Source organism: Maylandia zebra, linkage group LG16 (assembly GCF_041146795.1).
Source record: "Maylandia zebra isolate NMK-2024a linkage group LG16, Mzebra_GT3a, whole genome shotgun sequence".
In the NCBI taxonomy this organism is placed as follows: Eukaryota; Metazoa; Chordata; class Actinopteri; order Cichliformes; family Cichlidae; genus Maylandia; species Maylandia zebra.
In genome coordinates, this window is record NC_135182.1 from 7,102,235 (window position 1) to 7,211,256 (window position 109,022).

The 109,022-nt window shown below is 40.9% G+C and overlaps 5 protein-coding genes and 3 long non-coding RNA genes across 9 annotated transcripts in view; 7 read left to right on the top strand and 1 right to left on the bottom strand.

Moving 5' to 3' along the window:
• Window positions 1-655, top strand: part of LOC101488094 (olfactory receptor 13C2-like) — a 933-nt gene extending 278 nt beyond the window's left edge. Inside the window, exon 1 of the mRNA XM_004572007.3 lies at window positions 1-655. This exon is cut by the window's left edge and continues 278 nt beyond it. Coding sequence (XP_004572064.3) covers window positions 1-655 — 655 coding nt within the window.
• A 16,464-nt stretch (window positions 656-17,119) lies between these two features.
• Window positions 17,120-18,037, top strand: LOC101463813 (olfactory receptor 6N2-like). The gene has a single exon (XM_004572008.2). The coding sequence runs from the start codon at window positions 17,120-17,122 to the stop codon at window positions 18,035-18,037; it is 918 nt and encodes a 305-aa protein (XP_004572065.1).
• A 9,797-nt stretch (window positions 18,038-27,834) lies between these two features.
• Window positions 27,835-30,602, top strand: LOC143413032 (uncharacterized). The gene is made up of 4 exons (XR_013093588.1): window positions 27,835-28,813; window positions 29,179-29,232; window positions 29,330-29,555; window positions 29,659-30,602. It is a non-coding gene; the product is annotated as an uncharacterized LOC143413032 (long non-coding RNA).
• A 7,304-nt stretch (window positions 30,603-37,906) lies between these two features.
• On the bottom strand, window positions 37,907-40,678 carry LOC143413030 (uncharacterized). Its single transcript, XR_013093582.1, has 4 exons — window positions 39,700-40,678; window positions 39,281-39,334; window positions 38,958-39,183; window positions 37,907-38,854 (listed from the first exon to the last, which is right to left on the bottom strand). It is a non-coding gene; the product is annotated as an uncharacterized LOC143413030 (long non-coding RNA).
• A 2,723-nt stretch (window positions 40,679-43,401) lies between these two features.
• LOC106675816 (uncharacterized) lies at window positions 43,402-45,832 on the top strand. Of its 2 annotated transcripts, none has more exons than XR_013093537.1 (5): window positions 43,402-43,739; window positions 44,560-44,899; window positions 45,008-45,034; window positions 45,149-45,262; window positions 45,490-45,832. It is a non-coding gene; the product is annotated as an uncharacterized LOC106675816 (long non-coding RNA). The 2 variants fall into 2 exon arrangements; XR_013093536.1 differs by having other exon boundaries at window positions 44,758-44,899.
• A 16,636-nt stretch (window positions 45,833-62,468) lies between these two features.
• On the top strand, window positions 62,469-63,386 carry LOC101464115 (olfactory receptor 6N2-like). Its single transcript, XM_004572009.1, has one exon. The coding sequence runs from the start codon at window positions 62,469-62,471 to the stop codon at window positions 63,384-63,386; it is 918 nt and encodes a 305-aa protein (XP_004572066.1).
• Window positions 63,387-73,742: 10,356 nt separating this feature from the next.
• Window positions 73,743-74,690, top strand: LOC101464397 (olfactory receptor 6N2-like). Its single transcript, XM_004572010.1, has one exon. The coding sequence runs from the start codon at window positions 73,743-73,745 to the stop codon at window positions 74,688-74,690; it is 948 nt and encodes a 315-aa protein (XP_004572067.1).
• A 4,823-nt stretch (window positions 74,691-79,513) lies between these two features.
• Window positions 79,514-80,425, top strand: LOC105941456 (olfactory receptor 6N2-like). The gene has a single exon (XM_012924948.1). It carries the CDS (start codon window positions 79,514-79,516, stop codon window positions 80,423-80,425), a length of 912 nt encoding a protein of 303 aa, XP_012780402.1.
• Window positions 80,426-109,022: the final 28,597 nt, after the last annotated feature.

The following is a 109,022-nucleotide window of genomic DNA, read 5'->3' on the forward strand; positions in this document are numbered from 1 at the left end:
AGCCTGTCTCTTTCAGTTTTTTATATTTTACACTTTAGGCAGTTCAGAGTTCTTTCTCTTGGCAGCCATGGCCTATGACAGATATGTGGCTATTTGTAAACCTCTTGAATATCCAACTATCATGAACAAAACCACTGTGATCATTTTCCTGGTCGTATCTTGGCTTATACCTGCTGTTCATATTGCAATCCAAGCAATAGGGAGTGCTGAAGCAACATTGTGTAACTTTAATTTAAAGGGAATATTTTGTAATAATGCAGTTTACACTCTTCTGTGTGTAAAGTCAAGATTAATTATTGTATTTGGAGTGGTTGCTTTAATAGATCTTATAATACTTCCTGTGCTCTTCATAGTTTTCACTTATACGAACATTTTTATCATCTCATATCAAAGTTGCAAAGAAATTAGGAAGAAAGCTGCAGAGACCTGTTTACCCCATCTGTTAGTTTTAATCAGTATTTCCTGTTTAAGTATCTATGATGTAAGCATAGCTCGAGTGGAATCAGATTTTCCAAAAGCTGCACGATTACTAATGACATTACAAATAGTGCTCTATCATCCATTGTTTAATCCATTCATTTATGGGCTCAAAATGAAGGAAATTTCTAAACAGCTAAAAAGATTCTTTTGTCATGCCAGAATCATCGTGTATTAACTATCAATGCTAATGTGCCTTAATTGTTATGTAATCAGTTTGCTGAAATTACTGAAAACACTTTTTAACATAATCAAAAAGTAAAACATAAAAATGTCATTTTTACTTATTTAATTATTCATAAATTATTGCTATGATTTACTGTTGGTGTATTAAGTCCATACTGATAATAGGACAAACATGTTCTAAGTTTATTTTGTAAATATACTATTCCTCAACAAGTTTTTCTTTAGTTTCTCATAATTACAAGTCTAACAGAGTAATCAATCTTTTTAAAGAAAACGTATATGAGCAAAATAAATGACATTAGTTTTAATTCATTTCACACAATTCTTTTTTAGTTTTTTCAAGTTGTATGTTGCTGTACTCAGTACAATGCTCATCTTAACGTAATACCTACAGTTTCAGAGCTGCAGAGTTTTGGTAAGTTACAACCTAGGAGCTTTTGGGAAGCAATTAATGAAAAATGTATGCAGTTGTCTTAACATAAACATATCCATTCTGCCATAGGTAAAATGATAGGTAATTAAGTCTATTTTCAGATTAATGTTTTTAAACTTTTGTATTTCTTCATTTTTACATTATTGCTAAATATTATTTAGGATATGCTAGTGGAACATAGTGAAACATAGATTCTCCACTAAAGGAATAAGTGGTAACACTTTGTAACTGTTGCCCAAGGACCTGCATCTTCACCACTTGTCACATTTTATTGGTCAGTGTGAGTTATTAACCAAACAGATGTACAGTGGGGCAAAAAAGTATTTAGTCAGCCACCGATTGTGCAAGTTCCCCCACTTAAAATGATGACAGAGGTCAGTAATTTGCACCAGAGGTACACTTCAACTGTGAGAGACAGAATGTGAAAAAAAAATCCATGAATCCACATGGTAGGATTTGTAAAGAATTTATTCGTAAATTAGGGTGGAAAATAAGTATTTGGCCACCTCAAACAAGGAAAATCTCTGGCTCTCACAGACCTGTAACGTCTTCTGTAAGAAGCTTTTCTGTCCCCCACTCGTTACCTGTATGAATGGCACCTGTTTGAACTCATCATCTGTATAAAAGACACCTGTCCACAGCCTCAAACAGTCAGACTCCAAACTCCGCCATGGCCAAGACCAAAGAGCTTTCGAAGGACACCAGGAAAAGTATTGTAGACCTGCACCAGACTGGGAAGAGTGAATCTACAATAGGCAAGCAGCTTGGTGTGAAAAAAATCAACTGTGGGAGCAATCATCAGAAAATGGAAGACATACAAGACCACTGATAATCTCCCTCGATCTGGGGCTCCACGCAAGATCTCATCCCGTGGGGTCAAAATGATCATGAGAACGGTGAGCAAAGATCCCAGAACCACACGGGGGGACCTGGTGAATGACCTGCAGAGAGCTGGGACCAAAGTAACAAAGGTCACCATCAGTAACACACTACAACGGCAGGGAATCAAATCCTGCAGTGCCAGACGTGTTCCGCTGCTGAAGCCAGTGCATGTCCAGGCCCGTCTGAAGTTTGCCAGAGAGCACATGGATGATACAGCAGAGGATTGGGAGAATGTCATGAATGGGGCCATGTATCGTGAGATTTTGAGCCAAAACCTCCTTCCATCAGTGAGAACTTTGAAGATGAAACGAGGCTGGGTCTTCCAACATGACAATGATCCAAAACACACCGCCCGGGCAACAAAGGAGTGGCTCCGTAAGAAGCATTTGAAAGTCCTGGAGTGGCCTAGCCAGTCTCCAGACCTCAACCCCATAGAAGATCTGTGGCGGGAGTTGAAAGTCCGTGTTGCTCGGCGACAGCCCCAAAACATCACTGCTCTCGAGAAGATCTGCATGGAGGAATGGGCCAAAATACCAGCTACTGTGTGTGCAAACCTGGTAAAGACCTATAGTAAACGTTTGACCTCTGTTATTGCCAACAAAGGTTATGTTACAAAGTATTGAGTTGTGTTTTTGTTATTGACCAAATACTTATTTTCCACCCTGATTTACGAATAAATTCTTTACAAATCCTACCATGTGGATTCATGGATTTTTTTTTTTCACATTCTGTCTCTCACAGTTGAAGTGTATGGAACGCCAGGACTGCCATAATGAATTAATTAAATACACCATTAAATAATTAATTAAATGTGGCAATAATTAATTAAAATTGGAATTAATTAATTAAATAAATAGTTATGACACATGTAATTAATTAATTATTGACACATTTAATTAATTATTTATGTATTTCACATTTTAATTAATTATTGACACATTTAATTAATTAATTATTGACACATTTAATTAATTATTTATGTATTTCACATTTTAATTAATTATTGACACATTTAATTAATTATTGACATATTTAATTAATTATTTAATGATATATTTATTTATTTCATTTTGGCAGTCCTGACGCCTGGCTCTCGTCATGAAATAATTTTATCTGTCAGCCTCACCCATCAAACTCAGGGGGCGGGGTTAACGCTGCCCATGCAGCTTCTCTAACATTTGATTGGTTGCCGTGCAAAGTAAGTCAAAACAGGTCGATCCTAGATAATCGATTGCTTGTGTAGACTTGGGGCAGCCAGTTATCCCAGAATGCAGATCAAATCACAGGCCGTTTTTCTGTCACCAGCTACACTTTTAACAGTGTTTTAGCCGCGAATGTCGCGCCGTATGTCTGGTCAGGTTGTCAACATAGAACATGTTTGCAAAAGTGCTCAGATGTTTTCAGAGATTTCACTAGCTCTGCTAACAGTTAGCATGCAGAGCGCACCGAGGGGGTACATTAACCGGTTTGTTTACATATTCCACTCTCCGTGTTCCACATGTTGCATTCGCAGATTCTCATTTTCACCGAACGATCGTCTCTTTCCGCCTGGTCTTGTGTCTCTGTGCTTCTGTAACATAAAGAACGAGCTGACATTTTTCTCACGAAACCAGCGATCAGCTCAGCAGACCCTCAGTTTACCTGCATGCATCCTCCTCCTCATCTGCCAGCTGTTTAACACCTGCTGCTAATTCAAGAAACACGCCTAGTTACCTGGTGATAGTCACAGTTTAACTGCACAAGATAAGTAAATATAGTATTTTCCCCGAGCGCAGAGCTGCTGGAGCTTGTTTCCTTACAGAGCACTTTATAGGCGAACAGCTTCATCAGCGGCTGATGTCCAATCACCAGCACACAGCTTTCAAACCTCAGCTGAGTTTTAGCTCTCAGTGGTTAAACGCTGGACTTCATTCACTCAGGTTCTGTCTGTCGGGTCACGTTTACTTCGCTGTTTTATTTACAACTGAGCAAATCGGTTTGGCTGAGGTTAAAGTTACGTTTCATAACTGCATAGTTTCACAGACGTTTAATGGTTCACTGGCACATGTGTTAGACTGAACTATCATCTAAATATCATCTGTTTTTTAATAGTTATTCAACTGTATTCTAAGCACCAGCTGTCTGTTAGAATGTGATTTTTTCTCTCTCTGTTGGCAGAGGTATAAAAATGCGCAGGAAAATCTGACGTGCATGGCGAACTTCACCGACGATATTTAGGGAGGAATAAACACACATCAAACATAAATGAACCATTTGCCTGTCTCCATAATTGAGGGCATTTTCTCTTCTTACGTCAACACTCTCTCTCTCTCTCTCTTTTTTTTTTTTTTTTTTTTTTTTTGCTTTTTCGGTCATGTTATGTTTACCTGTCAAAGGCTTGTTACAAACTATGAAACACATTGTGCAGACTTCTGGATGTTAGAAGAAAACGAATACTGCTCATGAATGAGACTAAAGGCAGGAAGGTGTCCTTTAAAACTAAACATGTTAATAGGACCTCCCTGTTTATATCATAGTTTATGATATAGCACGTGTATTTCAGTAATAGCCTGCTGAGGCCACTATACGTGCTGGCCTCATATCAAATGTGAAGGCAGACTGAGTCTATGTTTGACGTTTGTTTATATCTAATCTTCCTTTTCAAACATTTAAACAGCAGCGAGTCTGCAGCTGAGGGAATACAAATTCAAATTGTCGGAACAGGTTTGCTCGTTTCTTGGATTCATTTGGTGATTTATTAAATGTATAACTGTGTGGTGGGGCGTGGTCTGCGGTGCCGTGCAGGGAGGGCGGACGCACCTGCACGGCATCCTTAATCACGCCCGCCTAGTTAAAAACACGGGGACTGAGGGGTTTGGGGGTGTTGTGGTGTGGTGAGATGTAAATAAAGATGACTCTGAACGTTGCTCCGTGGTCCCGCCGTGTCTTATTCACGCCACATTGGTGCCGAAACCCAGGAGGCAGCACGGCGGGTCCATATCGGAGCCAGGGAATGGAGGAGCTGGCCCAGAGGGTGGCCGAAATGGCGGCCGCCCAGCGGGAGCAGGCGGCGGAGGTGCGTCGCCAGCAGGAAGAGCTGCAGGACCAGTCCGAGCGGCACCTGGAAAGGATTGGGGAGCTGGCGGCGCTGCTCTGGGCCTGGGCGCCACCCCCACAGGTGTGTCCCGAGGACAGTGAAGCGGTGGAGGAGCCGCGTGAGGCACCTCAGCAGCCGGAGGTGGCAGACGAGGCGCGCGGGGATCTGCGCCTGCCGGAGGAGGGGGAACAGCCAGGTGAAGGGCTGCTCCTGCCGGGAGTGGTGGATGAGCCGCTCCAACCGGAGGCGGCAGACGAGGTGCGCGAGGGTCTGCGCCGGTTGGAGAAAGAGGAGCTGCACGAGGGGCTGCTCGAGCCGGGAGTGGCGGCGGAGGGAGCAGTAGTGACGGAGGAGTCGCGCTATGGGCTGCTCCAGCAGGGAGCGACAGCGGTGACGGAGGGGCCGCGCAAGGAGCTGGAGGTCCCAGTGCCAGGGGAGCTTGCTCGAGTGGAACTGGCGAGCGAGGCGGGCGCCACGCTTGAGATCGCCGTGCTCGCCAGAACGGCCTCACCACCACCAGAGGCCTGTACACGCCACACCTCTGCCCAGCCACCTGTGAGCTGGGGCTCACGCTTGTGCCGGCCGCGCCGGGTGCACCTGTCACGTGTCCGACTTCCGAACCAGCTTTGCCTGCGCCGCTGGATTCGCGGGCGGCCGCCTGAACTCGCACCTCCCCGTCGCTTGGCCGGGGCCTGGGGGTGCCAGCTGTCCGGGCTGACTCCCTCTCCCACTGGCGGTGGGGGAGTAGGTTCGGCCGGATGGCTCCCCGGCCTCAATCGGGCGATGGGGGTATGTGGTGGGGCGTGGTCTGCGGTGCCGTGCAGGGAGGGCGGACGCACCTGCACGGCATCCTTAATCACGCCCGCCTAGTTAAAAACACGGGGACTGAGGGGTTTGGGGGTGTTGTGGTGTGGTGAGATGTAAATAAAGATGACTCTGAACGTTGCTTCGTGGTCCCGCCGTGTCTTATTCACGCCACAAACTGTTATTCTAATCTGCTGCTGAGTCTCTTACACTTTTCTTTATGCTGTATATTTTCACGTCTCTGGAATAGTTGGCAGTTAGTTAGTCAGCTGGGAAACTTTGTGTTAACTCATGGAGCTGAGGATATCGTGGATATGCTGACCTTGCTGCGTGGTGTACAGAGCGAGGTCAGCATGATTAATATTCACAATAAAAATATTAGCCGAACATCATGAAGTCTGTATGTGTTTCATAGTGTCGAACAACCTTTGTACAGTTAAAGCCAGCAGTTACTACATGACGGAAACACCAACGTTATCTCTTTTATGTGTTTATACACAGGTCATGCTGATTACTGAACAAAAACCCAAAGATCAGATGTTAAACAGATTTATTTGCTCTCTCTCCTCCTTAAACATGTTTTTAATGTTAGTTATAATTCAGAATTGGCGACTGAAACACGTAGGACACATAAGAACATCAGGAAATAAAACACCGATAAATATAACCTCAGTAAAAGAAGTCAGCGGGGGTTACTACAGCTGTGTACCGGGGCCTGCGCTTTGTCGGTGGGATTGCTTGCGAGGCGAGCGGGTCTATCCCACGCTTTGCCGTGAGACTGGGCAGACATCTCCGAAATCATCGAAACACTTTTGCAAAGAGGCTGTATCTTGACAAACCGACCAGACACATGAAGATTAAACCACTACATTCTCGGCTAAAAAAATATTAAAACGGTATTTGGTAACACACAAACAGGGTTTTTCAAAGCTCAGTTCTGTTAGCTTCCACATGCCGGTTGTGTGCTAGAAACAATGGCCACCAGGCCAAAGCAATGGTTTTGACTCGATCAGCGTTAACCCCGCCCCCTGAGTTTGATGGGTGAGGCTGACAGATAAAATTATTTCATGATGAGAGCCAGGCGTCAGGACTGCCAAAATGAAATAAATAAATATATCATTAAATAATTAATTAAATGTGTCAATAATTAATTAAATGTGTCAATAATTAATTAAAATGTGAAATACATAAATAATTAATTAAATATGTCAATAATTAATTAATTAAATGTGTCAATAATTAATTAAAACGTGAAATACATAAATAATTAATTAAATGTGTCAATAATTAATTAATTACATATATCATAACTATTTATTTAATTAATTAATTCCAATTTTAATTAATTATTGCCACATTTAATTAATTATTTAATGGTGTATTTAATTAATTCATTATGGCAGTCCTGGCGTTCCATAGAAGTGTACCTCTGGTGCAAATTACTGACCTCTGTCATCATTTTAAGTGGGGGAACTTGCACAATCGGTGGCTGACTAAATACTTTTTTGCCCCACTGTATGTATGTATATATGTATGTATGTATGTCATAAACCCACAATATTATTAACAATAGCACATCAAAAACATATCAAATGTTTTGAAATGAAAGTTCAATATTTTACCATTTCATGAAAAATATTAACACCCTTACAACAGATAGGTTCTAAAATCTACCTTCACATTCTGCAATTAAATTATATAAATAATTTGTAAAACAAATGAAACTTCTAAACTCAATCTTAAGTTCTTCTTTTGTCAGATCTAACTAAATATATAATTGGGAAAAGTAGATGAAAATTAAAACTTTTTTTTTTTTTTTTTTTTAGTGATATGACATCTTTGCCATTACTTTTGTCATTGCAGGGTGGGTTCAGAATCTTCCCCATAATATCAAATATGGTATCAAGTATTTTCCTGGTTAATATGTATCGAGTTCGAAATTCTAGTATCATAACAACCCAATTAGTCATCATAGCTGTTGATATTTTAATGTGTAGAGATTGTAATGGAAATGTATTTTTCCTTAGTGTATCCTCACCTTTTCTGACAATAACACATATATAACATGTTTATTTGAAGCATAGTGGGACAGACACTCAGACTGGACTCTCTCTCTTGCTGCAACGTGAATAAAACTCACTTCAAAGACACTCATCAAGTGTTTGCATTTTATTTTAAAAAGTTCCACGACAAGATATAGGTGAATATTCATATCTGTGCATTCCCAGGTGCTGCCAGCTAAATCTAAGTTTTATCACTCCCACTTTTCCATTCAAGCAATCTCCACCACCAGCATCTTGGCTCCGAGGGGTCCTGCTGTAATCCCTCTCATAGCTTTGGTTCCGTTCCACCAAGATGGGCCATTGAATTGTACTCAGGCAATCTATTCCGTCATTCCCATGTTTACTCCATTTTGAATTATGAAAAATATCTGAATATAATAACCTTTTTGTGTTGACTGTCAAGTTTACTTTATTTATATAGCACAATAATCAACAGAAGTTGACCAAAAGAAGAAAAATGGTAAAAATGGTAAATGGCCTGTATTTGTATAGCGCTTTACTAGTCCCCCCCAGGGACCCCAAAGCGCTTTACACACCCAGTCATCCACCCATTTACACACACATTCACACACTGGTGGAGGCAGCTACAGTTGTAGCCACAGCTGCCCTGGGCACCTGGACACTTACATTTACATTCCAAGTCTTAAAGACACCCAGTTCCTAAATATATGGCAAGCTGACTTGTCTGTTTTATGTCTGTTTTATTGTGTTAACTATTTCTTGTGGAAGGTGATTTAGTTGTCATTAAAATGTGCTCAGAATTTTCAAATTGATGATGATTTATTTGATAAATCAAGACACACGGCTCTCTGCCATATAAGCTGCCTTTATAAGTTAAAAGTATCAAAATCTGTACTCAGCAACAGTAATGCTGAACCTGTGTTTACTTTGCAGTGTTGCAGACCACTAGGAGCCAAGCTTCTCATTTGACTGTCATGAAACGTCTGTGTGCTGGCAGGAGAGGACCCAAACACAAACTCATGGAAAACGGGACTTAACTCAAAATACAGCTTTATTACTGAACGGGGAAAAAAGATACAAGACAATGCTAAACTAAACTGGGAAATTCTAATGCTAATCTAATCTAATTACTTAGGGAAACACGGGGAGAGACACGGAGCCATGAGGGAGGACCAAACTGAGAGAGACGCTGACCTAAATACACAGAGGGATGACAGGGACATGAGGACACACACAACTGATAGGAATAACCATAACGAGACAGGGGAAGCTAGACTAAACGGAATGAACATGAAAACATGCGCTAAACAACAGCAGCACGTTTAAGCGTGATCAGCTGTTGTTAGAATTCATTTAATATTACTTTCTAGTATTAGCTGATGTTTACTGGAGCCATAGCCGTAAAAGCTGCTTGTCATGATGTCGGTTTGGATATCTGGTGAGAGGGAAACACGAAGGTGAAATCAAGAGATGTCCTTCAGTGGTCATATGATGTAAACTGTTTAGAACTCATACATATATACCAACAAGACAGTGTACATCACTGTCACAACAGCGTTTGTTTTCATCCAAAGGCTTTATGGTTTTTCCTATAAAACCTGGTGGGCCTGTCTCTAGTCAAAATGCCCAGACTGACTTTTTGTCCCACTCCAGCTGACCAGGTGGTCAAGGCGCAGACTCAAGGCACATCATTTTCAACCCCCCAACCCCCCTACCCCCCCAACCCCCCTACGGTCTTTCGCTTCTCGGGTTAAACATGATATATAAGTCACTCTGATAACTTCTAAATGTCAATGTTTGGTTTATTTCAGTGTTTGATTTGTTCCTGAGTAAATCGGTTTTGGCTCAGATTAAAGTTCAACTTCATAACTAGACCGTTTTATTTAATACTGAAGTCTTGCTTGGAGAGCTGTCAGTATATTTTGAATTTCACCAGTTATATTATGAAAATGTTTCCTACTGAATTTAACTATTTTTTAATGTTAGATTTAATTCAAAGTCAGCTGTTTAAATAAGAACTGTGAAATTCAAAAAAAGAATTGTCCGATTTCCTCCATAAGAGAGTAGAACCGCTGCAGTGCAGACCTCCTACTGAGCCATCTTACGTCATTATAATACACAACATCTCCGTATTCTGGATGTTGAGTAGAAGCTGTTGAAACTGGCGGTTGTACAGGGCTTTGGAGCGAATATAATTAATAGCCTTTATCACCAGTTTCATAACATGGTCATATTTTAAATGTTTAGCACAGAGTACTTGTTGGTGAATAATACAGTGGAGTTTTAGAGCTTTACATCCTTCTTTGCTGACTTTGTTACAGACTAGGGTTGTTAATTCCTTAGTGAGTACTTCAGGCAGCAGAAACCCAAGAAAGAAGAGGAGCAAGGAGAAGAACCATCATGGAAGGATAGGCCCCTGCATGGGCTGGAGATAGAGGAAGTGGCTAACATTCACCACTTTTGCTGTCTCTCAGCATGAAATGTTGCAGTAGTATTTGTAGTGGATCGATAACACACACTCACATTGTGGCTTGTTTATCAGAATCAGAATACTTTATTAATCCCGAAGGAAATTAGGGTTACAGCAAGCAGCACGCTAATGGCGCAAGCACAAGCATCGAAGGCGTTTGGACAGGGAGGGGGGATCAATGTGTGCATATCAGTGTATGTGTGTGTGTGTGTGTGTGTGTCCAGAGTTCAGCTGAAACAGTGTCCTTCGCCCCGCCAGGATAAGTAAACAGTCTTCCAGCCAACCCAAGTGGCCTTGCATGGAATGGGGGGAACAGTCTAAACACAGTCGTTATCAGGGTGTTTTGTTCAGCTCCAGCCTTGAGGCCGCAGCTGGCGCCGAAGGGGTCTCCGCATGAAGTGATGATGGTTTTTACTTTAGTGCGATCAACTCATATGAATTTCAAAGCTGTTCTAACAGTCCAACACTGGTCTCTCAATCTGCCGTTGGAGAGCCGTGAGCTTTCTATGATGTTATCCAAACTTACGTTCCGTGATGTTGTCATTCTTTTTGCTCAAAGAGCAGGTTCTGAGAACTCACGACCGCAGTGCACTTCGCCAAGATGTGATCGAATTTGCGCTCAAAGGTGTTATTCGAGCTAGCCCCTCCAGATGTAATCCAGTTTTTCACTCAGATGTCTTGTTCTGAGTATTCACGGCAGCCGTGCGTTCTCCAAGATCTTCTCCGTGCTGCACTCAATGAGCCCATTTTGAGAAACTCATGCCTCGTCCCATCATTTCAATCCCAGTGGGCAGCCTTTTGGGGGTTTGAACAGCTGGTTCCACTTCCTTAATTCTTCGATAAGCCAGGGCCAAGCCAGCTCCGATCAGCAAGAACCCTGTTATTATGGTTCCGAATAGGTAGATATCTTCAGCAGTCAGGCTCACCTGAGCCCAGATTCTCGTTGAGAAGGGGTGTCAATTGCATTCAGAGACCAGTTGATCAAATCCATAATTCCTCTTTTAGGTTTTAGAGAACAGACTGTGAGAGAGTGTTCCAGGGAAAAGTAAGAAAAAACACAAGACAAGACAAGGACATAAGAAGCTAAGCAGGGAAGATAGGGGCAGGAGAGCTCAGAAGATAAGAGCTGAGAGCCAAATAAAAAAACATGCACTAGTCTACAGCTGACCACATGACCAATTGCTAGATGACTTCCTTCAGCTACACCAGGCAACCCTGGGCACGTGTGCCACAGCTGACACGCGAAGGGTTAAGTGATGGCGCAGCATGCAGTGAAATAATCTGAGAAGGTGTATTTAAAAATAAATATCTACGGCTGGGCCACCAATGCACATCACAAATTAGTTCACACAGAGCTAATGACAATACAGCTAATGACAGTCTTAATGACAGTATCTAAGCTAACAGCCCCACCTCCTTGTTTTACTTGTAACTGGCTAAAAATTACACAGACGAGAGGGATGTAGCCAGTTCTGTGAATTATATCGAAGCGAGCTAAAAAAGATGATCCCTGGTCTTTTATGCCAATTTGGAGAGAAGACTAGGGTTTTGCGCAACAGAAAGATCGTGCTGTATGTGCCCTTTGCCTCGAGAGTGTTGTTTGCCGGACTTCCAGTGTTAAACGACATTTTGAGACGAAACATCAAAAAACCTTCAAGGATGAGGCAGAGAAAGTTGAATCAATTACACGTCTGTGTCAAGATATGAGAAGCAAGCAAGTACTCTAAAAGTTTTTACAGCTGCAAAACATCATGGAACTGAAGCAAGTTATCGTATTGCACACTGTATTGCTAAACATGGAAAACCGTTTACAGACGGAGAATTTGTTAAGGAGACTTTTCTCTCAAGCTCAGAAGTGTTATTTAATGGGCTTCCAAACAAAGATGCAATTAAAGCAAGGATACAAGACATACCTGCATCAGCCAGAACTGTGGAACGACGTATCCAGGAAATGGGTGACAATGTCAGAGCCCAACAAACAGCTGGTTTGAGAGAAGCCCAGGTGTTTGGTGTAGCTTTGGACGAAAGCGTTGATATCAATGACATTCCACGTTTGGCTGTTATGGTAAGATACTGTGATGTGGCAGTACAAGAGGAACTCTTCTGTTTAACCCCGATGCCTGAAACAACGCGAGGTGAGGATATTGCCAAAGTTTTTAAGGAGTGTTTTGATGAGCAAGGCATTGACATTACAAAGATTTTTGCTGTGACAACTGATGGTGCGCCAGCTGTGGTTGAGAAACACAGGGGCGCTGTTACCTTAATTGAGGAACAAGTTGGCGATCCCATCATGAAACTACACTGTATAATACACCAAGAAAACCTGTGTTCCAAGATTTCAAATTCAGATCTTCATGACGTCATGCCCACAGTGGCAAAAGTCGTGAACTTTATAGTTAAGCGATCTCCTTTGACTCACCGCCAATTCCAGTCTCTGCTCGAGGAGCTGGATAGCTCATGCAAAGACATCCCGCTCCACTGTGCTGTCAGATGGCTTAGCTGTAGAAAGGATCTGGAATGATTTGTGGATTGTTTTGATGTGGTAAAAAAATTCCTGGCAAAAAAGGGGCAAAGCCATTCCGAACTCCAAGATGAGAAGTGGGTTGAAAATTTTTTCTTTCTCGCTGATATAACGGGACACCTCAACGAGTTTAATCTCAAACTGCAGGGATCCGGACAAACTGTTTTAGATATGCGTGACACGTGGGAAGCTTTCGTTCAAAAACTGGCAGTTTTTTCCAGCAATGTTGAAACTTCCACGTTCTGCTACTTCAAACGCCTCAGGGAGCTGTCCGCTCAGCGCAGCATCAGCACCTCGGAAATACACGGGTACGTCCAAAGACTCAAGAAAGAATTCTGAACGAGTTTTCTGGACTTTCAGGTGTATGGACCGATGTTTTCTTTTCTTATCAAGCCAGAAAGCTTTAATGAGCAGCTGGATTTGTCTCTTTTTAAATGGCTAGACACAGATGACATGGAAATGCAGCTGATTGAACTGAAAAGCTCGACTGTGTGGGTGACAAAGTTCGCAGAACTACGAACACAGCTAGAATCCACAGCTGCGCGTGAACCTGGAGCTTGCATCTTCACTTGCTGGACATCACTACCAGACAAGTTTAACTGTCTTAAGAACATTGCACAGGCCCTATTGACAGTATTTGGCTTTACCTATCTGTGTGAGCAAATTTTCTCTCACATGAAGAGTGTCCTTAGCGCCTCCCGTTGCCGTCTGACTGCCGGACACTCAGAGACCTGTGTGCTCCTTAAAGTTACAAAATGTGACCCCCAGATAACACAACTGGCAAATACAAAGCAGGGACAGGGATCACATTAACATGCATATCCCTGTATAAACAAATGTCATATTAGCCCAGTATTTTTTCTTTCTAAAAGTTCAGATAGAGCACTGGACTCACCAACACGCCTCAGTCACACACAGAGAATCCAGATCATGGGAACTGAAAAAGTCCAGAAGAATAAAAGTTTTGTTTAAAGGGATCTGGCATTTACCAGGCCAATCGCTGCAGGAGCTGGAGCTGCAGCACGGGGTTCAGTAAGTTGAGAAACCAGACGCAGCGATCTCAGGTTTCAATAATGTTCACAGCGGAGGTTTAGCCTGGGAGGGCATGGGCAGTGAGGCTGAGGACCATGATCAAAGCTGACCACAGGCACCAAGCAGGCATCAAGAGGATCCAGGAAATGCCAAGACACAAACAATCTTGGGAATAATCCATGCCCTGGTTGGAAAACAGCAGAACAAATCCTTAGAGAAACCTTTACCTTCACCAGCTGACTGCTTTGTTTACCCCTGTGACGATGACGCTTTCGCCAGGAAGGTAGCGTGGGAACGTGGTACAGGTACCCTGCATTATTTATTAATCTAATTGCCCTGTCTTGTCTGCTTTATAATTATTGTTTGTGTATTACTTTTGCATGTGTTTCACCAGACCGCTACACAATAGCTCATATAAGGTAATAGGAAAGCACAGTATAATATGTGCAGTGTTTTCTGATTCAAGATTTGCTTTATTTTTCCCATGCCAGTTTCCCCCTAACATAAGTAATGTGTGGTTTCCAAGAGACCTGGAAAACTCTTTGTCTTATACCACAAATCCAAATGTCTTTAATTCTTTGAACCTCTCATGATCTTACAGTTTATTTACTTGACCACATCCCCACTAAACTATTTAAACCTATATCTCATTAATTTAATTAAGTTAATTGTACAAGTCACCATCAAATTCAGGATTTACCAAGGAGATTTTTTGTCCCCACTACTGTTCAGCATAAGCCTGAACCCCTCGATAAGCTCATCAACAAGACTAGCTCCATATACTGACAATGGAATGAAGCCATTGTCAACCATCCTCTACTACCTACATGAATGATATCAAGTTATATGCCAGGAGTGAATAAGACATCAGTTCAGTTATCCACACCATTAGGATCTACAGACATGATAGCACAATATCATTCGGACTGGAGAAGTGTAGTTGGATGGTAACTAAGAGTGGGACAGTAGTCAGAACTGAGGGGACTGCACTATAAGAAGGCAACACTGCAGACATCGAGGATAGCTACAAGTACCTGGGAGTCCCACAGGAAAATTGGTTGGCAGTAGCTCAGGAGGTAGAGCAAGTCCTCTACTGATCAGAAGGTTGGTATTTTAATTTGGGTCCCCCAGTCTGCATGCCAAAAATCCCTGAGCAAGATATTAACCCTAAGTTGCTCTATGTTGCATCCAGAGGAAAGTGCTCGTGTGAATGGGTGAATGTGGCATGTTGTATTAAAGCACTTTGAGTGCTCCAGAAAAGTAGAAATGTGCTATATAAGAATCAGCTCATTCACCATTTACCAAATGGAAACCATAAAGAGGCAATTAGGAAAGCTGCAACAACCAAATATTTGCAGAGAGTATGGCAAGTTGTAAGGAGCTGAATGAGAAGAACAATACCTGGGCAATCAACACCTGCAGAAACCTGAGAGAGAAGAGGAGCAAGGAGACGAACAATCATGGAAGGACAGATCCCTGCACAGTATGTACCACCGGCAGATAGAAGACATGGCTGACATCCAGAAATCCTATCAGTGGCTGGACGAGGCTGGACTGAAAGACAAAACATAGAGGTATGAATCATGGCAGCACTGGAACAAGCTCTAAGCAAAAGATCCATAAACACTTAGGTCGTGTCCAAATTCATGGGCTGCATCCTCCTGAGGCCGCATTTGTAGACCAATTATGTCGCAGCGACGTGCCGAAGGCTGTCCAAATTCGTAGACTCCTCCGAATGCAGCCGACAAATGCGTCCTCCTTTTTCCCGAATTTGAAGGATGGGTCGGGTGTGTCCTTCGTGGCCTACCATATCACAGCCAAACTCCAGTTTCCAACAATGGCGGTCGTTACTAAGTTTTAAAATTACTCTTACTAATCTTTCTGGGTCACAAAATAAACTTTTAACATATTTTCAGGCAAGAAAGTAGCTGTGTAAACATCAAATATCTGCTCGGTTTATCAAGATATCGCATATTTGCAAAAGTGCTTCGACGTTTTCAGAGGCGTCTGCTACCCACCAGCTCGATAGCTAGCCGGGAGCTCGAGGGTTACTGATGCGGCCGAGAACGGCACAACTCCCGGCACATCATTTTCAGATCACCGCAGACTTTCACTACTCAGGTTAAACGTAATATATAAGTCACTTAGACAACCTAAAAATTTTATTGCTGGGCTTTTTTCAGTGTTTTATTTGTTCGTGAGTCAATCGGTTTGGCTGAGATTAAAGGTATTAGATTAGATTAGCTAGAATAAAACTTTATTAATCCCCTGGTGGTTTCCTCCTTGTTTTTTACACAGCTGAATAAACATCAAACAGAAAACTGATTAAACAGAAGTATGAGACAGTCGAGAATTTCCGCCAGTGTCCTGTTATATTTTAGATAGCAAGGAGCAGACGGCCGAGTTTATTAAACTCCACCGAGATAGCGGTGACGCTAATCAGAAGCCTAGACCGTCCAATTTCCCCAGCCGTTTACTTCCGGCCTACCCGACCTTCTGAGGACCCGGCCCACGTAGACCGCGAAGGTCCTCAGGAGGATGCAGCCCATGAATTTGGACATGACCTTAGTTCTACCACACCGGGTAAGACCCCTGGCAGACTGGCCTGAAACACTCCAGCACATAAGAGTAGAGTGCAAGATGCTAGCAGGCAGGACAAGTATACCAATTAACATTTGTGCAGCATATGTCCTTGAAGTCCAGAGGTCATCACCCAAGGTAGCTGAAAATGACCAAGCTAAGTGTGGGGATTCCTAATATAGACAGACAAACTGGTGATGGCTATCCAGCCAGAGATAATAGTGGTCGAAAAGCAGAGGGAGATGATTGTAGTGATAGATATAGCTATATCAAGTGTTAACAACACGAGGATGACTGAACGCGATAAGCTTGAGACTTGAGAAAATGTAGTGTGAAGGCAGTAGTGGTTTCCGTGGTTTCCGTGTTTTTTTTTTCTTTGCTTTTATACTAATCCTATACTAGTTCCAGGGATTTAAAACAAATGGATGGGCAAACAAAATGAAGTGCATAGGACTAAACGTCAATTCGTCAGATTCCCTGAAGTTGTTTACATGTTAGTAGAGAACTTAATGAGTCCCATAGAGGATGGAAGGTTTTCTGATAAAACAAAGCCACAAAACAGAGTCAATTACTTACCTTCTTAGTTCAGTGCAGGAAATATATTACTACAGTACTTTAAAGCATTGTTTATTTAATGGATGTTGAATTAAATGTAACATTGTTAACTCTTGGTGGGTTTGCAGAATTGCACAAATACAGATATCTTTATTTTGTGGTTATATTCACATTATATATTCTGATACTCTGCTTTAATTCCATTATAGTGTACCTTATTTGGACTTGCAAAAACCTTCATGAGCCAATGTATATTTTTATTGCAGCTTTGTTAATCAACTCTGTTCTTTACAGCATGATTATCTATCCGAAGCTCTTATCTGATGTTTTGTCTGAAAAACAGACTATATCGTATCCACTCTGTCTCTTCCAAGGATTCTCATATTACACCTCAGCTGTGTCAGAGTTTTTACTGTTGGCAGCAATGGCATATGACAGGTATGTGTCTATATGCAAACCCCTGCAATATCCAGTTATTATGAATAGAATAACTATTTATGTATGTGTGATTTTAGCTTGGCTTATACCTGCTTTTGAGATTGCAGTGTCATTTGTGCTGTATTCGAATGTCAAACTCTGTAGCTTTACTCTGACAGCAATTTTTTGTAACAATTCATTTTACAGGCTTCAGTGTGTGCCCTCGGTTGTAATATCTATATATGGTGTGGTCATGTTGATAAATATGACCTTTCTACCAATGCTTTTCATACTTTTTTCATATATCAGAATTCTAAGAATATCTTACAGTTGTTGCAGAGAAACAAGGAGAAAAGCTCTAAAGACATGTTTACCCCACTTGCTGGTGTTAATCAACTTTTCCTGTTTTTTTTTCTTTGATATAATTATAGTTAGACTGGAATCTGATCTATCAAACACTGTACGCTTGACATTGACGTTTCAGTCAATTTTATTCCATCCTCTTTTAAATCCAATCATATATGGACTCAAAGTGAATGAAATTTTTAAACACATCAAGATGTTGTTGTGTCAGGTTTAACAACACTGGTATTACTGCACCATTATCAAATGTATGGGATTTCATTGTAATGTGAGTTAGTTAAAAGAGTTTCTTATCTCTGATTTGACATGCAAGATAGAAGGACAGAGATCAACATTTATATAAACGTTGATCTCTGTCCTTCTACTGACAACAAGACGATAAACATAATGGTCATAAAACAAAGATAAACAATTTCTTAAACTCTTGCTGGTAATGTTTGAAGTCTAAGCAGCTCATATGCCTGCTTTTCACATTTTTCCTTCTTTTTTGTCACAGGTTATCTTTTACTATTGTGGGTTGTAAGCGCAAAAAATAATTTAGTTAATTGCTACCTCTCTCTCTCTCGCTCTCTCTCTCTCTCTCTCTCTCTCTCTCTCTCTCTCTATATATATATATATATATATATATATATATATATATATATAGTACTGTGCAAAAGTTTCAGGCAGGTGAGAAAAAAATGCTGTAAATAAAGAATGCTCTCAAAAATGGAGGTGTTAATTATATATTTTCATCAATCAAGATGGATGATCAACATGATCCATTTTCAGATAAATGTTTTTCAACTTTTTCATATTTTTTCATTTTTACTTTATTACTGATTCTTATTTGCAATATGCTACAAGTGCAACATAGATGGAATAAGTAGTAACACTTTATAACTGTTGCTTAAGGCCCTGCATCTTCATCTCTTGTCACATATTATTGTTCTCTGTGGGTTATAAACCAAACAGATGTATGTAGAAAAACAATCTTGAAAAGTACAATCCCAGTTACAAAAACTGGGGACACTGTGTAAAATGTAAAAAACAAAAAAACTAAACAAAACAGAATTTAATAATTTGCCATTCTCATAAACCCATATTTTACTCACAATAGAACATGAGAAACATATCAAATGTTTGTTTGCTTTAGGGCTAATACCTCATGATTGGCATTGCAAATTTCTGTTTTTTTCCATACTGTATAGAGTGTATTGTAGGTAAGTTTTGGAAGTAGAGTGTTACTCTGATACTATCAGATACAGCACTTCCTCACAAACCCTCACAGGAATGTGGCATTGATCATAAATCTGTTGTTATGGCATGCACTCTACACCCCTTCTTTAACTCTACAGGCCTGACCAGAGCATAAGAGGTGGTTGTCATGGTAACGAGGGTGTTGCCTGCAAAAGGGCGTCTCCATATAGCGAGATGCCCAGAGAGCTGCAGAAGAAGAAACATGAGCTGGTATGAGACCTAAGGCCACTCTCAGCTCATTTGACCAATCATGTTAACATTCAGTTTCTTTGATTCATAAAAGTGTATACCGCCCTGGCACAGTGCCTTTGTCTCTGAGCCAGAGAAAGGAGATCCATGGCGCCATGTAAAACAATTAAAAATTCTAAATATTTCGATGATAAATTGTGAAAACTTAAAATTGGAGCATATTGTCTTCTCTCTCATAAAAAAGCCCTCAACAGTTTCTTAGTTTAGCTTTCAATTCAATTCAATTCAATTCAACAAAAGTCGCCTCAAGGCGCTTCATAAATACAGAGAAAAACCCAACAATCATATGACCCCCTATGAGCAAGTACTTTGGCGACAGTGGGAAGGAAAAACTCCCTTTTAACAGGAAGAAACCTCCGGCAGAACCAGGCTCAGGGAGGGTCGGCCATCTGCTGTGACCGGTTGGAGTGGGAGAAGGAAAACAGCATAAAGACATGCTATGGAAGAGAGACAAAGGTTAATAACAGATATGATTCAATGCGTCTCTCGGCTGGCCTGGGAACGCCTTGGTATTCCCCCGGATAAGCTGGAGGAGGTGGCTGGGGAGAGGGAGGTCTGGGCCTCTTTGCTTAGGCTGCTGCCCCCGCGACCCGGCCCCGGATAAAGCGGATGAAGATGGATGGATGATTCAATGCAGAGAGGTCTATTAACACATAGTGAGTGAGAAAGGTGACTGGAAAGGAAAAACTCAATGCATCATGGGAAAACCCGGCAGCCTACGTCTATTGCAGCATAACTAAGGGAGGATTCAGGGTCACCTGGTCCAGCCCTAACTATATGCTTTAGCAAAAAGGAAAGTTTTAAGCCTAATCTTAAAAGTAGAGATAGTGTCTGTCTCCCGAATCCAAACTGGAAGCTGATTCCACAGAAGAGGGGCCTGAAAACTGAAGGCTCTCCCTCCCATTCTACTTTTAAATACTCTAGGAACAACAAGTAGCCTGCAGAGCGAGAGCGAAGTGCTCTAATAGGGTGATATGGTACTACAAGGTTTGATTGATTGATTGAATCTTTATTTTGAACATGTTGAAAAAGTATAAAAAAAATAAAATAGAATTAAAAGAGACAAATGAACAAAGCAAACAAAGCAAACAAAAGGAAAACGAGCAACCACAACTCCAAATAACGTCCATGTTCAAAAAGGAGCAGGAAGAAGCATAAGCTTATTTAATCCCACCCCTTTTCCACTATCTAGTATCAATAGACTACAGAAATACCTCCTTGTAATTACATTATATGTTATGTGTAATTTTTTTTTTTTTAATATATACACATGTTTCTATCTATCCATACCTACGTATATACACACATACGCACATATACACATTTTCAATAACCCCATTAACACCTGAAGGATACACAACCTACAATTTTATATATATTTAATATATATATATATATATATATATATATATATATATAAACAAACACCCAGCACGCCCCTGCGGGCGGTTTATCCTTCAAGCTCGGGTCCTCTACCAGAGGCCTGGGAGCTTGAGGGTCCTGCGCAGTATCTTAGCTGTTCCCAGGACTGCGCTCTTCTGGACAGAGATCTCCGATGTTGTTCCTGGGATCTGCTGGAGCCACTCGCCTAGCTTGGGAGTCACCGCACCTAGTGCTCCGATTACCACGGGGACCACCGTTACCTTCACCCTCCACATCCTCTCGAGCTCTTCTCTGAGCCCTTGGTATTTCTCCAGCTTCTCGTGTTCCTTCTTCCTGATATTGCTGTCATTCGGAACCGCTACATCGATCACTACGGCCATCTTCTTCTGTTTGTCTACCACCACTATGTCCGGTTGGTTAGCCACCACCATTTTGTCCGTCTGTATCTGGAAGTCCCACAGGATCTTAGCTCGGTCATTCTCCACCACCCTTGGGGGCATCTCCCATTTTGACCTCGGGACTTCCAGGTTATACTCGGCACAGATGTTCCTGTACACTATGCCGGCCACTTGGTTATGGCGTTCCATGTATGCCTTGCCTGCTAGCATCTTGCACCCTGCTGTTATGTGCTGGATTGTCTCTGGGGCATCTTTACACAGCCTGCACCTGGGGTCTTGCCTGGTGTGATAGACCCCAGCCTCTATGGATCTTGTGCTCAGAGCTTGTTCTTGTGCTGCCATGATTAGTGCCTCTGTGCTGTCTTTCAGTCCAGCTTTGTCCAGCCACTGGTAGGATTTCTGGATATCAGCCACCTCCTCTATCTGCCGGTGGTACATACCGTGCAGGGGCCTGTCCTTCCATGATGGTTCCTCGTCTCCCTCCTCTTTCTTGGGTTTCTGCTGCCTGAGGTATTCACTGAGCACTCGGTCAGTTGGGGCCATCTTCCTAATGTATTCTTGGATGTTCGTTGTCTCATCCTGGACTGTGGTGCTGACACTCACCAGTCCCCGGCCCCCTTCCTTCCGCTTAGCGTACAGCCTCAGGGTGCTGGATTTGGGGTGAAACCCTCCATGCATGGTAAGGAGCTTTCTTGTCTTTATGTCAGTGGCTTCTATCTCCTCCTTTGGCCAGCCTATTACCCCAGCAGGGTACCTGATCACGGGCAGGGCGTACGTGTTGATGGCCCGGATCTTGTTCTTACCATTCAGCTGACTCCTCAGGACTTGCCTGACCCTCTGCAGGTACTTGGTGGTTGCAGCTTTTCTAGCGGCCTCTTCATGGTTCCCATTCGCCTGTGGGATCCCCAAGTACTTGTAACTGTCCTCTATGTCTGCAATGTTGCCTTCTGGTAGTTCAATCCCCTCAGTTCTGACTACCTTCCCTCTCTTTGTTACTATCCGACTACACTTCTCCAGTCCGAACGACATTCCAATGTCATTGCTGTATAGCCTGGTAGTGTGGATCAGTGAATCGATGTCTCGTTCACTCTTGGCATACAGCTTGATGTCATCCATGTACAGGAGGTGGCTGACAACTGCTCCGTTCTGTAGTCGGTATCCGTAGCCAGTCTTGTTAATGATCTCACTGAGGGGGTTCAGGCCTATGCAGAACAGCAGTGGGGACAGAGCATCTCCTTGGTAGATCCCGCACTTGATGGTGACTTGTGCTATGGGCTTGGAGTTGGCCTCTAGTGTTGTACGCCACATCCCCATTGAGTTCCTGATGAAGGCTCTTAGGGTCCCATTGATCTTGTACAATTCTAGGCATTCCAGTATCCAGCTGTGGGGCATTGAGTCATAGGCCTTCTTGTAATCAATCCAGGCAGTGCACAGGTTGGTCAGTCTGGTCTTGCAGTCTCGGCTGATTGTTCTGTCTACCAGTAGCTGGTGTTTTGCGCCTCTGGTATTCTTGCCAATTCCTTTCTGTGTCCCGCTCATGTATTGACCCATGTGCCTGTTCATCTTAGCCGATATGATGCCTGACAGGAGCTTCCATGTAGTACTGAGGCAGGTTATTGGTCGGTAGTTGGAGGGGACCGGTCCCTTCTTGGGGTCCTTGGGGATCAGGACCGTCCGGCCTTCAGTTAGCCATTCCGGGTGTCTCTCGTTAACTAGCAGCTGGTTCATTTGTGCTGCCAGACGCTCGTGGAGTGCAGTCAGCTTCTTCAGCCAGTAGGCGTGAACCATGTCGGGCCCTGGTGCTGTCCAACTCTTCATACTGGAGACCCTTTCTTGGATATCTGCCACTGTGATGGTTACTGGACCCTGTTCAGGGAGGTCGCTGTGGTCAGCCCTCAGATCCTCTAGCCACTGAGCATTGCCGTTATGGGTTGCATCCTTCTCCCATATGCTCTTCCAGTATTGCTCCGTCTCCAGCCTTGGTGGTGCTGTTCTCTTATTGGTCCCTTGCCACTGAGAGTACACCTTTGCTGGTTCTGTGGAGAACAGCTGGTTTATTCTCCTGCCTTCTATCTCTCTGGTGTACCTCCTCAAGCGGCTGGCCAAGGCTGTGAGTCTTTGCTTGGCAGTTTCCAAGGCCTCAGGTATGGACAGCTTGCTGTATTTCTTAGGCACCTTATTTGTCGCACCTTTCTGCAACTCCGTTAGTTGGCTAACCTCCCTCCGTGCTACTTTGATCTTGCCCTCTAGCCTCCTTCTCCATGGAGGGTACTGCCCCTTGTCGCTGTTCAACTTGTAGCCAAGCATCTCACTGATCACTGTTGCCGTATTGTAGATCAGCTTGTTAGTGTCGGTAATCGTGGTTGTAGGTATTGTCCGTAGTGCTGCATTAACATCATCTAGCAGACCTTCTGAGGGAACTTCACGTAATCTTGGTAACCGGCTACGCGGGATCCAGGTTTCAAGCTTGGCCATGATCCTATTTTTCAGGTCAGTTCCTCTCGCACTCAACGATCCTTCTCCTATCGCACTTGGGGCTATGTACCCAATCTCGGGTGGGGGTGATGATATCTCCCCCCTGACCTGGCGTCCTGACTCCTCCTTGCCGTAGCATTTGTGTTGTACCTCGTCAATCTCTAGCTGTGAGAGCAGTCCCTTCTTTCGAATGTTGGAACACTGAGCTACTAGTTGTTTCGCCGTCATTGTGGATGTTGGGTATCGAAGAATCCATAGGTCCCTCATCCTATTCATGTAGCCCCTTCCGCTGGGGTTACTTGCATAGTAGCATTCCAACAACTTCACGTAATCTTGGTAACCGGCTACGCGGGATCCAGGTTTCAAGCTTGGCCATGATCCTATTTTTCAGGTCAGTTCCTCTCGCACTCAACGATCCTTCTCCTATCGCACTTGGGGCTATGTACCCAATCTCGGGTGGGGGTGATGATATCTCCCCCCTGACCTGGCGTCCTGACTCCTCCTTGCCGTAGCATTTGTGTTGTACCTCGTCAATCTCTAGCTGTGAGAGCAGTCCCTTCTTTCGAATGTTGGAACACTGAGCTACTAGTTGTTTCGCCGTCATTGTGGATGTTGGGTATCGAAGAATCCATAGGTCCCTCATCCTATTCATGTAGCCCCTTCCGCTGGGGTTACTTGCATAGTAGCATTCCAACAACGCCCTGTTTTCGTCTCTTGCCCACCGATGCCTTCTTGTTCCAGTAGCCCACTTTTCGTCAGGGTGCCCTGGTTCCTCAACACCTGACGCGGACCTTGTTGATCCGGGCGACGTCCGAGCCGGCATGCCTTCATATTTATCTGTCTCGCTCATGTCTGCGGTAGGCTTGCTTAGCATAGGGGGTCTAGCCTTAGGACCCTTACTGGATACAGACGCCCCAGGCAGGAATCGAACTTGCGATCCTCTGTTCCAAAGGCGTGTAGTCTAACCACTACGCTGGATAGCGTAGTGGATATATATATATATATATATATATATACATATATATACACATACATACACACATACATACACACACATACACATATATATACATATACATACATATATACATACATATACATACACACATATACATATATACATACACACACATATATATATATATATATATATATATATATATATATATATATATATATATATATATATATACATACATACATACACACACACACACACATACATATATACACATACATATATACCCATACCAACAAACCCGTGCATGCGCACACACATGAAAATATTAGACAAGAACACCCTATCAAATCTCTACCTTTTCCCTGTACCCTGTAAAAACCATATCCTTAAACCGCTTTTTAAACTGCGCCATGCTTGGACATTGCTTCATATCTTTACTTAGTCTGTTCCACAGCTTCACTCCACACACAGAGATGCAAAAACTTTTTAATGTTGTACGGATACGAGGATGTTTTAAATTTAATTCCCCCCTCAAATTGTATCCCCATTCCCTTTTAGAAAACATTTTTAGAATATTGTCAGGAAGCAGGTTATTTATTGCTTTATATATAATTTGTGCTGTGAGAAAATGAACCAGATCTGTGAATTTTAGAATTTTTGATTTTAAGAATAGTGGATTTGTATGATCTCTGTAACCAGTTTTATGGATTATCCTTATGGCCCTTTTTTGTAATATAAAGATTGATGATAGCGAACATTTGTAAGTATTGCCCCAAACCTCTGCACAGTAATTCAAATACGGTGCAATCAGGGAACAATAGAGAATGTGGAGTGATTTGTGGTCCAGAATGTGTTTTACTTTACTCAAGATTGAGACACTTCTTGAAATTTTGTTATGTATATGATTTATATGAGACTTCCAGTTTAATTTATCATCTATAATCACACCAAGAAACTTATGTTCAAGTACTCTTTCAATTTCCACACCATCTACATGAATCTGCACTTGTGCATTTCTAAGGGAATTCCCAAATAAGATAATTTTAGTTTTACTTAGATTTAGCGATAGTTTGTTCCTGTTAAACCATTTTTTAATTTTGCACATTTCTGAAGTAATTGTATCCAGCAGCTCCTTTAGATTCCCCCCAGAACAAAAAATATTTGTGTCATCTGCAAATAATACTAATTTTAATATATCAGATGCCTTACAAATATCATTTATATAAATAATAAATAATTTTGGACCCAGTACAGAGCCTTGTGGAACACCACAAGCAATGTCCAAGCATGATGAGGAATGGACACCCAGCTTCACAAATTGTTTCCGGTCACTTAAATAATTTTTCACCCATTGCAGTACAACCCCCCTAATCCCATACCGTTCCAGTTTATTAATTAATATGTCATGATTGATTGTGTCGAATGCTTTCTTGAGATCCAGAAATACTCCAGCTGCATACTGTTTCTGATCTATAGCATTCGTAATCTCCTCAATTGATTCGATTAATGCCAGAGATGTTGATCTTTTTGATCTGAATCCATATTGACTGTCAGAGAGTAATTTATATTTATCTAAGAATTTGTCTAATCGTTTATTAAAGGTCATTAAGATAAGATGGGGCCTGATTATTTAAGACCTTGTATGTGAGGAGCAGGATTTTGAATTCAATTCTGTATTCAACAGGAAGACAATGAAGGGAAGCCAAAACAGGAGAAATATGCTCTCTCTTTCTAGTCCCTGTCAGCACTCTTGCTGCAGCATTTTTGATTAGCTGAAGGCTTTTCAGGGAGTTTTTTGGACATCCTGATAATAATGAATTGCAGTAGTCCAGCCTGGAAGTAATAAATGCATGAACTAGTTTTTCAGCGTCACTCTGAGACAGGATATTTCTAATTTTAGAGATGTTGCGCAAATGGAAGAAAGCAGTCTTACATATTTGTTTAATATGTGCGTTGAAGGACATGTCCTGGTCAAAAATGACTCCAAGGTTCCTCACAGCATTACTGGAGGCCAAGGTAATGCCATCCAGAGTAAGAATCCAGAGTAAGATACCATATTTCTAAGATTTTCAGGGCCGAGTACAATAACTTCAGTTTTATCTGAATTAAGAAGCAGAAAGTTAGTGGCCATCCAGGTCTTTATGTCTTTAAGACATTCCTGCAGTTTTGGTGTGTGTTATCTGGCTTCATGGCTTCATGGGTGTCATCTGCATAGCAGTGAAAATTTATGCCATGTCTTCTAATGATGCTGCCTAGGGGAAGCATGTATAGTGTAAACAGAATTGGTCCTAGCACTGAACCCTGTGGAACTCCATGATTAACCTCAGTGTGTGAAGAGGACTCTCCATTTACATGTACAAATTGGAGTCTATTAGATAGATATGATACAAACCACTGCAGTGTAGTACCTGTAATACCTACAGCATGTTCTAATCGCTCTAATAGGATATTATGGTCAACAGTATCGAACGCTGCACTGAGGTCTAGCAGGACAAGCACAGAGATGAGTCCACTGTCAGAGGCCACAAGAAGATCATTTGTAACCTTCACTAAAGCTGTTTCTGTGCTGTGATGAGCTCTGAAACCTGACTGAAACTCTTCAAATAAACCATTCCTCTGCAGATGATCTGTTAGCTGTTTGACAACTACTCTTTCAAGGATTTTTGATATGAAAGGAAGGTTGGAGATTGGCCTATAATTAGCTAAGACTGCTGGGTCTAGAGATAGCTTTTTGAGTAAAGGTTTAACTACAGCCACCTTGAAGGCCTGTGGTACATAGCCGATTATTAGAGATAGGTTGATCATATTTAAGATCAAATAATTAATTAATGGCAGGACTTCTTTGAGCAGTTTTGTAGGAATGTGGTCTAAAAGACACGTTAGAGAGTGATATTATACCCCTTTCGTCAAAAAAAGTGACAGGTTACTTCCGGAGCTCATTAATTATTCATGAGCTCCGGAAGTCCGGAAGTAGGAAGTAATTAAATTATCCCCTAATTAAATTAGCCCCTAATTAAATTAGCTCCGGAAGTCCGGAAGTAGGAAGTAATTAAATAATAAAAATATGATATTCATAAAAATATGATATTCATAAAAATATGATATTCATAAAAATATAATTGATTATTTAGAAAGTTTCTTATATATCAAAATAGCATTCTTTTATTTCTTTAAGCAATTAAAAAATTTATTTATTTTTTTATGCTCAAAAAACGCCATCTGGTGGTGGGTCAGTGTGTGCGCGCGCCCGCGCGCGCCCGAGGCTGTGTGTCTGGGCGTGCGGGGGCGCGCCCGTGTCTCCGGACCGTGCTCTCTCGGGCTCTGTGCTCATGTGTTTAAAAATGTATTAAACCATATTAAAATTGTTTAGTTAAACTTGTGCTTTTGTAACGTTCAGTATGGCCACAAACACATGCTGCATGCCTTGGGGGAAAACTTTATTTAGATTTATATGCATTTGTAGATTTAGAATAAAACTCATACTCAGAAAAAACAACTCGCGATCCCCGCAGCCCCCTTAACCTAATCCTTAGATACATAAGCAGGGAAAACTCCTTAAAAAACCCTCCGCTATTTCTCCAAAACCCTACAATAACTTGTTAGGGTACCCCCTCTATTCCCAAAACCTTATATTCGATAACAGGGAAAATCCTGAAAAAATCCTTAGTCTTTTTTCTCAAATTCAGCGCCCCGCGGCTCCCTTCATGCTCAGCCAAACAAAGCCAAAACTCCTTTTAAAAATTTCTCCGCGATTTCTCCAAAACCCCTAGAATAACTTGTTAGCTACCCCTCTATTCCCCCCAAAAAAAGCGCTATAATCCAAAAACATTGGGAAAGCTCCTTACTCTTTTTTCTTCAAAAACTTGCCTCTTGCTAGCTACCTCTAAAATTCTACGCAGAGTCTAAGTTCTACCTCGCTCTTAATCGCACCGACCCGCAACAGCTTCCAGAGCACAATTTTTTCCTGCTTGTTCGCTCCCCGCTCTGCTCCCGAATGCGCTGCTTACCTCGTTTGAAAATTCCCCCCTTAGACCAACTCCGCCTCACTGCGCCCCGCTGCCAATCACATAACCCTTGCACCGCTCCCTTCGCACCCCGGTTAGCCAATCCACTCCAGGTCTGATTTTACGATCTCCCGCTGATGTTAAGACTATCTTCGAACCCCCAGAAGACCCCTGCCTTCAGCCATATCAACAACTGGAACCGCTCAGACTGCTTGCGACTTCGCATAGGGAGCGGCCGATTTCAACAGCAACTTGCGTCTCTTTCCTTATCCGCATATCATTCGGTAAGTGTTAATCTTGCTCTCTAACTACATTTTTGCATTTTCCTTTTTACCATTCTGTCAATCCTTTCATTTAAATAAATAAATAAATATCACAATGGTTTGTAACAGGTACAATACACCATCCATCCATCCATTCGCCTCCACTTATCCTTTTCTCAGGCTCGCGCAGTGCGCTGGAGCCTATCCCACGTGCAATACACTTTAAAATATATATAAGCTCCACTTTTAACCCCCGTAAAAGTTTATACATTACATGTCTACATCACCTATCATGGCCTCATCGGGTATCTCATTTTTTCTCACTCTTGTTCATATAATGTTTATATTTTTACTGTTTGTAAATACTCGATGTTATTTCTTTTCAGACTCTGAGATAAACCTGCTCAACTCCTCTTTTTTTGAGTCTCTCGATCGAATTGGTAGGTTTGGTTCATTCTTGTTCCCCTTCTTAACAGCTAATTGTACAATAAAAACAAAACATTTACCCTCTTTTTTCATTTTTATCAAACTTTCTAGATATCTCTGACTTGGACACCTTTATTGGTACGAGTTCCCCGAATTCTTCACCACCAGTGCTTGTGCGATCCACAGGAAAGAATATTCGTCTCTCCACACGGGACAGAGAGTATTTGCTCTCTACGCTAGATCGCCCTGCTTCATCTGGCCCCAGTTCCATTCCCGTCGGAGCTTGTTCTCTCCCGCAACCCTCTGGGAAAAACTTGCGCCTGTCCGCCGGGGACAGGCAAGATTTGCTATATCATCTTGTTATTGTTATGTTATGCTTCTTTGATATTTTGCTAGTTTGCGTGTTTTAAAACTCTTTTTGTTTTTCTTTATATTTTTAGACCCAGATGTGTTAACCTGATCCCTGCGAAACACCAGCTCTGCGTGGATTTTGACCGCGAGTGACCGGATGTTGTTTCCGGCCTGAGGTTGCCTGAAATGCCGTGAGGCTCGTTTGAAAGATTGCGCCCGAGACCAACTCCGCCTCCAAGGCATGCCTACCTTTAGCTGCCACCAGTGAGATATCAGAGCCGGGCTCCACATATCCAATCAGGAGCACGAGCAAGACAGCTTTTGCAGACTCTCCAGAAATATACAAGTCCTTACCAACTGCTCTGCAACCCAGTGTTTCTGGTCCCCTCACTAACATCGCTTTTTGAGATATTTTTTATGAACCACCAAAAAAGCAATTTTACCCCACAGACTGGGTCTGAGGGCAGCAGCGGGGACAAATGATTGAAGCGACGGACATTTCATGGCTGGTCTTGCATAATCGTGAGTTATTATGTCATATGGTGATAAGTACATAGTTTTGCAAGAGGCATACAAGCACTGTGGAAAAAGTAATCATAAAACTGTTTTTGTGAACACCCTACGTTATGCTTTAAAAAATGTGATACATGTAATGTGATCATCAAAGAACATGATTTTTTTTTAAAAAAAACTTTTATTCTTATGCTTTTAAAGTATGTCAGATTATCTTAAAACACTTATTTGTATGTTATAATGTTTTTCTTACACCATGTGTAATTTTTATAGACACCTTATTCATTGTATCAATGTGTAATTATGTATCTTTGATAAATAAATAAAATATTTAATCTTGTATTTGTGTACTTTCTGGTGATTCAATAAAAAATTAGTCACATATCGCTCTGATAAACACAGATGGCTGAAAGAAATGTTTGATGGAACAAAGGAAACAAGTGTCTTGCTGCTAAACTTTTAAGTCACCATGGTTTAAATGAGAAAGTCTGTATGTAAAACATGAAAAACTCCATATCAGTGATATCTACAAAGGTGTACTCATTTCTTTGTAATGGTACTTTACTGTTCCAATGAAACAAAAAGAAAATCTCATTTTTAAAGTACATTTTTCGGCCACCCTGACCTATTTTCAGGGGCAAGAATGTTGATGTTAGACTGTGTTTTAAATCAGGTTGTGATCTTAAACTAACTATCACAGCACTGATTTCAGTTGTAATGTCAATTAGAATCCCAATTTGGCTTTTCTCCAGTCAGTGTTATGGTGAAATTTAACTTGTTCTTTTGTGTAATTGCACATGGCCCAGCAAAGGACCCCTTAGTAAACTGTACAGCATAAGTTTTCAATTCACTTTTGTCAGAAAACTTCACAGTATGAGAAGTTACAGCACAGTTTCTCCAAACGTGTGGTTCTTTTTCAGCCAGCGTGCTTTTAGAGCATCTACATTAGCTCATGTAGTAAAAGTACAATCAGTAAGTGTACTTTAACATTTGAGATTCCGAGTCACTCTTGCTTAGATCATGTGAACTATATCATGAACCTTTTTTTGTATAATGCATCAAACGTGTTCAAATCAGTTTATTTTCAATTTATTTTAACTAATCTAGAGACAAGCAACTCCTTTTTAGCTTCTGTTATGTATTTACCTCTCACACCTTAATCTAGATGTTAGTGTTCTCAGAGTTAACATGTCTCATGTTGCCATGTTGTATTTCTAATACCCAGCCTCAGTGTTCGCCCTGTTGACCCTCAAATCCAAACACCAATGATCTAGATATTCACAAAATTCATAAGGAGATTCTTAAGGTCTTAAGTTTTGTTGTTTTTATGTTTTACAAAAAAAAAAAACTTCACATTTTTTATATTTTTAAACGAAAGTGACATGCAAGGATATTTTTCTTTAGTGATGTTGCTTCAGCAATCTCAAATACTAATTATTCTGGGAATTTTTATGGTCAAACTATGTGATTTTCCAAATGTGTATGTGTGGAGTAAAATGACCTTGTTCTTATGATGTTGTCACCGTGAATCATTTAGGATTAACAACACAAATTGTATCGATAGCAGAAACAGTCTTATAACTTATAATTCTCACACGTTACCGCTAGTTTTACAAACGCAGTCTTCTTCAGCTCTGTTTATGTAGCTTTTATGAAACTGATTTTCCATAGTACAAGTAGAATTTAATTTTTCTTTGCTCTCCAGTATAAATGCAATAATTTGCAGGCTTTTTACTGAAACTCTCACAATGCAACACTCAATGCTCAGAGCTTCATATATCAACAGCTCTGAAAATATCTTCTTTTTTAAAGTAATGTAGGACAGGATCTCTCACTCTCTGTGTCTCAAAAAAACCCAACTAAACTGGCAATCACCACTAAACAAATGAAAGTAGTTTATGGCTTTTTTATCAGCTGCATTTCTTTCATTTATGTATTGATCCCATTGTTTATTGGTAATGCTTTTAGGTCACTGTTTTAGCATGTCTGTCTCACACTCCATTTAAACAGTTTAACAGATAGTGGGGTCTGGTAAGGAAGTTGGGGGGAAGCAGACAACTCCACAGGAAGAGTCTTTTTGTCTTTTCTCCACTGTAAAAGATAGCAAGGCAGTGTGAAACTTTCTTTGCGGGAAAGACAAAACTGAGAGCCATGCTAGGCTCAGTGAGAGACTCTGCTCACCCTCTGCCCCAGCGATGGCAGTCCCTCACCAAGCTTGATTTCTGTTCTTTGTCTTGATTAAAGAATGTTAGCTACCGCTCATCGCTTGTCTGCAGGCTTTATTAAACGGAAAACTTCCACAACAACCTCTAAACAGTGGTTTATGGCTTTTTGTCACCTGCAACACCATGTAACACTTGGATGTTAGATTCTTTTACCAGTCAGTGTTGTTAGCCCCAACCCCCAGGCTCCAGGTGTCTGAGCTCTAACCCTGGCTGCCAAATGTCCCCCTGAGGCCTTTGTGCCTTTTACCACCAGACTAAGTTTGTAGTCCTATCTACTAATATTATTTTATTTTTTTATTATAGCACAAGGTTCAGTTAGGTTACTACTTTGACTTCCTCAATTTGAGCACATTTCTGACCCGATACTTTATCAAGCTTTTACTCGAGTGTTTTTGACACTAGCAGCTGTACTTCTACTTAAGTGAAAAATTGCCTGCAATTTTGCCACCTCAGTTGACACTTTTCTGGAGTTTGTACACTTTTTATATTGAAACGTTCAACGTTTTACGTGTTATCCTTGATCACAGTTCTAAACAAGTTAACTTTCTTCACTTCAAAGTAACCCAAAAAAAGAAACTATATGTCCAGTTCTCTTTACTCCAAACCTGGTTTAAGGCTATGCTGTTGTTGTGATATGGCCATACAAATAATATTAAGTTTAATTAATCTTTAAAAAAAAAAAAAGGCTGCTTCATGGCTACCTGTTCAGAGAATTTGCAGACTTTTATGGAAACTGTCACAATGTAACACTCTCACTGTCAAAACATGGTTGATCCATGTTTCTATGAACACTGATTAATATATCAACAGCTCTGAAAATCCTTTTTTTTTAAAGTAAAGCAGAACAGGATCTCTGTATCTCTAAAAATCCCAACAAAACTGGCAATCACCTCTAAACAAATGGAAGTAGTTTATGGATCTTTATCACCTGCAACACCATGTAACACCTAGATGTTAGACTATTTTACCATCACATTTGCAAGGGTTTATGTGTTATCCTTGATCACAGTTCTAAATAAGTTAACTTTCTTGACATAAAAGTAGCCCAAAGAAGACAAATATATGTCCAGTTCTTTTTTACTCCAAACCTACTGATCGGAAAACATTATGTGATGCTGGAAGTTTTCATCCTATCCATCTGCAAAACAAGTTTACCTGTAAGTCAACACATTAGACGTAAGCAAATTTGTGAAATTCCTGAACAATGTGCTTTGTGGAGTAGCAGTAGTACTAGAACTAGTACTAGTAGTCCTAGTATTCTGCAGCAACCAGGCTTCAAGAGTGATCACTCTTGTGGCTTTAAAATGGTTAAAACATGTCACAGTCTTAACCGCAAATCAGAAATGTTGGTAAATTTAAAAAGGAATTTAAACGTCAGCTTTGACATAGACACAGACTTTATTAATGCCACACTCAGGAAATTCACATGTTACACATGATTTAGGTCACCTGCTAAATCCCCAGAGCAATAACCCCATCAGCATCATTAGCCTGAGTGTTGATCCTCCAGGTGAGTGAGTGGAGTTGAGTGTGTGTGTGTGTGTGTGTGTGTGTGTGTGTGTGTGTGTGTGTGTGTGATCAGAGGTGAAGCTGCTTTCTGCAAAGTCTCATCAACAACATCTTTAGAAACAAACATCAACAACCAGGAAGAGTCTAAAAGCACTAAATATGAAACAGACCATTTACCATACCCAACACTGAGCTCCTGCACAGTCAGATGGAGTGAAACATAATGTCCCAGTGGTGTTCTGTTGGATTTAGCAGGTGAGCGTTGTTGCCAGTCAAAACCTTTTTGGAAACTCTTTACAAGAATCAATGTAATTATTTGTTTTACTTGAATCAAATGTATTGGTTTATATACCTGAAATAAAACTTTTTTTTTGGAAACCCGTTACATCAAATAAAACTTTCTTGGAAAAGCATTGCAAGAATCAATCGAGTTATTTGTTTTACCCCATTCAAATCTATTGGTTTCATTACATCAAATTAAATAATTTTGGAAACCCGTTACATCAAATAAAACTTTCTTGGAAAAACTTTACAAGAATCAATGTAATTATTTGTTTTACTTGAATCAAATGTAATGGTTTATATACCTGAAATAAAACTTTTTTGGAAACCCTGTACATGAAGTAAAAGGTTTTTGATCTTGTAAGTTCTGGCTTTAATATTTTCAGCTGATAAAGTGAACTTCATCTGACTGTGCAGGAGCTCAGTGTTGGGTATGGTAAATGGTCTGTTTCATATTTAGTGCTTTTAGACTCTTCCTGGTTGTTGATGTTTGTTTCTAAAGATGTTGTTGATGAGACTTTGCAGAAAGCAGCTTCACCTCTGATCACACACACACACACACACACACACACACACACACTCAACTCCACTCACTCACCTGGAGGATCAACACTCAGGCTAATGATGCTGATGGGGTTATTGCTCTGGGGATTTAGCAGGTGAGCTAAATCATGTGTAACATGTGAATTTCCTGAGTGTGGCATTAATAAAGTCTGTGTCTATGTCAAAGCTGACGTTTAAATTCCTTTTTAAATTTACCAACATTTCTGATTTGCGGTTAAGACTGTGACATGTTTTAACCATTTTAAAGCCACAAGAGTGATCACTCTTGAAGCCTGGTTGCTGCAGAATACTAGGACTACTAGTACTAGTTCTAGTACTACTGCTACTCCACAAAGCACATTGTTCAGGAATTTCACAAATTTGCTTACGTCTAATGTGTTGACTTACAGGTAAACTTGTTTTGCAGATGGATAGGATGAAAACTTCCAGCATCACATAATGTTTTCCGATCAGTAGGTTTGGAGTAAAAAAGAACTGGACATATATTTGTCTTCTTTGGGCTACTTTTATGTCAAGAAAGTTAACTTATTTAGAACTGTGATCAAGGATAACACATAAACCCTTGCAAATGTGATGGTAAAAGAGTCTAACATCTAGGTGTTACATGGTGTTGCAGGTGATAAAGATCCATAAACTACTTCCATTTGTTTAGAGGTGATTGCCAGTTTTGTTGGGATTTTTAGAGATACAGAGATCCTGTTCTGCTTTACTTTAAAAAAAAAGGATTTTCAGAGCTGTTGATATATTAATCAGTGTTCATAGAAACATGGATCAACCATGTTTTGACAGTGAGAGTGTTACATTGTGACAGTTTCCATAAAAGTCTGCAAATTCTCTGAACAGGTAGCCATGAAGCAGCCTTTTTTTTTTTTAAAGATTAATTAAACTTAATATTATTTGTATGGCCATATCACAACAACAGCATAGCCTTAAACCAGGTTTGGAGTAAAGAGAACTGGACATATAGTTTCTTTTTTTGGGTTACTTTGAAGTGAAGAAAGTTAACTTGTTTAGAACTGTGATCAAGGATAACACGTAAAACGTTGAACGTTTCAATATAAAAAGTGTACAAACTCCAGAAAAGTGTCAACTGAGGTGGCAAAATTGCAGGCAATTTTTCACTTAAGTAGAAGTACAGCTGCTAGTGTCAAAAACACTCGAGTAAAAGCTTGATAAAGTATCGGGTCAGAAATGTGCTCAAATTGAGGAAGTCAAAGTAGTAACCTAACTGAACCTTGTGCTATAATAAAAAAATAAAATAATATTAGTAGATAGGACTACAAACTTAGTCTGGTGGTAAAAGGCACAAAGGCCTCAGGGGGACATTTGGCAGCCAGGGTTAGAGCTCAGACACCTGGAGCCTGGGGGTTGGGGCTAACAACACTGACTGGTAAAAGAATCTAACATCCAAGTGTTACATGGTGTTGCAGGTGACAAAAAGCCATAAACCACTGTTTAGAGGTTGTTGTGGAAGTTTTCCGTTTAATAAAGCCTGCAGACAAGCGATGAGCGGTAGCTAACATTCTTTAATCAAGACAAAGAACAGAAATCAAGCTTGGTGAGGGACTGCCATCGCTGGGGCAGAGGGTGAGCAGAGTCTCTCACTGAGCCTAGCATGGCTCTCAGTTTTGTCTTTCCCGCAAAGAAAGTTTCACACTGCCTTGCTATCTTTTACAGTGGAGAAAAGACAAAAAGACTCTTCCTGTGGAGTTGTCTGCTTCCCCCCAACTTCCTTACCAGACCCCACTATCTGTTAAACTGTTTAAATGGAGTGTGAGACAGACATGCTAAAACAGTGACCTAAAAGCATTACCAATAAACAATGGGATCAATACATAAATGAAAGAAATGCAGCTGATAAAAAAGCCATAAACTACTTTCATTTGTTTAGTGGTGATTGCCAGTTTAGTTGGGTTTTTTTGAGACACAGAGAGTGAGAGATCCTGTCCTACATTACTTTAAAAAAGAAGATATTTTCAGAGCTGTTGATATATGAAGCTCTGAGCATTGAGTGTTGCATTGTGAGAGTTTCAGTAAAAAGCCTGCAAATTATTGCATTTATACTGGAGAGCAAAGAAAAATTAAATTCTACTTGTACTATGGAAAATCAGTTTCATAAAAGCTACATAAACAGAGCTGAAGAAGACTGCGTTTGTAAAACTAGCGGTAACGTGTGAGAATTATAAGTTATAAGACTGTTTCTGCTATCGATACAATTTGTGTTGTTAATCCTAAATGATTCACGGTGACAACATCATAAGAACAAGGTCATTTTACTCCACACATACACATTTGGAAAATCACATAGTTTGACCATAAAAATTCCCAGAATAATTAGTATTTGAGATTGCTGAAGCAACATCACTAAAGAAAAATATCCTTGCATGTCACTTTCGTTTAAAAATATAAAAAATGTGAAGTTTTTTTTTTTTGTAAAACATAAAAACAACAAAACTTAAGACCTTAAGAATCTCCTTATGAATTTTGTGAATATCTAGATCATTGGTGTTTGGATTTGAGGGTCAACAGGGCGAACACTGAGGCTGGGTATTAGAAATACAACATGGCAACATGAGACATGTTAACTCTGAGAACACTAACATCTAGATTAAGGTGTGAGAGGTAAATACATAACAGAAGCTAAAAAGGAGTTGCTTGTCTCTAGATTAGTTAAAATAAATTGAAAATAAACTGATTTGAACACGTTTGATGCATTATACAAAAAAAGGTTCATGATATAGTTCACATGATCTAAGCAAGAGTGACTCGGAATCTCAAATGTTAAAGTACACTTACTGATTGTACTTTTACTACATGAGCTAATGTAGATGCTCTAAAAGCACGCTGGCTGAAAAAGAACCACACGTTTGGAGAAACTGTGCTGTAACTTCTCATACTGTGAAGTTTTCTGACAAAAGTGAATTGAAAACTTATGCTGTACAGTTTACTAAGGGGTCCTTTGCTGGGCCATGTGCAATTACACAAAAGAACAAGTTAAATTTCACCATAACACTGACTGGAGAAAAGCCAAATTGGGATTCTAATTGACATTACAACTGAAATCAGTGCTGTGATAGTTAGTTTAAGATCACAACCTGATTTAAAACACAGTCTAACATCAACATTCTTGCCCCTGAAAATAGGTCAGGGTGGCCGAAAAATGTACTTTAAAAATGAGATTTTCTTTTTGTTTCATTGGAACAGTAAAGTACCATTACAAAGAAATGAGTACACCTTTGTAGATATCACTGATATGGAGTTTTTCATGTTTTACATACAGACTTTCTCATTTAAACCATGGTGACTTAAAAGTTTAGCAGCAAGACACTTGTTTCCTTTGTTCCATCAAACATTTCTTTCAGCCATCTGTGTTTATCAGAGCGATATGTGACTAATTTTTTATTGAATCACCAGAAAGTACACAAATACAAGATTAAATATTTTATTTATTTATCAAAGATACATAATTACACATTGATACAATGAATAAGGTGTCTATAAAAATTACACATGGTGTAAGAAAAACATTATAACATACAAATAAGTGTTTTAAGATAATCTGACATACTTTAAAAGCATAAGAATAAAAGTTTTTTTTAAAAAAAAATCATGTTCTTTGATGATCACATTACATGTATCACATTTTTTAAAGCATAACGTAGGGTGTTCACAAAAACAGTTTTATGATTACTTTTTCCACAGTGCTTGTATGCCTCTTGCAAAACTATGTACTTATCACCATATGACATAATAACTCACGATTATGCAAGACCAGCCATGAAATGTCCGTCGCTTCAATCATTTGTCCCCGCTGCTGCCCTCAGACCCAGTCTGTGGGGTAAAATTGCTTTTTTGGTGGTTCATAAAAAATATCTCAAAAAGCGATGTTAGTGAGGGGACCAGAAACACTGGGTTGCAGAGCAGTTGGTAAGGACTTGTATATTTCTGGAGAGTCTGCAAAAGCTGTCTTGCTCGTGCTCCTGATTGGATATGTGGAGCCCGGCTCTGATATCTCACTGGTGGCAGCTAAAGGTAGGCATGCCTTGGAGGCGGAGTTGGTCTCGGGCGCAATCTTTCAAACGAGCCTCACGGCATTTCAGGCAACCTCAGGCCGGAAACAACATCCGGTCACTCGCGGTCAAAATCCACGCAGAGCTGGTGTTTCGCAGGGATCAGGTTAACACATCTGGGTCTAAAAATATAAAGAAAAACAAAAAGAGTTTTAAAACACGCAAACTAGCAAAATATCAAAGAAGCATAACATAACAATAACAAGATGATATAGCAAATCTTGCCTGTCCCCGGCGGACAGGCGCAAGTTTTTCCCAGAGGGTTGCGGGAGAGAACAAGCTCCGACGGGAATGGAACTGGGGCCAGATGAAGCAGGGCGATCTAGCGTAGAGAGCAAATACTCTCTGTCCCGTGTGGAGAGACGAATATTCTTTCCTGTGGATCGCACAAGCACTGGTGGTGAAGAATTCGGGGAACTCGTACCAATAAAGGTGTCCAAGTCAGAGATATCTAGAAAGTTTGATAAAAATGAAAAAAGAGGGTAAATGTTTTGTTTTTCTTGTACAATTAGCTGTTAAGAAGGGGAACAAGAATGAACCAAACCTACCAATTCGATCGAGAGACTCAAAAAAAGAGGAGTTGAGCAGGTTTATCTCAGAGTCTGAAAAGAAATAACATCGAGTATTTACAAACAGTAAAAATATAAACATTATATGAACAAGAGTGAGAAAAAATGAGATACCCGATGAGGCCATGATAGGTGATGTAGACATGTAATGTATAAACTTTTACGGGGGTTAAAAGTGGAGCTTATATATATTTTAAAGTGTATTGCACGTGGGATAGGCTCCAGCGCACTGCGCGAGCCTGAGAAAAGGATAAGTGGAGGCGAATGGATGGATGGATGGTGTATTGTACCTGTTACAAACCATTGTGATATTTATTTATTTATTTAAATGAAAGGATTGACAGAATGGTAAAAAGGAAAATGCAAAAATGTAGTTAGAGAGCAAGATTAACACTTACCGAATGATATGCGGATAAGGAAAGAGACGCAAGTTGCTGTTGAAATCGGCCGCTCCCTATGCGAAGTCGCAAGCAGTCTGAGCGGTTCCAGTTGTTGATATGGCTGAAGGCAGGGGTCTTCTGGGGGTTCGAAGATAGTCTTAACATCAGCGGGAGATCGTAAAATCAGACCTGGAGTGGATTGGCTAACCGGGGTGCGAAGGGAGCGGTGCAAGGGTTATGTGATTGGCAGCGGGGCGCAGTGAGGCGGAGTTGGTCTAAGGGGGGAATTTTCAAACGAGGTAAGCAGCGCATTCGGGAGCAGAGCGGGGAGCGAACAAGCAGGAAAAAATTGTGCTCTGGAAGCTGTTGCGGGTCGGTGCGATTAAGAGCGAGGTAGAACTTAGACTCTGCGTAGAATTTTAGAGGTAGCTAGCAAGAGGCAAGTTTTTGAAGAAAAAAGAGTAAGGAGCTTTCCCAATGTTTTTGGATTATAGCGCTTTTTTTGGGGGGAATAGAGGGGTAGCTAACAAGTTATTCTAGGGGTTTTGGAGAAATCGCGGAGAAATTTTTAAAAGGAGTTTTGGCTTTGTTTGGCTGAGCATGAAGGGAGCCGCGGGGCGCTGAATTTGAGAAAAAAGACTAAGGATTTTTTCAGGATTTTCCCTGTTATCGAATATAAGGTTTTGGGAATAGAGGGGGTACCCTAACAAGTTATTGTAGGGTTTTGGAGAAATAGCGGAGGGTTTTTTAAGGAGTTTTCCCTGCTTATGTATCTAAGGATTAGGTTAAGGGGGCTGCGGGGATCGCGAGTTGTTTTTTCTGAGTATGAGTTTTATTCTAAATCTACAAATGCATATAAATCTAAATAAAGTTTTCCCCCAAGGCATGCAGCATGTGTTTGTGGCCATACTGAACGTTACAAAAGCACAAGTTTAACTAAACAATTTTAATATGGTTTAATACATTTTTAAACACATGAGCACAGAGCCCGAGAGAGCACGGTCCGGAGACACGGGCGCGCCCCCGCACGCCCAGACACACAGCCTCGGGCGCGCGCGGGCGCGCGCACACACTGACCCACCACCAGATGGCGTTTTTTGAGCATAAAAAAATAAATAAATTTTTTAATTGCTTAAAGAAATAAAAGAATGCTATTTTGATATATAAGAAACTTTCTAAATAATCAATTATATTTTTATGAATATCATATTTTTATGAATATCATATTTTTATGAATATCATATTTTTATTATTTAATTACTTCCTACTTCCGGACTTCCGGAGCTAATTTAATTAGGGGCTAATTTAATTAGGGGATAATTTAATTACTTCCTACTTCCGGACTTCCGGAGCTCATGAATAATTAATGAGCTCCGGAAGTAACCTGTCACTTTTTTTGACGAAAGGGGTATAATATCACTCTCTCACGTTGATAGTTTGGAGGAAGTAATTATGACTTAACTCAGAAAGATCAATTGGAGAAAAAGAGTCTAACCTAACATCAATGGTACTAAGAGTAGCTGTAGATAATATTACATCTGTGGGATGATTATTGGTAATTTAATCTTTAATCTTTCTTGTTCTTATATTCTTCTGATTATGCAGTTTATCCCCGTTGATTCAGGTTTATTTTAGGGTATTTAGTTTACTTTAGCTTTTCTCATTCTGTCTTGTCCTCAGTGTCTTGTCTCCATTTTAGTGTACCTCCTTGTGTCACTCTCTCGCTCTCTCGCTCTGTCTTGCTCACTTTGCCTCTCTGTGTGACCCTCTCTCTCTCTCTTTCTCTCTCTCTCTTTCTGTCTATCGCTCTCCCTCTCTAGCGGTCTCTCTCTATTTCTCTCGCTCTAGGTCTTACTCATATCTCTGTGTTTTGTCTCTCTTACCTGTTCCCATGTTCCTCTCTTTTTGTGTTTCGTCCTTGTCTCTCTAGTCTGTCATGTTGCAGTGTTCCCTAATCCCTGTCCTAGTGTGACGTTCATATGTTTTCGATACTCCTTGTCTCTCATTATATCTTATTTGTTTCTGCTGTGTTTCCCAGCTGTCTCCACTCGTCTATTCTTCCCCTTGTGTATAAATTTTCTCAGTAGCCTCTTGACCCTTGTCCGATTCTCTTCTCATCAGTTTTTGTGTCTCTCGGGGTCCATGTCCCTAGTATTTTCCCAGTTTAGTTTATTTGTTTGTTTGGTTGGTTGGGGGATTTTCTTTGTACCTTAATGTTCAGCCTAAATAAACAGCTCGCTTTTTGCTAAGTAGTTCCTTTTCTCCTGTGTTTGGGTCTTCTCACCACCTCACACATTCTGCAGCCACAGGTCCAGACAAATTAGTTAATCTGTGCTACATAGTAGAAGTGTGCTTAAATTAAAAACAGTAAACAGAAAAAATTTCCAATTAACCAATCACATCTTCATGGATAAACCAGCTGACATATAACAGGTTTGTACTGGTTCATTGGTTAAGTCACACCCAAGTAAATAGGTCATTAATGGTGAAGACAGAGTGAGGACACATAATCCCCACCTGTCTTAAAATAATACATGCATGACATACATCAGATTACAAAGAAAAGCATTTAATGAAAAAGAAGTCAGTGCAGTCATTAGATTAAAAAGCAAGAGGACATCATCACATGGAAAAACATTTGTGGAAAGGTCCTCATTTATCAATGGAGAACTATGAAGTGTCAGCTTGCTTCCTTGCAGCAATGGTGGGATATTGGTAAAATAGAAATTCAGCAGTTCTGTGTTCAATACACATAAGTGAGATGCTAAAATCTATATAAAAAATTAGAGACTGATGTAGTGGATCTTCAAAATTTGAGTGAGTCCACAGGAGATCGAGACCATTTTCAGGCACTCAAAAGTAAAAACGCTGTTTTGGGTGATGTGCTAGGGTTTAGAGCACAGGCCGCCCTGGTCCATTCATGTTTTCAAAATTTTGCTGAAATGGATGCTCCCTCAGAATTCTTCTTTAGTTTGGAAAAAAACAATGGACAGAATCGCCGTATTTACTGTATTCAATCTGAGGATGGGAAAGAGCTGACTGAACCCACTGAATTACAGAAAAAGTGTCACGATCCTGGGTCTTATGACCCAGTGTTTTGAGCTTTAGTTCATTTTGATGTTTATAGTATGTTTAAGCTCATTAGGTCTCCTATGTTCATTTGCTTATTAGTTCCCCCTTGTGTTTCCAACCCATGTTAAGTCTCCCCTGCTCTTCATGTGTTTCATGTCTGTGTCTTACGTTGTCAAGTTCAGGTTGTCATGTCTGCATCTCATTATGTTTCCTATTTTATTTTGAAGAGATCTTGTGTTTTTATATTATGGTTTATGTTTTGAGTCCTTTGTTGTTCTTTTTCTTGTTTCCCTAGGTCTCAGTTAGGGTTATCATAGGTTTAGTTCTTTGGCTTTGTAATATGGCTTCCCTGTGTTCCATGTTGTGTCTACTGTGACGTTTTTGTACCATGTTTAAGGTTCCTATGTTCTGTCTCCCCAGTTGCTGTTAAGTTTACATGTCTAGAGTTCAGTCAGTGTGTTTCCTGTTTTACTTTGAAGGTCCGTGTCTCATGTCAATGTTTCTAGTTTTGCTTCCCTTGTCTCGTCCAGCCTGATTACTCCCAGCTGTGCTCTCCTTCTGTGTCTTGTTCCCTCGTTATCCCTCTGTGTATTTGAGCCCTGTGTTTCACTTTTTCAGTGTTGTAGTCTCCCTCATGGCTGTGTTTCCCTGTGTGTTAGTTAGCCATGTCCCAGTTTAGTTTTCCCATGCCATTTTGCAATAAAGCAGCTTTTTGAGTTTAATTTTGTTGTCGTGAGTTTTGCGTTTGGGTCCTTCTCCTGCCTGTACACAGCCGAAACATGACAAAAAGGCTGTTGATTATTTTTCAAAGCTGTATGTCAGCGAGTTTAGAGAAGATTCCGTGGCTAGTGAAGAGTTTCTCAGTAACTTGCCAGAGGTCTCAGAGCACGACAGTATCGTGTTGGAGCCTGCCTCAACTCTGCAAGAACTGCAGGAAGCTTTGTCGAGTATGGAAAATGGTAAAGCTCCTGGAATAAAGTTAAAAGGTAAAAATCATACGCCTTGGAGAGAACATTTTAAGGTTGGTTTTGATGTGACACCTGTATGGGGGATGCTGTACAAGCCACCATTGACTAAGAACACAGGTGATTTACAGTGGCGAATTTTACATGGTATCAGTGCGGTTAATGCTCTTATAATGATAATAATAATGGATTGCATTTATATAGTGCTTTTCGGGACCCCTCAAAGCGCTTTACAATACCACTATTCATTCACTCTCACATTCATACACTGGTGAAGGCAAGCTACAATTGCCTTCACCAGTTGCCTCTTGTGTCCATCATGGGGTTTCAGATAAATGTCCTTTTTGTTCAATGAGAGAAACTATTTTTCATTGTTTCGTACAGTGTTTCAGGTTAATGGATTCATTTTCAGTACTTAATGGTATTTGGAAATCCTTTGTAGAATTTTTTTTTTCAAAAGAGTGTTTTATTTTTGGCTTTTCATATGACAAAAGGAAGAAGAAAAAGGGACGATGTATCATTTTTTTCTTGGGTCAAGCAAAGTTGGTAATTTACTTGAGTAGAAAATATAAGATTTATAATGGACGAAATATTGATTGTGTAGAGCTCTTCAAGAGTATGTTAAGAGCAAGAGTGATGTTAGAGTATAAATATTATTTCAAAATGGATGGCCTGGATGTTTTTCAAAATCTTTGGGACTATAAAGGTAGTCTCTTTACTTTAAATAACTCTGAACTTTTATTTAGCAATGTGTTGGATTGAGCAGAATTTTTGTATGATTCACTATTAAGTGAATAAATGTGTTTTTGAAAATCAATCTCTCCTGCTTGCCTGGGCGCAGCTCATTGTGGGCTCTCCCTCTTGACCCATGCACCTGCGGTGATTGCCTCCATGTGTTGCTGATCTGCTGGAGCTCCGTATGAGTGTTCGGCACGAAGCAGTCTTCGCTGGAACATTGAATCACAGCTTGAGCAAACTCTCTCTGTGTATTTTGCCTGTTGGATCTAATCGTGCTCTCTGTGTACACATTTCCCCGGAGCTGGTGATGTACCCTTCCCTGTGATCCCTGAGTGTGGCAGCATGAGTAGCGGCGGTTATTGTGCTGAAGAGGAGAGCGCGTGTGTGGATTCCCGTTTTGTAAATAAACTGTCACCTTTTGCTTGCCAGAACTCCGGCTGCAGGTGTGTCCATTGGTTAGCCATGACAGCCCATACTTAATGTCAACACAAATAAGTAGAATAGGTTTAAAAATGATGTAGTGAACTGACAGTAGTCTCTTTTTACATAAGGTATAGCCTGTGGCTAAGGGATCAGAGGTAAGATAAAAACACATGAGAAGAAAAGTAAATTTAACAAATCAGTGATCTGTGAATTCATTTTTTTTTTGTCTTTAAATTCAATAAAGCTGCTTTACACTTTTCATCTCCCAGCATTCAGCACTTCAGACACTCAACACCCCACCCAGACGACAGCCTTACCATGACCTGATGAGAAGGATGGATGACCAAAGGACAAACTGGAGAGTGGTGCTGTTTTCGAACTATGTAAGTTATCACCTCACATTGACTAAAAACTGTCTTGAAGACTAAATTCTTCCAGTAGTTGGTATAAATCATGGTTTGATGTCAGCAGCACTGTAGGTTTAAGTTTATTTATAGTTTTCATGTGTGTATGTTGGATTTAAATTGTGTTTAACAACATACTGCAACTACCAACAATGAAAATCTGTTTTGTGTTCAAATGACAACTTTCTTGTGTTATTGCTTTGCAGGGCAGTGTCTTTAGCAATCCTGGAACAGCTGAGAGTGGACAGAGCTGCACAGAGGACCAAAGATCCACTCTCAGCACTTTATATCTGACCGGCCCCAGCACCACCCCTCTTCACCCAACGTGAGGAGGGTCCTGACCCCGCCTGCACAGCGGGAGTTGTGGACATCCATTTCTATGTCAGTGAGTTTAGGAACCTCCTCACACACACACGGATGTACACCGTCACTAGAAGATGTCTCCATTGCATCAGCAGGATGTAAGCATTTATACAATACTGCAGTTTGTGATATTTCATACATGTTTTTATCTCTTCAGTTAAAACTAGGAGATATAAAATAAACCAATTTTCACAATATTTTCTGTGTATTTCTTTTACAAAAAGTTATTTGGAGCATCATTGCAACCTGTCAGATTTTTATCGAGGATTTAGAAAGTTGTTGGTGGCTTGAGTGTGTACAGTGGGGAGTTGTTTTTGTCACATGGTGAAAGTGACCTGATGGGGAGCAAAAAGGCAAACTGAACAATTTGGTCTTGCTCGAGCTACTGATGAATCTTTATCAATGATTGTTAAGTTTTCCAACCACATTTTATCCCGATGGTCAAAGGCTTACATCTTTATGGTCACCAACGTACTTCTGTAATTAATCAGTAACCAATTTATTACTTTAATTTACACTGGGGGCATTAATGAACATAAATCGGATTTAACCAGATTATGTGTTTAGGTCAAGAGACACAGAGTATCTTTAAGAGGCTCTTCTTGAATGTCTAATCACAATGTTTGTGTTTGACTGCAGCATCACTGCAGCAGAGTGGGTATAACACAAGGCCACAGTCATGTGGTACTAAGTGAATAAAATACCCTTAAACAAAGTAAGAGGGATGTGGCTGAGGTTATCAGGATGACTGCTCCATAGATTTCCTGCCTGATGCTCTTTTGCCTTCCAGATATCAGTACAATTTTTAAACCCAAATAGGTCACTTAAAGTATCTTAACCTGTGTGCAAACCTGGTAAAGACCTATAGTAAACGTTTGACCTCTGTTATTGCCAACAAAGGTTATGTTACAAACTATTGAGTTGTATTTTTGTTATTGACCAAATACTTATTTTCCACCCTGGGCCCTGTGCTTCGTACGTCGCTTACTACATCCAAGATCAAATGAAACATCCAAGACCAAATCATCGCGCTAACTCTGAGCTCGCTATTCCGGTTCCCCGAACACACCTGTTGTTGACGATTAGTATAGCTGGATGAAGTAATGTGAGATCACTGGGTGGCCCAACAGGGGCTACGCATCGACAGTAGAAACATTGATCGGCAACCCTTTGATTGGTCGGCGAAAATGTCGAAGGAGCGCGCTCGGTATTTTTCGGCAGCAGAGCAAGAACTCTTGAGTGAGGGATTTCAGGAGTTTCAGAGTTTAATTAAAACGCAAGGGAACACTGCAAAAGCAAGGAGAGAGGGCTGGCAGAAAGTTGCTGACAAATCAAACTCGTAAGTAATTCAATAATAACAATAATAATGGAGTGGATTTATATAGCGCTTTTCAAGGCACCCAAAGCGCTTTACAATGCCACTATTCATTCACTCTCACATTCACACACTGGTGGAGGCAGCTACGGTTGTAGCCACAGCTGCCCTGGGGCAGACTGACAGAAGCCAGGCTGCCATATTGCGCCATCGGCCCCTCTGGCCAACACCAGTAGGTGGTAGGGTAGATTTATCATATCACACTATATTATCCAATATTATATTACATTATATTATATTATAATATGTTATATTATATCCCCTTTCACATTAGAGCCACAACAGGACCCACTAGAACATGGGAACAAGTAAAAGTGAAATATAAGAATATTCTACAGAATGGTAATATTTATCACTTATATTGCTTGTCGTCTCTTGGAAAGAGACCCTGGAATACTCTGTTTGTTTGTTCATAACAGCAACCAAGAAAAGGGCAGAGCAAAAAAAAAGACAGGTGGTGGTCCTGCACCCCCTCGTCAACAAGTTGGTTAAGTAAATAATACCCTCACGGGAAAATCGATATCTCTCTATGAGCACACTGTCGCGCTGAGCTAAAGGATCCTGTCTGTCCCGCAATATACGCTGAATTCTGAGGACTCTCCTTATCAATCTTGCACCTTCCGCAATGGGTTGCTCGCGTAAACGGACAGGACATGGCTGCGACAGGCTTCCCAAATCCACCTTCGCTTTTATAGCCGTGGTCTCTCATCTTGATTACACGAAGTAATTTACAATTACTACTCTGAAATATGAATTACATCTGTAATAATCACATACATGTAATAGAATGTTAATAGTACATTTCCCTTTTTTAGGGAATGACCTGTATGTATCTGTGTGAAATCAATAAAAGGATCAAGTGCTGCATTATCTTTAGTTACATTGATGTTATTTATTTATGGTGAAACAGTAGTGGAATATCGCTGTTGCTTTCGTATGAATGACGCGGACATACCTGCGTGGCCGCGATCTAATCCTGTTTACATAAAGTAAACCTGCTCCCCAGCAGGTTTACGCTTACGGCTCTGTTGCTATGACAGCAAGTCCCGGATGGGCTTCGGGGAACCGAACGATCCAGGATCACGCGAAATCGTCAACAATCTCATCCAGCTAACTCACTTAGCGCGGTACGAAGAACAGGCCCCTGATTTACGAATAAATTCTCTACAAATCCTACCATGTGGATTCATGGATTTTTTTTCACATTCTGTCTCTCACAGTTGAAGTGTACCTCTGGTGCAAATTACTGACCTCTGTCATCATTTTAGGTGGGGGAAATTGCACAATCGGTGGCTGACTAAATACTTTTTTGCCCCACTGTATATCCTATTGTGTCATATCTCCAGTGTTTCCTCGGAGGGGGCTCTCTGCACCGGGTTTGTGATCGACCGTGGCTGCTGGGTCTCTGGGGGTCCTCTCAGCCTGGCTGGGGGGCTCCTTTGCCTCCCTCCTGCTGTGTGCCCAGCCTGGAGGCTGCGGTCTGTGACCGGCTCCCGGTGCAGACGGCTCCCTGTTATAGTGTTTCCTCACTTGGCTCATGCGAACCCAGCCCAATTTTTACTCTTTAAGTGTACGCGTGTGTGTGTGTGTGTGTGTGTGTGTGTGGGGGGAGGGGGGGGGGGAATATGTGTGTATTCACATCATTTATTTTAATGAGAGCGTGGGGAGTGAGTTGGAAGGGGGGGTGGGCTGTTTTTAACTATGTAAAGCACTTTGTGCTACATTTTTTGTATGAAAAGTGTTTTATAAATAAAGACTGATTGATTGATTGATTGATTGATTGATACCAAGCGTGTCAGTAAAGGTGAGTACATCGCCCTCTCAACCCCCCCCCCCCTTCTCATGAAGAACTGGATGGTGATGCATGTCAGTGAAGTGGAAGGTGAGAACCCCCGCCCCCCGCACAAACACACACACACACACCCTCACCTCCCTTTCTTGCACTGAATTCTTCTTCTTGTAAATATCTTCTACTTGTTTTTACACCTTTTAATGTTAAAGTTGGACTTTGTCCTTGTCAGTGCTGGAAAGACACTTTGCTGTACTGAGGTCTGCTTATTGTCAATATCTTGTACTTGTTTTTATACTTTTTAATGTTAAAGTTTGCCGTTGTGGTTTTCAGTGTAGGAAACACACTTTGTTGCACTGAGGTCTGCTTATTTTCAATGTCTTGTACTTGTTTTTACACTTTTTAATGTTAAAGTTTGCCGTTGTGCTGTTCAGTGTTGGAAAGACACTTTGTTGCACTGAGGTCTGCTTATTTTCAATGTCTTGTACTTGTTTGAACACCTTTTAATGTTAAAGTTGGTCTTTGTCCTTGTCAGTGTAGGAAAGACACTTTGTTGCACTGATGTCTGCTTATTTTCAATGTCTTGTACTTGTTTTTACTCCTTTTAATGTTAAAGTTGGTCTTTGTCCTTGTCAGTGTAGGAAAGACACTTTGTTGCACTGATGTCTGCTTATTTTCAATGTCTTGTACTTGTTTTTACACCTTTTAATGTTAAAGTTAGCCTTTGCGTGTTTCATTGTTGGAAAGACACTTTCCTGCACTGAGGTCGTCTTATTGTAAATAACTTGTACTTGTTTGAACACCTTTTAATGTTAAAGTTTTCCTTTGTGCTTTTCAGTGTAGGAAACACTTTTTTGCACTGAGGTCTGCTTATTTTCAACATCTTGTACTTGTTTTTACACCTTTTAATGTTAAAGTTGGCCTTTGTCCTTGTCAGTGTTGGAATGACACTTTGTTGTACTGAGGTCTGCTTATTTGCAGTGTCTTGTACTTGTTTTTACACCTTTTAATGTTAAAGTTTGCCTTTGTGCTTTTCAGTTTAGAAAAGAGACTTTGTTGCACTGAGGTCTGCTTATTGTAAATATCTTGTACTTGTTTGAACACCTTTTAACGTTAAAGTTGGTCTTTGCGGTTGTCTTTGTTGGAAAGACACTTTGTTGCACTGAGGTCTGCTTATTGTAAATATCTTGTACTTGTTTGAACACCTTTTAATGTTAAAGTTTTCCTTTGTGCTTTTCAGTGTAGGAAACACTTTTTTGCACTGAGGTCTGCTTATTTTCAACATCTTGTACTTGTTTTTACACCTTTTAATGTTAAAGTTGGTCTTTGTGCTTGCCAGTGTTGGAAAGACATTTCGTTGCACTGAGGTCTGCTTATTTTCAATATCTTGTTTTTGTTTGCACAATTTGTAATTTGAACAACCCCTAACAAATACGGTGATGTTGACTTCTCTGACTCTTTTCTATGTTCTGAAGCTGTTCCTGAGAAAGCTGAACTGCCTGTGGAAAAAACTGAAAAATGTGTGTCTGATAGCCTGCCACCTGCTACACCTGACCTGTCTTTTGAGGCAAACAAAACAGATTTTTTTCCATGTGCAACAGAATGACCCAACTCTGGCCACAAAACTGGCCAGCGATCAGAATCCCCGTGTTTACAGCATTGAAAATGACGTGTTAATGCCTAAATGGCATCCTCCCTCATCTAGTGATCTTGGCTGGACTTTGTACCGCAAAAACTTTGACCCCAAGTACTCAGTCTTGCACATGACAGTTTCTCTGTTACCATCGTATTCTGTATCACTTATTTTGGCCAGGGTTAAAAACTGATGTAACCAAGTATTGTCGTTCTTGCCACATTTGCCAGGTCAGTGGAAAACCCAACCAGGTTAATCTTCCCGCTCCATTGCATCCGATCCCGGCTTTAGGGGAACCATTTGCGTACAAAATCATTGATTTTGTAGGTCTTCTCCCAAAAACAAAGTCAGGAAATCAGTACATCTTGACTTTGATGTCCTGATGTACACGCTTCCCCGAGGATATTCCGCTATGCACTATCAAAGTCAAAGCCATTGTCAGAGCATTAGTAAACTTTTTCTCCACTTTCGGTTTGCCTAAATCTGTTCAAACGGACCAAGGGTTTAATTTTATGTCCAAAATATTTGCTCAGGTCTTAAAATCACTCTGCATCAAGCATCAAAAATCCAGTGCGTATCATCCCGAATCACAGGGTGTGTCAGGATCCTGGGTCTCCTTACCCAGCGTTTTTAGTTCTTTGTGATTCTTGTATTTTGTACTCGTGTGATTTATTCTATGGTTTCTAGTTTTAATCCCTTGCCCTTCATGTTTCTCGGTGCCCCCTCTGTTCTGTGTACGTCTGTGTCTTTGCATGTTTGAGCTTCTTGTTTTCTGTCACTCTGTATTGTGAATTATGTTCTCATGGTGGGTCTTTTATTACTCCCTCAAGTCTAATTTCTTGTGTTCCAAGCTTAGTATTTCCCTCTGCATATTTTGGTTATTAGAGTCCTCTGCCTTATGGTTTATGTCTGTGTTTCTTAGTTGCTGTCTCCACCATGACAAGTTCGCGTCTCTGTGTTATACTTCCTGTTTCACTTTGAAGGTCTGTGTCTTATGTGAATGTGTCCTGCTTTGCTTCCTTGTCTCGTCAGTACTGATTTCTCCCAGCTGTGCCCTCCTTCTGTGTCTCATTCCCCTCGTTACTTCCCAGTGTATTTAAACCCTGTGTTTCTCTGAGTCGCATCGTCCCTCATGCTGTGTGGATCTCCCTGTGAGTTTAGTTTGTCATTTTCCAGTTTAGTTTAGTTTGCTTTTGTATGCTTTTCCCGGCCAGCAAATAAAGCTGTGGTTCCTGAGTTCATTTGAGTTTAAGAGCCTGCATTTTGGGTTCAATTCCTGTTTGCCACACAGCGATTCATGACAGGGTGCGCTTGAGCGTTTCCACCAAACATTAAAAGCCATGATGAGGAAGTTCTGCCTTGAGTCAGGAAGAGAGTGGGACGAGGGTCTGCCACTTCTCCTTCTAGCGGTGAGAGAGCGAGTGTGCAGGAGTCCACGGGTTTCAGTCCCGCTGAGCTGGTGTTTGGACACACAATGCGTGGTCCCCTGCGGCTGCTTAAAGAGCAATATCTGTCCGACACAGCTATCCCTGAGCAGAACGTACTAGATTACCTAAGTTGTTTTAGGGAGCGTCTGCATAGACACTTACCTATCCCTGTTTGCTGACACTTACCCATCCCTGTTTGCTGACACTCCCTCTCGCACTACTATCCTCGAACATGACATGGATGTAGGTGACCACCCTCCGATCAAACAACACGCTTATCGTGTGAACCCTACCAAAATGCACTTTTTCAGCAAGAAGTTTCCTACTTGCTGGAAAATGGTCTAGCTGTCCCGAGTTCTCCCGAGAGCATGGAGTTCCCCATGCCTTTTTGTGCCGAAGGAAGACAAAACCCCACGTTTTTGTACTGATTTTCGAAAAGTGAACAGTGTGACCAAACCTGACTCCTATCCTCTTCCCCGCATGGAAGACTGTGTTGATAGGGTTTGCTCCGCAAAGTTTGTCACCAAGCCGGATTTATTAAAGGGTTATTGGAAAGTCCCCCTCACTCCATGTGCATCTGAAATTTCCACTTTTGTCACCCCTGATCACTTTCTCCAATACACTGTCATGCCGGTTGGCCTTCGAAATGCCCCTGCCACAATCCAACGCATTATGCACATTGTATTAGGTGGTGTCAAAAATTGTGAAGTGTACTTAGATGACATTGTAGCTTATTCAGAGACCTGATCAGAACACCTTGGAACACTCACTGAAATTTTTGGAAGGTAAAAAAGAGGGATCCCTTACCCTTAATCTTGCCAAATGTGACTTTGGTAAACCCACTGTGACTTATCTAGGGAAGCAGGTGGGCCAGGGTCAGGTGCACCCCCTTCTGGCCAAAATTCAGGCTATCCTAGATCTCCCTGTGCCTCGCATTAGACATGAGCTTCGCCGTTTCCTTGGAATGGCTGGCTATTATCGTGGCTTCTGCAAAAATTTTGCAGACGTAGTTGCACCTCTCACCAGTCTCACAAGTGTGTCAAAACCATTCGTGTGGTCACCCACATGCCAGAATGCTTTTGAGTCTGCCAAAGCTCTCCTCTGCAGCACACCGGTACTTGCCACTCCTGATTTCACACATCCTTTTAAGCTCGAGGTGGATGCCAGCACCAGCGGTGCAGGTGCGGTGCTGTTGCAGAAGGACAAGCATGGTGTCGATCACCCAATTGGTTATTTTTCAAAGAAGTTCAACATTCATCAGCAAAAATGCAGTATTATTGAAAAAGAAGCTCTTTCCCTGTTGCTTGCACTACAACATTTCGAAGTATATGTCGACTCTAGTTCATCACCTATCATTGTTTGCACCGATCACAACCCCCTCGTGTTTTTGACTAGGATGCAAAATTCTAATCAGAGGCTCATGAGATGGTCCCTCTTAGTGCAGGATTTTAATTTGGAGATCCAGCACAAAAAAGGAACCGAGAGTGTAATGGTAAATGTACATTTTCGCATGGTTTTCTCCATTCCTAAGTGCCAAACATCTATAGGGGAGATGTTTGGTCTTGGCAAGGGGGGTGTTACGGACCTGGCCATAATGTGTCTTAGTGGCTGTTTTTTGGTCTGCCTGTCTGTGTCTTTAAGAGTCTCTGCGGATGGTGAAAATAACAAAAGCAAGGACAGCACTAAACATAAAAAAGAGTTTTACAAAAGATAGACCAAGTTCAAGCACTGATAGTTGAGCGGGGGTCAAAGCAGTGTTACTCAAGATGACAACATCTGACTTCTTCCCCAGAATTGGGATCGTCCATGGACGGTTCAGTGAATCTTTTCCTTTTTCCCCGCCATGTGCATTTGCATTTGGGCCTCTTCTGGATGGAGGTTCCACGGGGGGAAACTCTGTTTGGTCCAAAAAAGCATATTTGGACTGGTTGGGTAATTTGTGCTGTGGCTTTTTCTTATTTGTGGTAGTTGAAGGAAGTCTTGGTCTTGGATGTGTTTTCTTAAACCAAACTTTCTGTTGTTTGGCGTGGTTCAGTGGTTGTGGCAGCATTGATAACTGAGTTATGGGTATCTTTGGACCACGGGTATATGAATCCCTTTTTGTAGTCTCTCTCATCCTTTATTTCATTTTCATATTCCGCTAGTCTTAGATCAATTTCCTCCATTTGTTTCAGTACATCATTCTTGTCTCTTGCCATCACCTCGAGGTGCTGTTCAGTCTGTAATATTTCATTTTCCTCATTCAAATACCTAATAGTAATAGCCATCAACGCACAGAAGCATTAGTTGAGGACACTATTCCATGCAGTAGTGAAACCTGGATTGTCCTTACCAAAAGATGGCGGCTTGAGAATACGTAGTCCTCTTGGGATCCTTGCTGATGTAGTTTGATAAGGTGATGGCATGCCATTTGTTACTGAGTATCTGCGACGTAGAACTTCCTCAGGTGATCTGTTGATTCCTGATTGGTGTCTTGTTCAAAGAGTGAGGAATTCCTCAAAACTTCTATAAGATTGAAGCAACAGAAAGCTGATGCTCCTTGAATGTCATCGTCTCTTGTGGTCAAGTAGGACGTGGTGTAATTCTAATGTTGTTGCTCCATGGTGAGTGTGTCAGCTAAATGAGGACCTTTCCACAAATTTCTTTCCATGTGATGATGTCCTCTTGCTTTTTAATCTAATTGCTGCACTGCCTTCTTTTTTGATAAATGCTTCTCTTTGTAATCTTTTTTTTTTTGTATATTTGTAATATTCTTTTTATGTATGTCATGCATGTATTATTTTAAGACAGGTGGGGATTATGTGTCCTTACCCATGTCTTCACCATTAATGACCTAGTCCAGTATTTACTTGGGCGTGACTTAACCAATTAACTAATACTAACCTGTTATATGTCAGCTGGTTTATCCATGAAGATGTGATTGGTTTGATTTGATTTTTTTCTGTTTCCTGTTTTTAATTTAAGCACACTTCTATGTATTACTATGACCGTGAAGAAGGCCACAAGCCGAAACGTGTTGGTCAGTCAATGAAGTTGTTCCTCTTCCCGTCAAGTGTTGCTGGAGTTCCTGCATTGTAATTTTTTTCATCATCTTCACGCACCTTGGAAGTAGGGGAAGTCGTGCCAAAAATTTTTGTTGTGATTTTGTCTGGAAGTAGAAAAGAATAAATGTATGTATTTAAATTGTAGGTTGTTTTTTTTTAGCATATCTGTCAAAAAAACTTCCCCAAGCTGCTCAAATATATTTTTTGTACCTTTGCTGCTGTGAGGTCAAATGGGTGCAAGCATTTTAAATGTTTTTATTTTAACAGAAGGAGTGAATGTAAAGACAAGAGATTTGCTACATAAAATGCCATTGCTTTAGCCTGTAGTGTTTCAGTAGTTCCACCCTTTTGCCTCATAAGTGAATTAAAAACATCAAACAAACTCGCCTAAATGTCAAAGAAAACAGATGTGTCAATAAGATACAAATTATTTTCCATAAAATAAAAGTATAATCAAGTATAAACTTCCAGAGGTGGTGCAAGAAGAAGACACAAATGCAATGACTCTAATGAGAACTTAAACGAGATATAGAATACAATTAAACCAGAAATGGTTGAATGCAGGAGTCCTTTGAGCAGCAAGAAACAAATCAAGTAAGAGGAAACAAATTCTTCAACATAAATCATGAACACACAAAAGGATGCAAACACACACTAAGAGAGAGCAAAGGAAGTTCAGAGCTATAAATGCACATATCAGTGGAAGTGAATGTAAAAAGGTAAGGAGACCAATGAGGATAATAATAATGGATACTTTATTGATCCCCATGGGGAAATTACTTGTTTTTCTCTGCATTTGACCCATTCACTCAGTGAAGCAGTGGGCAGCCCACTAAGCAGGCGCCCGGGGAGCAGTGTGTAGGGACGGTACCTTGCTCAGGGGTACCTCAGGGTAGCCGTTAAGTGGATTCGAACCGCCGACCTTCCGATCATGGGGCGACCACTTTACCTACTGAGCTATCCCTGCCCCATAATGAGGTAATGGAAGCAAAACAAAACACAGGAAACAAATGAGTATCAAACAACAAAATTAAAACTATCAAGTGACTATCAGTGGGAAACAATAACCCTGAATACGAGATGTATTACAAAAATTTTACACAGAGTCAAACACTGAGTAAAAAGCTGAATATGTTGTGGCGAATCCACTTAGCCAAAAAAATGGATCGTACATCAGTTGTAGAAACGATAGTCTTTATATAAGGCTTCAAAAAGGGGAATGTACAACAAATAAACTTCTCGACATCAGAGCAACATATAATGGCTTCCCGAAACTTTCTTTGTTAGCTAAAACCCAGAGTAACTTTCGTCTACCACAAAGGATTCTGGGAAACGCAGTTTTCTAATGAAAATACCTGTTAAATGCTCCCCTTTAGCAGAAAATTAAATCTATAATTAACAGCTCTCACTAAACATGTGACACTTAAATCACTTACAAAATAACCAAAATGCTGTTATCAAACAATAAACTGCAATAAAGTTACAACATCCTCCCCCCCGATGAACAATCTGTTCATCTAAAGCTCCAGGTTATACAACATCTGAATTGGTCTTCTTAACAGAGTCCCCGTTGTCGTGCGAACTAAGCAAGATCTAACAAGACCGTTTCGACCAGGAAACATTTCTTCAATTCTTCCAAGTTTCCACACTTGTCTGGGGAGGTTGTCATGCCCAATGAGCACAACATCCCCTAGTTTTAGGGGTGTAGGCTTTGAAGCGTCACAGCAATGAGTTGACTTCAGCTCCAACAGATAGTCGTTGGTCATGAGTTTCTGCCGTTATCTCCATCTCCGAGTAATGTCCTCTTTGTTAGGTGTTGGATGGTGTGTGTCCTTCGGGATTGACTTGGGTGGTAGAGATGTCAATCGTTTGCCCACCAAAAAGTGGGCTGGAGTAAGTGGTTGCGGTTCATTTACCTCGTTGTGCACAAAGGTGAGAGGCCTAGAGTTCAGAGTTGCTTCGACTTCCGCCAACACAGTACACATGTCTTCAAAGTGGAGTGAAGAAACTCCACAGCTCCTTCAAATCTTGGTCTGCTCTCTTAAATGTTCTGGCATTGTCAGAATAGATAACTCTGCATAGCCCTCTCCTGGCAATGAATCTCTTCAACGCTAGCAAAAATGTCTCAGTTGACTGATCTGACACAAGCTCTAAATGGACCGCTTGTGTCACAGCACAGGTAAATAGGGCAATATAGGATCTTTTCACAAAATCCTATGTTTTCACATAGAGCGGCCCAGCAAAATCCACACCTGCAACTTCGAATGGTGGTGACTCGGATATTCTGTCCCTAGGCAAAGGTGCAGTTAGCTGATGCCCAGCCTTTGCCTTAAACCTCTTACACACAGTGCATCTAGTCACAATGCTCTTAACCAGCTGCCGTGCCCGGATGATCCAATATCTCTCTCTTATTTGTACAAGAGTGTCCCTCACTCCTGAATGCATCACCCTTTTGTGACAGTCCTGTATCAGCAGTTCTGAAAATCTGTGTTTGTTTGGCAGAATCCAAGGATGCTGCTCTCTGAATGTGAAGTCCGACTGCTGCAGCCTGCCTCCAACACTAAGCAGCTCATCTTCATCAAGGAATGGTTTCAGTTCCTGAATCTTACTGTCATTCATCATAGGTTTTCCTACCTTCAGTCTCTGTACCTCCTGGTGAAAACTATGATGTTGTGCAACCTTAATCCAGTACTTCTCAGCATCAAGAAGCTCATTGTCAGCTCACCTCGCATCTTTGGTTGCATCGTTGTTTTTGCATTAGCTATGAATCTCCTAATCCATGCTGTCACTCTGAGCACTCTCTTCAGTTTGCCGTAACTCTCAAGCTTCAGTATTGGTTCACAGATGTCAGTGTCATTAACAGCAAACTGCATGGCTATTTGATAACTGGATTTAAGTTCTACATTCATTTCGTCTGAAATGTTTTCATCTTCAGACTCATGTATCCGATCTTCTGATACAAGAAAACTGGGGCCATTCCACCATAGCTGGTTTTGTAGTAGGGCCTCCACTGATTGTCCTCTTGTGGGCAGGTCAGCGGGATTAGCCTTCCCTGGGATGTGTGACCATGAAGATGGACTCGTAAGAGTCTGGATCTCAGTCACTCGGTTTGCAACAAACGATTTCCACCTTTGTGCCGAACTGCAAATCCATTGCAAAATGATCATGGAGTCAGTCCACATTTTTATTTGGGCTTGCTCCATCTTCAGCGAGATGATCAAGTTGTTCGCCAATCTGGCCCCAATCACGGCTCCCATGAGTTCCAGACGTGGCAACGTCATTTTCTTTAGGGGAGCCACCCTGGCTTTAGATGCGACCAAGCTCATTGTCGTTTCTCCTTCTCGTGTTTTGCCTTGCAGATAGGCCACAGCACTGTATGCCCTTTCACTGGCATCACAAAACACATGTAATTCCAAGCCCTCTTTGCTTTCTTGTTGCATATTGATTTGGTACCACCTTGGTATGGCGAGCTGGTGTAACTGAGTAAGCTCTGAACACCACTGTTGCCATTCTTGTGCCAGATCTGGTGGCAATTCTTCATATCAGGAGAGCCCCATCTCCCACATTGCTTGGAACATGCACTTGACCCTAATGGTGAAGGGGTTCAGAAACCCAAGTGGGTCATAAATTCGTGCTGAGGACTGCAGCACGCTTCGTTTGGTTCCTTTCTTCTCTGTTAGAAGCCTCACTAGTGAACTAAGGTGAAATCATCAGGCTCTGGCCTCCACACTAATCCGAGCACCTTTAATGCTACTCCATTCGTCTCAGGTGCCATCATGTAGTTTGTGGAGCTCTTCTCCCATTTCTGCCCCATTTCTGCCTGAGTTTGTCATCCATTTGCAAAGCTCCATACCAGCACCAGTATTTCTTTGGCATTTGTTGTTATGTGATACGCCTCTTCCACTGAGCGTGTACTTGAAATGAAGTCATCTACGTAAAGTGACTCCCTTATTGTATTCACCACTTGTGGTTGGCTTGTTTCATATTGTTTTAGATGTCTTTGAATTGTCGCTGCAAGCAGAAACGGGCTTGGCGTAACTCCAAACACCACTCTCGTCATCCTCAGAATGCGCAGGTGGTCATTCACTTCTCCATTCGGTGCACCTGAGAACCACAGGAACCTGACTGCATCTCTGTCCCTTTCTGCAAGACGTATTTGCAGGAATGCTTGTTTTATGTCCGCCAGAAAGGCGACTTTGTGTTCCCTAAATCTAAGGAGAACACTGAGTAGATCTGGATTCAAATTTGGCCTCGTAAATAAGCAGTCATTCAGCGACAGACAGCCTTCTTCATGGGACGATGCATCAAAGACCGATCTTAATTTTGTAGTTGCTTTGTCCTCTCTCAGCACTGCATGGTGAGGCATATAATACATTAGAGTCTGTGCTGCGGTTTGGTGCCACTTCCTCTGCAATGTTCTGGTCCAAGTAGTCCTCCACCACTTGATTATACCTGCTGAAGAGTGTGACATCCTTCTTAAATCTTTTACTCAGACCTTCCAGCCGTTTTTTGGCAACTCTGTAGTTGTCTGAGAGCTCTACCTTTTCTGGCTTCCATGGCAACTCCACCTGATATCGTCCATCTTTAACCCTTTACAGCCGATCGGAGCGGGCACGCTCTGTTTTGCGTAACTATTTTTAAATCCTGGTAGCTCTGCAACCAAGTAAGCTAGCGCAATAATTTTTTTTGCATATGAAACTGGAGGAGTTGTACTTACATCTTATGCCATCAGCTTGTCCTAGGTCACAGTTTCCTTCCACATATAGCTTTGCAAAAACTGCATAAAAATCACTTGCAGCAACAAAAACATGATATTCCAGAAACACGCTTCGCCGATCCATCAGCTGTTTGTAACACTTCCTACGTCCATCAGCGCGAACTATCACATGACCGCATGACCTGCCCGAAACCGGAAGTGACGTCATTTTGCGGAAATGTAGTTTTTTACGATCGGGGCCTTATGAGCTTGTGTTTTACTTGTTATGTGTTTTAAAAAGTTATGTTTGACTTTATGACTTTCTGTGTCGTTTCTGGGATGCTTAAGACTCATATTGCACTGCTGGAAATAGTTTATTTTGATGCATATGCTGTTATTTTGCAAATTTGCACTATAATATTTATTTTCGTTTTTCCTGCAGTATATAAAAATTGGTGTATTTCAAAAATAAAACTATGAAGACACTCAAAATAAATTTCCTGTGGTGGGAAACTAGTTTGTGTAACTTTTTTGTATTTACAGTTTTGAGGGATAAGCCTCTTAAATTTCTCTAACTAGAAATATATGTTAAAAAAACAAAAACGATTTTCAATTTTTTTGTAGTTTATTGCACTTTTTTGCAATTTATGTAATTACTATGCACCTAATGCAGACATATTATTAAAGTTTGGGCTATAATGGTTGTATTGATGTATAGCAACTTGAAATGCTCCCAAAAATGGCTCCACAGCATGTAAAAATATAATATAAGCTCTGGCGAACTTGGTTCTATGGTAGGTCTTAAAGGGTTAAACATAGTCGTTCTCTCAAACATCTGCAGAGCCTCATCATCTTCTGGGTTCTTTGTTGTCTCATTTGTAATACCCAGAGACTCTATTTCCCAGAATGCTTTCAGTTGCTTGGAAAGGAGTTTCTCTTCCTCACACGGAATGAACATGCAGGCTGCCTCTGTAACAGTTGATGCAGAGACTGGACCCTGAACAGACCATCCGAAGGTGCTCTCCAGTGCCACCAATGTTTCTGTAAGTCTCTCCACCCTTCCTGTCACGATCTGCCAATAGTAGTCAGCTCCTATGAGGACAGCAAGCTCTGGTTCCTCATTGGATCCTGGGAAGTCAGCCAGTTGTAGTACTCTTTTCTTAAGCTCATGCTGGATCTGTTCACCAGGAACCTTCATTATTGCCGAGCACACTTGTGGGGTCTCCACAGCTTCTATTACAATACTCTGGCTAGGATCCCAGATATTTTGTAGCATAACTTTCACTATGCCGCGCTGTGATCTTGTGGGAAAGGAGGACCCAAATGTGTGTAGTGTCAATGTCTCTTGCCTTATTACTGGTAAATTTAGGCTCTTCACCAACGTTTCATGTATGAAGCTTCTTTGGCTGCCTCCATCTAATAAGCAACGAGCTACCCTTCTGCCTGACGGGTCTTCAATCCACACCTTTGCAGTCTTTAGGAACACAGTGTTCTGTTCACCTGGTTTCACTCTTACTGAATGAGGGAGCACGGAGAAGACCACTGCTTCTGGGATGGGGCCTGTACATCCACCCTTTCACCACCGCACACAGCAACGTGATGTCTCCGTCCACATTTCTCACAGGACACATTCTTGGTCTTACAGAATCTTGCAATGTGTTTCTGTCCCAAACACACAAAACATCTCCCCATTCTCTTTAACTTGCCCTTTCTTTGAAGCGTGTCATTATTTGGGCAGTTTTCCGATTTGTGATCGGCACACTCACAGAATATACAGGTGTTTTGTTTCTGGCTGGCTGAGACTGTAAGCTAAGTGGAAGGAAGGAGCTGAGGACTAGTGAGTATCAGAACCACAATCCAGGATGAGTCAATGCTCATCCATGAGTACATATGGAAGATGGCCATGTGTGCTTAGTGAATACGTCAGGCAGCCAAACCTTAGAAAGAAGAGGAGCAAGGAGATGAACCATCATGGAAGGACAGATCCCCATACAGTATGGACCACCAGCAGATAGAAAACATGGCTGACATCCAGAAATCCTACCAGTGGCTGGACAAGGCTGAACCGAAAGACAAAACACAGAGGCATGAATCATGGCAGCACAAGAACAAGCTCTAAGCATAAGATCCTTAGAGGCTGCTACCCCAGGCAAAACCCCCAGACTGTGCAAAGATGCCCCTGAAAAAATCCAGTACATAACAGCAGGTGCAGGTTGGCTGGAAGTATATCAATTAACATTTGTGCAGCAATGCCCTGGAAATCCAGAGGTCAAAATGGGATACATCCCCCAAGGTAGCTGAAAATGACCAAGCTAAGTCTGGGGCTTCCTGATATAACAGACAAACTGGTGATATCTATCCAACCAGACGCAATAGTGGTGGACAAGCAGAGGGAGATGACTGTAGTGATAGATATAGCTATATCAAGTGTTAACAACATGAGGATGAAGGAACACAATATGCTTGAGACTTATCATAGGCTGAGAAGAGAGCTTGAGAAAATGTTGAGCGTGAAGGCAGTAGTGGTTTCCGTGGCTTTTTTGCTTTTATACTAAGCCTATACTAGTTCCGCGGATTTAAAAAAAAAATGCATGGGCAAACAAAATGAAGGGCATAGGACTATAAACGTCAATTCGTCAGATTCCCTGAAGTTGTTTACATGTTAGTGGAGAACTTAATGAGTCCCATAGAGGATGGAAGGTTTTCTGATAAAACAAAGCCACAGAGTCAGTCACTTACCTTCTCAGTTCGGTGCAGGAAATATATTAATACAGTACTTTAAGGCTTATCTTTTGGTTTGTTATTCTTGAATACCATTTATGCAATCAAATTCTATAGTCAGTAACATTTTTTAATCAATGGATGTTAAATTAAATGTAACATTGTTAACTCTTGGTGGGTTTGCAGAATTGCACAAATACAGATACCTTTATTTTGTGGTTATATTCACGTTATATATTCTGATACTCTGCTTTAATTCCACTATAGTGTACCTTATTTGGACTCACAAAAACCTTCATGAGCCAATGTACATTTTTATTGCAGCTTTGTTAATCAACTCTGTTCTTTACAGCATGATTATCTATCCGAAGCTCTTATCTGATGTTTTGTCTGAAAAACAAACTATATCGTATCCACTCTGTCTTTTCCAAGGATTTTCGTATTACACCTCAGCTGGGTCAGAGTTTTTACTGTTGGCAGCAATGGCATATGACAGGTATGTGTCTATATGCAAACCCCTGCAATATCCAGTTATTATGAATAGAATAACTATAAATGTGTTTCTGATTTTAGCTTGGCTTATACCTGCTTTTGAGATTGCAGTGTCATTTGTGCTTTATTTTAATATAAAACTCTGTAGTTTTACTCTGACAGGAATTTTTTGTAACAATTCAATTTACAGGCTTCAGTGTGTGCCGTCAGTCACAATATCTATATATGGTGTGGTCACGTTGATAAATATTGCCCTTCTACCAATGCTTTTCATACTTTTTACATATATAAGGATTCTTAGAATATCTTACAATTGTTGTAGAGAAACAAGGAGAAAAGCTCTAAAGACATGTTTACCCCACTTGCTGGTGTTAATCAACTTTTCATGTTTTATTGTTTTTGATTCAGTTATAATTAGACTGGATTCCGATCTGTCGAAAACTCTTCGTTTGACATTGACGTTTCAGTCAATTTTATTCCATCCTCTTTTAAATCCAATCATATATGGACTCAAAATGAATGAGATTTTTAGACATATCAAGTCATTGTTGTGTCAAGTTTAATAAAACTGGTATTACTGCATTGGTATTATCAAATGAATGGCATTTCAGATAATGGAGTACTTTAGCTCTGATTTCACATGCAAGATTGATAATAATGGTCAACATAATGGTCATTATACAAAGATAAACAATTTATTAAACTGTTGCTGGTAATCTTTGAAGTCTAAATAGTTCATATGCCCGCGTTTCACATTTTCCTGTCTGTTTTGTCACAGATTCTAATTTACTATTGTGTAAATGAATAAATATAATTTAGTAAAATGAATCAATTGCTACCAGTCTATTATGCTGACAAGCATTTTTTGTATTGTAACTGACATATCAATATCAATGAAAGAAAAAACAAAGTTTCAAAGTTTTTCAAATTCTATAAATTATAACAAAATATTACATATACATATAGCTCAGGTCCTCTACCAGAGGTCTGGGAGCTTGAGGATTCTGCGCAGTATCCTTTCTGTTCCTTGGATTGCACTCTTCTGGACAGAGATCTTGGATCTCCAAGTGCTCTAATTACTACTGGAACCACTGTTACCTTCACCCTCCACATCTTCTCGAGCTCTTCTCTGAGCCTTTGGTACTTCTTCATCTTCTTGTGTTCCTTCTTTCTGATGTTACTGTCATTCGGTGCCGCCACATCTATCACTACAGCCCCCTTCCGCTGCTTGTCCACCACAATGTCCAGTTGGTTAGCCATCACTATTTTGTCCGTCTGTTTCTGGAAGTCCCACAAGATCTTAGCTTGGCTAATTCTTGACCACCCTAGGGGGAGTCTTTTTATTTTTGACGTCGGGACTTCCAGGCCATACACGGCACAGACATTTCTGTATAATATGCCGGCCACTTGGTTATGGCATGATATGTATGCCCTGCCTGCTAGCATTTTGCACCTTCCTGTTATGTGTTGGATTGTCTCAGGTGCATCTTTGCACACCCTGCACCACGGGTCTTGCCTAGGGTGGTAGGCACACAATTCATAACAGCACTTTTACATATGCCTAAGTGCTTTCTAACATTTAGACACACTAATATGGGTTTTTTTTATTATCATTTGCCTGAGTTTCATTGATATTTTATTTGTATAATTGTTCCAGGATTCAAAAGAGATTTTCAAAATGATTATGGGGTAAACAGTCTTGGATTTTGAAATCCCTTGTCAACAAATCATTTTGCTGCTAGGAATTTTTCACCTATACCTTAACAAATTTCACTTAATAACTCCAAATCTGAAAATCATTTTCATATAAGTATGTCCTGTTTATTGCTTGTGATGTTACAAGTATTGGACAACTATGATGACAGGACAGGATTTGTGATGCATTTTCAGCAGTTAATAAATGTTGTGGGTGAGCTCCTTAGAAGAATGAAAAAAATAATAACTGTGTGATGGTATTGTTAAGATTCAAAGTTGAGGAAGGAGAGTACACACCACCCATGGTCCAGAAGGTCTTTGGTCAAACAATGATTTTAATGAATACACGCGTGGGAAGACACTCTGTACGCAGACAGCCAGTAGTCCTCGACTTAATCAAAGCATGAACAGATATTTTATAGCATCAGGGTTTGTTTACTGACGCCCCTTCATACGTCACAGATACATTTTATACATAGATCAAATCAAAACCACAACGACTTTTGACACAGTTTAAAAGAACAATTGTCTCCTATCTTCACAACAGGTGCTTCCTGTCACTGCCGGATGCTCGCAGCAGTTCTGCGACAAACTGCTCTTTGCAACATCAGCAAAACATGATTAAACTTTCACCTATAAATGATTCTCTAACTGAGTGTGTGTGTGTGTGCGTCTGTGTGCTAACCACAATTGCACCCTGTTTCACCTCGCGACTAGCTCCTGACCCCTCACCAGACAGAGAGACAGAAACCACTCTCGTATGTGTAATAATCGAACTGAAACTATGGATATGACTTTTACTAAATAAATGTTTTAATCAAGAACCTCTACTAAACATAATAACTGTGTGCATAAGCATCTTAAGGCCTTCTTAAAGCTATCTGTTACATTGTTAAAGCCTCGTCTTAGCCTGCGGCCCAAAATAACTATCTGCTTTCACTTCTGCATACAACTTCCTGTCAGCCTGCAACTCAGTCCTTCTGAAAGAGACACTGTTTAACCCCTGAATGCAATATAAACTCCAGATTTTATTATTAATGCAATGGTAATGATGACAATTATTTAACTATAGCAGTAAAATAATTTCCCTTCTCGACAGTATAAAAAGTAAACTGACAGCCCACAGGTGATATAAGGATTCTGTAATGAGTGTCATTAGTGAGCATGCATTGGTGCTACCTGCGCTGTGTAAAACAACAGGCCAAGCCTCAGAGGAGTGGCCTGACTACAGCCAGTCTCTAAACAGCTAATTGCTAAGTTAAGACTGTCAAAATGGTCAACAGGTTATTATGTCTTTGGCCCTAGAGAGCAATTAAACTTCAGCTTGGGTACCCTTCAACAACAACAATAAAATTAGTGTCTATAATATCTGTTTACATTGACTATGTGGCTCATTAAAACAAGTACTAATAAAAAAGTATAAAAAGTTTAAATAATCAAGTAAATCTTACTGCTGTCATCATTGGTCATATAATGTCATTAAATATTATGACAATATTATAAACCTAAAAACCTAAAACAAGCAGTGGAAAGGAGCAGAGTTTAAAACCATTGCGTATATTTGTATTGCTAGAGGAAAAGTGGCCTAACTGCATAATTTTGCACTGAGGCAGCAAACCAAAACATGCTGTTTTGGTAAATCTGTCTATAAACAACTGAAAATAATTCATCACATATTCTTCTACATGCACATATTTAAAAAAAAAGAAAAATACAGTTAATTCAATTTAAACATGAATAAAAATGGTTTTAGTCTTAGCAGTAGCTAGCACTGTGCCATGTGCAGATTTGGCACATTACCCCTGGTCAAAGGTCAAATCATCTGCTACTCCTCATTTTACTCAACACTGAGGTATTTTGTGTCACAAAATAAGTAAATACTTAATAAAGGGACAGTGTAATAACCAAAAATTTGGTTTGCTGCCTAAGAGCAACACCATGCCAACAGTTGACTGTGGAGAATTTGGTAGTGACAAAACTTCATGACTGGACGTGTTGCACAGGTTTCATTCTATCAGCCATGTTGACATTCCATGAGCTCCTGCTACTGCCCGTGCCTGGCTGTTTGATTTTATACACCTGTGGACATGGAAGTGACTGGAACACCTGAATTCAATGATATGGATGGGTGAGATAATTATTTTGGCAATATAGTGTTTACACTACTAAAACAAAAACAAAAGACAAAGGAAAAGAAATCATGCTGGATCTCTGTACTGATATGGACTGGGTAATGTTTTAGGAAAAGAACACATTCGGTGGAAATTAAAATTATCAATATACAAAGGGCTGAACGCAGACTAATCCATTTTGTCCATTTTGAAAGTTCATTGGAACATTGTAGTAACTCAGGCATGTATACAACTACCACTTGCATGCATGCCTGATAATGTTGACATATACACATAATGAGAGGTTTGGTGTCCTGTGGGAAGGAGGTGAGATCTCCTTCCATATCTCACCAGGCCACGCCTCTCACACGCCTGGACAGTCTAAGGTTCAACCTGGTGGCATGGGAAGGACTGAAACATAATCTCCCAGAGAGAGGCCTACTGGATTTAGGTCATGTGAGCGAGGGGGACAGCCAGTTATATCAATTCCTTTATCGTCGGGGAACTGCATGAATACCCTCGCCACATGAGGCCAGACACTGTTGTTCACCCATAGGAACCCAGGATCCACTGCAACAGTGTAGGGTTTGACAGTGCGTCCCAGGATTTGATCCCAAAACCTAATGTTAGTTGGTGTGCTGTTGCCAAACCTGTAAAGGTCAGTGAGTACCCCTGTGTATTTACTTCCCCAGACTATCACTGACCCACCACAAAAACAGTCATGCTGAATGATGTTACAGGCAGCATAACATTCTCTATGGTTTTTCCAGAACCTTGCGTGCCTGTCATACGTACTTAAGGTGAACCTGCTCTCATCTGTGAAAAGTCCAGGGCTTTTGTCTCATTGTTGCACTTCTAATAACTGCTAACAGTATTAACATCAAAGAAGCTGAAATTGATTAACAACCTCCTCTGCTACTTAACTGACTAGATCAATATACAAAAAATTTAAATGACTTGATATTTTACTCTGATTAAAAAGTATTTCAGAAATTGAGCAGTCTATTATATATTATTCTTATTACTATATTATAATGTATTAGAATATAATTATAATGTACTCTTCATAAGCAGATGAGGTCACAATTATGTCTCCATTTTAAAGTTAATGTTTTATAAATTTTCCTAGTGCTTTTTTAAAAGAGCAAACATTTTTCAAAGAAACATTTCTAAACCTGAAGGTTTTCTTTAGAAAGCACAAATTATTATTTTTATTTGTGCACAATAACAGAATTATTTCAGACCAGCATGCGGACCGATAAAAACTCGGTGAAGCCAGTCTGACGTATGCTAAAGACAACCTGGAGAAAAATTATTCATACTGGAGAGGTGTACAACCCAAAAAGAACACCATCCCCACACTAAAAAAGTGGAGTGAGTATTATGCTGTTTGGTTGATTCAGTGCATCTGGAACTGGGAATCTCATCAAGGTGGAACTAATCATGAAGAAAGAAAGAAATGTGAAAATCTGGAGCAGGCGACAGCTGGGTCGTCGCATTGTCTTCCAACATGAAACAATCCAAACGTACATCAATCCTGGTGAGTTACTACCTGAATGATGAATGCTTTAGCATTCAGGTATTGAATTGACCGGCACTGACTGGCTGCAGAAATCCCTGAGTTGAATCCCATTGAAAATCTGTGGGATGATCTAAAGGGCTAATGATGCTTACCCTAGCAGTTTCTGAGTTTTGTGAAATATTTTGTGTCTGCATGCCAAGTAAAATAATGTAAGCATCCAAAATAAAATAATGACATCTAGAAAAGTTATGTTAAATATTCCCTGGTCTGTTTAGCAGCACTTGGTGTTACAAATACACTCAAGAGGTTTTTGTGAGATGTGGTTTGCTAAGTAAGAACCACTCCATTTACATGCAGGTGACCACAATGCATTAAGACTAGAGACATGCACTGTCAGTTAGCTACATTTAAAAAGTACCAACAACTCAAAGTTTAAATATTATACTGGATATTATACTGTTATGTCAGTTGTCAGCAGAAGTGTATGTTGAAAACGCAGAACTTTACAACCTGAAGTCTGTCGGGATAAGAAAGGATCAGATTTTTTCTGGTTTGAGATAAACTTGACAGCTGTTTGTAATGATTCTTTTCTCTTTGTGAATATAGGCGCTACTCTCAGATTCAGACCTCAGCACCACCCAGTGACAAAAGACTGGGTGGTGCTATATGTCCACTCTTTATGTCAAATGCACATTTTTGTAAAATATTTGAATACTTTTGTAATAACCCTAAAATTAACCAGTGAAAGAGTGCAAAAGCTATGCTATTCTGCACATATGCTGTAGCTGTTTTACTGAGAAAATTGAAGACAAAAAAATCAAAAGAGATCATACAATCATGTAACTGGTATTTTCTGTACAGTAATTAACCATGACACAGAGTAACCAAAGAGGGTAATATATATTTTAAATATACACAGGCTTTAAACAGAGTAAAATATTATTTTAATTCACTGAAGTTTGAAAGGTCTTTTTGGTCTTTTTTGATTTCCTGATTGAAGGACATTGTGATATAGTCTGGCCTGCTGAAACTGAAATAAAGGAATGTTTTTATTTATCTTGCTGATGTGTGAAAATCTTAAACTGACCTGCTGTGCTGTGTTGTGTCATTCAGGGCCTTGGGGCATATTGAGCCGAAAGGTAAACTGCAGATACAGCTGAATACCTTAAGATCTTTCAGACTTCCAGAACTCATGTAGAGGGTTTTAAAAGCAGAAACGGATGTATGACAGCACTTTAGAAAACTCTGCTCATACTGATGTGACAATAACTTTAATTTGTATTTTCTGTTAAAATCACTAGGGCAATTGGTGGTCTCCATCAGTGACATCTAATCACAGGGACCACACCTCCAAACATGCTCCTTCCGGCTGTCATCAATTTAGGTTCCCCCATTCTGCAAGCTGATCATTCTTGTTTACGTGCCCCACCCTCCCTCCCTCCTTGTTCTCTATTCTTTAACTTCTTCGCTTCTATTTAGTACACGGGGATCTGCCAGGCCCGGGAGCCATTGCCAGTCCCCTTCGAGGCCTTCCCCGAACCGCAGCTCAATTCATGTCAAAGCATTCACTTTTACCTACTAAAATGCTGTTAAACCTAAATTGAGGATGTGGGCCCAGCTAGTGAAATGTTAAAGTGATACAGAGTGCTACAACAGGGTCTATCTGTATGTGCTTTTGCTAATAGTAGATCATCTTTTTATTCAAAAATACATAGTATAAGTCTAATTACTATGTTGAATAAGAAATGCAGAGTAAATTAAATTATTCTAATGTCTAGATTTTATGTGTGTATACATGATTCAGCTTCCACCTTGGCTGATAAGTGTCATGATGAGCTACCTGTGTTTTTCCACTGTTTCCCAGTGTATCCACCTCTGGGTGGAGCCCTCATCAGTTGTATTCTGTGTAGCAGTATTTGGGTGGAGTTACTTGGGTCGAATTCTTGCCCACACACCAAACTGACGTACCTGTGATCACACCCGCATAGACTTTTTATACTTTCCCTTTCTGCTCCAGTTTTAATGATTGTTGTTGGTGATTTTACTGTTACTGACTGATCATTAAATTAAGATAAATGCACTCATATCACTATATTTACAAATACTGGAAGTCGCCAGTACTACCCCTTAGCCTCCTACTAGATGTACCTATATTAAGACTGGAAACATGCAGAGTCACCCAGAGCATGGGTGACTCTTAGCTAAGCCACAGACCATGATGGAGTATGGTCTGTGGCTTAGCTGCAGGGTAGGGGTGATGCAGTGCATTCAGGCAGCAGTGCCAGGGGTAGATCATCTTCGGATCATGCCCCCCTGCAATTGTGCCAGGATCTGGAGAAGGAGGAAGCTGAGATTGGAGAGCTGCGTGTGGTGACACAGAATGTTGAAATTAAATAAATTACCGAACACTGAAATACTATGGGTGGGTGCATTGTGCTGGGCAGAATGAACACCAGTTTGCGTTACAGGATAAATTTGAAAAAGTAAAAAAAAAAAAAACATGAATTCTGACCTTGAGGGCAAGGGTCACAGAGATTCAAACTTGTCAGAGACTTTTAAAGTCATTTGTATGTTCTTATATTATTGTGATTACAATATTATTACAGCCATCTCTTAGTTAGTTGCTCTTCATTGAGCCAAGCTGCAAGGCACGGAAATCTTGTGTTTAACATTGTTCCTCTCCTGCAGGGAATACAAGTTATAGAGAAAACTGTTTGTTCCCTTTCAGATGATTCACTCGGTGCAACACATATATATGGGACATATATACACATCCCATAGAGCAACCACCAAACGGAAGTTGGACCACCAGCACCTTAGAGTGTGGTAGAACCAGCAGAGAGGACAGCATGAGTTGTAACATCCAAACAATAGAGCTGAACAAAAATGTACGGTCATGTCCAACTGCAGCACAAATATCACCTATGGGGACCCATTTAATAAGAGTTCATGAGGTTGTCACTCCTCTGGTGAAATGAATTCTCACCCCCCTGGGGCAAAGCAAGACCCCTGGTGCTGTACGCCAGTGAGATAGCTTCTATAATCCAGTGGGGCAGCCTCTGTTTAGACAGAGCTTCATCTCTGGCTGGATTAGCGAAGCAGACAAACAACTTGTCACATAAGCACACATTCTGAGTGTGCTCAGCGTAGTTACGTAGAACACAGAGAATGCATCCTCCTCTCCTCCACACAACACTTGAAAGGAGGGGAGCAAAAGCTCAGCAGCTCAAATTCCACCACTGCAGGAATGACTTTGGGTAAATAAGCAGTACAGAAATTTCATATCCACATACTTAACAGTTGGGGCCAAACCCTTAGCTATCAAATGTGGCCTCTCAGCAGGTAAACATGAAGGCACCACAGATCTGTGCATGGATGAATCACTTCTCCTCCTACCTGAAGAGGGAGGCAAAAAGATCCCAAATCTGGGCCACTATCAAAGGGTGCAACCTCCATTCCCTCTACTCCCAGGTTCAGATGGCCCAGAGCATGGGTGACTCTTAGAGACACCCATGCACCATAACAGGTTTCTTCTCTGCCTGTTTATGTAAAAGATCACTGTTGAATTGTTGGTCCTGACTAGGAAATGCTGGCCCTTCAGTACCAGACAAAAAAGCTTGAGGGCTAAGAACACCGCTGTGGCAGCACAAGAACAAGTTCTGAGCACAAGATCCATCGGGCTGGGGTCTACTGCACAAGGTAAGACCTCAGATGCAGAAAGTGTAAAGATGCCCCTGAGACAATCTAGCACATAGGTGTCAAACTCTGGCCTGCGGGCCAAATGTAATTTGGCCGGGCAGGGCATATATGGACCGCCATAACAAAGTGGCTGGCATAGTAAACAGAAACATCTGTGCCAAATATGACGTCGAAGTCCCGAGGTCAAAATGTGAGACGCCCCCTGGGGTGTTGGAGAATGACCAAGCTAAGATCCTGTGGGATTTCCAGATACAGACGGACAAAATGGTGATGGCTAACCAACCAGACATAGAGGTGGTAGAAAAGCAGAAGAAAATAGGGGTAGTGATAGTCGAAATGATAACAAATGACAGCAACATTAGGAAAAAGGAACACAAGAAGCTTGAGAAGTACCAAGGGCTCAGAGAGTTTAAGAAGATGTGGAGGGTGAATGTAACAGTAGTGCCAGTAGTAATCAGAGCACTCAATGCAGTGACTCCCAAGCTAGGCGAGCGGCTCCAGCAGATCCTGGGAACATCATCTGAGATCTCTGTCAGATGCTGTTCCTAGGAGTGCAATCATAGGAACAGCAAAGATATTGTGCAGGACCCTGAAGCTTCCAGGCCTCTTGTAGAAGACCCGAGTTTGAAGGGGGCCACCTATATTTAGGAAACTTCCCTTTTTGTTTATCTGTGTTATCTTTGTCTAATATTAACATTTGGTTTGATGACCTGAAATATTTAGGTGTGACAAAAATACAAAAAATGGGAAATCAAGAAGGGCCAAACACTTTTTGCACCACTATAGTTGCCTGCAAATAGACTTACTGATTCTAATCTCCTAAGTCCTGCCATTTTCCATTGTGCAGTCTGCTTTCCTTGCCTGTTTCCTAGTTAACTTTCAAAACTTTTTGCTTGCCCATCTGAACTTTGTCCTGTGTTCCTGTAAGGAGTTCAGAATTGACAGGCGGTCACTCACTTCCCTAGAATCGTCTCATTTCCATTTAATTCAGATTTTGCCAATATTAACAGTTGCCCCATAATGCTTTATATTGTAAGGTAAAGATAATACAATACAACAATACACACAAACAATCAGGTGACCCCTATGCGCAAGCACCTGGTGACAGGAAGAAAATAAACCCCCTTTAAACAAGAAGAATCAGGCTTACGTAGGGGCAACCATCTACCCATTACCGGTTGGGGTGAGGGGAGGAAGACAGTACAAAAGTCATTCTGTAGAAGAGAGACAGAGATTAATAATAACTCTTTAAATGCAGAGTGATGTACAAGCACATAGTGAGTGAAAAGAGGTGAGTAAAGGAAAAGTGCATTATGGAAAGCCCCCAAGATTCTAGGCCTACTGCAGCATAACAAAGGGAGGATGTTGTATTACCTGATCCAGCCCTAACTGTATGCTTTGTTCTGTAAGAACTACTCCAATGTTTAACATTGGTATATGCTAAAGTCATGTGTGGTAAATTGTCGAAAAACAAGTGTAGCAGCTTACATAGACAGAAATCTATCTGTCTTCTCTTTTTGGACAGAGAAGACATATGGTTTGAAAGAGTAGTGAAAGAAGCCATTTATGTCCACTATGAGCGACCATCTTTGAACAGAGGCGGTGGCTTACGACACCAACTGTCTGCCATCTATAATCCAGTTTTGATTTACTGTGACCTTCACAGTACAATTCCCTGGTGGACAAAGCAACCTAATAAAACCTTTCACAGAGTAAGATGATTCACTGTGCACATTTGACTGATGAATGTACTCCAAGATATATTTCAAGTTCAAATACCTGTAAATGAATGAAGGAAAGACAACATAGGTTGCATATTGGTGAAGTTTTGTTTTGTTATTTGTTATTCTTCATTAACACTGCTGGTTTTATAATTTTTTTTCAAAGTATTAATGGATGAGGTGTTAAATGCTACATATTTAACTCTAGATGGGTATGTTGAAGTTAACAAGTACAGATATGTTTATTTTTTCATTTTCTTTATATTATATAGTTTAATAATCTGCAGTAATTCTACTATTGTGTACATAATCTGGATTCATAAAAACCTTCATGAGCCGATGTACACTTTCATTGCTGCTTTGCTGCTGAACTGTGTTCTTTACAGCACAACTGTTTACCCCAAACTGCTGATTGACTTTTTATCTGAAAAACAAGTCACAACATATTCAGCCTGTCTCTTTCAGTTTTTTATGTTTTACACTTTAGGCAGTTCAGAGTTCTTTCTCTTGGCAGCCATGGCCTATGACAGATATGTGGCTATTTGTAAACCTCTGCAATATCAAACTATCATGAGTAAAACCACTGTGAGTATTTTCTTGGCTGTAGCATGGCTTGTACCTGTTTGTCACATTGCAGTCTTAACAGCTGGGAGTGCTGAAGCAACATTGTGTAACTTTAACTTAAAAGGAATATTTTGTAATAATGCAGTTTACACTCTTCAGTGTGTCAAGTCACGATTAATTACTGTATTTGGAGTAGTTGCTTTAATAGATCTTGTAATATTACCTATGCTCTTCATAGTTTTTACATACTCAAACATTTTTATCCTCACTTATCAAAGCTGTAAAGACGTGAGGAAGAAAGCTTTGGAGACCTGTTTACCCCATTTGTTAGTTTTATTTAGCTTCTCCTGTTTAAGTATCTATGATGTAAGCATAGCTCGAGTAGAATCAGATTTTCCCAAAACTGCGCGATTAATAATGACATTACAAATAGTGCTCTATCATCCATTGCTTAATCCATTCATTTATGGGCTCAAAATGAAGGAAATTTCTAAACAGCTAAAAAGATTTTTCTATCATGCTAAAATCATTTCATGTATTAACTCTGAATGCTAAGGTGCCACAATTTGTTTTGTAATAATTTTCTTGCCATCATTGAAAATGCTTTTCATTTAATAAAGTAATTCAAACTATTATTCAGAAAAGTACAGGAAAAAATAAACCATGCCGTGTTCATCTGTATTTGTAAATAAATTGAACATAATATTATTATTAAAGTGTATTGAAGTCTGTTGTTATGCTCAGTAAAATGCTCATGTGAATAGGGTTTAAGACCTATGGTTAATTTACATTAACAGCTTTTGGTGACGTATTTAAATACAAATATAAATTGCCTTCTTTTATGAAAGGTTCACCAATTCCAAGATAGGTAAGAGGATAAGTAATCAAATAAACTATCAGATTAATTTTGTCAGACTTTCATATTTTATTTTGGATTTTTATAACATTATTGGTGGTTCTTATATATGCTGTGTAATAGAGATTTTCCACTAAAGGAATGGGTGGTAACACTTTATAAAACTGTGATAGCTGCAATAGCTTTATAATAACTACATCTTCCTCCCTTGTCACAAATCATGGGCCAGTGTAATTTATTGCCGTCTATCTTGAATGTGCATAAAACATTTGAAAAAGTACAATCCTAATTCCAAAAAAGTTGTCATATAAGAAAAGAATCCAATAATTTGCAGATTATTTACCACCGATTAATTATTCATAGATCACAGTAACAAACGTGTAAAATGCTTAACATGAGATTACTACTTATTTTACAATATATTAGCTCATCCTAAAAAAAGATAGGATGTGAGCAAAAAAATGGCTGGAAAAGCAATCCACCATCCATCCATTTTCTTCAACTTATCGATGGCAGAGTGATGGGGGCAGCAGCCTAAAAAGAGAAGCCCATACCCTCCTGTCCCCAGCCACCCCCAGCTTGTCTGGGGGAAAAGCAAGGCATTCCCTGGACAGCCGAGAAATATAATCTCTCCAGCATGTCTGCCCCAGGGCCTCCTCCCAGTGGGACATGCCTGGAACACCTCACCCAGGAAGCATCTAGGAGGCATCCTTGTCAGATACCTGAACCACCTCAGTTGGTTCCTTTCAATGTGAAGGAGCAGCGACTCTACTCTGTGCTCCTCCCAAGATGCTTAAACTCCCCCACTTAAAGCAGGAACTTGTCCCTGGCACATAGTGGGCACTCCAACCTTTCCTGGCTAAGGGTCATGGCCTCAGATTTGGAAGTGCTGATTGTTATTCCCACCGCTCCACACTCGGCTGCCAACCATTCCAGTGTGAGCTGGAGGCCATCACCTGATGAAGCAAACAGAACCACATCATCTGCAAAAAGCAGAATTGAGATTCTGAGACCACCCAAGTGGGAGCCACTTGGCTATGCCTAGAAATACTGTCCATAAAAATTATGAACAGAAAAAGGGCAAAGGGCAGCCCTGGCGAAGTGCAACACCCAGGAGAAATTAATGCAAGTTATTGCCATCTATGGGGACCAAGCTCTTGCAACAGGTGTATAAGGATCAAATGGCCTGTAGCATTGGGCCAGATACCCCATACTCCCTAAGCACCTCCAACAGTATACCAAAATGCCTTTTCCAAATCCAAAAACACATATAGTCTGGTTGGGCAGATTCCTATGCACCCTCATGTATCCTCGAGAGGTTAAGCTTGTCCAAGGTTCCAGGACTGGGACAAAAACTGCATTGTTTCTCCTGCATTCGAGGTTTGCCTAATGAACCGACTCTCCTTTCCAGCACCCTGGAGTTAGACTAGACTTTCCCGGGGAGGCAGAGAAGTGTGATCCTCCTATAGTTGGAGCATGCCCTCTGGTCCCCCTTCTTGAACATTTGAACCACCATCCCGGTTTGCCAATCCAGAGGCCCCTTGAACCAAGACAGCCCTACAATGCTGAGAGCCTTCAGGAACTCAGGGTAACCCCAAGGGGTCTTCCACCAAGGAGTTTTTTAACTGCCTTCGTGACCTCTTTCCTGGACATAGACAAGGCATCCCCCTTGTACCTAAAGTCTCAGTGGGATTAAGGAGGTCTTTGAAGTACTCCTTCCACTGCCTGACAATATCCTCAGTCGAAGTCAGCACCTCCACCCCTACACAGTGCAAGTAGAGCACCGCTTTTGCCTCCTGAGCTGCTGTTGGTTAGCCAAAATCTCTTCAAGGCAGTCTGAAAGTCTGTTTCCATGGCCTCTCCGAACTCTCTCGCACCCAGTTTTGCTTCAGCCACTGCCCAAGCCACGTTCCGCTTGGCCCGTCAGTACCTATCAGCTGCCTCTGAAGTCCCACAGGCTAACTAAGCCCAAGAGGACTCCTTCTTCAGCCTCATGGTTCCCTTTACCTCTGGTGCCTGCCATCTGGTCCAGGGGTTACCACCACGACAGGCACCAACCACCTTGTGGTCGCAGCTCAGTACAGCAGCTTCAGTAATGGAGGTGCTGAACATTGTCCGTTTGGACTCAATGTCTCCAACCTCCCTAGGAATGCTGTTGAAGCTCTGCCAGAGTGAGAGTTGAGGGTCTCTGCCCCTGGCTGCTGCCCAGCACACATTGCACCTGACCCCTATGGCACCTACTGCGCGTGGTGGGACTACAGGAGACGGCACCTCCTGCATGTGATGAGCTTACAGGCCACCACCCACAGGAGTGGTGCTAAAAAGAAAGCGCTCAAAGAACTCTAAAGGAACATTTTGCTATTTAATTTAATCAAAGATTTTGAAAACAATTTTTGGAAAACATCAAGACAATGGTCAAGCCAAGGTGGATGTTGCACTAGGGATCACCTCTGAGCCACTTTCTTGTTAACAAGAATAGGTAGGTTGGTAAATGGGGCAAGGCAGGATGAACTACAATGTTCGCAAATGACATTGTGATGTGTAGTGAGAATAACTGGAAGACAGTCTGGAGAGATGGCGGTATAGACTGGTTAGAAGAGGAATGAAAGTCGGTAGAAAAAAGTCAGAATACATGTGTGTAAATAAGAGAGAGAAAGGTGAACATGTAAGAAATCACAAGGATAAATAAGTTAAATACAGGGGATCAACCATTCAAAGCAATGGGCACTACCCAAGACAGGTGAGAAGAGAGTGCAGAGTTGATGTATGTTTTGGGGATGGTGGCTCTGATAAAAAAGACAGAAGGTGAAATGGTAGAGTTGAAGATGCTAAGATTTCCACTGGGAATGACCAGGAGCAACAAAATTAGAAATGAGTATCTTAGAAGGACAGGTCAAGTTAAGCAGTTCGGAGGCAAAGCTAGAGATTCAAGATTGAGATGATCTGCACATGTGATGAGGAGGGATAGTGGATATAAAAGGATGGAAAGGGGATGTTGAATGTGGAGCTAACAGCCAGAACACAAAAATGAAGTTCACAGAGAAGGATCTTGGATATAGTGAAGGAGGATATGTGGAGGGTTGGTGTGACAGAGGATCTTGCTCGAAATGAAGTGAGGTGGAGACAGATAATCGACACTGGCAGCCCCAAAATGGAGTAGCCCAGAGAAGACAAAGATCCTACGTGATGTACTGTATTTCAAATTATGATTCATCAGTCCATAATTCCTTCTTCCAGTCTTCAGTAGTCTGCTTCATGGCCCAGGCAAGCCTCTTTGTCTTATTCTGATGTCTTAGCAATGGCTTTTTGGCTGCAGCTAGTCCTGTCAAACCTGCAGCTCGAAGTCCTCTCTTCACAGTTGAAATGGAGACATGCTTACTATTACAGCTTACTACTAAGCTGTGCTTGAAGCTATTGTCCATTGAACCACTTATCATGCAAGCTGTTAACTCTAGGGAACTTGTCCTCTGATTCAGTTGTGGTTTGGGGTCTGCTTGACCTCTTCCTGTCAGAGTTTGCCCCAAATTTCTGAGTGCCTTTTGATGGTGAAGGGAACCGTACTTACTGACACCTTGACTTTCTTTGCAATTTCTTTGTAGGAAAGACCTAAATTTTTAAGTGTTATGCTGGTCTGTCTCTCTTCCACTGTTAATTGCTTTTTTCTCACCTTTTTTGTGCAACACACTACTTTCTGCAACACAGGATTTTGGGAAACCCTACCTTTTTTTTAACCTCTTGGAGTTCATCACTTACCTTTGTAACCTTTCAAGCTATTTATTGGACTTGAAAGACTTGAATTGGAATAAATAATTGAAAAAATTGGTGTGTTCTAAAAAGAACCCTCACTGTTCTATAAATTTGTCAATTAATTATATTCTCTAAAGTAAATTTGTGTAAATTATGGAATTGTTACAGTGGCCCTGAGAGGCCAAACGGACTGCAACTTAAGAAAACACCAGCAATAAGAAAAACGCTGTAAAAGCACACAAAACACAATGGAAATAGGAAAAAAGAAAACAGAAACAGAAATTATCTTAAAGTGCATTAACTATTTTTTCTCCCCACATTGCATTGCAGTGTGCATGATGTCGATCTACATGAAATTCTCTTAGCCTGAACAGAATTACATATTTAAATATAGGACTATATTTGCTGTTATTTTATTATCATTTCTGCCGGTCAACTAATTTTTTCTTCTTTAAAATTTGTTTTTCAATTAATACCCACGTATGTATGTAGTAAAAGAGGAGGAGCCAGAAAATGTACCCGTGTAAGTAAGGGCTAACCACTGTCGGCTTATGTCTCCAGAGGTTGAACATGGTAATAGGTCTTTGTGGAGAGTTGAATGAGATATATGGAGCTTGAAGTTTCATTTCATCACATATTTGGTCTGATTTGAACAGTTCACTTTCTAAAGATGAACACACACCAAGTTTAGGTATCTATGAATAATAATATTTTATATGTACTAGTTTTAAACATTCTGCCTGTTTAAAATTTTAGTTTGTAATATCTGATTTTCATGAATGCTGAAATGAATATAACATATATAACTTTTGGTGGTCATGTGGAAGTGGAGAAATACAGATATATTTATTTTGTAATTATGTTTATGGTATACGGTCTAATAATTTGCAGCAATTCCACTATTGTGTGGGTCATCATAGTTCAAAAAAGCCTTCATGAGCCTATGTACATTTTCATTGCTGCTTTGTTAGTGAATTCTGTTGTTTTGAGCACTGTCATCTACCCGAAGCTTTTGATTGACTTCTTATCTGAAAAACAGATTATTTTGTATCACGCCTGTCTTTTTCAAGTATTCATGTTTTATGTTTTAAGCAGTTCAGAATTCTTACTGCTGTCAGCCATGGCTTATGACAGATATGTGTCTATATGTAAACCTCTGCAATATCCAACTATCATGAGAAGAACAAGAGTCAGTATTTTCCTGATAATGTCCTGGTTTTTACCTGCTATTCAGATTGTAGTGCCAGTACTAAGAAATTCTATTACACCACTCTGTAACTTTACTTTGAAAGGTATATTTTGTAACAATTCTGTAAATCATCTTTATTGTGTAACTTCAAAAGAACTATCTATATATGGTATGGTTGTTCTATTTAATGGTGCACTTTTCCCCATGCTTTTTATACTTTTTACATACATAAAGATAATTATAGTTGCCTGTCAGAGTTGTGGAAATGTCAGAAAAAAAGCTGCACAAACCTGTTTGCCTCATGTGCTAGTTCTAATTAACTATTCTTGTTTGGTTACTTATGATATGGTTATAGTTAGACTGGAATCAGAGTTTCCTAAAACTGCACGTTTTATAATGACATTGCAATTTATAACATATAACCCTCTTTGCAATCCAATAATATATGGACTAAAAATGAAAGAAATCTCTAAAAACCTCAAAAGGTTGTTCTCTTGAACTAATGTAAACTATTGTAGACTTTTATAGTCTTTTGTTAAAAATTGTTTTTTAGTGTTTATTTAAGAGGTGTTAAATGATATCTGATCTTTGGTAGGTCTTTAATAAGACCTATCATTTCTGAGACATTTTCTTTTCAGTGTAAAAACTGATAAACTTCTCCAGCTATTCAAAGCATGTGATTCTGTTCAGTAATTTTTGGATCATTCATTAAAAAATATTACTATCATTACTCCTATTCATAATATTGTTTCTTCATATACAGTTTAAGGACATTTGAAATGATTGATTGAATGAAAACCAAAAATATATAGCTTTTTCTCTTTTGTATTATAATATCACAGATTTCTGTGGTCATAGTGTGAGATTCAAAAACTGGGCCGTTTCCTTGTGCAACAGAGAGCGGATCATTATTTAAAATTCTAAATGAAAGTAAGAAAATAGCAAGATCCTACCTGTCTGATATCACTTTTCCCATATAGATTTCTGAATAAAGAAATGTGTTCATAATTTTATACTGTGATTTCATATTTATTGGTTCTCACAATCAAATCCAAAAGCTGAGACTATGTATGAAGATAACTGAAAATATGGAGGAAGTAGTTTGACATGAGGACAAGTACATAAGGAAGCGAGAGAATTAACATGCCGAGGTTTTTTTTATCTGTATTGCAGCCCTCTGTAAATGAAATAGGGTTCAGAATGCATATTGAAAACATATGGATTGACATCACCAAAAAATTGTAGGTCTGACTAAAGTATATATTTTCCGTTTGATTTATATGTAGGTTTATGTGATTCTGAATTTCATTATGTGGTGTGACTATTGCGAAATGAGCAGTTTTTTTATGGAGATATAATGGTCAAATCTTGTAACTCTTCAGAGTAGTTTAAAGGATTTTGTTTTAATTACCTCACATGAAAGTAAACATTTGAATTAAATACATTTTATAATATAGCCAGTAAATATATTTTACTGAATTTCTAAATTCACATAATCAAATACAGGAAAAAACAGTCTAAAAATAACTATAATAAAAAGACGTTTCTAAATGAATGTTAGATATATTTCAGTATTACACTATTAATCGGTTGTGTACCACAGACCTCTAAGCTGGAAGTAGTACTTAGAAGACCATCTCTTCACTTAGATGTTTTAGCTAATAATAGACTAATAGGCAACCTTACTGTTATCTCAAAAATTGTCGTAATTGTAAAAAATAGTTGTAAAATATGTAACTGTTAATCGTCAGAGAAATTGTTTATTTGAACAGTTTCAGTCATGTTTCAGAGCTCATCACAAGACAGAAACAGCTTTGGTGAAGGTTACAGATTATTTTCTAATGGCCTCTGACAGTCAACTCATCTCTGTGGTTGTCCTGCTTTACCTCAATGCAGTAAATTTAAATTTCACACACTAAGGTTATCACTCATAATACTCATAATATACTCATCACCAAATAATTTTCCAATATTAAATGGACGCTCTTTCGATCAGTGCTCTTTTTATGTAATTGGTTTACAACTAGTTTCATTTTTTTATTTTTTTCCACTGATGAATTGATGATTTTTTTAGATTTATTCCTGTAGGGCTATAAAATTTTGGAGCCAAACAAAGGTTATATATTCTTATGTAAGGTTATATTGTGTGCGCTTGTGGTTTGTGTGTGTGTGTGTGTGTGTGTGTGTGTGTGTGTGTGTGTGTGTGTGTGTGTGTGTGTGTGTGTGTGTGGTCTTAGAAGAAAAAAGTAAGTTCCAACTGTATGTTTATGCAATTTTACTTCAGGATTAGGTGACAGAAATTAAGTTGACAGTCCATAGGTGATATAAGGTTACTGTAATGAGTATCATTAGTGAGCTTGCATCCCACCTGCACTGTGTAAAACAACAGGCCAAGCCTCAGAGGAGTGGCCTGACTACAGCCAGTCTCTAAACAACTAATTATCTCACAGTAGCTACTATGAAGGACTTTTGGGATGTTTTCCCATGTATCACTGTCATTAGCAGGATCCGTGAACCTGATCTAATGTAGTATATCACAACAAACATCCAGTACCTTTGGGTCTTCACACCAGAGAGAAGAGAGAGAAGGAGAGAATTTATTATTTCAATGGCCTCCACAATGTGTCACTAAGTTGTAACTATCACAGACGTAACTGTCAAAAGGATAAAGTGGTCAACAAGCCATTTTGTCTTTTGGCCTAAGAGAGCAATTAAACTTGCCTTGTATTAAAAAGTTTGGTATTAATTATCAGAAATAGGAGATTTAAAGAGTAGCCTTCAAAGCGTACCTGACTATGGTGTAAACTAGTATAATGGATTTTAAATAAACAAGATGTGATTCAAGCACAGATTTTGAACAAGTTTTACCTTCTGAAGTCAAAGTTATCACATGTGCTAACCAGTGGCGGGGTGGCTTACTGGGCTTAAGCCCGGGTTGTTTTTTCAGAAGCTCAGGGTCTTTTGGAGTGTAATTTTTTCATAGTTAGATGCCTGGCTGACAACTGTATAAAACAAAAACTACACACAATATTTGAAGCACATAGTGCACACTGGCAGGGCCTGGCAGGGCGAAGGACGCGGTCTCAGCTGAACTATGGACACGCACACACATACATATACTGATACTGATAAGCACTCGCTGACACATCACCCTCCCTACCCCGGATCCAACGCCACCTCCAACGCTTACCTCCCCTCTGATGTGGACATCGGGTCAGCTGGAGGCGCAGTCGAAGATTGCAGCGGTCCCAGATCAGATGTACACACTGGAACACTTTCCCGTGTTGCTTGTCTGTGTTTATTGTGCTATGGTGTGTTAATATCTGTGCATTCCTGTATTATCCTTTTGTGTTACGCATTTTGATGTTTTTTTCCTTGCTACCTAGCCTGACCTGTCTCCCCAATGTGATGTTTGTGTATTGTATGTACGGTCGGCAAGGTCTGTCATCTCGGTTGTGGGGAGCTGCTGCCTGCGAGTTTGCTGTTGGAGAAGTGGAGCCAGGCAGACAGAGGAGAACTGAAGTTTGACCAGGTACCAAAGCAAATCATTCATACTGTACAAACAATGTAAATATGACAGTGTATCACGAAAGATTGATATCAAACTGATCACTTGACCCATATTACATTACTTGTTCTTCAAGTGAATCAACAAATGGCGAAATGAAAAGCCGAACAACAACAATGTTGTTTCTTTAGAGAGTCTTAGCTTACATTTGTGTTTATTTCATATTTTCAGTTGTTACCCTCCACGGCTAAATAAATTGGTTTCAGAATACAAGAATGGACATAAGGGGCTTCTTTCAAAGAAAACACTCAGGTAGATGTTATTTTATATATTATGCTTTGTATGTTGTTCAGTATATTTCTATGCAAAACAAGAGGAATTTCAATACACAGCAGGATATTCACAGTTGAAACCAGATATTTACATACACTTTATGGAAAACATAAAACAAGAACATTTTTTTTACTGTACAACATCAATTTAGAGTAAACTTGTTTTGTTTTGGATAAATAAATATTGAAATATCTTTTGAATTAGTTACATGTCAGAATAAAGAGAGCTGTCTATGTTTTTTATCACTTTCATCAAATTTAGGAGCACATATACACTAAGTTTATTGTTAATTAATAAGAAAACTCCAGACGATTCCATTCTGAGCTGAAGAAGCTTCTGATAGGTTAGTAGAGTCCATGTGAGTAAACTGGTGGCACACCCGTGGATGCATATAAGGCAAAACACAGAGCCTGTTTCTTTGACATAGGAAAATCAAGAGATATCAACCAAAACACCAGGAAAAGAACTGTGGAGCTCCATAAGTGTGGCTCAATTTTGAATACAATTTGGTGCCATTTACAATTAAGAAATACAGATAGTTTCTCTCTTTACTCTTAAAGTTAACAAATGTGCTTTTTATATTTATCAACCTAAAAAAAATAAACATTTAGCCTGATTTTATGTTACAATTAAAAAAGTGTTTGTGTTTTTATCTGAAGAGTTTGTAAATATCTGGTTTCAACTGTATACACAGCAAATTCAAAAGTGTTAAATGTTTTGGTGTTAAGAGTCTTCTTGCAAAAGTAGAGTTAATTTTACTCTAAGTAGAGTCACATTCTTTTAATGTAACTCTGAGGTGTAAAATGATAGTAGTTAAAATCGAGTGTTAAAAATGAGCGTTTCTCTGTCAAATCTGGAGGTGTTACAATGGAAACATTAACTCTTGACCTCTTAACTCTGAACTCCCACAGGGGCTATGACACCAATAGAGTAAATTGACAGACTCCGCCCCCAGCACGGCTCCAATCGAAGCTGAAGTGAAGCCGTTTCAGAACATTTTGCTCTACATATTTGAGTTGTTTGCCATGCTTGGTAAGTCATTTTTTCAAAGATTGTTTCAATTATTATTATTAGCTTTTACTTCTGTGGCTCTTTGGAGTTGAGACAAAGCTGTGTGAAAGGCATTAGCCATGTTGCTCGGTGATAGCATAATATTCTGTTTTAGCTAGCTGAAAGGTATTATTTGCGGGCAAATACCACAGCCTTGAAAAAAAGCTTGGATGTGAATTTTCAGTCAAACTTTTGGTCAAATACACCTAAAACAATGTCTAGAATGTGAAATGTTGGTATAATGGTGCTGCTTGAAGCCTGAAAACGATCTCCCATAAAAAAAAAAACGAGCAAACAGCAGTAGCAGGCATCCTGACTGGATTCTACGTTAGCATAGATCCCTCCAGAGTTTTGTGCACACGGTTTAGGTAAAAATTAAAAAGGTTGAGGTTTTACATTTAGTTCAGTATTACCTGTTGCCTGTGTCCTTGTCTTTTGGGAAAAATACTTTACACAAGTAATGTCTCAAAGAGGATTCCTTTTTTTTTTTACTGTGCTGCAATTGTTTACTGGATTATTTGTGCCATTAATTAGTGTCAACTAATTGTTATTCAATCTCCGCACAGGATATGCCTGTAAAGATGGAATATGGGGGAGAGCAGAAGTGCGTTGAAGTTCCACAAAGGATGAATGAAGGACATGCATATTGTATTGAAGAAATAAGTGATGAGAATGCTGTTATTTGCATTTACCAGCTCACCTATGTCAGACCTTTTGATAAACACAATTCTAATGAAAGTGAGAATATGTACACTGTTACATCTTTCAGAAAATGTTTTGAAATTGTGGTGCACAGTTCAGAATAAATGTTTTTCAAAAACCATTGCGTCTTTTTAGTAAATGTTTATTTCCAAAAGAAATTTCTAGAAGTTCAGAACAGTAAAATTCCCACTTTTTAGAATGAATTAGAAGATAACTCTTACGTAGTTAAACTAAAATACTCTTTGAGAGTTAATATATAAACTCTTAACACCAAGTGTTAAATTATCAACTCCAGACAGATTTGGTGTTTAACACTAAATCAGAGTTAACGTACCAACTCTCCAAAAAGAGTTAAATTAACACTCTCTGGTGTGGACCCATATAGACACTTTAATAGTGTTGAAATCAAATCCGACAGTGTTAATTTGGACATGCTGGATTTGCTGTGTATTTGATGATGTTGGTGTTTGGCTTGATTGTCAGCACAAAGAGGGAGAGAGAGGAACAGAGAGGGGGAGAGAGAGGGAGATGGAGAACGAGGACAGAACAGAGAGGGAACAAGAGCCAGGTGAGACAGACATGTTAGTCAAATGGTTGTTTACCAAAAGTATCACCGTATCATAGGTACTCATGTATCTCGTACCTAGTGTTTCTTTTTAGGTTTGTTATTTTTCAAATTCCATATTTATTAAGTTATGCAGGCTTGTTTGCACAACAAGCCTGCATAACTTTTGCATAACTTTTGAACAAAACTCAAAACAGAGCCTATTATTCTTTCAGTCATTTCTAACACCCCCCCCCCCCCCCCCCCCCCCCCCCCCCACCAATCCCACATGCATACTACCCCGGGTGTATCAAGTGTCTCCCTCCGCCTCTGGTGTTAACCCTAACCCTCCCCCATACCCAGCAACAATCATTGCTAGCAGACTGTGCTCTGCAATAGCCAACTAAAATGAATACTTGAATCCCGGATATGTATTGAGATGACACTCAGTACACTCAAATATAACACTAAATGTGAATAGGAACAATTTTGCTTTTATATTATTCTGCTTAGTTTAAAAGTGTCATTATCACATAATGATACAATATATAAAAAATCTTAGTGTTATTTACAGTAAGATGTGTCCACGACATGTTTTGATGCCTCATTAAGTTGGCTTCAATCTATTAATTTGGTGGAGTTAATCAAACTGTCAAAGTTACTGACAGCGGAGAATCAGCGAGGTTCCTGCTTTCTACTTGTTCATCTTAAATTGGCCATGCGATTATCAGATATTATCCCAGAGGGTAAATGAGTATTGTGCTGTTTGTCAATTACACCCATTGTTTTTACACAGTGCACTATTTTCACAGAGCCAAAAATTATTTGGAGAAACAGTCCTGTCCTGTCCAGTGTTTTTGAGTTTTCTTATATTTTGACATTCATTGTTTATGTTTAAGTATCATTTAGATTTCCTGATTCTCACTATTGATGCTTCACGCTCGGCTGCAAACCGCTCCAGTGCAAGCTGGAGGCCATTACCTGATAAAGCAAACAGAACCACATCATCTCAAAAGGGTAAAGAGCTGGTCCGCGACCGGGATGAGTTTCCTGGGGAGGCTAAGGAGTGTGATCCCCCTATTGTTGGAGCACACCCTCCTGGGGTTGCGGGCTATGGCCCCTGTGGAGATCAGGGAAATATTTTACTGCTACTATTCATAACCATCATCATTAATTACCATTTCATCAAAGCATTTATTCAATAGATTACACATGTTCTTAGTTACGATTATTACACCTATCACAGAGAGCTTCTGTCTGGTAAAAGGTTAGAAGCATCAACGGGCGGGGTGAGGCTGAGTGCGTTGGAGGTCGAGACATACACACACAAACAGTAGTTAGACTCATGTTTAGGTAAGAGTTCAAATAATAGTTTGCAAAAGTTTGTGACTGCAAATTTGTGTTTGCCTAAGGGACAGTTTGTTCCAGGAGATAAGCGAGAGCTAGAAGATTAATAGGAAGCACCTGGCCTCGAGACGGAGAAGATGTCCTTTGAAATGTGTCAAAAGTTGTCAACAGAACATTTGTGGTTTTGAAACTTATGCATGTATTGTATCTGTCATGGTCCTGGGTCGGTGACCCAGCGCTTTTAGTTTATTATCATTTGTTATCATTATCATCACGGCATCCGTGCCACCCTCATGGGAAGGGCTGAGGATCCCCAGACGAGGCGTCACCCAGTAGCCACCGAGCAGAAGCTAGAGGGGGCTGCACCGGCGTGCCCGCCGGCTCTGCCGGCAGCCAGCTGTGCCAGAGTGAACCGAGCCGCAGAACCAGAGGCCGGAGGCCCGAGGGCCCCCCACACCCCGGAGGAGGCCTGACCGAGCAACAGGTGCCAGGCCCCGCCAGGTAGCCACCGGGAGTGAGCTGGTACATACCTGAGTGCCCAGCCCCGGACACCAAGAACCACCAATGCACCGACCCCTGAGGGCATCAGTCACCGGCAGGGAGTGTGGTGAGGGGAGATAGGCCTTGTATCTGCTTTGAAGCATGAGGGGGCGTCATAAATAATACCCTGATGTTATAAAAACAACTGCTTGTGTATCATTTGGCGGAGATCGATGCTGGTGTGTGCAGTGTTCATCTCTCCATGCGTGTGTTCATTAAAAATCATCGTTTGACTTAACTCTTCTGTTGTTTTTGTGCTCACCCTCAATATTTGAACCTGTAACACTCCCCACACCCTCTATCAAATAGTTGTAATAACTAAAAGTTAAAATGAATAAATATCAAGTTGACCAGTTTGGCAAAGCCATAATGATCCACTTGGAAAAATATATCCATAACCAAATGGGACAGGCAAAAAAAAAAAAAAGGAATAATATATCCATTGGGCATCTTTCTTGGCCTTCAGACAACAATTCTGATTGCTTCAGTGCTGAACGGGACAGGCAAAAAATAAAAAATAAAAAATAGCAACATACCGTTGTGTTGACAAGGCATAAAACAAGACATAGTTCCTGGGTGGAAACTCAAGGCAGTGTTGTCTATGCAGAAACATGACAATAAAAGTAAGATTCTAATTAAAAAAAATTTCCATGTTTATTATGTAATCTTCCTAACCTTTCCTGTGCTAAACTTTGTCTCCCTGTGTCTGTTTCGCTGTGTCCCTGCCCCTATCCCCTATCCCCTATCCCTGAGATCACTGTCTTCAATAAACGTTTCACTGTTTGGAATTTTCAGTCTATTGTGTCTGCTTTTGGGTCCAACCTGCACACTTGGCTGCACAGCCTTGATAATATAATCTGGCAAGGGATAAACCAAGCGGACCCAACACGTACCATAATTTTTAAACAGGCTCTCCAGGTCCTAGATAAGAAATGGCAAACTAACATTGATAAGCAGGAGGAACTACCCGCTTTAGTTCAAGAGATGTATTCTAGTGTAACCCCTTGCCTCTGCATAGGATCCACCAGCTATGGCCCAATCCCAGTCTGACTCACGTAAAGCCACCACCCAGTTATTTCCCAATGCGAACTTCATGGTTTCTGGCACAGTATTATGTGACACTATTTTTCACACACCCGAAACATTCTCCTGTAAGTCAGGACAATGTTTCCCCAGTGATGCCACTCAGCTGTTCCATGTAAGCAATTTATTAAGGGAAAGAGCACTGTCATGGGCCGAGGCTTGTTAAGGTTTTGTTCATTTCTACCTCTCCATATGATGTTTTCCTGAAGCGCATTTGCTCATCCTGTGTCTGAGATTCAGTTCAGCCAAAAAAATTGCTTAATCTCCACCAGGGAAACTGCTGAGTAGGTGAGTTTTAAGTTGAGTTTCACACCAATGCCACTGAGGCAGGCTGGCCAGATTATGCTTTACACAGTATTTCTCCAGGCTTTATATTTGAGGAGCTAATCTCTCTCCCATCACAATCAACAACTGGCTGGGAGACAGGGAGGCAGAAAAGAGTTCTAAGACCTTGGTAGAATTCTTTTAGCCCGTCTGCCCCAACTATCTCATCTCCAGCTATTGTTTCAGTTTCAGTGTCCTCCTGTTCCTCTTCAGAGCTGCAGCACATGCAAATCGAGCATTTGTGCTTGACTCCAGAGGAGAGAGAGGATTTCCATGCTTGGGTTTGTTTCTGCTCTCCTTGATCCCGTGCTGAACAGAACCTCATTGATTACAAATTACTCAACCATGTAGGCCTCTGACTCCATGGAACCTCCCATTCCTACCACTGCACAAACTGGTGTTTGCCAATATTATGCAGCAGTCCGCTGCATAATATTGGCCCATTTGTTTAGTCTCGTCTGCCACTGTGAATCCATCTCCTTCTTCACCTTCTTCTCGCCTGACAAACCCCTCATCTTAGGTTATTCCTGGCTGGAAAAACATAACCTCCATATGGTCTGATCTGGCAATAAAATAAGTAGCTGGAGTCTGTTTTGTTTGGCCAACTCTGTACAATCTGCACTACCCTGAGGAAGAAGTAGCCATGGTAAACCAATCATATGACCAATTTAAGATCATATAGCAACACAATGCTATGTCAACTACAGGGAGTGCAGAATTATTAGGCAAGTTGTATTTTTGAGGAATAATTGTATTATTGAACAACAACCATGTTCTCAATGAACCCAAAAAACTCATTAATATCAAAGCTCAATGTTTTTGGAAGTAGTTTTTAGTTTTCAAAGGAGCTTGCAAAGAAAAGCGTCTGGACTTCTTTAAAACAAACTAGTTTTTAGTTTGTTTTTAGTTTTAGCTATTTTAGGGGGATACCAGCAACCCCCGGTGGTACCTCGTCTCTCCACGCTGGTCCTCGGGGATTCCATCGTCAGGAACGTGCGGATGAGGGGGGCGCTCACGCTGTCGTTCCCGGGAGCCACTGTTGTTGACATAGTGGACAGAATTCCCAACATTCTGGCATCCCACCCACAGGTTAACCGGCTCATCATCCACATCGGCACCAATGACATCCCCGAACAGCAATCTGAGCTGCTGAAGTTGGACTTCCTCCAACTCTTCAGCCTCCTTGGTCAGTTGCAGGTGAGTGCTTTTATCTCCGGGCCCACCCCCACCTGTGGCAGAGGGATAGGCCGTTTCAGCCGGCTGCTCAGCCTTAACACCTGGCTTTCCTCCGCCTGTGTCTCCCACGGAGTGGGTTTTATTAACAATTTTGATGCCTTCTGGGAGGAGGCATCTTTTTGGGGCAGACGGGCTCCACCTCAACGCCTGAGGACGCCATTTGCTGTCCGCCAATTTGGCATTTGGCGTACAGCACTCCCGCACATCGCCCTGTCACTACCCCAAATTGACATTACCTGCAGATCTGTCTGCCACTGACTGATGTTCCCATGGTCCTAGCTCCTATATTTGTTCCACTTTTAACAGTAATACACAAAACTCTGGACTCGGACCTCTCTTTCCCACAGTCAACACAATACCCGTCATAATCACAAACAGAGAGCAACAGAATTATCATAAATCCAGTAACTCCAAAAACATTAATAACCTCCGGCCTCTTCAAAAATATCAACATCCATTCAACTCTATTGTCAAAAATCCACCAGTCTCAATCAGTATGGCACTTTTAAATGTCCGCTCTCTGTTGAACAAGTCTTTTATTATTAATGATTTAATTTTAGATAATAAACTTGACTGTTTATTTTTAACTGAAACATGGCTGGGTTCGGATGCACCAGTTGTTCTCACTGAGGCCTCCCCACCAAATTTTAATTTCTCTTTTTCTATTAGAAGTGGTAAGAGAGGTGGTGGGACTGCATCTTTAGCCAACAACACACTCACCTCCAAACAAATTTTATTTGATCATTTTACCACTTTTGAATTCCACGCTATTGTTTTCAGCAGCCCTCCAGTTTTATCTGTCACAATTTATAGACCACCTAAAGACAGCGCTGCTTTTATCAAGGAATTCTCAGAATTTTTAACAAACATACATTCAAAATATAATATGATAATTTTAACTGGTGATTTTAACCTGCACATAGATAATCCTTCTGACCCTGCATCAAAAGAATTCTTAAACATTCTTCACTGTTTGGATTTTACCCAGCACGTCACACAGCCGACTCACAACAGAGGACACACTCTGGACCTGGTCATCACCCATGGGCTGTCCACCAGCGTGTCCTCTGTTGTTGACTGGGCTGTCTGTGACCACTACTGTGTGTTTTTTAACATCACCGGTTTTATTCAGCGGGAGACCTCGGTGCGAACTGTGAGGCGGCGCTATCTAGCCTCTGAAGTGGCTGCAAATTTTACCAGGGCTTTAGACGAATGCCCCCCTGTGATTTTACCTGCACCCTGTGATTTGATTTTTAATCATTTCAACAGCAAACTGAAGAAAAGCCTTGACTCCGTTGCTCCACTCACCACCAAACAGATTAACGTAAAACACGTATCACCCTGGAGAAACGAAGAAGTCAAAAAACTCAAAAGAAATTGCAGGGCAACAGAAAGGAGATGGAGGAAAAATAAAAATACTATCAACCATCAAATATTTTCCGAGCAACTTAAAATGTACAATAATACATTAAGGAAGTCAAGAAATTCATACTTCGCCAAAATAATCAGTAATAACAAAAATAATCCCAAGGTCCTCTTTTCCACCATGGATCATTTATTTAACCCTGATTTTAACAGCTCCCAAAGAACCCCCACAGACTCGCTCTGTGAGCAGTTTGCAGACCACTTCAGGGGAAAAATCAGCGCCACCAGATCTGATATTTTATCTAATCGCGATATGTTTGTAAACACATCTGAGGGCTCGATTGTAGCTGAGGAGACACTGGACAGCTTTGTCCTGGTTAATGCTGAGAACCTTCAGAAAGTTTTCTCCACAGTGAGACCCACCACATGTCTTTTAGATCCAATCCCTTCTTCACTCTTTAAAACACTTTATGGATTTTTTGAGGCTGAGCTTTTATACATGATGAATTGCTCTCTTCAGTTGGGTGTCTTCCCTGCTGCCTTTAAAACGGCGGTGGTGAGGCCCCTTCTGAAGAAGAGCAATTTGGATTGTAATGATTTTAATAACTACAGACCTCTATCCAACTTACCATTTTTAAGTAAAATCTTAGAAAAACTTGTTTTTACTCAGATTAATGACTTTTTGAATGATAGACAGATCCTGGAGATATTCCAGTCTGGATTTAGGGTGAACCACAGCACAAAGACTGCTCTCCTAAAGGTTTTAAATGATCTTAGATGTAACTGGGACGCCCAAAAGCTCTACTACTGGATCTAAGCACAGCCTTTGATACAGTAGACCACGCTATTCTTTTAAACAGACTGAAACACATGGTGGGCCTCTCTGGTGCTGTACACAACTGGTTCACTTCCTATCTCTCTGACAGAACTTTTATGGTGAGTATGGATACAAATCAAATCAAATCAAATCACTTTTATTGTCACATCACATGTGCAGGTACATTGGTACAGTACATGTGAGTGAAATTCTTGTGTGCGAGCTTCACAAGCAACAGAGTTGTGCAAAATACAAGAATGTAAACAAGCAAAATACAAGAATGGCTACATCTGAAACTAATAAATATATGTACAATATATAATAGTATATGCATTCCTGGATGTGTATACTAAATATTTTTCTGTGTGTGTGTGTGTGTGTGTACACATATTTTACAAGTTAAATAGAGTAAACAATAAATAAAATATATAAAAATATACAGAGTTGAGACATGTGCAAAACAGTGGCATTACTGTACAGTATGGAGTGCATAATGTTAAAGTTCCAGTAGTGAAGGTGAGGTGTCTATGAAGTGTTCAGCAGTCTGATGGCCTGGTGGAAGAAGCTGTCTCTCAGTCTGCTGGTACGGGACCGGATGCTGCAGAACCTCCTTCCTGATGGAAGTAGTCTGAACAGTTTATGGCTGGGGTGACTGGAGTCCTTGATGATCCTCCCCGCTTTCCTCAGGCACCGCTTCCTGTAGATGTCTTGGAGGGAGGGAAGCACACCTCCAATCACCTCCAATTATCCGTTCAGAGCACCGCACTACTCGCTGGAGAGCTTTGCAGTTGTAGGCGGTGCTGTTGCCATACCAGGTGGTGATGCATCCAGTGAGGATGCTCTCAATGGCACAGTGATAGAAGGTCCTGAGGATGCGGGGGCTCATGCCGAATCTTTTCAGTCTCCTGAGAAAGAAGAGGCGCTGCTGCGCCTTCTTCACTGTTTTGTTTGTGTGTACTGACCACGTAAGATCCTCAGCCAGATGTACTCCAAGGAACCGGAAGCTGCTCACTCTCTCCACAGCAGCGCCGTTGATGGTGATGAGGGTGTGTACTTCTCTGCACCTCCGGAAGTCCACTATCAACTCCTTTGTCTTTGCGACGTTGAGGGTGAGATGGTTGTCTTGACACCAGTGGGTCAGGGCGCTGACCTCCTCCCTGTAAGCCGTCTCATCACCATTGGTGATAAGACCCACCACTGTAGTGTCGTCCGCAAACTTCACAATGATGTTGGAGTTGTTAGTGGCTGTGCAGTTGTAGGTGTAGAGTGAGTATAGGAGAGGCCTCAGTACACACCCCTGTGGAGCACCAGTGTTCAGTGTGATGGAGGATGAGGTGATGCTGCCCAGTCTGACCACTTGGCGTCTGTCAGACAGGAAGCTAAGGATCCAGCTGCAGAGGAAGCTGCTCAGTCCTAGATCCTGCAGTTTCCTGTCCAGCTTCGAGGGAACGATGGTATTGAATGCTGAGCTGTAATCTACAAACAGCATTCTCACATACGTGTCTCTCTTCTCCAGGTGTGACAGGGCAGTATGTAGTGTCAGGGCTATGGCATCATCAGTGGACCTGTTGTGGCGGTATGCGAACTGTAGAGGGTCCAGTGAGTCGGGTAGTGCAGAGCGGATGAAGTCCCTGACCAGCTTCTTGAAGCATTTGCTCACGATGGGGGCCAGGGCTACAGGTCGCCAGTCGTTCAATGAGGAGATGGTGGAGGACTTGGGTACAGGGACGATGGTGGCCATTTTGAAGCAGGCTGGGACTACAGACAGAGAGAGGGAAAGGTTGAAGATGTGTGTGAACACTCCAGCCAGCTGAGCCGCACATGACTTGAGGACGTGGCCGGGAATCCCGTCCAGACCAGTAGCTTTGCGTGCGTTCACCTTCCTGAAGCACTTCCGCACATCCTCCTCAGACACAGTGTGCGCACTGACGTCATCCGCGGTGCGTACACTGTCCGGTCTCATGGTGTTCGCTGTGTCGAATCTAGCGTAGAATACGTTTAGATCCTCACACAGAGAGGCCGTGGTCTGCGGTGTGCTGGGTTTCCCTCTAAAGTCTGTGATCGTGTTTAGTCCCTGCCACATACTCCGAGGGTTGTCAAACTGTTGCTCCACCCTGTCCCTGTACTCACGTTTGGCTGCTTTGATCGTCTTCCAGAGTTGGTAATGTGCGTGTTTGTAGTCCGATGTGTTCGTGGAGGCAAAGGCGGTGCTCCGTGCCGCGCGAACATCTCCGTTAATCCAGGGTTTTTGATTTGGGAAGGATTTAACTGTTCTGGATGGGACGACATCTTCCACGAATTTCCTGATAAATCCGCAGACTGAGTCTGTGTACTCATCAATGTCCCTAGCAGCCACGTGAAACATTTCCCAGTCCGCGTGATCAAAACAGTTCCGCAGCGCAGACTCCGATTGGTCCGTCCAACAGTGCACCGCCCTCCGGGTTGGAGCTTCCTGTTTCAGCTTCTGCCTGTAGGCGGGCAGGAGCAGGATGGAGCGGTGATCTGATTGGCCGAATGGGGCGCGGGGGAGGGCTTTGTACGCATCCCGGAAAGAGGTGTAGCAGTGGTCAAGTAGCCGGTCTCCACGAGTGTTGAAGTGGATGTGTTGGTGGAGTTTTGGTGAGACTTTCTTCAGGTTTCCCTTATTAAAGTCCCCGGTCGTGATAAACGCTGCCTCTGGGTGTGCGGTTTCCTCGCTGCTGATCGCGCTGTACAGTTCCCTGAGTGCTCGGTCAGTGTCGGCTTGTGGGGGAATGTAAACAGCCGTAATAATCACTGCTGTAAATTCCCTCGGTAGCCAGAATGGCCGGCACTTAACCATCAGGTACTCCAGGTCCGGTGAGCAGAAAGATTTGACCGGGTGCATGTTCGCATAATCACATGCTCCTCTAAGATCCATAAAATGACATGTGGTGTGCCTCAAGGGTCGGTTTTAGGCCCTGTACTTTTTAATTTATATATGCTCCCTCTCGGCAGTGTCATCAGGAGGCATGGAGTGAACTTTCACAGTTACGCTGATGACACGCAGCTGTACATCTCTATGTCTCCTGATGACACCAGACCAATGGATGCCCTTTTTAACTGTATTTTAGATATAAGATCTTGGATGGCAGAAAACTTTTTACAGCTTAACCAGGACAAGACTGAAGTTTTAATCGTCGGTCCCGAGGCTCAGAGAGAGAAACTGTTGTCTAAATTAGAGGCATTTTCACTATGTCCTTCGCTACAAGTGAAAAACCTGGGTGTTATTTTTGACTCTGAGCTTGGTTTTATCCCACATATTAAACATGTAACCAAAATTGGATTTTATCATCTAAAAAATATAGCCAGAGTCCGCCCTATTCTCTCTTGGGCCAACACAGAGATGCTGATGCTGATGCATGCTTTTATTACCAGTCGCATTGATTACTGTAATGCCCTGCTCTCTGGTCTTCCTAAGAAGAATATTTCAACTTTACAACTTTTGCAAAACTCGGCAGCTCGTGTGCTGACGAAGACCAGAGGGCGGGCCCACATTACACCGGTTTTAGAATCGCTGCATTGGCTCCCCGTGTGTTTCAGGATCTTTTATTGGTTTTTAAATGTCTTAATGGTCTTGGGCCTTCTTATCTCTCAGATCTGCTTTTACCATATGAACCCTCGCGGACCCTGAGGTCCTCTGGTGCTGGCCTTTTGATTGTCCCTAAAGAACACATACTCACGGAGAGGCAGCTTTTCAGTGGTATGGTCCTCGTCTGTGGAACAGCCTGCCGGAGGAGCTCAGGGCCGCAGAGAACGTACATGTTTTTAAGAACAGGCTCAAGACCCACCTTTTTAATTTAGCTTTTACTTAGCGTTTATTAATTTTATGCTTATTTATTCTATCCTGTTATTCTATTATTAATTTAGGATTTACCTAATATTTCTTGATTTTATTGTTATTAATTTTTTAATCTTCTTATTCTATTTATATTTATATTTATATTGTATCCCGTTCTTATTTATTTTATCATTTTACCCTGTATACATCGTATTGTGTCATATCTCCAGTGTTTCCTCGGAGGGGGCTTTCTGCACCGGGACTGTGATCGACCGTGGCTGCTGGGTCTCTGGGGGTCCTCTCCGCCTGGCTGGGGGGCTCCTTTGCCTCCCTCCTGCTGTGTGCCCAGCCTGGAGGCTGTGGTCTGTGACCGGCTCCCAGTGCAGACGGCTCCCTGTTATAGTGTTTCCTCACTTGGCTCATGCGAGCCCAGCCCAATTTTTACTCTTTAAGTGTGCGCACGTGTGTGTGTGTGTGGGGGGGGGGATATGTGTGTATTCACATCATTTATGTTAATGAGAGTGTGGGGAGTGAGTTGGAGGGTGGGGTGGGCTGTTTTTAACTATGTAAAGCACTTTGTGCTACATTTTTTGTATGAAAAGTGCTTTATGAATAAAGACTGATTGATTGATCTGTGTGTGCAGGTGACTATTACTGTGCATAATTATTAGGCAACTTAACAAAAAACAAATATATACCCATTTCAATTATTTTTTTTTACCAGTGAAACCAATATAACATCTCCACATTCACAAATATACATTTCTGACATTCAAAAACAAAACAAAAACAAATCAGCGACCAATATAGCCACCTTTCTTTGCAAGGACACTCAAAAGCCTGCCATCCATGGATTCTGTCAGTGTTTTGATCTGTTCACCATCAACATTGCGTGCAGCAGCAACCACAGCCTCCCAGACACTGTTCAGAGAGGTGTACTGTTTTCCCTCCTTGTAAATCTCACATTTGATGATGGACCACAGGTTCTCAATGGGGTTCAGATCAGGTGAATGAGGTGGCCATGTCATTAGTTTTTCTTCTTTTATACCCTTTCTTGCCAGCCACGCTGTGGAGTACTTGGACGCGTGTGATGGAGCATTGTCCTGCATGAAAATCATGTTTTTCCTTGAAGGATGCAGACTTCTTCCTGTACCACTGCTTGAAGAAGGTGTCTTCCAGAAACTGGCAGTAGGACTGGGAGTTGAGCTTGACTCCATCCTCAACCCGAAAAGGCCCCACAAGCTCATCTTTGATGATACCAGCCCAAACCAGTACTCCACCTCCACCTTGCTGGCGTCTGAGTCGGACTGGAGCTCTCTGCCCTTTACCAGTCCAGCCACGGGCCCATCCATCTGGCCCATCAAGACTCACTCTCATTTCATCAGTCCATAAAACCTTAGAAAAATCAGTCTTGAGATATTTCTTGGCCCAGTCTTGACGTTTCAGCTTGTGTGTCTTGTTCAGTGGTGGTCGTCTTTCAGCCTTTCTTACCTTGGCCATGTCTCTGAGTATTGCACACCTTGTGCTTTTGGGCACTCCAGTGATGTTGCAGCTCTGAAATATGGCCAAACTGGTGGCAAGTGGCATCTTGGCAGCTGCACGCTTGACTTTTCTCAGTTCATGGGCAGTTATTTTGCGCCTTGGTTTTTCCACATGCTTCTTGCGACCCTGTTGACTATTTTGAATGAAACGCTTGATTGTTCGATGATCACGCTTCAGAAGCTTTGCAATTTTGAGACTGCTGCATCCCTCTGCAAGATATCTCACTATTTTTGACTTTTCTGAGCCTGTCAATTCCTTCTTTTGACCCATTTTGCCAAAGGAAAGGACGTTGCCTAATAATTATGCACACCTGATATAGGGTGTTGATGTCATTAGACCACACCCCTTCTCATTACAGAGATGCACATCACCTAATATGCTTAATTGGTAGTAGGCTTTCGAGCCTATACAGCTTGGAGTAAGACAACATGGATGAAGAGGATGATGTGGACAAAATACTAATTTGCCTAATAATTCTGCACTCCCTGTATATACCTGTTTTTAAATTACGTTGATAGGCCACGTAAAACCAGAGTTATGATTAAAAAATTATACACAATGTTTTTTCCTGAATACTATCGCTATGTCTACTGCAGGAAGAAACTGTGAAAACAGCATTTTCTAAGGAAAGCACTTTAAACCACTCTCTGCTTGCAAGAAAAACACAAAAAAACCCACCAGTTCCTATTGGTGTAAAGATTTACAATGCCAAACAATCAAAAAATGGTATGGCAACATGTGGCATTTCATTGAAGAGGGGGAAGGTTTTGGAGTAATGAGAGATGGAGATGTGAGAGATTTGTGACTTTTAGCTTGTTTGGAGTGTGTAGCTAGTGTGTTGTATAGTTAGTGTGTAGTGTAACCAATAGTTTTGTTTTGTTTTTTTGTATGTTAGAACAATGAGGCAACTGCTGAATGTCGCACTTGCTGCCAAAAAGCCACCAAAGACAGACTGCAGTGATACACCATCTACAGGTATTAGGCTAGTGATGGCTCCTTTATCTTATAGTGAACAGAAATAATTTTTTGGACTGAAACAAATAATTTGTGTGGCATCTTATTTGATGCAGAATGTCTGACTGTTCTGTAAATAGTTTGAAATGGTGATTTAAAAAAATGCCTTGGCTGCATTTTTAGGTACATAGCTACAAATAACTTTGTGGTTTGCAAGACTTGTGCATACGTTTTAAAAATTTACCATTTATATTTGCATTTCAGGTTATGAAAATGTTTTGTTAATGTTTGTGTTTGTTACAGTGAAAAATATAACTTTTTTCTTTTTCTTTATTTATTAACCTTTATTTAACCAGGAAAAGTCCCATTGAGATTAAAAACCTCTTTTTCAAGGGAGTCCTGGCCAAGAGGCGACAACATGTTGAAATTACAAAGTTACATACATATTATAAGTAACAATTACATTTTAAAAACATTTTTCTCTGGCTCTCTCAATCTGGACTTAAAAGCATTTAATGAAATAAGATCTGCTATCTTCCAGTCTTTTTGCATCATGTTCCATGTGAAAGGGGCAGCATAAGTAAAAGCCCTCTTTCCCAGTTCAGTTCTGACAAATGGAACATTGAGCAAAAAAAGATCACTTGAACGCAGGCTGTAAGAAACAGTACTTCTCCGTGTGAGCAGATCGCAAATGTAGGTGGGCATTTGTCCAAGCAGGGCCTTATAAATAAAGATGCACCAGTGAACAAACCTCCTGGAGGACAACGAAGGCCATCCCACTCGAGCGTACAGATCACAACAATGGGTCAAGGCCCTACAGTTTGTAATAAACCGTAAAGAGGCATGATATACTGAGTCAATCTTATGAAGACACTGGGCGGAAGCATTCATGTACAGCAGATCACCATAATCTAAAACAGATAAAAAATGTGGCATTTACAAGACGCTTTTTTGTCTCAAAAGAAAAGCAAAATTTGTTTCGAAAGAAAAATCCCAATTTTAGTTTGAGTTTTTTCACAAGATTGTCTATGTGAGATTTAAAGGTCAGAGAATCATCAATTAAAAAGCCAAGATATTTATACGTATGCACCACTTCTATGAGGTTTCCCTCAAGAGTGGACACCAAAGGGACAGTTTGAGGAAATCTCTTCATGTTTGAAAACAACATTAGCTTTGTCTTTTCAGCATTGAGAACCAATTTCAGCTCTAGAAGTGTGTGCTGAACCACGTCAAAAGCTTTCTGCAAAGATTCTATTGCCTTTTCAAGGTTTGAGCCAAAGGAATAAATAACTGTGTCATCAGCATAAAAATGCATACTAGCATTGGACACATTTTGTTCCAAATCATTTATATACATGATGAACAACAGAGGTCCTAAAATTGAACCCTGTGGCACCTCAGTATGAATATTCAAAAGTTCTGAGCACAGATTTTCACATTTAATGCATTGAGTCCTGTCACTCAAATAGTTAGTGAACCAGGAGACGACATGTCTAGACAGCCCCAAAGAAAGAAGCCTGTGCTTTAAAATGGCGTGATCCACAGTGTCGAAAGCTTTTGACAGGTCGATAAAGAGAGAAGCACAGTGCTGTTTTTTATCAAGAGCAACAAGTATGTCATTTATCACTTTTGTGGCAGCCGTAACAGCACTATGCTGTTTTCTGAACCCAGATTGCAGTTTTGAGAGAACTTCATTAGAGTACAAGAACTCTTTTAATTGCTCACTGACGAGAGACTCGAGGACTTTTGCCAAGACACACAAGTTTGATATTGGCCTGTAATTAGTCAGAATGGCTGGGTCGCCTCCTTTTAATATTGGCGTAACAAAAGTAGACTTCCAAACAAGTGGAATTTCTTTATTTTGGATTGAAAGATTAAAAACGATCGTAAGAGGTTGTGCAATGTAATCAGCTGCTATTTTCAGAAAATAGGGCTCTATTAAGTCTGGCCCTGGGGGTTTCCTGTGATCTAAGGCTTTAAGAGCTTTATGCACTTCCTGGACAGAAAAAGGAGAAAAATCAAAAAGCTCCCCAAAATATGTTTGGGGTTCTGTGCAGGGAATCATGGGGGCTGCTCCAACAGAGTTAAATAAAAAACCAGTAGCTACGAAGTGCTTGTTAAAGCTATTTAAGACCTCAGTTCTGTCATAAACAGAGATGGGCAGTAACGGTAATTAGATTACCGTTACTTTGCCGTAGGCACGCTGCGTTACTGCGTTACTAAAACCGTGATTTTTTTGCGAGAATGTCTCATGACAGTGATGTAATGCTGGGCTTACACTGTGCGATTTTTGGCCCATTTTGAGCCGATTTTTGAGTCGTGCGACCGTTTTGGCGATCAGCCCAATTTTGGCCTTCGTCGTGCATCGTGTAGTATACGTGGGGTAACGAGACGTGATTAACACCTCACGACGAGCTCCCGATCATCAATCGCTCACGACGGTCGTGAGGGTGTCACCGCAGTTTGTCACCGCAGTTTGTCACCGCAGTTTGTCACACTGCGCACGCGCAAACACAAATGTCAGTGAAAAAGACGGCGCAGCACGGCAGTGCAGCGTGTGATCTGGACACAAGCGATGGAGGTACAACTTGTAGAACTTTGGAAAGCTCATCCGAGCCTTTTCGATGTGGCCTCACAAAATTATCACGACACAACAACCTTGAAAATAGTTGGATCTACACTGCTGCTCAATGTTTTTCATTAGCAATTTAGCAAAGTTGATGGTGGTGGTGTGTCTGTGTGAGTGAAAGACAGAGAGGGAGAGCGAGCGACAGAATTTCTGTTATAACCTTCATTTTATGGACGCACAGTGTGAGCACTCAGGTCGCATCAGAGCATCGGGCCGTATAGTGTGAGACCCTGCATCGTGACCTATGAACTTCTAACTCCTGCGAGTCAATCGTACAGTTTGAGCAGGAGCTGAATCGCGCGAATGAAAAAAATCGCACAGTGTCTGCCCAGCATAAGCAAGTGCCACGTTCGTGACAACAGCTGTGTGCAGATCAACAGTGGATCATATATCGAGCGTGGGAGAGAGTATGAAAGCGTGGAAGTACTGACCTTACTTTGAGTTTGATTCCATAAAAAGTGACAAAAACATTAGCGTCCATTAGCATTGTGTGTGGGAAGAAAACTTCTTTCTACTGCGAAAAAAAAAAACCCTAAACGTCCAAGCAAGCACCGAGTATGCTACGACGTAATGGGAAACTCACAGGGAAACTCGCGGATTCTTTAACTGACTGCTGCGGCACACCTGCACCAGGATAAACCTCCGCCTACCCCGCTCCTGCTTTACAGGTGAAAATAGAGCAAAAGGACCGCTAGTCTTTGACTTTATTTATTTTCTGTTGTGTTTTACTTGCATCTATTTGAAAGAGTGAGTGTAAACACACAAAAAAAAAAATTTTATGTGCTGGAATGTGCAGAAAATAGGTTTAAATATTAAACAAATTTCTTCCAGTCAGAGAATGTTGCATATAATAAAATTTTAGCTTGATGCATAAAGTTAAAAGATTAAAACTAATAAAACAAGTTTTAAAAAGGGACTTTTCCATTTGATTACATTTTGTGTGATGGATTATGCAGAAAAAGTAGAATTGGGCTGAAAGATCTATCGCTTTATCACCTATTCAGGTTGTAAATCGTGTTTTTAAAAAGTAACTAAGCAATTAATTACTTTTGAAAATAAGTAATCAGTAAAGTAACTGGATTACTTTTGGGGGGAAGTAATCAGTAATTAGTTACTGATTACTTTTTTCAAGTAACTTGACCAACACTGGTCATAAACTGGGACAGAATCTTTTAAAATGAATTTTGGAAGAGCCTGTGATATTTTATTTATAGATAAGGACTTAATTACTTTCCAAAATTTCTGAGGGTTATTGAGGTTTTCTGTAGTAACAGATAAATAATATTCTGACTTAGCCTTCTTGATAAGTGTCGTGCATTTGTTTCTTAATTTCCTGAAATCTAACCAGTCAGTCAGGGAATCGTTTTTCCTAGCTTTTGCCCATGCCACATTGCGCTGATGGATGGACTCTGATAATTCCGATGAAAACCAAGGGTTCTCCCGTCCCTTGACCCTAAATTTTCTGGCAGGTGCATGCTTATTTAAAATCTTCATAAAAATTTCTTTAAAATAAGCCCAAGCCAGATGGATGTCTGGTATCAGACTCAAATTTTCTCAATTTACCATGGACAAATCATAATGAAACGCTTGCTCATTAAATATTTTAAAATTTCTTTTACAGATGATACACGGTTTACATTTAGGGATTTTAGTGTTCCTACAGGTAGCAACTACACAATGATCGCTTAAATCATTACAGAACACGCCTAGAGACAGGAACTTATGAGGGACATTTGTTAGAATTAGGTCAATCAAAGTAAATTTGTCAGGACTCTTTATATTTGGCCTTGTAGGTAGGTTGACCAACTGGCTAAGATTAACAGAGTCACAGAAGGATTTAAATTCATCAGAAGCTATATTCAGCCAGTCCCAGTTCAAGTCTCCGGCCAATAGAAGTTCGTTATAATTTAATTTGGACAGAAGATACTTTAGAGATAATAAAGTTTCCTTTACAGCAGATGGAGGCCTATAGCACCCAACAACTGTTATAGAGAGAGACTTTACTATTTTAATATTCAAAGCCAAGAATTCCATTTGTTTAGGAATAGATTCAGATAAAACAATGGATACTTCATATCTTGATTTAACATAAATTGCTACGCCTCCACCTTTCCTAGGCCTATCTGTACAATAAAGATTGTATCCCGTTATGTTGATGTCATCATCTGTAATAGATTTGGACAACCAAGTTTCGGAGATAATCACAATATCCGCGTTTGTCGATTTCGCCCAAATTCTGACCAAGTCCATCTTGTGTAATAAACTGCGTACGTTTAGATGAACACATTTTAACCCTGGCTGAGATTTAAAATCGGCAGGGGTCTGGACACTTTTCAACTCAGGTCCAGGATTTGGTTGCACATCTCCGGATATAAGTAAAAGTAAAACAATCATCATTAACCTTCGTTTCATATTACATTTAAAAGCATTTTCGTACTTTGCAGATGTTAACGACAAATACTGCTTTTTCTTAAGTGAACATGAAAGATTATACAGAACAAGGGAACCTTGTAATTTGGGTAATACTTCATATCGATTTAAGCTAACAACCAGAGCCAAATGAATCGTTGGTGACTCCAGGTGCACTGCTACAGTTGACCTAGTGCCACTAAAATAAGTTTCACCCATACTCAGCTCATATTTTGCAGTTCTCACCCAAGGAGCACCGCAATGTCCCAAGTCCCAAACCACGAATACACACAATAAAGCTTCGATAAGTGTCCTTGTCTTCATAATGATAGCCCAGGGTCCAAAATGGGGGTGAATACAAAAGGCTCCAACCTATTAGCTCCGAATCCGAGCGGAGGTGGACTAAGCAATCCGGGGATCAGATGGAGGTGCGTCGTAGCAGGCTCCAGCCCGGCCTGTTAGCTGCGTGTCCGGACGGTGTAGCAGTCTCCGGCCTGTTAACTCTGCGTCCAGGCAGTATAGCAGGCTCCGTCCTGTTAGCTCCGAGTCCGGGCGGTGTAGCAGACTCTGGCTTCGTTAGCTTCGAAATACGGACAATGTAGCCGGCTCCGGCCTGCCAGCTCCGAGTCCGGGGAATGCAGCGGGCTCCGGCCTGATTAGCTCCGAGTCTGGGGGACGCAACAGGCCCCGGCCTGCTAGCTCCAAGTCCGAGCAGGGGAGGACAAGGAGGACAGGGCAGGGCCCAGCCTGCCCTCCCGGGAATCTAGTAGACGCAGTAGGCACCGGCAGGCTCCGGCCCGTCAATCCAAAGTCCAGGTGGAGGCGGACATGGTAGACTCAGGTTTGCCTACCCAGAGTCAGTATTTAGACCGGCCCGCTTTGTCCAAAGCCCTATTTCAGTCCAGAGGGAGACGCTACGCCGAGAGTTTACGTGTCGCCATCTTGGGTTTTTCTACTCTGGATTTATGTTTTTTGTCTGATTTTTGATTTTATCTTAATATAGTATGTTAAAATAAAAAATAAAGTCAATTCAAACATGTGAGGTTGTAAAGAATGATACCAAACAAGGCAAGGTAAATAGTTTTTTCAAGGCGAAATGTAGAGGTAAAACCAAAAGTAGTCAATAATGGCCAATTATACCTCAGTTACTAACTCCATCCATCCATTCGCTTATGCTTATCCTTTTCAGGGTCACGGGGGGCGCTGGAGCCTATCCCAGCTGTCATAGGGCGAGAGGCGGGGTACACCCTGGAGAGGTCGCCAGTCTGTCGCACGGCTAACACACAGAGACAGACAACCATTCGCACTCACATTCACTCCCGCATTCACACCTATGGGCAATTTGGATTAATCAATTACCCTAACCCCACAAACTGCTGTGGTTAGCACTGTGGCCTCACAGCAAGATGGTTCTGAGTTCAATTCCACCATCAGGCGGGGTCTTTCTGTGTGGAGTTTGCATGTTCTCCCCGTGTTTGCGTGGGTTCCCTCCGGGTACTCCGGCTTTCTCCCACAGTCCCAAGACATGCAGTTACTAACTCAATTACTTTATTCAAGAAGTAACTAGTTACTATAACTAGTTGTTTTTTCAAAGTAACTTGCCCAACACTACCCCTAGGTCACTTCAGGTATTAGTGACACCCTAATGCTCCGAATGTCTTGAAGGCTCTAATTAATGATGTATTAAGAGACTTAAAAATTTATATTTTTTTTATCAATATTTTGCTTACCTGCATGACATATTTTTTTCAAGTTCCCTGAATAGCATGTCATCCATGTCTGCAGTATCCTGCAATAGCTTCTGGAGAACAGGTTGGGTTTAAAGGCTGAAAAATGTGAATTACATTCTTCCTCTGTCACTTTCTCGGACTGGCAAAGACGGCAAGTGAAGACTGATCCAGTGAATGTGCGGGTTATGACCCAGTGGCCTACTCCCAGCCTAGTCGACAACTGTTGCAGTACATCCTTGGCTTCCTTAGTTTCTACTATAGGTTCATTTACAACTATAGCCAGGTAACTGCACCCTTTACACCACTCACTTCCAGTAGAGTCCCCTTTGTCTGGTCCGCAGAAGCACCAGTAGCCTTTAGCAAGCCTAAGGAGCACCTGACACTAAACTACAATTTGAATTTAATTTATTTAAATTCAGTTGCTGATGACACAAAGTTCTGCCCATAGTTAGTATCTTGCCCAAGGATATTTGACATGCAGACTGGAGAAGCCAGAGCAGAGATAAGCCTGAGATAAGCTCAGGTTTATCTCTGTTTGAGGCTTCTGTAATATCACCCATCAATTTTGATTGGCGATGAGGCCTTGCTCAAGGGCACTGAACAGAATACACCCCGGTCAGATAAAGAAATTCCTGTAAAGTCCTTGTCTTGCAAGCTTGCTCCTACATCAGATCTTATGAAATCAACTCTGTGATTAGCGCTTCAGCACTTAAGTTACCTGCCACTCTTTGCATCCATCCTAAATTCCATTTCTCAAGTTAAACCAGTTCAATCTAGTCCATTGTGTAAGATTTCATATCTCAGCTAAAAAAAATTTGTGTTGAAGTTGTGCAGTGCTAAGCAAAAGAGAATGAAAAGGGTGAGATGAACCTCCAGTGTTCAGCTCCTTGAGGCTTAATTTGTCTGAAAAAAACCTTCCACAGACTGTAACTGCTCACTGTTTGCATGATGGTGCATTTTTCAATATTTTCCATTTATTCACCTTGCGCAATTTGTTTAATGAAACATTTTGTAGTTTTTTAAAACATTAATGGATGAAGAATTAAATGTTACCTATATAAGTTTTGATAGACATGTGGAAATTAATACAGATATTTTTATTTTTTTATTATGTTCACATTATATATTCTAATAACTTGCAGTAACTCTATTATTATATACCTCATTTTGATCCACAAAAATCTCCACAAACCTATGTACACTTTTATTGCAGCATTGCTACTGAACGTTGTTATTTACGCCACAACTATTTACCCAAAACTCCTGATTGACTTTTTATCTAAAAAACAAATCATATCATATTCAGCATGTCTCTTTCAGTTTTCCATAATTTATTCTCTGGGTTCTTCAGAGTTTGTTCTCTTGGCAGCCATTGCCTATGACAGATATATGGCTATATGCAAACCTCTTCAATATCCAACCATCATGAGAAAAAGCACTGTGAGTATTTTCCTGGTCATAGCTTGGCTTGTACCTGTATTTGTCACGGTTCGGCATGGCAAACCGTGGGGGGTGTGGGGAAGGAGGACCCAGGCGCGGTGCTCTATGTACAAGCAGTGCGTTTATTTACAGTGGTGGAACAAAACAACAATAAATCCCCGTGCTTTCCCTGACTCCAGTGTCGTGTCTCTCCGTGAATAGTTCGTGCCTCAGTGCTCTCCGCTCCCGTGTCTCAGCACTCCTCGTGCTGGCTGCCGTCTGGCGCTCCACACTTCTCCTGGGGACACAATAGACGCAGCTGTCAGGACACATACAGTGGGGCAAAAAAGTATTTAGTCAGCCACCGATTGTGCAAGTTCCCCCACTTAAAATGATGACAGAGGTCAGTAATTTGCACCAGAGGTACACTTCAACTGTGAGAGACAGAATGTGAAAAAAAAATCCATGAATCCACATGGTAGGATTTGTAAAGAATTTATTCGTAAATCAGGGTGGAAAATAAGTATTTGGTCAATAACAAAAATACAACTCAATACTTTGTAACATAACCTTTGTTGGCAATAACAGAGGTCAAACGTTTACTATAGGTCTTTACCAGGTTTGCACACACAGTAGCTGGTATTTTGGCCCATTCCTCCATGCAGATCTTCTCGAGAGCAGTGATGTTATGGGGCTGTCGCCGAGCAACACGGACTTTCAACTCCCGCCACAGATTTTCTATGGGGTTGAGGTCTGGAGACTGGCTAGGCCACTCCAGGACCTTCAAATGCTTCTTACGGAGCCACTCCTTTGTTGCCCGGGCGGTGTGTTTTGGATCATTGTCATGTTGGAAGACCCAGCCTCGTTTCATCTTCAAAGTTCTCACTGATGGAAGGAGGTTTTGGCTCAAAATCTCACGATACATGGCCCCATTCATTCTGTCCTTAGCAAGGATCAGTCGTCCTGTCCCCTTGGCAGAAAAACAGCCCCATAACATGATGTTTCCACCCCCATGCTTCACAGTAGGTATGGTGTTCTTGGGATGCAACTCAGTATTCTTCTTCCTCCAAACACGACGAGTTGAGTTTATACCAAAAAGTTCTACTTTGGTTTCATCTGACCACATGACATTCTCCCAATCCTCTGCTGTATCATCCATGTGCTCTCTGGCAAACTTCAGACGGGCCTGGACATGCACTGGCTTCAGCAGCGGAACACGTCTGGCACTGCGGGATTTGATTCCCTGCCGTTGTAGTGTGTTACTGATGGTGACCTTTGTTACTTTGGTCCCAGCTCTCTGCAGGTCATTCACCAGGTCCCCCCGTGTGGTTCTGGGATCTTTGCTCACCGTTCTCATGATCATTTTGACCCCACGGGATGAGATCTTGCCATGGCGGAGTTTGGAGTCTGACTGTTTGAGGCTGTGGACAGGTGTCTTTTATACAGATGATGAGTTCAAACAGGTGCCATTCATACAGGTAACGAGTGGGGGACAGAAAAGCTTCTTACAGAAGACGTTACAGGTCTGTGAGGGCCAGAGATTTTCCATGTTTGAGGTGACCAAATACTTATTTTCCACCCTGATTTACGAATAAATTCTTTACAAATCCTACCATGTGAATTCATGGATTTTTTTTTCACATTCTGTCTCTCACAGTTGAAGTGTACCTCTGGTGCAAATTACTGACCTCTGTCATCATTTTAAGTGGGGGAACTTGCACAATCGGTGGCTGACTAAATACTTTTTTGCCCCACTGTATAACC

Bases quoted from the DNA above. Each gene is read 5' to 3' on its own strand.
- LOC101463813 (XM_004572008.2), top strand. From the start codon at position 17,120: ATGGATGTTGAATTAAATGTAACATTGTTAACTCTTGGTGGGTTTGCA.
- LOC101464397 (XM_004572010.1), top strand. From the start codon at position 73,743: ATGGATGAGGTGTTAAATGCTACATATTTAACTCTAGATGGGTATGTT.
- LOC101464115 (XM_004572009.1), top strand. From the start codon at position 62,469: ATGGATGTTAAATTAAATGTAACATTGTTAACTCTTGGTGGGTTTGCA.
- LOC105941456 (XM_012924948.1), top strand. From the start codon at position 79,514: ATGAATGCTGAAATGAATATAACATATATAACTTTTGGTGGTCATGTG.